Source organism: Oncorhynchus masou, chromosome 5 (assembly GCF_036934945.1).
Source record: "Oncorhynchus masou masou isolate Uvic2021 chromosome 5, UVic_Omas_1.1, whole genome shotgun sequence".
Lineage (NCBI taxonomy): Eukaryota > Metazoa > Chordata > Actinopteri > Salmoniformes > Salmonidae > Oncorhynchus > Oncorhynchus masou.
In genome coordinates, this window is record NC_088216.1 from 34143669 (window position 1) to 34285796 (window position 142128).

General features: G+C 43.4%; 17 protein-coding genes and 2 pseudogenes across 24 annotated transcripts in view; all 19 read right to left on the reverse strand.

The window, feature by feature from the left end:
* Positions 1–943: 943 nt before the first annotated feature.
* Positions 944–49730, reverse strand: slc29a1b (solute carrier family 29 member 1b). Of its 8 annotated transcripts, none has more exons than XM_064965403.1 (16): positions 49546–49730; positions 40019–40107; positions 28262–28316; positions 26232–26322; positions 22967–23040; positions 22452–22533; positions 21864–22042; positions 20787–20926; positions 14145–14279; positions 13944–14041; positions 13423–13501; positions 11234–11313; positions 6647–6755; positions 6357–6442; positions 4422–4621; positions 944–2762 (listed from the first exon to the last, which is right to left on the reverse strand). In XM_064965403.1, the coding sequence occupies exons 5-16, from the start codon at positions 22990–22992 to the stop codon at positions 2651–2653; spliced, it is 1326 nt and encodes a 441-aa protein (XP_064821475.1). In that variant the 5' UTR covers positions 22993–23040; positions 26232–26322; positions 28262–28316; positions 40019–40107; positions 49546–49730; the 3' UTR covers positions 944–2650. The 8 variants fall into 8 exon arrangements, with proteins under 8 accessions (XP_064821475.1, XP_064821471.1, XP_064821474.1 ...); XM_064965399.1 differs by having other exon boundaries at positions 26226–26322; XM_064965402.1 differs by lacking the exon at positions 28262–28316.
* Positions 49731–55116: 5386 nt separating this feature from the next.
* Positions 55117–78453, reverse strand: sult6b1 (sulfotransferase family, cytosolic, 6b, member 1). Its single transcript, XM_064965404.1, has 7 exons — positions 78129–78453; positions 77572–77684; positions 76778–76867; positions 65421–65547; positions 62529–62623; positions 60128–60284; positions 55117–55717 (listed from the first exon to the last, which is right to left on the reverse strand). The coding sequence occupies exons 1-7, from the start codon at positions 78319–78321 to the stop codon at positions 55590–55592; spliced, it is 903 nt and encodes a 300-aa protein (XP_064821476.1). The 5' UTR covers positions 78322–78453; the 3' UTR covers positions 55117–55589.
* A 22047-nt stretch (positions 78454–100500) lies between these two features.
* On the reverse strand, positions 100501–102041 carry LOC135539500 (histone H2B-like; annotated as a pseudogene).
* Positions 102042–102578: 537 nt separating this feature from the next.
* On the reverse strand, positions 102579–113679 carry LOC135528939 (uncharacterized). The gene is made up of 4 exons (XM_064957932.1): positions 112902–113679; positions 110623–110704; positions 108118–108530; positions 102579–102981 (listed from the first exon to the last, which is right to left on the reverse strand). Exons 1-4 carry the CDS (start codon positions 113206–113208, stop codon positions 102656–102658), a joined length of 1128 nt encoding a protein of 375 aa, XP_064814004.1. The 5' UTR covers positions 113209–113679; the 3' UTR covers positions 102579–102655.
* On the reverse strand, positions 108653–109307 carry LOC135539497 (histone H2A-like). The gene is given in 2 exon segments (XM_064965411.1): positions 108653–109056; positions 109059–109307. Coding segments are annotated over 2 exon segments (384 nt in total). The 5' UTR covers positions 109306–109307; the 3' UTR covers positions 108653–108919.
* Positions 109952–110706, reverse strand: LOC135539492 (histone H1). The gene has a single exon (XM_064965406.1). It carries the CDS (start codon positions 110573–110575, stop codon positions 109952–109954), a length of 624 nt encoding a protein of 207 aa, XP_064821478.1. The 5' UTR covers positions 110576–110706.
* LOC135539503 (histone H2B-like) lies at positions 111336–112898 on the reverse strand. The gene has a single exon (XM_064965415.1). It carries the CDS (start codon positions 112220–112222, stop codon positions 111851–111853), a length of 372 nt encoding a protein of 123 aa, XP_064821487.1. The 5' UTR covers positions 112223–112898; the 3' UTR covers positions 111336–111850.
* Positions 113680–115052: 1373 nt separating the features above from the next.
* LOC135539495 (histone H3-like) lies at positions 115053–118885 on the reverse strand (annotated as a pseudogene).
* A 7-nt stretch (positions 118886–118892) lies between these two features.
* Positions 118893–119637, reverse strand: LOC135528952 (histone H2A-like). The gene is made up of 2 exons (XM_064957934.1): positions 119621–119637; positions 118893–119559 (listed from the first exon to the last, which is right to left on the reverse strand). The coding sequence occupies exons 1-2, from the start codon at positions 119635–119637 to the stop codon at positions 119166–119168; spliced, it is 411 nt and encodes a 136-aa protein (XP_064814006.1). The 3' UTR covers positions 118893–119165.
* Positions 119553–121024, reverse strand: LOC135539494 (histone H1). The gene has a single exon (XM_064965409.1). It carries the CDS (start codon positions 120812–120814, stop codon positions 120191–120193), a length of 624 nt encoding a protein of 207 aa, XP_064821481.1. The 5' UTR covers positions 120815–121024; the 3' UTR covers positions 119553–120190.
* A 536-nt stretch (positions 121025–121560) lies between these two features.
* Positions 121561–123033, reverse strand: LOC135539502 (histone H2B). The gene has a single exon (XM_064965414.1). The coding sequence runs from the start codon at positions 122482–122484 to the stop codon at positions 122110–122112; it is 375 nt and encodes a 124-aa protein (XP_064821486.1). The 5' UTR covers positions 122485–123033; the 3' UTR covers positions 121561–122109.
* A 40-nt stretch (positions 123034–123073) lies between these two features.
* Positions 123074–129038, reverse strand: LOC135539507 (histone H3-like). The gene is made up of 2 exons (XM_064965419.1): positions 128625–129038; positions 123074–123483 (listed from the first exon to the last, which is right to left on the reverse strand). The coding sequence occupies exons 1-2, from the start codon at positions 128953–128955 to the stop codon at positions 123158–123160; spliced, it is 657 nt and encodes a 218-aa protein (XP_064821491.1). The 5' UTR covers positions 128956–129038; the 3' UTR covers positions 123074–123157.
* Positions 128951–140573, reverse strand: LOC135539506 (histone H2AX-like). The gene is made up of 3 exons (XM_064965418.1): positions 139684–140573; positions 132186–132196; positions 128951–129822 (listed from the first exon to the last, which is right to left on the reverse strand). The coding sequence occupies exons 1-3, from the start codon at positions 140064–140066 to the stop codon at positions 129428–129430; spliced, it is 789 nt and encodes a 262-aa protein (XP_064821490.1). The 5' UTR covers positions 140067–140573; the 3' UTR covers positions 128951–129427.
* Positions 129837–131209, reverse strand: LOC135539491 (histone H1). Its single transcript, XM_064965405.1, has one exon. It carries the CDS (start codon positions 131075–131077, stop codon positions 130454–130456), a length of 624 nt encoding a protein of 207 aa, XP_064821477.1. The 5' UTR covers positions 131078–131209; the 3' UTR covers positions 129837–130453.
* Positions 131842–132782, reverse strand: LOC135539498 (histone H2B). Its single transcript, XM_064965412.1, has one exon. The coding sequence runs from the start codon at positions 132736–132738 to the stop codon at positions 132364–132366; it is 375 nt and encodes a 124-aa protein (XP_064821484.1). The 5' UTR covers positions 132739–132782; the 3' UTR covers positions 131842–132363.
* LOC135539504 (histone H4) lies at positions 133353–133775 on the reverse strand. The gene has a single exon (XM_064965416.1). It carries the CDS (start codon positions 133722–133724, stop codon positions 133413–133415), a length of 312 nt encoding a protein of 103 aa, XP_064821488.1. The 5' UTR covers positions 133725–133775; the 3' UTR covers positions 133353–133412.
* On the reverse strand, positions 137092–139398 carry LOC135539496 (histone H3). The gene has a single exon (XM_064965410.1). The coding sequence runs from the start codon at positions 139206–139208 to the stop codon at positions 138798–138800; it is 411 nt and encodes a 136-aa protein (XP_064821482.1). The 5' UTR covers positions 139209–139398; the 3' UTR covers positions 137092–138797.
* Positions 140574–140605: 32 nt separating the features above from the next.
* On the reverse strand, positions 140606–141462 carry LOC135539493 (histone H1). Its single transcript, XM_064965407.1, has one exon. It carries the CDS (start codon positions 141332–141334, stop codon positions 140711–140713), a length of 624 nt encoding a protein of 207 aa, XP_064821479.1. The 5' UTR covers positions 141335–141462; the 3' UTR covers positions 140606–140710.
* Positions 141463–142098: 636 nt separating this feature from the next.
* The window catches only part of LOC135539499 (histone H2B), a 1473-nt gene continuing 1443 nt past the window's right edge, over positions 142099–142128 (reverse strand). Inside the window, exon 1 of the mRNA XM_064965413.1 lies at positions 142099–142128. This exon is cut by the window's right edge and continues 1443 nt beyond it. The gene's annotated coding sequence lies outside the window, so the exon portion shown is untranslated.

Below are 142128 nucleotides of genomic sequence, written 5' to 3' on the forward strand. Positions count from 1 at the left end.
AGCCTGCACGTAGCCTACATAGACTGCTTGAACTGGCACCCAGTGGACTTGCAATCTAAAGTACAATGTAGGTATGATACTGTATTGTATACAAACACTGCTTCCAGCTGCTCCATTGCGGCAATTCTAAATATTTCTTCAGTCATTCAAATCCTCCTACTGCAGAATTATTTTCCTCCTATGACGAAACGGGTCGAATTAAGATCCAACATCTGTAAATTGCCAGAAATGTGATGCCCAATTCTATATCAACTCGTACGCAATGGTGCACTGTATCTGGTCATTATAAGACGCGTGGAGCTTGCATTTCACATACACAAATAACTCTTACAGATCTTACAGATCTTCTGAACTGTCAGGTATAGGGAGCAGGGTTTGAGGTCTTGAGCAATGTTGCCAAGTGTTCAGCCTACAACTCAACTTACAAAACTACGTAAGTAATGGAAAACACTGACCCTGACTGAACCCCTGAATGTCATCCTTATCGTGCATCTCCACATAAATACTGCTCATGAAATATGCGCTCAACAGACAGTTTAATTGGTGATTGGGAAATCCTGAGGTATTTCTCAGGGTTAAGATGGCAAGAGGATCATGACTGTGAGCAATAGCAGAAATTTATCATGTACTCTGAAGTAGGTAATCTGCATAGGGGAATATTGATGTTTCTATTCGCAGACAGAAAGAGTACAGTGAAAAAGTAGCATTGGAGCAAACATTGAACTATGTTGTGAACTAAGGAAATATGTTGTGAATTAGAAATGTTCATCCAAGGCTTATCCCTCTGATGAACGTACCAATTCTATGCCTCTGAGACCACATCCCACATGAAGCCACTTAATATGTTCCTAGAGCATTCGATAACATTTATAGTAATATTTCTGTGCCATCTGCATTAACATTTTATTAAAGACTCTTCACATATTAAAAACCTGGAAAAATACACATGGTACATTTTTTTAATGAATGAATGATTGCAAAATATAATCTTTGAGTTTCATTTAAGTTACCTTTATCTGCCAATAGTGTTGAAGTGAAAATTACATATCCATCTGTCCAAATATTTACAAAAACAATACTACTTTCCAGGGGATGTACTTACTTTTTCACATGACTGTATGTACATTAGGACATAACATTTAAGTGATACCCCGCTAGGTATAGATTCAAGATATTGTTCCTCATCTCCTGCTACTGTAAAGTAGGCTTTTAAAGGCTGCTAATCATACTGTCATAATTTAAAGTAAAACCATACTGTTTTTGTGACACTCCATTAAGACATTAACAATACACTACCGTAAGCTACGTTTTTAAAAATCATGGCGATATGGCAGTTTGCAACGACAGTCATTGTAACAAAGCTCTTTGTGTAATTTCTTAACAAAAATGGAGGCTGTCAAAATGACCATGGCCTGGAGCTGATTTGGCTTTGTCCATGTTTTTGTCAGCTCATTAGGGCATATGACTAAAGGTAGACTCAGTGAGATGACATTGCATGCCCAAAGTAAACACTATATAAGGTACAACAACTAAGAGTGTTGATGGACAAGGCTAAAATGATTTGTTTTGACCCCCCAGCTGTTTTGGTCCCATTGTGGCAGCGTGATGTGCCCCCATGCACGTGCGCAGATACCAGAGAAGGCTGTGAGAGGAGCTATAGTAGGACGGGATGAAACGGTATCCAACCACATGTTTGACTCCCATCTATTCCATTCCAGCCATTACAATGAGCCCGTCCTCCTATAGGTCCTCCCACTGGCAGATTCATGCTCATCTCAATATCTGCCGTGCTGCTCGTTGCAATGTTATCTCGCTGAGTCGATCTCACTGCACATCACTTTCTTGTAGGGATTGTGTTATTCATGATTATACTGTATATTGCACTCATACTGATTAAATATATTTGCCAATAAATGGCAGTTAATTAATATAGCCACAAATTGTGTTTGCTTTGTATTGAGCTAATTCTTTAAAATTTCACATTTATTTAACTAGGCAAGTCAGTTAAGAACAAATTCTTATTTTCAATGAGGGCCAAGGAACAGTGAGTTAACTGCCTTGTTCCGGGGCAGAATGACGTATTTTTACCTTGCCAGCTCGGGGATTCAATCTTGCAACGTTTCAGTTACTAGTCCAATGCTCTAACCACTAGGCTCGCTGCCACCCCATGTCTTCTTAAGGATTCATGGTTTCATAAGGATTCAAATTGGAATACTACAGAATCAAAAAGGGAAGCACTGAATTGCATGTGATCTCCCATGGATAGTAGGAACCTGTAGATGCCTAATTTCACAAATGCTCTACTTAATTCAGTTTTGGTTAGTTTGGTAGCTTTCAAACAAAAGAATCCTCACACTACCGGCTGTTACAGGTAATGTTCCTGTGTTCACGGAGACAGCATTCACGGTAAACGCTGTATATGTCGGTACAATCGGAAAATGACCTTTAAATAGCGCATAGCCAACAAAGTGCTATCGGATTGAATCCTGGCCTTGAGCTGCTTACCACCTTCCATTATTTGGAAGACCAGATTTGAGGTGAATCAGTATCGTTTGTTTAAAAAAATAAACAAATACATTTCAGACAATTTGTTACAATGCAAGTTGGTCAATTTGGGGTTTTGGGGTCATGTTCTCTACAGGGCGCCATTTTAGACCAGGCCTCTGAAGAGGAATGAGAGGGACGCTCCCAGAGCCAAACCCAGGGACAAGAAGAAGGCCATAATGGCTCCAGCTGTCTCCGCTTCATGAGCAGCAACTTTTCTGTGGAGAGAGAGAATGACAGCCGATCAGGTGTGGTAAGATTTTAGGTGCAACCTCATTTCTGTCAACCTGGGAGACATTTTTCTCTCGCAATGACCCTTGCAATGTGACTAAACTAACCATAACATTTTAAATAGACAGGATTTCCAAAAACTAAATAAAAGCCATTTTTCTCAGTTCCACGCTATGAGCAGTTAATGCCTTTTTGCTTGGTAGGACAGAATTGCTTTGCGTTTACCATGCGTGTCGTGCCTCGTCCTTCTAACAGACATTGTGACTTCAATAATTATCACCCTATTTCTAAACTTTATTTGCCTAGCTAAAATGTTTGAATCCTTGACTAATGCTCTGCCAAGATCTCTCTTTACTTCAAAATCTATTCTAAATGTGCATCAGTCGGGCTTCAGACCAGGGCATAGCACCTTCTCGGCAGCATCACTGGTTGTAAATGATGGAGTAAATTGTTTGGATAGGAAGAAACAGTGTGCTGCTCTATTCATTGACTTGTCTAAAGCGTTCGACACTGTCGACCGATCTTTACACATTCAAAAAGGTTTTCTGAAATTGTCCTGATTCAGGTGACTGGAAATTGGTTTATGGTGCCCACATTGATCGTGTCCCTGCTTATAAATATCTGGGCATCTGGATTGACAAAAATGAATCTTTTAAAAAGCATATGGATGAGTTGGGAATAAAAATGGGCTTCTTCTTTAGAAATAGATAATGCTTCTTTCTGAACAGCAGAAAGCAGATCATTCAGTCAACTTTCCTGCAATCGCTAGACTACATTGACACCATTTATACAACTGCAGGTGCCACTACACTGAAACCATTAAGTTCAGTTTACCACACCACACTTCACTTTATTACAGGCGACAGGTTCAGTACACATCATTGCATCCTAGAAAAAAAAAGTAAGCTGGCCATCTCATAGATCGATACACTGCTCTCTTTTTGTTTATATAGCCTTCTTGCACAAACGTCCACCGTACCATACTTCACTGTTCAATTATACGAGTCACCAGACCTGATCACGGGGATGGCTAACTCCAGAGGTCCCGTTGATCTCTACAGAACTGGGGAAATTAGCATTCAGTTATTTTGCACCCTGTGTATGGAATGATCTGCAGACCTCTGCACCCTGGTGCTCCGTTACCTCTCGGGCAGTTCAATTTAGTAAGTTGTTTTATTGTCACATACACCAGATAGGTGGAGTGAAATGCGTTGTTTTACAGGGTCAGCCATAGTAATATAGCGCCCCTGGAGCTAATAAGGGTTGAGTGCCTTGCTCAAAGGAATATCGACATATTTTTGACCTTGTCGGCTCGGGTATTCAAACCAGCGACCTTTCGGTTACTGCTCTAACTGCTAGGCTACCTGCTCCTTGTTGAGGAATGTGATTGCTTTTCTTAAATTGATTGTAAATATTATGTTATTATTACGTTGTGTTTGTATATTTTGTATAATTTGTGTACCTAGGTCTCAATGGGATTTCTCTGTTAATAAAGAAATGTTGTCATTTTACTAATCCCATCTATGTCAAAGTTTAGTTAGCAAATGGTTAGTTTGCTCACAGCGTGAGTCATTGTGAGAGTAAAATGTTGCCCGGTACCTTGAAAGTTGATCTATTTGGGTTTGTGCCCAGGCAAGAGGTCTTACTTGGGCCCAAAGCACATGCAAAGGCTGGCCAGGTATCCATTGGAAAAGGCAAAGACTATCATGAAGACGATGAACCAGGCGTCGTGTTCAAAGAAGACAGGCAGGTTGTAGCGGGGCTGAACATTGCACAACATCAAGAGCGGCACGAAGATCACACGGGCCACCAGAAGAATGGGCACCAGTTTGCTGTCCTTCCCAGGCTGAAAGTAGAGGGATGCCAGACACACCACATTCACATTCAATGAAAAGCACTCAAGTGCATGTTCAATAAAACATTGCTGCTGTGTATGTTTTAAGCCGGTCACCACAAGATAAGGTAGTTATTTATATCTATTTACTTATTTATCTGAAATTCATGTTTGTTCAGTGTTGACCTGTATTTTTTTCTCAGATGGTAAATATTTTTCGAAATATGTCTGCACCTGTTATTAAATTGTGTTTCTTATCCTCAGATCCTCAAAAGGTTATACATCTGCACCGTTGACTGGTTGCATCACCGCTTGGTACGGCAACCGCAAGGCATTCTACTGCAAGGCGCTACAGAGAGTGCTGAGTACGGCCCAGTACATCTCTGGGGCCGAGCTCACTGCCATCAAGGACCTCTATACCAGGAGGTGTCAAAGGAAGGCCCAAAAATGTGTCAAAGACTCCAGCCACCCAAACAATAGACTGTTTTCTCCGCAACTGCAAGTGGCACCAGTGCACCAAGTCCGAAACCAACAAGACATTGAACAGCTTCTACCCCAAAGCCATAAGACTGCTAAATAAGACTGCTAAAAAACTAATCAAATGGCTACCCGGAGCACCTGCATTGACCCTTTTTTCACTAACGTTTATACTGACTCTATGCACAGACACTGGACTCTACCCACACCCTCACACATACTGATACCCCAACACACACATACACTACATATGCCCCCTCCCCCCCCACACACACTCACTTTCACACCCACAACATACTCTGTTTCCTCTGTCTATTATATATCCTGTTGCCTAGTCACTTTACACCTTCCTATATGTACATCGCTACCTCAATTAACTTGGTACTTGTACTCCCTGTATATAGCCATGTTATTTTTACTCCTTATTGTTATTCACTGTCTATTTATTCCTGGTGTACATATTTATACAAAAATAAGTGTATCTTTAACTCTGTACTATTGTAAAAGGACCCATAAGTAAGCATTTCACGGTTAGTCTACACCTGTTGTTTATGAAGCATGTGATATATAACACTTTATTTCTATCCATCCACTGTGGCATTTGCAACATTCATTTGACATGCAATATCGACCGTCCCATAGAGAATGAATGTGTTGGGATGGAACACACAGCTTTTCTCAGAGAGTCGAAATCATGAATCAGCATTATTTTTATGGATATATTAAAATAAATGTCAGAGAGAGAACTTTCTGGAGGAAAATGCAATGCTGATATAAAGAGATGAGCGTGGCTCAGGCTTAAGAGGGTGTGAATGATGCTGAATGGGTGCAAACAAAGGTGAGCTCTATAACAGGTATGAAAATCTCTACAAAATCTTTCAAGGGCATTTTCTCCTATTTGTCTCCTGGTTTTACAGGTTTATCAACTTTCAAAGCAGCATAACTTTCCCTTGTTTCCTCCATCTATAGTGTATATGACATATGATTTTGAACGTCTGATTCTGTAAAAAAAAGAAGCTAAATCGGAATATTTGACTTAATCTCACATAAAGTTGTTGTGTCACATATAGGCTATCCTCCAAACCAAGGCTTCTAGGATATTATCACCTAATTGTATGTGGAGAGCTAAATGTAATCCAGACCTGTAAACTGGAATCCTTAGTTCACAATATGAAAAACTTGAATACGGATCAGTTAGTTTCAGGCCGTTCCGTTAAAACCGACCAATTTCTTTCACTCTATTTACAAGTGTTTTGTTTTGGTGACTTACCCACATACACACAGCAGTAAGGCTTCTCCCAACCCAGTCGCTGAGGTTGAAGAGCAGGAAACAACACACGGGGATGAAGTACAGCTCTGAGACGAGAGAGCAATGTACAATAAGAGACCACGTCTGTTCATTTGTGTTTCATTGGTTGTGAATGACTGAATATGATCATGTTGTAAATGCTGGCAAAATGACAAGTCATATACTCTAATATGGACTCATAAACCGTGCTCTTATCATAGATAGATACACGCATACATGTACCACACCCACCCACCCACACCCACACACACCCCAGGTGCCTCCATCAGCGATGGTGGACTTCACATCCACAGTGACTGCCGGGAAGGTGCCGATGGTGATGGTGAAGGCAAAACACACAGAGAGAGCCAGGACCCAGATCTAGAGTAAATGGTTCAGAGCTTAAGAAGAAAGCACATTAGACCAGCTGAGGCCACCACAGACACCTTTTCCCCTGCAGATATACAGTTGAAGACATAAGTTAACATGCACCATAGCCAAATGCATTTAAACTCAGTTTTTCACCATTCCTGACATTTAATCCTAGTAAAAATTCCCTTTCTTAGGTCAGAAAGGATCACCACTTTATTTTAAGAATGTGAAATGTCAGAGTTATAGTAGCGGGAATAATTTATTTAAGCTTTTATTTCTTTCATCACATTCCCAGTGGGTCAGAAGTTTACGTACACTCAATTACTATTTGGTAGCATTGCCTTTAAAATGATTTAACTTGGGTCAAGCATTTCGTGTAGCCTTCCACAAGCTTCCCACAATAAGTTGGGTGAATTTTGGCCCATTCCACCTGACAGAGCTGGTGTAACTGAGTCAGGTTTGTAGGCCTCCTTGCTCGCACACACTTTTTCAGTTCTGCCCACAAATTTTCTATAGGATTGAGGTCGGGGCTTTGTGATGGCCACTCCAATACCTTGACTTTGTTGTCCTTTAGCCATTTTGCCACAACTTTGGAAGTATGCTTGGGGTCATTGTTAATTTGGAAGACGCATTTGCGACCAAGCTTTAACTTCCTGACTGATGTCTTGAGATGTTGCTTCAATATATGGACGTAATTTTCCTCCCTCATAATGCCATCTATTTTGTGAATTGCACCAGACCCTCCTGCAGCAAAGCACCCCCGCAACCTGATGCTGCCACCCCCGTGCTTCACAGTTTGTATGGTATTCTTCAGCTTGCTAGCTTCCCCATTTTTCCTCCAAACATAATGATGGTCATAATGATGGTCATTATGGCCAAACAATTTTTGTTTCATCAGGCCAAAGGATATTTCTCCGAAAACTACAATCTTGGTCCCCATGTACAGTTGCAAACCGTAGTCTGGCTTTTTAATGGCGGTTTGGAGCAGTGTCTTCCTCCTTGCTGAGCGGCCTTTCATGTTATGTCGATATAGGACTTGTTTTACTGTGGATATAGCTACTTTTGTACCTGTTTCCTCCAGCATCTTCACAAGGTCCTTTGCTGTTGTTCTGGGATTGATTTGCACTTTTCGCACCAAATTACATTCATCTCCAGGAGACAGAACGCGTCTCCTTTCTGAGCGGTATGACAGCTGCGTGGTACCATGGTGTTTATACTTGTGTACTATTGTTTGTACAGATGAACATGGTACCATCAGGTGTTTGGATGAACCAGACTTGTGGAGGTCTGCAATGTTTTTTTCTGAGGTCTGAGGATTTTCCCATGATGTCAAGCAAAGAGGCCCTGAGTTTGAAGGTAGGCCTTGAAATACATCCACAGTTACACCTCCAATTGACTCAAATGATGTCAATTAGCCTATCATAAGCTTCTAAAGCCATGACATCATTTAATACAGTGAATTATAAATAATCTGTCTGTAAACAATTGTTGGAAAAATGACTTGTGTCATGCACAAAGTAGATGTCCTAACCGACTTGCCAAAACTATAGTCTGTTTTACAAGACATTTGTGGAGTGGTTGAAAAACGAGTTTTAATGACTCCAATCTAAGTGTATGTAAACTTTCGACTTCAACTGTACCCTTGTTAAGCACTATTGTGCTTGCATCCCTCAGTTAATTCAACCCTGGAGAAAGATAGAGAGCTGTATGTGGATCAGCTGTAGAACAAGGTTCCCTAACTCGCCGATGGTATATTTTGCCCCCCAAGTTTTCTGAGGAAAAAATATATTACATAAATTATACTAATTTTGTGTGGAATTTTCATTTTTGGAGATAAAAGACTCGGTAATCAGCTCCAAGTCATTTTTGTTCAAGAAATCTGCTCCCAATTATTCCCACACATCATAGAGAGACACGACTTGATCGTGAACAAATATATACAGTGCCTTTGGAAAGTATTCAGACCCGTTAACATGTTGTTACATTACAGCCTTATTCTGAAATGGATTAAATTAAATTAAAAATCCTCAGCAATCTACACACAATGCACCATAATGATGAAGCGAAAACAGGTTTTTAGAAATGTTTGTCAATGTATTAAATATAAAAAAACAGAAATACCTTATTTACCTAAGTATTCAGATCTATTGCTATAAGACTCAAAATTGAGATCAGGTGCATACTGTTTCCAGTGATCATCTTTGAGTTGTTTCTACAACTTGATTGGGGTCCACCTGTGGTAAAATCGATTAATTGGACATGATTTGGAAAGGCACACACCTGCCTATATATGGTCCCACAGTTGACAGTGCATGTCAGAGCAAAAACCAAGCCATGAGGTTGAAGGAATAGTCCGTAGAGCTCCGAGACAAGAATTGTGTCAAGGCACAGATCTGGGGAAGGGTGCCAAAAAAGTCTGCAGCATTGAAGGTCCCAAGAACACAGTAGCCTCAATCTTTCTTAAATGGAAGAAGTTTGGAACCACCAAGACTCTTCCTAGAGCTGGCTGCCCGGCCAAACTGAGCAATAGGGGGAGAAGGGCCTTGGTCAACAACCAAGAACCCGATGGTCAGTCTGAAAGAGCTCCATAGTTCCTCTGTGGAGATGGGAGAACATGTCAGGAGGACAACCATCTCTGCAGCACTCCACCAATCAGGCCTTTATGGTAGAGTGTCCAGAGGAAGCCACTCCTCAGTAAAAGGCACATGACAGCTTGCTTGGAGTTTCACAAAAAGCACCTAAAGAACTCTCAGACCATGGAGAAAAAAGATTCTCTCGTCTGATGAATCCAATATTGAACTCTTTGGCCTGAATGCCAAGCGTCCTGTCTGGAAGAAACCTGGCATCATCCCTATAGTGATGCATGGTGGTGGTAGCATCATGATGTGGGGATGCTTTTCAGCAGCAGGGACTGGGAGACTAATCAGGATCGGTTTCATCAGACCAGAGAATCTTGTTTCTCATGGTCAGAGAGTCCTTTTGGTGCCTTTTGGCAAACTCCAAGTGGACTGTCATGTGCCTTTTACTGAGGAGTGGCTTAATGAAACCCTGCTCCAGACCTCAGACTGGGGCGAAGGGTCCCCCCCAGCGACCCTAAGCACACAGCCAAGACAATGCAGGAGTGGCTTGGGACAAGTCTCTGAATGTCCTTGAGTGGCCCAGCCAGAGCCCAGACTTGGACCTGATCGACTATCTATGGAGAGACCTGAAAATAGCTGTGCATCGACACTCCCAATCCAACCCGACAGAGCTTGAGAGAATCTGCAGAGAAGAATGGTAGAAACTCCCCAAATACAGGTGTGTCAAGCTTGTAGCGTTATTCCCAAGTAGACTCAAGGCTGTAATCACTGCCAAAGGTGCTTCAACAAAGTACCTAGTAAAGGGTCTGAATACTTATGTAAATGTGATATTATATTTTTTTGCGAAAAGTTCTAAAAACCTGTTTTTGTTTTGTCATTATGGGGTATTGTGTTGATTGAAAAAATATATATAATCAATTTTAGAATAAGGCTGTAACATAACAAAATGTGGAAAAAGTCAAGGGGTGTCACGGTTTTCTGTAGGTGAAAGAGAGTCGGACCAAAATGTGGCGTGGCTAATTGTGATTCATATTTAATGAAACAGAAGAAAACACGAATCAAATACAAAACAAACAAACGTATCACGAAAACCGAAACAGCCTAATACTGGTGCAAACTAGCACATGACAGACATAAGGACAAAAGGACAATCACCCACGAAACCCAACACCAAACAGGCTACCTAAATATGGTCCCCAATCAGAGACAATGACTAACACCTGCCTCAGGCTAAACACAGAAACAGACAAACCAGACACACAACATAGAATGCCCACTCAGATCACACCCTGACCAATTAAAACATATAAACATACAAAGCAAACTGTGGTCAGGGTGTGACAAGGGGTCTGAATACTTTCTGAATGCACTGTAGACCACATGGATAATTCAATAAATTAGATTATTTATATGAATAAAGACTTTTAATAAAGACACTTTTCGTCCATTAAATTAACATCAAATTGATCAGAAATTCAATGTAGACATTGTTAATGTTGTAAATGACTAGCTGGAAACTGCAGATTAGCTGGAAGTAGCTGGAAACTGCAGATTTTGTTAATGTAATATCTACATAGGCGTACAGAAGCCCATTATCAGCAACCATCACTCCTGTGTTCCAATGAAACATTGCTGATTACAGAAGCAATAAAACTGGCCTTCTAGGCAGAGTTTCTCTGTCCATGTGTCTGTGTTCTGTTGCCGATGTTTTCTTTTTATTGGCTGGTCTGAGATATGGCTTTTCTTAGTAACTATGCCTAGAAGGCCAGCATCCCGGAGTCGCCTCTTTACTGTTGACGTTGAGACTGTTTTGCGGGTACTATTTAATGAGGAACATTGGCTTTACATTTCAATCATTCAATAAAGTTGAACTTCAACAATATAGATTGAATCCAGCCCTTAATTTACCTTCTTGAAGATGGTCAACATGGACACGTTTTGCTCCTCTTCTCCTTTTTTGAAAACTGGTTTAGTCTCTGCTGCATTTTCTGAGGGATTAAGGAACAAGGCAATCCATTAAAGGGGCAATCTGCAGTTCAAACAATAGCAAAGCAGAGATCCCCTCCACTGTTTCAGTAAACAGCTGAGGCTGGAGAAATGTAAACACTTTCAAATTCATAGACAGAGCTATGGATGCAAGGACTGACCATCCATGATATTAACATTACAGTTTTTACCATGTTTTGAGGCTATAGAGTGTTTGTTTACAATAAAACAAACAGGAGTACAGCATGATTGGGGCCGTACTTGCAAACATGAAACTTTTTCTAAGTACATTGTTTTGCTTTGTCTCAAAATGTGCATCAGCCAGTTGCATGTGATACAATGCTACATGTATTGATAGCTGTTCCCATAAGATAGCCTGGCACATTTAGCCCTAACCTGACCAGCTGTCCTGTCCGGTGATTATTTCCTCTAACAAATTCCACATCAGCCTATCAAAGATCTTAGACTTTATGTCCACCAAACAATCTAATTTCTGAAAATAGGTCTTGGCCACCAGAGGGATATTTTAAACCTCCAAATTCAAGGTTACTTTTGTTCCACTTGGTCTTTCACAATTGTAGTGTTGAAATATTGCATGGTGCATCCTTGACTAGGCTACTAGCTTCTAACTTCAGAACAATTCAAGAGGTACGTTTTAGCATAGTTTATTCAAAGTATTCAGACCCCTTGACTTTTTCCACATTTTGTTACATTACAGCCTTTTTCTAAAATTGATTGAACTGTTTTTTTCTCTCATCAATCCATACACAATACTCCACATTGTAAAGCAAAAACTCTTTTTAGAAAATGTTGCTAATTTATAAAACACAAGAAACTGAAATTTGACATTTACATACTGTAAGTATTCAGACCCTTTACTCAGTACTTTGTTGAAGCACCTTTGGCAGCGATTACAGCCATGCGTCTTCTTGGGTATGACGCCACAAGCTTGGCACTCCTGTTTTGGGGAGTTTCTCCCATTCGTCTCTGCAGATGCTCTCAAGCTCTGTCAGGTTGGATGGGGAGCATTGATGCACAGCTATTTTCAGGTATGTCCAGAGATGTTAAATTCCAGGCTCTGGCTGAGCCATTTAAGGACATTCAAAGACTTGTCCTGAAGCCACCTCTGTGTTGTCTTGGCTGTGTGCTTAGGGGCGTTGTCCTGTTGGAAGGTGAACCTTCGCCCCAGTCTGAGGTCCTGAGCGATCTGGATCAGGTTTTCATCAAGGAGCTCTCTGTACTTTGTTCAGTTCATCTTTCCCCTGGTCCTGACTAGTCTCCCAGTCCCTGCCATTGAAAAACATCCTCAAAGCATGATGCTGCCACCACCATGTTTCACCGTAGGGATGGTGCTAGGTTTCCTCCAGATGTGACTTTTGGCATTCTGGCCAAAGAGTTCAATCCTGGCTTCATCAGACCAGAGAATCTTGTTTCTCATGGTCTGAGAGTCCTTCAGGTGCCTTTTGGCAAACTTCAAGCGGGCTGTCATGTGCCTTTTACTGAGGACTGGCTTCCGTCTGGGCACTCTACCATAAAGGCCTGATTGGTGGAGTGCTGCAGAGATGGCTGTCTATCTGGAAGGTTCTCCCATCTCCACAGAGGAACTCTGGAGCTCTGTCAGACTGACCATTGCATTCTTGGCCACCTCCCTGACCAAGGCCCTTCTCTCCTGTTTGCTCAGTTTGGCCGGGCGGCCAGCTCTAGGACAAGTCTTAGTGGCTCCAGATTTCTTCCACTTAAGAATGATGGAGGTCACTGTGTTCTTGGGCATCATCAAAGAGTGCAAGAAATGTTTTTGCACCCTTCTTCAGATCTGTGGCTCGACACAATCCTGTCTCGGAGCTCTACGGACAATTCCTTTGAGCTCATGGCTTGGTTTTTGCTCTGACATGCACTGTCAACAATGAGACCTTATATAGACAGGTGTGTGCCTTTCCAAATCATGCCCAATCAATTTAATGTACCACAGGTGCACTTCAATCAAGTTGTAGAAACATCTCAATGATGATCAAAGGAAACAGGATGCACCCAAGCTCAATTTCGAGTCTTTGTCTTATTTCTACATTTAATATTTTCACAAATCTAAGAAACAGAAATGGCTGTCGTTTTACCTTTCTTGAGTAGATCCAGCTTGTTCTCCTCATCACTAATTCTGTTTCCACTTTGGGTCTTGTAATATTGGTAGAACTCCTAAAGTAAGGTTCAGAACGACCAATTATCTCACAGTGGGGATGGTAGTTAAACGGAGGAGATCAACTGGAATGGATCAAATGGAGGTATTACGCATTTTGGTTCCTTTAACAACACTGGAAAATCAATAAGTAGTGAATTAAATGTTGTGAAAGGGTAACCATTTTCACCTTCAAATATATACAAAAAAAAACCCCATTTATTTCAAAGTATAACAAACCATACAACTCTATGCACAAGGACTACTTTTAACAATTTATACAGAGCATTCTACAAAAATTAATTTACAGTAAACACTGTGCAGTTGCAAAGTTTGGTAACTATTACGGTATATTGCCCCGAAAGCATTACTTGCATTACTTATTATCATTGAGTAAACTCTCCTAAGCACCTTTTCAGCCAAATTGATGTAATAACATAAAATCCAGAGTTGAGTTTTTACCAGTTTAGGGAGGACCACATAGGATATTATGGCCAATAAGATCACTGCACAGGCTGTGATGAAGTATCCAAAAGCAGCGTCATTTATCTCCGAGCCACCTGGGGAAGGAGAGAGAGAGAGAGAGAGTGAGAGAGCGAGAGAGAGAGTTGACTTTGGAATGCCACTGTTGCCCCCAACCCCTGTATCATCTCTCAGACTTACTTGAGATAGCACAGATCATGGAGAAGGCAGCGAAAGTTCCCGCCAGGCCTTGCCCACTCATGATGGGTGTGGTGTATTTGGTAGGCAGCTGGCCTGCCATGCCGAACAGACTGCCCTGCAGGATAGCTCCAAAGGCTGAAGAGGTTGTAAAAAACAACAGTCATAATTCTGAGCAGAGTCCAGTCATAGAGCAAGGAATTATCGCTTGATGAATTAATGACTACTCATTAAGTGATCCCAATCTGCCCCATTTACTGCTCGTACACGACTCTACATATTTATTTGGACAGTGAAGCAAAATCTTTTAATTTGGTTCTGTTCTCTAGTATTTTGGATTTGAGATCAAATGTTTCATGAGGCAACAGTACAGAATGTCTGTCACCTTTAATTTGAGGGTATTATCATACACATCTGTTTTGCCATTTAGAAATGGAAGTATTTGTCATAAGTACTTGAACAAATTCACTTATAGTGTATTAAAGTAGTCAACATTTTTGTATTTGGTTTCCAAATTCCTAGCACACAATGACTACATCAAACTTGTGACTCTACAAACTTGTTGGATGCATTTGCAGTTTTTCTTGGTTGTGTTTCAGATTATGTGCATTCCTAGCCGCATCCTCAGAGCATGCTAGACCAGCTGGCTGGTGTGTCTACTGACATATTCAAACAATCCCTAACCCAGTCTGTGGTCTCCATTGTTCCTGTTCGCAAGAAAGCTAAGGTAACTGAATGAAATGACTATCGCCCCGTAGCACTCACTTCTGTCATCATGAAGTGCTTTGATAGACTAGTCAAGGATCATATCACCTCCACCCTACCTGATACCCTAGACCCACTCCAATTTGCTTACCGCCCCAATAGATCCACAGACGATGCAATCGCCATCGCATTGCCCTATCCCATCTGGATAAGATTAATACCTATGTATTGGGGCGGCAGGTAGCCTAGTGGTTAGAACATTGGGCCAGTAACTGAAAGGTTGCTAGATCGAATCCCCGAGCTGACAAGGTAAAGATCTGTTGTTCTGCCCATGAGCAAGGCAGTTAACCCACTGTTCCCTGGTAGGCAGTCATTATAAATAAGAATTTGTTCTTAACTGACTTGCCTCAGGAGGCTGAAGAAATTTGGCTTGTCACCTAAAACCCTCACATTCGAGACCATCCTTTCAGACTGTATCACCGCCTGGTACGGCAACTGCACCGCCCTCAGCCACAAGGCTCTCTAGAGGGTAGTGCAGTCTGCAGAACACATCACCGGGGGCAAACTACCTGCCCTCCAGGACACCTACAGCACCCGATGTCACAGGTAGGCCAAAAAGATCATCAAGGACAACAACCACCCGAGCCACAGCCTGTTTACCCCACTATCATCCAGAAGGTGAGGTCAGTAGACTGAAAAACAGATTCCAGCTATGATTCTCCCTATGACTGTTAAACAGCCATCACTGACATAGAGAGGCTGCTGCCAACATACAGACTCAAATCACTGGCCACATTAATAAATTGATTTATTAAAGGTATCACTTTAAATTATGGCACTTTAATAATGTTTACATATCCTACATTACTCATCACATATGTATATACTGCATTTTATACCATCTATTGCATCATGCCAATGCCACACGGCCATCGCGCATCCATATATGTATATGTACATATTCTTATTACATCCCCTTACATTGTGAGTATAAGGTAGTCATCGTGAATTTGTTATATTACTTGTTAGATATTACTGCACTGTCAGAACTAGAAGCACAAGAATGTTGCTACAGTCGCATTAACATCTGCTAACCATGTATGAGTGACCAATAACATTAGATTTAATTTGTGACTGCACTTGAAGTAACTTTCAAAGATCTTGAAATGTTCCGTTTTGACTGATCTTCATGTTTTAAATTAATGATGGACTGTAGCTTCTCTTTGCTTATTTTAACTGTTCTTGCCATAATATGGTCTTTTACCAAATAGGGCTATCTTCTGTATACCCGCTTACTTTGTCACAACACAAATGATTTGCTCTAATGCATTAAGGAGGTAAAAAATTCCAAAAATGAATTTTTAAGAAAGCACACCTGTTAATTGAAATGCATTTCATGAAGCTGGTTGAGAGAATGCCAAGAGTGTGCAAAGCTATCATCAAGGCACTTTTTAGTTTACTACATAATTCCGTATGTGTTATTTCATAGTTTTGATGTCTTCATTATTGTTCTACAATGTAGAAAATAGAATGTGAAATGTCAGAATAATACTAGAGAGAATTATTTATTTCAGATTTAATTTCTTTCATCACATTCCCAGTGGGTCAGAAGTTTACATACACTCAATTAGTATTTGGTAGCATTACTTTTAAATTGTTTAACTTGGGTCAAGCGTTTCTGGTAGCCTTCCACAAGCTTCCCAGAATAAATTGGGTGAATTTTGGCCCATTCCTCCTAACAGAGCTGGTGTAACTGAGTCAGGTTTGTAGGCCTCCTTGGCCTCCTTGGAAATGTTAGGATTTTTGGTGGCCTTTCTAAGCCAGGATTCAGACATGGCTAGGACATCTGGATTGGTGGAGTGTGCTTAAGCAGTGAATAAAACAATCGTAGGCAGGAGGCTTCTGATGTTAACATGCATGAAACCAATGCTTTTACGGTTACAGAAGTCAACAAATGAGAGGGCTTGGGGAATAGGTCTGATGCTGGGGGCTGCAGGGCCTGGGTTAACCTCTACATCACCAGAGGAACAAAGGAGGAGTAGAATAAGAGTACGGCTAAAGGCTAAAAGAACTGGTCTTCTAATGCGTTCGGCGCAGAGAGTAAAGGGGATAGATTTCTGGGCACGGAAGGATAGATTCAAGGCATAAAGTACAGACAAGTGTATGGTAAGATGTGAGTACAGTGGAGGTAAGCCTAGTCATTGAGTGACGATGAGAGAGGTTTTGTCTCTAGAAACACCATTTAAGCCAGGTGCGATCACTGCATGTGTGGGGGGTGGAAGAACATGGCTAGCTAAGGCACACTGATCAGGGCTGGAGGCTCTACAGTGAAATAAGACTAAATTACTAACCAAAACATCAATAGACAAGCCATATTTACATTAGGGAGAGGCATGTGTAACCGAGTAATCATAGGGTCCAGTGAGTAGCTAGGCGAGCTGGAGGCACGGAGATTCAGACAGCTAGCAGGCCGGGGTTAGCAGCAGGCTAGCAGATGGGCCTCAGGGGGACGTCGCAACGGGGAAGCCTGTTGAAACCCCCTCGAACGGTTATGTCGGCAGACCAGTCTTGATGGATGGGTGAAGTAATTGAAGTCCAGGAATTGCTTGATAGATCTATTCGGCTAGCCGGGAGATGGGCCTAGATTCGAGGCTAGCTCCAGGCTAACTGGTGCTTGCTTCGGGACAGAGGCATTAGCCAGGAGCAGCCACTCAGATAGCAGCTAGCTAACTGTGACGATCAGGAGTAAAGGTTCAGAGCTTGTGGTAGGAATCCGGAGATATGGTGGAGAAATACAGTCCGATATGCTCTGGGTTGATATTGCACTGTGCAGGCTGGCAGGAGTTGACCGGGCGGAAGCTGGCAGATGTCTAAGTTAACAATGTTGGTTACGGTTCTAAAGTATAAAAAATAGCAGATTCATACCGCATTGGGCGAGGTGGCTTGCAGGAGAGTATGTTCAGTCCGTAGATGGAAAAATGAGATTAAAAATATATACGAAGAAAGAAACGATATATACAAGGGATGGGACAAGACAATCAAAACATACCACTGCTACACCATATTGGATTCCCTAATATATTCTTGATATTTTTCTTAGGGCTAGACCCCTTTTTTCTCCACTTCCTATCTGAATGACATGCCCAAAGTAAACTGCAGCTCTATCTGAATGACATGCCCAAAGTAAACTGCAGCTCAGGCCCTGAAGTCAGGATATGCATATAACTGGTAGCATTGGAATGAAAACACTTTGAAGTTTGTAGAAATTTTAAAATAATGTAGGAGAATATAACACAATAGATATGGTAGGAGAAAATCCAAAGGAGAACCAAACAAAATTATTTTTTAAGAGAGACCGTCCTCTTCGAATTGCAAGAGGAAGGTCATATTGAAAATTAGCTCCCTGGATGCAATTCCTATGGCTTCCGCAGGGTGTCAGCAATCTACGTTCAAGGTTTCAGGCTTGTAACTTCAAAAACTAAAAGGAAATATCAGTTTTAGTAGAGGGACAGCGTCTTGGAAATTTGTGTTTGTGCGTGCCATGAAGACATTACGCACCTGCTAGAATCGTTTTCCTATTGAACATACTTCTTTCCAAAATAAATTTTATAGTTTGATTACATTTTAAGGTATCTGAGGAGTAAATAGAAACATATTTTGACTTGTTGAAACAAAGGTTAGGGGTATATTTTCGGATTCCTTTCTTTACTAGTTGAACGAGTGGATTACTCAAATTGATGGCGCCAACTAAACAGACTTTTTGGGATATAAAGAAGGATTTTATCTAACAAAAACGACACTACATGTTATAGCTGGAACCCTTTGGATGATAAATCAGAGGAAGATTTTCAAATAGCAAGTCAATATTTAATCGTTATTTGTGATTGTATCACACCTGTGCCGATGGAAAAATATTTTGATGTGGGGCGCCATCCTCAAACAATCACATGGCATGTTTTCGCTGTAATTGCTACTGTAAATCAGACAGTGCAGTTAGATTAACAATAATTTAAGCTTTCAGCTGATATAAGACACTTATATGTACATCAATTTTTAAAATCCATAATATTTATAATCATTTATTTGAATTGCTAGCTAGCGGGACTCCTATCCCTAAGAAGATTCTTAAGATATATGTGTTGACTGAATATAAGCAGCAAGTGATGTCTGCTAAATATTGGGGCAGTCATATACTATAGCCTCTGCACCTACTGTACATCCAGATGAGTTACTCACTCATTCATGGCTTTGGATCAAAATAAATTAGTACCAACATTCTTTCTGATAGTCTTCAATAAAACATTTTTTGACTGTCTGCCTCATGACCTCAAACTGTTCCATTTTGTTTCTCTCCGTCGCCAACACGCACTTTAAACATTTGGATAATAAAGCATTTAAATGCATATTGAAGACAGAAGCGGGCTCTTAATGAGTTCCGAGAGGCGATCTGTTATCCAATGATTATGATTATTATTATTAACCCTGCATTATACTTGTATAAAAGCCCCTTAGATATTCACACCGAGCAGATTTGCCATAAAAAGCACACATTTGTAAATCCCAAACTCTAAAAGTAATTAGAAAGGTAGATACAAAAGGTAGTAATCAAGTGACATGGCCAAACTTTAATCGACAGAAAATAGCTTGCTAAATGTCTACAAAGGAGCATGACAAGGTGCGCAGCTGAAGCTACTGGCCTGTCTGTCTCTGACTTCGACCAGCTGTGATCGAGATGCTCCCCCCACTCAGACCATCGATGCTTCCTTCGCTCATACATCCAAACAACTCTCTGGTCCATGATCTCTTCAGACCTCTATTTTCATGTTTAGCCTGATTTATTTTTCTTGAATTTCCTGTACACGCAATTCAGCTTTTAGCTGCCATATACTGTATACTGAAATAAAGCTAAACTCAGTTATAGTTATCCTGCTAGTTGTGAATCAGTGGAGGCTGCTGAGGGGAGGATGACTTATAATAATGGCTGGAACAGAGTAAATTGAATGGCATCAAACAAATGTGTTCTACTAGTGTCTGTGTTTTTATGGTCTCCACTCCGCTAATCTGGGCATATGGTCACCAGAGATGGCTTGAGCTGACAAATAAGTTAAAGACTCCATTACATAGACAATAATGTGTTTTACTAGAGATAGCTAAGGAGTAGAACAATCCCTCATTGTCTCAAAATCATCCTTGCATCTGGGAAACTAAATCAGGGTGGGGTTAAGACAACAACCCAGGTGCAGATAACGACAGGATGAACCCAGAGTGGCTTATGATGCCCCAATCTACATGGGATGTGTGGATCCAATCATGATTAAGCATTTTTAGTGTCAGCTAAAAATAGTATTCTGCATTTGTGTAAAGGTTAGGTTACTCGGTCCAACACTCAAGGGTGTGGGGTCAACCAGGCTCACTATTGCAATAATTAATCGATATTGAATAAAGATGCTTGTTTGAAGAAGTGACAAAGTCTCTCTCACTTGATTAGAATATTCCAAGACAAATCCCACCTATTCCACTCCAGCCATTAACACGAGCCCATTTTCCCCAATTAAGGTGCCACCAACCTTGTGCGTTGTGAATTCCCCTCTAAAACGAATACCTTACTTGTCATTCTTGCACTAACACTTGTCTTATCTTACAAGCACTGATTTTACTGATAGATGCTTTAGTGAGGAATGTTATTCTTTGCAATGACTGTGATATGTGATTGTTCTATCTACCTTAGTTGAATGCACTGACTGTAAGTCACCCTTGATAAGAGCGTCTGCTAATGAACAAAATGTAAAATCTTAAATAAAGACATGCTACATTGAGGGTGCTGAGGACTAGTTTTACTTTCAGGACAACTCAGAAGATTGAAGGGGGAAAGAATTGACACGTTAAAAAGAGGGAGGAAGGAGGCAAAAAAGGGACACTAGAAAGTCCGGAAAAACTCACAGTTTATGATGACAATCTTGATCATGGTCAACGTGAAAAAGGGGAGGGGTGCCATCTCTATTTTAACCAAAATGGCTGTCAGAAGAAACACCACCAAAATCACTGCCAGGCTGCCCATGATCCGAAACTTCTGAGGAATCCTGTGAGTTAGAGAGTTGAAGTGAAATATCTGAGGTCAATCTTATGCTTATTACGAGTGTTTCAACTGCCTAGTACACTTTTCACAGTGTACTAGGCAGGGCCAAGCTGAAATGCAATGGCCTGGCTACGCATCCACTGTAGTTGCTGGAACCGTGCTAGAAAGGACCATGTGAAAATAATATATCTGCTCTACTACAGTGCAGCTTGGGTCGGCACGATAGTGTTAAAAGGGTACAATTGTCTAAGTTGAACCCCGAAGGAAATCTAAACATGCCTGCTCAATACATGCACACATTATCATATTAGATGTCCAGCAAAAGATTAAAGTCCTACTCCAGTCAAAGATTGTCTATTATATTTGCAAGATACCTCTAGTGACTGCTCTAACAATGGAAATACATGTCCTCAAAGATGAAAGGCAGGTGGGAGGAGGAGAGATCAGGTGGGACCATTCTAGCCAATGAGTGGGCCAAAACTTCACATTTGTTGATTTTTAGCAATGTTCACGTAGACTTGATTGTGTGTTTTGGATAATTGTCCTGCTGCACGAACAAAACTACGCTTCAGCTTCACCTGACAGACGGATGGCCTGACATTCTCCTGAAGAATTCTCTGATACAGAGCAGAATTCATGGTTCCTTCTATTAAGGCACGTCGTCCAGGTACTAAGGCAGCAAAGCATACCCACATCATCACACTCCCACCACCATGCTTGACTGTTGGTATGAGGTTCTTACTGTGGAATGCAGTGTTGGGTTTTCGCCAGACATAACGGGACCCATCTCGCCCTTGTGTGTGTACATGACTGCATTTATACTTGGAATATTGTTTTTCAACAGGAAAAGTAAAAGATAGCTGTAGTGCATCTTCAAGATGTAACTTCTGAAGTAGTGCTTTAATACATTAGGAAAGATGTGGTTGGGGTGGTGGACAAACCTTTGATGCAGGACTGAGTTGAGACAGGTGAAGGCCAGTAAAGGCACCATGGCACAAAGTGTCATTACGTTATTGAACTTGGCCTCCAAAAGGCTACGGTTGTTCCCTTCTGCTCCGGTCCCATTGCCTGACAGGTTGGTGCCCATTTGGGAGGGGTCTCTGAGACGGCTGCTAAAATACTGTAGAGACAGAGGACAGCCACTTAATTTTTGTTAATTGCTGATGTGTGGTGATAGTTCTGGCACAACATGTCTGCCATGCATCACCCTTGTGGGTGCTATACATCTTTAGTGGAAGAAATACAATAATATATAAAATATACAATTATGTGAAGCACATTGAGCATGCTATAAAATGCTATTTAATTTAAAACCATCATTAATTATTATAATGAGTAGATTAGGGGTTATCAGTACTTCTGTTAATAATCATTGGCTATCAAGAAGATCTGAAAAGTAAGACTTGAGACATATTTAGAAATTGATACAGACATTTAACTAAAAGCTCTGGCATTGTATCATTGAAATATATTCTTTAATTATTCACAATCTTAAAGGTAGATGATTAAAAAAATATTGTGTGCTCTACCATGGTGGCTGTCATAAAGAAGTTCCATGGCAGGAGCGTTCCTAAGCCCAGCATGAAAAAGATCAGCCACACGCCATTGTTTCTGTTGGATGACAGAGTAGACGAAACTAGGGTTACAGACGTTATTTGCAATTTGACAAAAAATACCATATTATGTAGGCCCACAGAAATTATAAAGGTAGAATGGTAATTCTGTTATGATACAAAATGTTGGGGATTCAATTCATCAAATTCTAGTCATTTCTGCAGGACTATGTGCAACCACTGGGGGAACCCTGGACGTCTGACTGACCTCAAGGTGGGCCCGCTAACCATAGTCCCTGAAGAGTTAACTCCCTTAGGGGAACTCGTAACACACTTCCAATCCAAAGGCTAACATAGCAGTTACATTACCATTTGGTGCAAAGAAGTAACCAAGTGTGTCACAGAAACTTGATACTGTATCTGAGGGCGCATTGTCAAAATGTGAAGATGTCACCATACACACTGAACACATAAAGGAGGCTGCTACTCACTTGTCTTTTGGCTCGTGGACGGTCATTATTTATCTTCAGTGATTACTATCACCCTTTACACTTCAGCACCAAACCTGAAAGAAATGGGTTGGATTGAAAAACATGAAATGTTTTTTCCCTTATTTTTTCCTTATTATTGCATGTTATTTTATCAACTACATTAGAGAAAAAATGCAAAGAGGGTTTTAGGAACTTAAACTGGGTTATGGGGCTATGAGATCTGAGGCTATGAGATCTGAAAACTAGGGTTAGACTACATTTCCACGGTGCTGAAACTTCAATTGAATGACTGAAATGAAGATCTGCTGACTCTTTGCATTAATTCAGTAGCATACTGACTAATAGCCTAGGCTACAGCTGTTTTTGCTCCTGTACAATGTACGATTAATATTCGCAATATTACCAAACATCGAGGCATTAGACAGAGAGAGCATCATGCAATGTTATAATGAGAGATCAACAACTTACAGCAACAGACTCAGTATCATCAACTACCCATTTTCAGACAGTTGTCAAGATCTGATTTTTTAAAGTTGAGAGGTAGGCTAATGGACATTCTAAGAACTCAGATGTTGACTCCTCCCAAAATCAGGGAAGCCCTCACTCCTCCCAGCACAACCATGTGTGCGTTTAAGAAGCTTATAGTGACTAACTGGCGCTATCTTAATGTCTACTCTGCCCCACAGCCTCCCGACACGCTTTTCCATATTCCCCACACTACGGGGAAGAGAGCTGTGAGGTATCAAAAGAATAACAACTTAAAATTAATAAGCTACATTATTTTTCTCTATCGGCTTAATAACTGTACGGGCCTCATTACATTTTCTATTGGGATCTGTAGGCTATGGCATCTCACAAGGTAGCCTACTGTGTTCAGTCTTAGTACAATACTGGTCAGAATGGATGGTCTGATTAGGTTAATCATTCTAACAATATGCAATTCAACCTTATCAATAACTTCCTTCCTTTACCTTTTTCATTGCCATGTGTCTCTGGGGTGAAATCAATAAGAACCACAACTCCCTGTCTCTCTCTATCACTCTCTCTCTGTTCCTCCCTCTCTCTTTCTGTCCCCCTTCTCTCTCTCTGTCCCTCCCTCTCTCTTTCTGTCCCCCTTCTCTCTCTCTGTCCCTCCCTCCCTCTCTCTCTCTGTCCCTCCCTCACCCAGGCATGCACATTCACAGACCTTATTTCTATCAAAACTGTCTCCTTTTCTCAAATTTAGCCTAGGTCTTGTGTTCCTCTGGTTAGCAAATGCAACTCAGCAAGTGCTCTACTCCCTGCACTTAAGGGGCTTGAGCATCAGCAGTAGAGCACTCACATATGCCACGCTACACATGTATCAAGACAATTATGTGTTGCACAAAAGTACTGTGCATGTAGTAGGCTAGGCTATAATGATCAGTCAGACAGGGTGCAGATGTAAAAATCTAAACAAATAGTTTAGGGGTATAAATGCAATAACCCTACCCTCCAAGCCTCTAAACATTACACGGTAAGCAAAGGAGTATAGAGCCCACTACCATTTGGTCAACCAATAGCCTACGTATAGCCTTGTCTACACTGTGCAAAATCAGGAAAGCTCTCTCTTAAAAACACATGAACTGTGCACTAAAATCCAAATGCATTGTTGGTCTACAGCACACAGTACACTGTACCATGACGTGCAAGACATCAATGTTGCATAATTCTACATACATTTTCCTGGCGCAGTTGTATTTACACAGACCGTAGCTCCAAATCAAACATATACAACTATCTCAAGTCAGTAGGAGTAGTCATGTCTGACGCAACAGCATGGAATGATGTTACTGGCAGGATTGAGTTGAGAGAAAACTGTGTGATGTTAAGCAGGACCTAGGAGTTAGGCCTACAGTATCTCCTGACCCCTCCTGTCTAAGCCTCCAGTACTTATGCTGCAGTAGTTCATGTGTCGGGGGGCTAGAGTCAGTCTGTTATATCTGGACTATTTCTCCTGTCTTATCCGGTGTCCTGTGTGAATTAAAGTATCCTCTCTCTAATTCGCTCTCTCTTTCTATCTCTCTTTCTGAGGACCTGAGCACTAGGACCATGCTTCAGGACTACCTGGTCTGATGACTCCTTGCTGTCCCCAGTCCACCTGGCCGTGCTGCTGCTCCAGTTTCAACTGTTCTGCCTGCGGCTATGGAACCCTGACCTGTTCACTGGATGTGCTACCTGTCCCAGACCTGCTGTTTTCAACTCTCTAGAGACAACAGGAGCTGTAGAGATACTCTGAATAATCGGCTATGAAAAGCCAGCTGACATTTACTCCTGAGGTGCTGACCTGTTGCACCCTCAACAACCACTGTGATTACCATTATTTGAACATGCTGGTCATTTTATGAACATTTGAACATCTTGGACATGGCACAGCCAGAAGTGGACTGGCCACCCCTCATAGCCTGGTTTCTCTTGAGGTTTCTTCCTAGGTTTTGGCCTTTCTAGGGAGTTTTTCCTAGCCACCGTGCTTCTACACCTGCATTGCTTGCTGTTTTGGGGTTTTAGGCTGGGTTTCTGTACAGCACTTTGATATATCAGCTGATGTAAGAAGGGCTATATAAATACATTTGATTTGAGAAAGGATATTAGCTCTGGATAAGATCCCATGTGATATCAGAAATAAATCGGTATGAGGGGTTGCTTGCAAAGATGTGGCAGTCCTTGTGAAAAATCAAAATGTGTTAGCTCAATGATGGACTAATGCCACACCCAAGCAAAATAACATTCACCCTATTGAATACATGGTACATGCGGTACAATTTTTTGTGAAAGTAAGTAGAGATTTTTTGAAAGAAAACCTCAAGTCATGAGGGAGGCTCCCCTATTCCTTTTTAATCCAAACTGAGATGAATAGTAGCCTAATCATGACTAGGATAACTCTTAGAGAATCTTAAGTGATGAGCAATTGTGGTTGATCTTGCCTATCCAAAGACTAATACAAAAAAGTAGGCCTAATATTTAATAAAGAGCCTCATTTTGTACATAAATTAAGTAGCCTAATCTTTAACAACAAAGGTGTTATTGCGTTCTTAGCATTGGCCAGTTTTGGTCTCTCACCTCCTCGCTATAGACTGTTTCATCGTTATCGGTGTATCATCAAAAAACTTAATGATGGTGTTGGAGTCGTGCTTGGTTACGCAGTCATGGGGAAACAGGGAGTACAGGAGGGGACTAAGCACACATCCCTGATGGGCCCAGGTGTTTTCAGTTTCGGCGTGGCAGTTTTGTTGTTACATACCCTTACCACCTGGGTGCGGCCCGTCAGGAAGTCCAGGATCCAGTTGCAGATGGGGGTGTTTAGTCCCAGGGTCAGCACTATGGTGTTGAACGCTGAGCTGTAGTCAATAAACAACAAGTCAGAATAAGATCGTCTGCTAAATTACCAAAATGTAAATGTACATTTGTGTGTATAGGCCTGTTTTTCGTCATCGAGGTAATTGTATCAGTTTAAACTTAGGCTACCAGATATGTCATCAGATATGTCGTACAATTTTTAGACCCAGTTGAATTAAGATATTGTGCAAAAACACACTGTCACTCTTCTTTACAAAATATGATTGAGGGTTCAAATGAGAACCACTAAGCCTGAGCTCCAGCTGAAGAAGGTGGGGTTATTTTGAAGAATAATTTAGGCTACTGTCATGTTAGGCTAATTATTATTGCTGATGGGCAAGTAAAATGGTCAGAGTGAGCTGTTCTCACATTTGTGTCTGGAAGTGGCTATCAAGTTAGCTAACCCAAGTTTATCATTTTAAATTGTATCCTCAAAACACCAGTCTCAATGTCAACAGTGAAGAGGCAACTCTGAGATGCTGGCCTTCTAGGCAGAGTTGCAAAGAAAAAGCAATATCTCAGACTGGCCAATAAAAAAAATATTAAAATGGGCAAAAGAACACAGACACTGGACAGAGGAACTTTGCCTAGAAGGCCAGCTTCCCTGAGTCGCCTCTTCACTGAAGCTGCCAGTTGAGGACTTTTGAGGCGTCTGTTTATCAAACAAGACACTCTAATGTACTTGTCCTCTTGCACAGTTGTGCAGCGGGGCCTCCCACTCCTCTTTCTATTCTGGTTAGAGACAGTTTGCAATGTTCCGTGAAGGGAGTCTTACACAGCGTTGTAATGAGATCTTCAGTTTCTTGGCAAGTTCTCGCATGGAATAGCCTAAATTTCTCAGAACAAGAATAGGCTGACGAGTTTCAGAAGAAAGTCTTTGTTTCTGGCCACTTTGAGCCTGTAATCGAACCCACAAATGCTGATGCTCTAGATACTCAACTTGTCTAAAGAAGGCCCATTTTACTGCTTCTTAAATCAGGACAATAGTCTTCTGCTGTGTTGACATAATTGCAAAAGGGTTTTCTACTGATCAATTAGCCTTTTAAAATGATCACCTTGGATTAGCTAACACAATGTGCCATTGGAACACAGGAGTAATGGTTGCTGATAATGGGCCTCTGTACGCCTATGTAGATTTTCCTTTTAAAATTTCCAAAATTGTCGTTTCCAGCTACAATAGTCACTTACAACATTAACAATGTCTACACTGTACTTCTGATCAATTTGATGTTATTTTAATGGACAAAATTAGCTTTTCTTACAAAAACAAGGACATTTCTAAATGACCCCAAACATTTGAGCAGTAGTATATTTATAGAATATATATATATATATATATATATATATATATATATATATATATATATACACACACACACACACACACACACACACACACACACACACACACACACACACACACACACACACACACACACACACACACACACACACACACTAATATGCATACACATACATACAATATCTTTTAAAAATATATTTTCCTATGTTATTTCCTGTAAACCCTACCACTCCACTCTTATTGGGGTAAACTAATGAACAACAACACTTAGGCTTCCATAGCTTATTCATTCTATATACATTCTACGGGCCCAATCTATCCTCTATTTCTGATGTTCTGATGTCTATTTGCAATATATTTCTAACTGTGCTCTTTCACAAAAGTTCTGAACCTATATAGTCCCACCCTTCAGCTCCATTCAACCCCTCCCATCTATCTCTTTACACCATCCATATTGCTATTATCATTATTATTATTTATTCTCGCATGTTCACCGAGCAACAGATAATTTGAAAATAAAATCACAAATGTACACTGCACAAAAATATAAATGCAACATGCAATAATTTCAAAGATTTTACCTAGTTACAGTTGAGATAAGGAAATGAGTAAATTGAAATTAATTAATTAAGACCTACTCTGTGGATTTCACATGACTGGGAATACAGATATTCAACTGTTGGTCACAGATACCTTTAAAAAAAAGGAAGAAAAGGTTGATCAGAAAACCAGTCAGTATCTGGTGTGACTAGGGCTGTTAACGCCACACCAGCGGTCACAAGTCATGACCGCAGTCAAATTCCACATGACCATTTAGTCATGGTAACTAGGCTTCTCCAAGCTCTGATGCTGCTGGTAGTCATTAGTAGCCTACCAAACTTGCTAACTGCATGGCAACCAGCACTCTATTATTCCTATAATCACTCTGATATCAATGCAAATGTAATTGAAATCTAATCAAACACTCCTGAGAGTCCATGAGCTCATTGCGCAACATCTCTATAGGCTATGAAATTGTGTGACAAAACAGGGGTTTGATGGCCTCTATTAAAAAAGAGGAGGCCCCATCAGCTTTCTATATTTATTTCTCAATTTTCCTAATATTAAGCACATTGCTTTGCTTTACAACAGGAGTATAGCCCATCTGGCCGGCATGAAAATGAACCACGGGGAAAGTGTCTTCCATTCACAATTTATGTGCATAGATGACATGTATTTTTTCCCTTGGCCTCTGTTCCAAGACAGGTGCATGATAATGATCCATTCTAAATCCAAACCAATTTCACACATATATTGTTTAGCATATGTAAAGACAAGACTAAATGAAGAATAGACTAATGGGTGACAATATTATCACTTGTGAATGATGCCCAGCATGTGTAGTAAGGCAAGAAACAGCACATACCTTTTTTTGTCGACTTTTTCTAATCATAGTCACCCACCTCATGTAGTCTAGCCCATGTATCACAACTAAAGTGGCATGATAACTTCTTAAAATTAAGCACATTAATCCTCTTTACAACCAGTGTAGAGCCTAACTGGCATACTGTACATAGGCGGCTCGTGAGTTTCGGGAAGATACTTTTCACCATAAAAAGACACTTTTATAATATAGCATTACATTACAATTAATATATGCCTTTGGATGAGGTAATGTTTTGGTCGTAAGTGGTACCAAGAACAAGATAAGGAACTTTGTTTAGGAGACCAAACTGAACAATAATTTATAGCTAATGCTATCTAGCTATGGGATACTCCTCTTTCAAGTAAAAGGTTCTTTGTGTAATGTTCCTAAGATCTGTTATTCGTCATGTGAGTTGAGATGGGTGTCTCTTGGCTATAAATTATATTAAGAACTGTTGTGTAAGCACTCTCAGATCAATTAATTTATAGACACTGAATTGATCTGAGAGTCACAGGGCTATGTTGAAGCTCATAATTAAAGATGGACTTTATAATATGACTCTGACTTGTGTGTGGTTTGCTCTCTCAGTATTTGGTAATACAGGAAATTTTCACAACACTGTTGTAACGGGTTTCTTCCATCTCCTCCTCTGACAAAGAGGTGGAACAAGGATCGGACCAAAATGCAGCGTGGTTCGTTCGATACATCTTTAATGATGAAAAACACGAACAATACAAAACAACAAACGTCGAAAACCGAAACAGCCCTGACTGGTGCAACAAACACAGAGACAGGAACAATCACCCACAAACACACAGTGAAACCCAGGCTACCTAAATATGGTTCCCAATCAGAGACAACGATAATCACCTGACTCTGATTGAGAACCACCTCAGGCAGCCATAGACCAATCTGTACACCCCACACAACCCCAAGACGAAACACACTACAAATAAACCCATGTCACACCCTGGCCTGACCCAATAAATGAAGATAACATAATAAATAAAGACCAGGGCATGACAACTGTATTCACTTGGGATCTATCACATCCCACAACTTCCCAGAGCATGTTTAGAATATTTATTTCTCACACAGAAGGACAAGTTGACGATGAAGGCCTGATTCACACAGTCTTCTCTGAACAGTTGATGTTGAGATGTGTCTGTTACTTGAACTCTGTGAATGATTCATTTGGGCTGCAATGCCAAGAGTGTTCAAAGCTGTCATCACGCAAAAGGTGGCCATTTAAAGAATGTCCAAGAAAAAATATATTTTGATTTGTTTAACACTATTTTGGTTACTACATTTCATAGTTTTGATGTCTTCACTATTAATTTACAATGTAGAAAATAGTAAAAAATAAAGAAAAACCCTTGAATGAGTAGGTGTTCTGAAACTTTTGACCGGTACACAAACTCTTCGAAACTGTTTCGGCTCGGAAGCATGACGACGCCTTTAGAAGTAAAAGTGCCTGGAAGATCGTTTTGGAGTTAAAATAATTGTCACACTGGGAACCTTTCAAGATCAAAAAGGTTCCTTTAGGAACCCCTCTGAAAAATGGTCCTTGTTCGTCGACCCCCCTTTTGTGATGGGAGGTGTTTAATTTGGAACTTTTAAAATAATATATTGTAGAGGTGGCAGCCTATCGGAAGATCGGAGGCTTTGCTTTCACAGGGTTCTTTTTGGCCACCAGTTAGAGTAAATATAACTTCTGTTGATCATGTTAAGGTTGTACACTGCAAATGTACATTTTCCTTGAATATTTGTGCATATTACACATTCTAATATCAAAGTCATAATTAACATTGCTGATTGCATGGTGTAATAAAGTGGTACTATTCCAACTTTGCATAGGATCTTGAGGAACTCATACACCTCAGTAAGTCTCATTGAATCTACAAAACTGTCAGTTTTCAACCTTAACATGTGATGACAATACAACAGAAAAGATGAACAGGAATGACATTTACTCCCATTGGTGACCTAAAAATATCTATATGAAAGCCAAGGTTCTACTAAGCCATGCCTCCAGTCCAGGGTTCCTCCAGTTCCTCTATTATAGGTGTTTCGGTGTTACTCTGGACCCTGATCTCTCTTGTGATGAACATATCAAGACTGTTTCAAGGACAGCTTTTTTCCATATACGTAACATTGCAAAAATCAGAAACTTTCTGTCCAAAAATGATGCAGAAAAATGTAGCCATGCTTTTGTCACTTCTAGGTTAGACTACTGCAATGCTCCCGGATAAGGCACTAAATCAATTTCAGTTGGTGCTAAACACGGCTGCTAGAATCTTGACCAGAACCAAAAAAATGATCATCTTACTCCAGTGCCCGCCTCTCTACACTGGCCTCCTGTTAAGGCAAGGGCTGATTTCAAGGTTTTACTGCTAACCTACAAAACATTACCTATCTTTCCGATTTGGTCCTGCCGTACATACCTACACGTACGCTACGGTCACAAGATACAGGCCTCCTAACTATCCCTAGAATTTCTAAAAAAACAGCTGGAGGCAGGGATTTCTCCCAAAGAGCTCCATTTTCATGTCAGTCTGTTATATCTTTAGTATTTCTCCTGTCTTATCCGGTGTTCTGTGTGAATTTAAGTATGTTATCTCTAATTCTCGCTCTCTCTCCTCCTTTCTCTCTTTCTGTCTCTCTCTCTGAGGACCTGATCCCTAGGACCATGCCTCAGGACTACCTGGCCTGATGACTCCTCGCTGTCCCCAGTCCACCTGGTCGTGCTGCTGCTCCAGTTTCAACTGTTCTGCCTGCGGCTATGGATCCCTGACCTGTTCACTGGACGTGCTACCTGTACCAGACGTGCTGTTTAAAACTCTCTGGAGACAGCAGGAACGGTAGAGATACTCTGAATGATCGGCTATGAAAAGCCAACTGACATATACTCGTGAGGGGCTGACCTATTGTACCCTCGACAACCACTGTGGTTATTATTATTTAACCCTGCTGGTCATCTATGAACATTTGAAAATCTTGGCCATGTTCTGTTATAATCTTCACCCGGCATAACCAGAAGAGGACTGGCCACCTCTCATAGCCTGGTTCCTCTCTAGGTTTCTTCTGATGTTCTGGCCTTTCTAGGGAGTTTTTCCTAGCCAACATGCTTCTACACCTGCATTGCTTGATGTTTGGGGTTTTATGCTGGGTTTCTGTACAGCACTTTGAGATATCAGCTGATGTAAGAAGTGCTTTATAAATAAATGTGATTTGATTTCTCCTCACTGAACAGGCACATTCCTTTTTGTAGAAATGTGTTACTGACTTCTGCATATCTGGTCACATTTCTTTTGTCAAGTTGGATTTTATCATTTGATTTATGAGGAGGAAAGTAGGAAACAGAGTTCAAATGTACTAAAGTACTCATATCAGACAATATCCATCCTACTCTTTTTTTAACTTCAGTGGCTAGTTGGCCAGCATGAAAGCAGACCAGACAAAACCACTGTCATATATTTAAATGCTGAGCTTTTAATCACATGCTGAGAGTGCACCAAAAAGGGGAAATGAAATGTGGCCAATTGACAAGAAACAAAAGTAGTTTCAAACATAATATAATGTGTGTGAGTAACAGACAATGCCAACTGTGAGCTTTTGAATTCGCTACTGTTAGAGGGAATTAGTTATGTTCAGCCAAAGTACAATTGGTATTGCTTTTCCCTTCACCTGCATTGCAGAGTGGAGGGAAACATTTAAGTTATATTAATAAACTAGCTAACATGGAAACCATTTCAAATCTACTCGTACTCTTATGATAGTTAAGACATGATAGTGTTTACTATTATAAAAATAGGAACATCAATCACCCTGCAGAGTAAAGTACATTTTACAGTATTTGTTGCACAGTTCAGTGCTATTTTATGTAAGCAAAATTGATCCCATTACATTTGTATACGTAAATCTGGAACTCTCAACTGAGTATGATATGTTACATTTTGTATGACAGTAGGTCATATCAAACATACACAAATGACTAGCAACCCAAAAGTTCCATGTTTGAATCTCATTTTGGCAAATTAGCAACTTTGGACTACTTACCACTTTTTAGCTACCTTGCAACCACTTATTAGCATGTTAGCTAACCCTTCTCTATAACCTTAACACTTTAACCTTTCTCCTACCCTTAACCCCTAATCTAACATGGCACATGACACTAAAACAGTTGAACATAATATATCATACTAAAGAAGTCAAAAGTAATATATCATACTAAAGCAGTCAAACACAATGTATCATACTAAAGATGTCAGAAGGTGAATTCACCAATTTGTAAGTCGCTCTGGATAAGAGCGTCTGCTAAATGACTTAAATGTAAATGTAAAGTGGTCAAATGTAATATATCATACTAAAGTGTTCAAACGTAATATATCATACTAAAGAAGTCAAAAGTAATATATCATACTAAAGAAGTCAAAAGTAATATATCATACTAAAGCAGTCAAACGTAATATATCATACTAAAGAAGTCAAAAGTAATATATCATACCAAAGCAGTCAAACATAATATATCATACTAAAGTGGTCAAATGTAATATATCATACTAAAGTGTTCAAACGTAATATATCATACTAAAGAAGTCAAAAGTAATATATCACACTAAAGAAGTCAAAAGTAATATATCATACTAAAGCAGTCAAACGTAATATATCATACTAAAGAAGTCAAAAGTAATATATCATACCAAAGCAGTCAAACATAATATATCATACTAAAGTGGTCAAATGTAATATATCATACTAAAGTGTTCAAACGTAATATATCATACTAAAGAAGTCAAACGTAATATATCATACTAAAGAAGTCAAAAGTAATATATCATACTAAAGCAGTCAAACATAATATATCATACTAAAGTGGTCAAATGTAATATATCATACTAAAGTGTTCAAACGTAATATATCAAATTAAAGGAGTCAAATGCAATATATCATACTAAAGCAGTCGAATGTAATATATCATAGAAAACAGTCAAATCAAACTGGTGTATGTAATAAATAAATACTATGTTTTGCTCTCAGATCAAGTTGCATATTCTACAATATGCTGTATCATGTTTTATCACTGCCTGAAACACTTTTTTATTCTTAAGAGCCCTTTCCCTTTAAATCAATTATTTATTAATTTAATCGCTGTAACGGTGTTTATTATAAAACGTCTCATACCGCCTTCCAGAACTATATTATTAATAATAATAATGTGGCAGTCATGTTTTAACTGCTAAAACAAGGATGAAAAAAATAGAACTGGATAGTGGATAAGGAACAACAACCAGTAAGGCCAAATAGCACCTGCACATTTGTCCTGTATGTGTCCTATGTAATGTGTGGAGGGCTTGCACACTGTTTCCAAGTTCCTTGTAAATACAGTGCCTTGCGAAAGTATTCGGCCCCCTTGAACTTTGCGACCTTTTACCACATTTCAGGCTTCAAACATAAAGATATAAAACTGTATTTTTTTGTGAACAATCAACAACAAGTGGGACACAATCATGAAGTGGAACAACATTTATTGGATATTTCAAACTTTTTTAACAAATCAAAAACTGAAAAATTGGGCGTGCAAAATTATTCAGCCCCCTTAAGTTAATACTTTGTAGCGCCACCTTTTGCTGCGATTACAGCTGTAAGTCGCTTGGGGTATGTCTCTATCAGTTTTGCACAGAGAGACTGAAATTATTTCCCATTCCTCCTTGCAAAACAGCTCGCGCTCAGTGAGGTTGGATGGAGAGCATTTGTGAACAGCAGTTTTCAGTTCTTTCCACAGATTCTCGATTGGATTCAGGTCTGGACTTTGACTTGGCCATTCTAACACCTGGATATGTTTATTTTTGAACCATTCCATTGTAGATTTTGCTTTATGTTTTGGATCATTGTCTTGTTGGAAGATAAATCTCCGTCCCAGTCTCAGGTCTTTTGCATACTCCATCAGGTTTTCTTCCAGAATGGTCCTGTATTTGGCTCCATCCATCTTCCCATCAATTTTAACCATCTTCCCTGTCCCTGCTGAAGAAAAGCAGGCCCAAACCATGATGCTGCCACCACCATGTTTGACAGTGGGGATGGTGTGATCAGGGTGATGAGCTGTTTTCTTTTACGCCAAACATAACGTTTTGCATTGTTGCCAAAAAGTTCAATTTTGGTTTCATCTGACCAGAGCACCTTCTTACACATGTTTGGTGTGTCTCCCAGGTGGCTTGTGGAAAACTTTAAACAACACTTTTTTATGGATATCTTTAAGAAATGGCTTTCTTCTCTCCACTCTTCCATAAAGGCCAGATTTGTGCAATATACGACTGATTGTTGTCCTATGGACAGAGTCTCCAACCTCAGCTGTAGATCTCTGCAGTTCATCCAGAGTGATCATGGGCCTCTTGGCTGCATCTCTGATCAGTCTTCTCCTTGTATGAGCTGAAAGTTTAGAGGGACGGCCAGGTCTTGGTAGATTTGCAGTGGTCTGATACTCCTTCCATTTCAATATTATCGCTTGCACAGTGCTCCTTGGGATGTTTAAAGCTTGGGAAATATTTTATATCCAAATCCGGCTTTAAACTACTTCACAACAGTATCTCGGACCTGCCTGGTGTGTTCCTTGTTCTTCATGATGCTCTCTGCGCTTTTAACGGACCTCTGAGACTATCACAGTGCAGGTGCATTTATACAGAGACTTGATTACACACAGGTGGATTGTATTTATCATCATTAGTCATTTAAGTCAACATTGGATCATTCAGAGATCCTCACTGAACTTCTGGAGAGAGTTTGCTGCAATGAAAGTAAAGGGGCTGAATAATTTTGTACGCCCAATTTTTCAGTTTTTGATTTGTTAAAAAAGTTTGAAATATCCAATAAATGTCGTTCCACTTCATGATTGTGTCCCACTTGTTGTTGATTCTTCACAAAAAATACAGTTTTAAATCTTTATGTTTGAAGCCTGAAATGTGGCAAAAGGTTGCAAAGTTCAAGGGGGCCGAATAGTTTCGCAAGGCACTGTATATCATACCACAATATAATCTATACTGAACAAAAATATAATTGTAACATGCAAAGTGTTGTTGGTCCCATGTTTCATGAGCTTATGTAAAAAAATCACAGAAAAGCTTATTTCTCTATAATTTGGAAACCTTGTGCTGGGGACAATAACAGGCTACTCTAAAATGTGCAGTTTTGTCACACAACACAATGCCACAGATGTCTTGTTTTTAGGGAGTGTGCAATTGACATGTTTACAGCAGGGATGTCCATCAGAGCTATTGTCAGAGAATTGTATGTTAAGTTGTATGTTAAGTTCCATAAGCCGCCTCCAATGTTGTTTTCTAGAATTTGACAGTACGTCGAACCGGCCTCACAAACACAGACCACATGTATGGCGTTGTATGGGCGAACGATTTGAGATGTCAATGTTGTGAAAAGAGTGCCCTGGGGTGGCGGTGGGGTTATAAGCATAAGCTTTGGACAACAAATACAATTTTATCTATGGCAATTTGAATACACAGAGACACCGTGACGAGGTCCTAAATCCCATTGGCGTGCCATTCCTTCATCACCTCATGTTTCAGCATGATAATGCACGACCCCGTGTCACAAGTATCTGTACACAATTCCTGGAAGCTGAAAATGTCCCAGTTCTCCCATGTTCTGCATACTCACCAGACATATCACCAATTCAACATGTTTGGGATGACCTGGAGCGACATGTACAACGGTGTGTTCCAGTTGCCGCCAATATCCAGCAACTACTAGCTCCCGAGTGGCGCAGCGATCTAAGACATTGCATCGCAGTGCTAGAGACATCACTACAGACCCTGGTTCGGTCCTGGGCTGTATCACAACCGGTCGTGATCTGGAGTCTCATAGGGCGTCATACAATTGGCCCAGCGCTGCCCGGATTATGGGAACGTTTGGCAAGAGTAGGCCGTCATTGGAAATAAGAATTTGTTCTTTAACTGACTTTCATAGTTAAATAAGTTAACATCTTTAAAAAATGTTTTTACTACGCACAGCCATTGAAGAGGAGTGGGACAACATTCCACAGGTCACAATCAACAGCCTGATCAATTCTATGTGAAGGAGATGTGTCACGCTGCACGAGGCAAATGATGATCACACCAGATACTGACTGGTTTAATGATCCACACCCCTACCTCTTTTGTTAAGGTATCTGTGACCAACATATAATATCTGTATTCCCAGTGAAATCCATCAATGAGGGCATAATGAATTTATTTAAATTGACTGATTTCCTTATATGAACTGCACCTCAGCAAAATCTTTGAAATTGTTTATATTTTTGTTTAGTATAGAAAAGGCATCCAGAAAAACCAACATTGGGTATGGGAATTTATACAATCAAAAAACATCATAACAGACCTGGTTTAGTTCATGACAGCTTTAGTTTATGCTTAGTTTATGCCTGTGAGAAAGCAGCCTGTAGGCTTTTGTTAGATTCCTGCACTGAATCATATAATCCAATAGTCATGGCTGTCACTCTGAAAAAATATTTGTGTAGTTAATCAGACATGGTAAATTTGCCCTCCATAATGGAAGAACAGCCCTGGTTTAAGATTATAGTCCCATACTGTGGTAAATACAGCACATAGCCATCTTCAGATGCAGAATCAATATGACTTACTGTATGTGACGTGAGCTGTTTTATTAAGATGGATTATTCCTTGCATCCATGAGCAGGTTTGTTAAACATAGATTGTATCTACTTACAAAGCTTAGCTACTCCGTACTTGTGCTGTACTCATCTCACCTGTTGTTGGTCATACACTGAAGTCATGGAGTTATTGTATTGTTTCTCTCTTCCAATTCAACCACTACACATGTACTCTTATCCCCTTCTCTGAAATACCTCTTTGAACAACCTTAGTCTAACCAATGATACCATAGAGAAACTGCAGAGCAAGCAACAAGGACTTCTCCAAGAGCTGAAGAGCTCTTAGAGAAGTCCTTGTTGCTTGCGCTGCAGTTTCTCTATTACGCAATTGATTATTCCTGTGCTAGTTGGTTTTTACACGATCATGTCACATTTCTTCTTCCCCCTTAAAGAGACAAGTGTATTTTTCAATGACTAGTTATAGGAGAGAATGTAATGCATATTATTGCTGGCAAAAGGTGTTGTTTGCATACACTAGAAACTTTCCATTAGCATGCCTAGTTTACAACTACGATGAGTTGTCTTTTACATAATCAGGCTGTGAAATATTTTCTGGTACTCTTGCTGTTGAAGTGCACAAGAAGCGAGAGTCAGATTTTAATTATCACTGTTAAAATGAAATGTGTGACTTAATTTTAAGGAATATTTGATGGTATTTCAACATGTAACAAAATATTATGTAAGGCTCTATGCATGCCAGCACAATGCATCACCGGGGGCAAACTACCGGCTCCACCCGATGTCACAGGAAGGCCATAAAGATCATCATGGACAACAACCACCCGAGCCACTGCCTGTTCACCTCGCTATCATCCAGAAGGCGAGGTCAGTTCAGGTGCGTCAAAGCAGGGACCGAGAGACTGAAAAACAGCTTCTATCTCAAGGCCATCAGACTGTTAAACAGCCACCACTGACATTGAGTGGCTGCTGCCAACATAGTGACTCAACTCCAGCCACTTTAATAATGGAAATTCATGGAAATTGATGGAAAAAATGTATCACTATCCACTTTAAACAATGCCACATAATATAATGTTTACATACCCTACATTACTCATGTCATATGCATATGTATATACTGTACTCTATATCATCTACTGCATCTTTATGTAATACATGTATCACTAGCCACTTTAAACTATGCCACTTTGTTTACATACCCTACATTACTCATCTCATATGTATATACTGTACTCGATGCCATCTACTCCATCTTGCCTATGCCATTCTGTACCATCACTCATTCATATATCTTTATGTACATATTCTTTATCCCTTGTGTGTGTAGGGTAGTAGTTGTGGAATTGTTAGGTTAGATTACTCGTTGGTTATTACTGCATTGTCGGAACTAGAAGCACAAGCATTTCACTACACTCGCATTAACATCTGCTAACCATGTGTATGTGACAAATACAATTGGATTTGATTTGATTTAGTATACATGAGCATTCCGAGTGGAAATCATTAACTGGATTGTTAAAGATATTGACCATGAGTTTTTGCCCTGGATGAAATAGCTGAAGGACTTCAACGTGCAAACAGGAAAACTTTTATTGTACTTCCCTTGAATGACATGTAAAAACGCTCATTAAAAGCTCTTACTTCCCAAACATCAGCTATATCAATAGTGTCATAAAACAATATGTCATTATAGAGTGATCAGACAAGTCTTAAGTGTTATTGACTGTACGATTGTTTATCCCATGTGTAACTCTGTTGTTTTTGTCGCACTGCTTTGCTTAATCTTGTCGCAGTTGTAGTTGTAAAAGAGAACTTGTTCTCAACTGGCCTAACTGGTTAAATAAAATGTTGTTTTTTGAAAATTGTTTTAGTAAGTATTGTTGTCAAAATGTAATTCACAGAGGAAGGATAAAGCTTTATCTTGTTGTATACACCACCTGCTTTAGCTCTCTGTCAAAGTCTACTAATGTGCAATCATTAATAAAAATAAATCCATGTAGATGTCAGCTGCAGTTAAATGATATTCAACAATGTATGCTGTGTACATTTACTTGTCCACTGTCACTCACAATAACAGGCGACAATAATTACACATAACCAAACAATAAGACACTACAGTAGAGGAAAAGTTGCTGAAACATGCAGAATGGAGCTAATTGTCCATATTATTGATCATTGCTGGACTGACAAATGTGTTCACATGGTGTGAGAAAAGCTAAACGGTCTAGTTGTGCTTTACTTTGTACTGTTATTCTAAGATAGGTGTTGGTGAGTGTGTGGTCTTTCTAAACATGGCAGACTGAGGAAAGTAAAAAGTAAATAAACTAAAGGAAAGGTGTAAACACTTACTTGCAATCGTCTGTCAGAACTATGTTCACCGGCGAGCGATGTCTCAACAGCTGAAGTTCAAAGACCAATAGGGCCTTATCTGAAGTGATCTGCGTTCAATGGGAGTGGAAAAAAAGACAGCAACCTCAATAATGACTAATGACTAATGACTGAAATATTTGCATTACATTATATTTAATCTGCCTAGTATGGAATAAATAGAATAGCCCCAAAATTGCAAGCATCAAGTTAAATCAAATGCACCTTGAACACAAACATTGGAAGTTGTTTTAAATATTTAACCAGGTCGGCTAGGGACTCTTCTACTGCATGTCATGCAATCACTAAAACATTCCACTCAACAACTGTCACTCTTTCTAACTTTATTTGACCAAAACCTTATTGATGTCAACAAAACATTATTTAAATTAAAGTCAAAGTTGTGCATAAATATAACAAGTTAGGTTTTAGGTCTCTCATTTAAAGTCACAATCTGGATTTTTTTTTGTTTCTGCCCAATATGCTGGGAAAATGAATCACATGGCCACTTTCCTGCCATTCATTTTTGTCCCACGAGCACAAGAAACCAAGAGAGTTAGCTCATTAGATTAGACGTAACAGGAAAAACTGATGCATTGTGGTATACTAGGAAATCAGCTGGTGTATGAGCCCGTTGCCAAATGTGTAGATAGGGTTTGTCATAAAAAAAAAATCCAACTTCTTAATGACAGGCATCTGTTTTACCCGAGAACTCACAAGTTCATGGAGCCCGACATTGTGAGGAAAATAATATTACGCTAAGGCTGTTTTTCTTCGTCGGTGGCACTATTGTGCCGATTCATGGCAGTTCAAATGCTTTTGTATTCAAAGGCTTTATTTCAACAATCTGTGCTTAGGAAGTCACATAATAAATTGCATAGACTCACTCAGTGTGGAATAATAGTATTTAACATGATTTTTGAATGACTACCTCATCTCTCCGTACCCCACACAGACAATTAATTATCTGTAAGGTCCCTCAGTCGAGCAGTGCATTTCAAACACATTCAACCACTAAGATTGGGGAGGTTTTCCAATGCCTCACAAAGAAGGGCACCTATTGGTAGACGGTCACAAAAAAAGCAGGCATTGAATATCCCTTTGAGCATATTGAAGTGAAGTTATTAATTACACTTCAGATGGTGTATCAATAAACCCAGTCACTACAAAGATACAGGCGTTCTTCCTAACTCAGTTGCCGGAAAGGAAGAAAACCACTCAGGGATTTCACCATGAGGCCAATAGTGACTTGAAAACAGTTACATAGTTTAATGGTTGTGAAGTTGTCAGAAAAAAAACGCATCGAAAAATGCAAATTAAGATTTTCTACGAGTGGTCTGAGGCAGTCGGTAAATAACAAGTTTTCAAGTGCAACTTCAGTAATGATAGTTTTGGGTGACAGCTTGGATATTTAACAATGCTTAACATTCAAATCGTTCTGAGCCTTGACAGTGAGCGCATGCTAGGTTCGATTAAGGTTTCACTTGCTTACTATGATCCATTTAACACTAGTCTCGTGCATTAATGTTTGATCATTGCCCTACTGTTCTTTTTCTGATAGTCTTCTATTTACTTGTAGATAACAACCCTCAATTATTGTTATTATTTCATTCATTCATTTGAAGTGGTGGCTGCATGCATGCTATGCTGGATCAGTTTGTAATTCAAGCCTATTTCGTAAAATTGATACAGTATATTAATTAACTCCATCAAATCCCCTCATGCAGGCCTATACCCTAACCCCCTTATACAGTGGGGCAAAAAAGTATTTAGTCAGCCACCAATTGTGCAAGTTCTCCCACTTAAAAATATGAAAGAGGCCTGCAATTTTCATCATAGGTACACTTCAACTATGACAGACAAAATGAGGAGAAAAAAATCCAGAAAATCACATTGTAGGATTTTTAATGAATTTATTTGCAAATTATGGTGGAAAATAAGTCTTTGGTCACCTACAAACAAGCAAGATTTCTGGCTCTCACAGACCTGTAACTTCTTCTTTAAGAGGCTCCTCTGTCCTCCACTCGTTACCTGTATTAATGGCACCTGTTTGAACTTGTTATCAGTATAAAAGACACCTGTCCACAACCTCAAACAGTCACACTCCAAACTCCACTATGGCCAAGACCAAAGAGCTGTCAAAGGACACCAGAAACAAAATTGTAGACCTGCACCAGGCTGGAAAGACTGAATCTGCAATAGGCAAACAGCTTGGTTTGAAGAAATCAACTGTGTGAGAAATTATTAGGAAAAGGAAGACATACAAGACCACTGATAATCTCCCTCTGTCTGGGGCTCTACTCAAGATCTCACCCCGTTTGGTCAAAATGATCACAAGAACGGTGAGCAAATATCCCAGAACCACACCGGGGGACCTAGTGAATAACCCGCAGAGAGCTGGGACCAAAGTAACAAAGCCTACGATCAGTAACACACTACGCCGCCAGGGACTCAAATCCTGCAGTGCCAGACGTGTCCCCCTGCTTATGCCAGTACATGTCCAGGCCACCTGAAGTTTACTAGAGAGCATTTGGATGATCCAGAAGAAGATTGGGAGAATGTCATATGGTCAGATGAAACCAAAATATAACTTTTTGGTAAAAACTCAACTTGTCGTGTTTGGAGGACAAAGAATGCTGAGTTGCATCCAAAGAACACCATACCTACTGTGAAGCATGGGGGTGGAGACATCATGCTTCAGGGCTGTTTTTCTGCAAAGGGACCAGGACGACTGATCCGTGTAAAGGAAAGAATGAATGGGGCCATGTATCGTGAGATTTTGAGTGAAAACCTCCTTCTATCAGCAAGGGCATTGCAAATGAAACGTGGCTGGGTCTTTCAGCATGACAATGATCCCAAACACACCGCCCGGGCAATGAAGGAGTGGCTTCGTAAGAAGCATTTCAAGGTCCTGGAGTGGCCTAGCCAGTCTCCAGATCTCAACCCCATAGAAAATCTGTGTGCTTTTTTAAATTCCTCCTCAGAAAAGTTTAAATCTTATCTATATGCTACCTCTAATCCTGTCTCTCCATCTGTCTCTCCCTCTCATTTTATATGCGTTAATGGCATGAATGACAAAGTCAATGTTGCCAAGTGATCAATTATGAACAGCGAAAACAACAATAAGAATAGTAGATATAGGGCTAATTTAAAATAATATTTGTTACATATATAAAACATAAGCCTACATATCTAATACAGAAATGTAATAATTATTATATATAATAACATTTGTTGTTTTTGCTCTATTTTGTTACTATTAGGCTACTTGTTGCTAATCATGGCGCTGGGAGCGGAGAGCCTTCAGCTATAGACTCTATTCAAACGTGATTTACATCTGTTAACATGATTGTTAGTCCCGCTTCTTCTGAGAAATAAGGTGGTTTATTGGACCTTAGAATGTCTTTGTTTTGTTTACGATTGACTGGGTCAGCGGAGAGACAATGACCTTAACCAATCAACTATCCCATATATATCCCATACACAACAACTAGGATGGGTTTCTAAAATGACTTGGATTGTGCCATTTTTAACTTCTTGAACTTACCCATCCCGTATCTGGGATCGTGAATACAGCCTCAGGCTCATTACCATAACGCAACGTTAACGATTTCTAAAAATCGCAAATGAAATTAAATAAATATGCCTGCTCTCAAGCTTAGCCTTTTCTTAACAACACTGTCATCTCAGATTTTCAAAATATGCTTTTGAACCATAGCAAATCTAAGTCTAGATATACAGATGTACACAGAATTTTAGAAGAATGTGATCGGAAAAGTGAGACAGAGATGTTTGTAGGACGATTCATTTAACGATTCCCAAGTGGAGGAATATTTTTTGAACGGAGAGTTTTGGACTGGTAAATTCTTCTCATGCTAATGCCCTTGTTTGAAATTAATCATCTAAAATATTATTTGTGATTTTTTTTTAATTTTAGAAGCAATATCTAAAAATGTAATGTAATGAAATGTGAGATGCGTGAGTCTGCCGCCCCACGCCAACCCACATGAAATAGCCTATTTGAGGCTGTTGAGGGGAGGGCAGGCCCATAACAATGGCCAAAGTGAAATGGAGACAGTAGATACAGCTGGTCTGTTGTAATATAATGAAGACAGTAGATCTAGCTGGTCTGTCATAATATAATAGAGACAGTAGATCTAGCTGAAATGTCATAATATAAAAGAGACAGTATATCTAGCAGGTCTATAATAATATATTCAACCTTATGTTCCCTGTTCTCTTTCTATATATATATCTGTTTATTATACCTGTTGATACTCACTCACTTTACAGCAGAAAGAAACTGCTATGGCACCTGGCATCAGCTGCACACTATTGTGTAGAGCTTTGGCAAAGTGGGTGGGGTTATATCCTTCCTGTTTGGCCCTGTCCGGGGGTCTCATCGGATGAGGCCACAGTGTCTCCTGACCCCTCCTGTCTCAGCCTCCAGTATTTATGCTGCAGTAGTTTATGTGTTGGGGGCTAGGGTCAGTTTTTGATATCTGTAGTACTTCTTCTGTATTATCCGGTGTCCTGTGTGAATTTAAGTATGCTCTCTCTAATTCTCTCTTTCTCTCTCTCGGAGGACCTGTGCCCCAGGACCATGCGTCAGGACTACCTGGCATGTTGACTCCTTGCTGTCCCCAGTCCACCTGGCCTTTCCAGTTTCAACTGTTCTGCCTGCGACTATGGAACTCTAAACTGTTCATATTTACTCTTGAGGTGCTGTCCTGTTGCATCCTCTACAACCACTGTGATTATTATTATTTGACCCTGCTGGTCATCTATGAACGTTTGAAAATCTCGGACATGTTCTGTTATAATCTCCACCCGGCACAGCCAGAAGAGGACTGGCCACCCCTCATAGCCTGGTTCCTCTCTAGGTTTCTTCCTAAGTTTTGGCCTTTCTAGGGAGTTTTTCCTAGCCACCGTGCTTCTACACCTGCATTGCTTGCTGTTTGGAGTTTTAGGGTGGGTTTCTGTACAGCACTTTAAGATATTAGCTGATGTACGAAGGGCTATATAAATAAATTTGATTTGATAGAGGACTGATGGTCTTCCAAATATTGAAATTGTGTAAATAGTTACCCATGTTATTTTGTAAATAGCTCACCAGCTCATAGCCATTGCTGACTGCCGGGTGGAGATTATAACAGAACATGTCCGAGAAGTTCACTCCCACTATCATTGGTAGCTATGGTGATGTGTGTGTTTCTATGGGATTGGCATTAATAAAAATTATTCTGACAATTCAATTATCGTATAGTTTTTTCTGTTTGTCTGTGACGACGGTCAGTGATTAATGCAGTAGCTTAATCTAGACTGTTAATGTTAGCTAGTTACAAGTGAAAAGTATTTCAGCTAAAAGTAAACTATAGAGATTTGCAACAAAATGTGCTACCATGTCTAAGAGACAAAAAATTAAGCTAATATGAAAAATGTAAGAAAAGAGGCACAATCTCTAAGCCAAAGAAAATCACTGCTGAAATATATCAGCGTGCAGCAATATCCATCAGCCAGTGTGGAGAATGACAACCCCCAGAGGACCAGCCGTTCATTTGCCGAGATGGACGAGTCCCTGTTAGCTGGTACTAGGAGCGGTGTGCTTGAGATACCCGGATGTATTGTGATGTACTGAACAAGACTGATTACTCGCATCAATGCCTCTGTCTCGTCATTTAACATTCAAACATGGTGTCAGAGTCGGATAACTAACCATGCTTTCCGCAAATTAGAGTCACCTGTTCTGGTTTACCAAACATATGCTTATTTGAGTAAAATTTCACCGGAATTGGCATTAGCTAGAGTGAGTTTGCTAGTTTGCTAGCTTCAGTGTTGTTAGCACCGGTTAGACATGGCAGCGAAAATTCCCCCTCCCGCCATTATGAAGCTCAACGGGGATTGGAGCACAAACTGGGATACGTTTAGAGGTGAATGGGAGGACTATGCGCTTGCAACGGGACTTCTGGAAAAGGACGATGAGGTAGTGGCTGCCACCTTGAGGACTATAATGGGAACTGAATGCCGACACGTATACAAACACAACCTAAACTAACAGCATCTCAGCAAGGTAACGCTATAGCTATTCTTGATGCTCTTGAACATTACTTTAAGCCAGCAAAGAACGTCATCTACGAGCGTTATGTTTTCAGTTGTTGCAAACAGGAGGACGGGGAGTCCATTTACAGCTTTGTCACTAGGTTAAGGGAAAAGGCAGCTACATGTGACTAGGGTGCTTTAAGAGATTAACTGATCAGAGATAAGATTGTGCTTGGCATAACTGATGACGGCACCCGCAGACGTTTGCAGAGAGAACGTGACCTGACGCTGGTCTTGGCAGTGGAGACATGCTGTGCAGCAGAGCTTACTGATATACGGATAAGGTCCATGGAGCTAGAAAGGCAACATATGGACAATGTCAATGCTACAGTCAGGCAGCCAGTAAAGAAATTCCCCTTTGCCGCAGCTAATGCTAATAATACAGCCAACTCTGCATTAGACAACCCCAATACATGCCGATATTGTGGTATTTCTTATGGACGAGGAAAAGAACACTGCCCAGCCTATGGAAAAATATGCAAATCCTGTGGTACAGCTAATCACTTCGCAAGGGTCTGCATGAAAAGCAAGAGAAAGGAGGGTAAAGTGCACTCCATGGAAACAAACATAGATGAAGGGAACGGCAGCACAGAGGATATACATGCTAGCGAGTGCAAATAGGCAGTGAGAGCAAAAGGACAAAAGTGGTTTGTCACTCTGCTACTTAATAATAAACCACAGCAATGCCTGCTAGATTCAGGGGGCACATGCAACGTTATGAGCCTTAAAGACAAAAGGAGGCTCGCACCCAGAGACAAACTCACACAGAGTAGCACCAAGCTGAAACTGTATTCAGGCAAGTTCATGACCTCTTTAGGCCTGTTTGTGACAGAGTGTGTTTTACGTGGCCAGAAACACACCCTGGTGTTTGAAATAGTTGAGGCTAGTCAACAGCCATTACTGTCAGGTTCTACATGCGAGCCCCTTGGGCTCATTAACTTCACCATCCCAGCTGATCTTAACATTATAGACAAAGTCCAGGCTGGGCTCCTGAGCAAGGAGACACTCCTAAGCAAGTACCATGATGTCTTCAACGCACAGGTCGAGTCAGTTCCCGGGGAAGTCCACTTTGAGTTGGACGCAGCAATCCAGCCTGTCCAGTGTGCACCCCGCAATGTAACAGTGGCCATGAAAGCAGCTACGAAGGCTCAGCTTGACAAATACGAAGCAGATATGAGGCCACATCATATCCGTCACCGAGTCTACAAACTGGATAAGTAATATGGTTATCGTCAAGAAACCAGGCAAGCTACGGATATGCAATGATCCTAAACACCTCAACCGGGCTCTGCGACGTTCACATTACATTATGCCCACGTTGGAGGATGTTCTTAACAAGCTCCCAAAGGCCAGAGTCTTCACTCTCGTGGATGCCAGAGATGCCTTCCTGCATTGCAAGCTCGATGAGCCCAGCAGCTACATGACCACCTTTTGGGCACCCTGGGGCAGGAAGAGGTGGTTGAAGCTTCCGTTTGATGTCTCCGTGGCTCCAGAGGTGTATCAGCGGAAAAAGCATGAGCTGTTGATGGGACCCAGTGGCGTGGAACCCATAGCAGATGACATTCTCGTAGTGGGCTGTGGGGACAGTGATGAGGAGGCAGAATGTGACCATGATGCCAAGCTGCTGGCCCTGATGGTCAGATGCAGACAGGTCAAGCTAAGGCTAAGCATAAAAAAGCTTCAGTTTAAAGTGCCAGAGGCGGATCCTGAAAAAGTGAAGGCTGTCTTGGAAATGCCCCACCCATCTGACGTAAGAGCGTCTGCTAAATGACTTAAATGTAAATGTAAATGTGAAGGGAGTGCAGCGCTTCATCGGATTCGTCACCTACCTGGCCAAATTCATACCACGGCTCTCTGAAGTGTGTGAGCCACTAAGGAGGCTCAAGGACAAGGACACTATCTGGCATTGGCTCCCAAAACATGACGCAGCGGTGAGGGAAATAAAACAACTGCTCATCCAGACACCTGTACTGCCATACTACAATGTGTTAAAACCTGTCACGATTCAGAGTGACTCAAGCCAGTGTGGACTTGGCTGTTGCCTCATGCAGGAGGGCCAGCCTGTGGCATTCACCTCTAGAGCACTCACCCCAACAGAACAGAACTATGCCTAGATAGAGAAGGAGTGCCTCAGCATTGTGTTTGCATGCCAACGCTTCCACCACTACCTGTACGGGCTGGACAATATTACCGCAGAGACAGATCAAAAGCCCCTTATTGCTATATTCAGCAAGCCTCTTCTGAATGCCCCAAAACGACTGCAGAGCATGCTACTGACCCTACAAAACTACAACCTCAAGGTGGTGTATAAGCCAGGGCCAGAGATGTATGTGAGTGACACGCTCAACAGGGCTACTGAATCAGGCACTCACACACGCTCCATGCATGAACAACGCGCAGTGTGCAGCTTACAAACAGAGCAAGTGGATGTTGAACACATCAACCAGACTGACTACCTCAATGTTACGGACCAACGCCTTATACAAATCAGACAGCACACAGACAAGGACGAGTAACTCCAGGCATTGAGGTCTGTGATTCTGATGGGCTGGCCCGACTGCAGGGAAGAAACTGCTTTAGCCGTCAGAGAATATTGGCCAGTGTTCAAAACTGAGTAATATTCAAGTGTCAGGGAGTCGTTATTCCCCGGTCTCTGCGCCCTGAGATGTTGGCACTCGTGCACTCAAGTCACATAGGAGGGGAGGCATGTTACAGACAAGCACGTGACGCACTGTTTTGGCCAGGAATGCAGAGTGAATTCAAAGACTATGTCAGTAAATGCACAATCTGCAATGAATATGCCATTGAGCAACAGAGAGAGACAATGATGTCCCACGAGCTACCGATGCGCCCCTGGCAGATAGTAAGTCTAGATCTCTTCCAGCACAGTGGCAAAGACTTTCTGCTGGTAGTCGATCATTACTCAGACTTTTGGGAGATTGACCTCCTCCCCGACCTCTCAGCAGAGACAACGATCAAACGCTGCAAGGCTCAGTTTGCCAGCTATGGCCCGCCAGATAGGGTCATTTCATACAATGGACCCCAATTCTCCGGAGTTGAGTTCCGAAAATGTGCTGCAGGATGGGAATTCGAGCAAGTCACTTCATCACCATGACACCCAAAAGCTAATGGGAAGGCGGAGTCTGCAGTAAAAATCGCAAATAACCTCTGCAAAATAGCTCTGCAAGAGGGCAAAGATGCCTGGAAAGCAATCCTGCAGTGGCGCAATACCCCGACAGAAGGCATGGATAGCAGCCCGGCCCAGCGCCTCATGGCACGGCGCTTTAAAGCAGCTCTGCCAGTAGCCAGCACTCTCCTGTAGCCATGTGTGGTGACAGACGTGCTGGTGAAGCTACGTCACAGAAGACAGGTCTCCAAGTTCATCTACGACAAATCAGCAAAAGACTTACCTGAGCTCAGGGTGGGTGAAACGGTGCGAATGAAGCCACTACCAGGGAACCGGACGGGCCTCTGTAGACTCAGATCCTGTGTACAGAAAGTGGCACCACGCTCCTACTTTGTTGAAGTGAATGGATCACTGTACCGTCGTAACAGGGTTGACCTTCGGATTGCTGAGCCAGCACCTACTCAGAACCCTGATGGTCAAAGGGGTCGCATGACAAAAGACGGAACACCAGAAAGTCACATGGGGCCTGAGGCACTGGGCGAAGAGCCATGGGATCACAGGTTGGCCGCTCCCTCACCCATCAATACTCCCCTTAGACAGTCAGGTGACATGCCTGTGCGGGAACCCACAGTCCTCGCAGACAAACCCCCTGTCTTTTCTGTCCCAGCCACCAAAAATACTTAATCTGTAGGTTTCCCATCAGGGATTGTTGACAGACAGAGATAAGAGTGAAGAGAATATCAAAATTTGTTGTTGTTACCTGAGAAAGAAAAAAAAACTAAACTGTTCATGTTGGAAATTATTACTAGGTTTGTTTTGTTAGTGAATTGACACCACCTTTCCTATTTTATTAAAGGGAATATGTTATGGGTGGAAGATGGCACAGTGATGCCATCTGTTGGTAAATGTTTATTACTGCAACTCATGTGTCTTACCGGTGTGCTTGAGATACCCGGATGTAATTGTGATGTACTGAACAAGACTGGTTACTCGCATCAATGCCTCTGTCTCGTCATTTAACGTTCAAACAATTAGGGGCAACAAACATTTTTGGTGGACCAATACAATAGGAGGTTGTCGAACGGGGAGAGAGAGGAGAGACCATGGCTCATCTATTCCAAGCAAAATGATTCAGCCTTCTGTTTTTGCTGCAAACTTTTCTCACATGAGTGCAAATCTGCACTGGTCACGGATGGAACCAGTGACTGGAAGAAATCTGTGCCATCTCCTCAGCTCACATGATAAGTCGCATGACCACCTAGATAGTTTCTAGAGGTGGAAGGAGCTGGAGATCAGGCTGGTGTCCAAGGAAACTATCGATGCCCAAGTCCATCGGGCTATTGGCCGAGAGGCTCTCCACAGGCAGCAGGTGCTGCGGAGGCTCATAGCCCTGATTCGCGTAATGGCCACCCAGAACATTCCCCGACGTGGGACCACCGACAGGCTGAATGAGCAAAAAAATGAGAACTTTCTGAAGCTTGGGGAAATGCTGGGTATCTTTGCTTGAATCATGAAGGAGCATTTAAGGAAATTGCAGTACAAAGTGCAACATTTTCTCTTGCTCGCAAGGTGTTTTCCCCCAATCAAATCACAAATAATTATTTAAAAAACAATTTTAAGAGACATTGGTCATTTTATCAATGAAATCAGATGGTATTGAACATATTATATAGCCTACTAACCAGGTGTGTTAGACATTGTGTTTAATTTGTAGTGTAGGCCAATGAATTGGGCTGCTATTACGTTCTGTTCCTCCAACATTTAGCTGAGAAAAAATTGGCCAAGGCCAAACCTATTGCCAACCCCTGCTGTACAGGGGACGGGGACAGCAGTTGTTTTTGTCTCACCTAAGGCATGAGAACGTCCAGGGCCAGCCCTAACTGGGTTTACAAAAGCACATGCTTTCACTCCAGTACCAGCTTTTTGAGAAGCTGCTCTTGTGCTCTCTGACAGTTGATAGGCTTTTCCGCTCCAATATAGGCTGTGTATGCTAAAGAAAATACACACAGGGCAATTTAATTTCACTAAATTATGCAAATTAACATCCCTAATCTTAGTATCTACAATAAAAAATGTTAGCTAATTTGGTCAGTAGCCAGTAGGGCTAGCTAGCTAGGCTTGATAAGGGGAAAAAGCTAACTGGTAGCCTAGCTAACAAATAGCTAACTAACTAGTAACTTGGCTAGGTTGCTAGTTCCAGTTAGTTTTCTCCTCGTGAATTAAGCAGGTAGAGTTTTCACGACCTTGTGGTATAGTTATGTGAAATTACAATATTTTCTTGCAATAGACACAATTTTGATTCATGATTTATGCATTGAAAGTTTGAAATGGCTCACAAACCAACACTCTACCACCACGTCGGGTCTGGACTGTGAGGGACTGCCACTTACGACCCAATCTGCATCCATCGCATCGTCCATAATAACAAACAGGGCAGGCAGGGGTTTTGAGGGTGTGCAACTTTCATTTTCTGTTAAAAACATTTAACAAAGATTGGCCACATTTGCATCTTTCTTGTGATTGAAGCTCTGGGTTTGCTGCGCAAATCAAATACTCCTCTTCAAAAGGGTTCTCCTTAGCACCAAAACAAGTTCCCCTACAGGGACAAATCAATTAAAGATTGGATTATTATTCTGTTTTGTAAATATTGCAAGCGATTTGTTTGTGGAAAATGCTCAAAAAGAAAGTTTAGCAGATTTGTGTTGACTGATTAGGATTAGAGTGGTTGCCAAAGGTGGCATCACATGTTCAAAAGTGGTGTGTCTAAATTTTGATGCGTTTTTTCTGGGGCCTGGAGTTTTTCCTGATCTCATGACCTGGTCAGGTAAAACTTGCGGTCCTATTCATAGGCTATGACAAAATATTATTATTATTATTATTATAATAGATAGCTTCCTTTTTCATCAGTGCTATGACTATAAGGCTGGGGGGGTTTCTTTTCAGGTCATGTGAATTGGAAACACTCCCGGCCTAAGGTGGCTCAAACACTTTTTGAACTACCACAAACTTTGTTCTTTTTCATTTCAACGTCAATGGACAACATACTCTGTAGCGTAGCGAACTACAATAGCAGGGCTGAGCGTTACGCAAAGAATGGTTACAATGTCTTTAAATATGAATTTCACTCTATAAACAAACAATGTTAAGCATGTGACTTTGACATTTTTTTAAAGACAGACAAGTTTCAATGTAGAAAAGTATTTTACAGTGTACACAGTAGACTTTATAACAATGTTTTTTTTAATGTTTCATAAAACCTATTCTTTCATAATCTGACCTAGTGTTCTTCTGTAATTATTCATTATTTTAAGTCTTACTCCAGTGTTCTTTTCACCTCATATAACATCTGATTTACTTAACAAAAGGCACATCTCAATAGGTCCAGGTATCCTCATGATCTGGCATAAGTGGGAGGTGAGCATTTCCTCTATTGTTCTCTATTGCGCTTCTATTGTTGAATTTGTAGTTTTTTTTTGTTACCAGAAACATTTGTGAATAATCACCAGCAGTGGAAATAAAATAAATTACAACATTACTGGACCAACAAACTGGTTGACTAACCTTTTCAGGAACTTCCGTATCTCTTGGCCTTGGGTAGCAGCAGCAGATCGTTTAATCTTTCTGTGCCAAACACATATATTCAGTGAGTCTAACTTATTATTGTTAGCTGCCGGCTCATCAATCTAGCTAGCTAATGTTAACTGAAGATAACGTTAGTAGTTTTGTTGGTTTTAGAGGAAGACCAACCTATAGCTATCTAGAATTATCCAAACTGATTTTATCAACACACTCCTTGTTTTCCAGGAAAATTTGTGTTCACTCTCTCGTGAGGCAGGCAACCAGGCAGGCAGGAGAGGAGTGTTGTCAGTAGTTACCAAAGACCCAAAGTCAAAATAGTCTATATCGTTACAATTAGGCTCTGTAGCAGTCTGTAGCTAGTGACTGACAATTGACTGTGACTGACAAGTGAATCTACTTGTTGCAGTGAGTGTGTGGGTTACCACGTGTAATCTCAGGGACAGGGTTGTATTCACTAGACATAGAGGCACACGGGCGAAAATTGGGGGGGGGGGGTACTATGTCAACTTGTCCAATAAGAAAAACCTACTTTCTTCTGTTGCAAAACATTTATAGGTTTTTCTTTGACGTGAACTGATTAATATATCTATACCATATTTTTTTGAATGGAAATATTAGTGGGACAAAACTCAGTCAAAAAAGAGAATATATATTGAAACCACGACACTACACACTGAATGCACCATAATTGTAACGTGTGTGCTGGGATTCGGGAGTGAAAAATGTAATAAATAAATAAACGAAACATAATTACGAAACAAGAAACACAAACAACGCATAGACATGAAACTGAAACAGAAACAATAATGACTGGGGAAGGAACTAAAGGGAGTGACATAAATAGGGCAGATAATCAAGGAGGTGATGGAGTCCATGTGAGTGTCATTGGGCGCTCATGCTCGTGACGCTTTGTGCAATAATAAGCAACCTGGTGACCTGGAGAGGGAGCACACGTCACAATAATAACCAACCCCATAATGAGTTTTGAGCAACACACACAAATGTTATAACATTTGAGCTATGATCAGTTTTTGGGCTACTTCCCATATTTTGTATTTATTTCATGGAAAACCATGGTAGTTGAGCCTACTTTTGTAGAGTAAAGTTTATTTGACTTCAGAATCAGTTTCAGCATCAGTCTACAGCATTGCTAATCACAGTGCCATCCGTTTTGTCATCAAAGCCCCATATACCACCCACCACTACGACCTGTATGCTGTCATCAGCTGGCCCTCGCTACATATTCGTCGCCAGACCCACTGTGTTATCTACAAGTCTTTGCTAGGTAAAGCTCTGTCTTATCTCAGCTCACTGGTCACCATAACAACACCCACCCGTAGCACGTGCTCCAGCAGGTATATCTCACTGGTCATCCCCAAAGCCAACACCTCTTTGGGCACCTTTCCTTCCAGTTCTCTGCTGCCAATGACTGGAACGAATTGCAAAAATTGCTGAAGCTGGAGACTTATATAGTTCCCTCACAAACTTTAAGCATCAGCTATCTGAGCAGCTTACCGATCGCTGCAGCTGTACTCATCCCATCTGTAAATAGCTCATCCAACTACCTACCTCATTCCCATATTGTTTTTATTTACGTTTTTTGCTCTTTTGCACACCAGTATTTCTACTTGCACATCATCATTGGCACATCTATCAAGCCAGTGTTAATTTGCTAACTTGTAATTACTTCGCTACTAAGGCCTATTTATTGCCTTACACATCCTTACGCCATTTGCACACACTGTTTTCTATTGTGTTATTGACTGTATGTTTGTTTATTCCTTTGTAACTCTGTGTTGTTGTTTGTGTCGCACTGCTTTGCTTTATGTTGGCCAGGTCGCAATTGTAAACAAAAACCTGCTCTCAACTGGCCTACCTGGTTAAATAAAGGTGAAAAAAAATAATAATTGTTAATTAAGAGTGTTGGGATGCAGCCCATACATGTTCTTAGTGCAGTTGCATTAACACGATTCTCTGGATAAGAAAAAAGCAACTGTCTATAAAGCTAGTCCCTTCTTTGATCCATTGCATAGCTACAGTTCCATTGGGTTATTACAGTCTGAAGTCAAACAAGCTAAATCAACATTTATGGAGACAGACATAGTTTCTTTAACATCCAACCAAATTAAGTTATGGTTTATTCCAAAACGAACTAACTTATTATGAAATTCATATCAATTTACTATTCATATTCTGGTCAAAATAGATACCGCTGGAAAATTTGGTTGGTTATTCTGTTTATGTCATTTTTCGACAACACAGACATCAAAACAAATAAGAGGGAGAAAAATATATTTATTCAAAAATAACAAATCATAGTTGTTATGCTGGAAAGTGGATGGTTGATGTTCATTCTTCCCTGTTCTTGTTGTTTCTTCATTGAACAAAGAGACAGGATGTAGTTTATACCAAAACCTAGCCTGTGGTTAATAACCAATTAGAATTTGTTGCAGTAAAATTGGCCGAATACAAAAGGATCCCGTTTCAGGCTTTAATGTGTAGATAGTTTGGACCAATGAGAACTTGCCACGTGTAGCTATGAGTCCAAACTGGAACCCCTACACAGATTCTAAACAGATGCTGAACTGAAAAACAACTAGTTGCATTGATCTCTAGTTCTCTGCGTTATAAATGTATCTTTGAGTATTCCTACAGAAGGTTTAGGCCTACTGTAGACATGAGCAACATTTTTCTATTTCAATCTTTTGAATATGCTCATTCTGCGTTGGATCTGGAAATTTCAACTCCCTACTTGCAGTAAATATCATATTTTAACTTAGCCCCCAGTTTAGTGTGAGCCAGGTGCTTCTCAAACTTCTCGTCCATCTGTTTACTTTGGGCTTTACTTAGATGGTTCTTCCAATCTCCAACTTCACCTAGGCAGAAAAGCAAGGGGGACAAATCAAAGGCGAAGATCAACTTTTTGGACCTGTGAAAACATCAACAAATGACATCATCAATATCCTTGTATATTCATTTTGAAATGTTTTAAACATCATTTACTACAACCCTTTTCAGTTGTTGTTTGTTTTGGGTGGTTTCAGTCTCCTCTTCACCAATTGAAATGTTTCCTTGATATTACTAAGGGTGTCCCAAAGGGGTTGATTTTGGCCCTGTACTTGGACTTTTCTATAAATACAAACAACATTGGTTGGTCTGTAAGTAATTGTTCCACTTGTATGCAGATTATTCGGTTGTGCATTCTGTTGACAAGGCTGTCTTGGAGCTGCAATCTGCCTTTTTGCTTTGCAGAAAGCCCTTGTTAAACTGAAATTGGTACCTGCAGGTACAACTGAGTATATGTTATTTTCCAAAAAGCTCTGGTAATTTATGCATTTGTACCTCAGATGGTGCCCACATTTATTGTGTTCCCGCTAAAAATATCTGGGTATCTGGATTGACGAGAAGCTATCTATCAGAAAGCATATTGATGAATTAGTAAAAAAGTGAAGAATTAAAATGGGCTTCCTTTATAGGAGTAGGGCAAGCCTTTCATTAAATAGCAGAAAACAAATCGTTCAATCAACATTCACATGGTTCCGTGTGGCTCTGTTGGTATAGCATGCCTGGGTTGTGGGTTTGATTCCTACGGAGGACCGGTATGAAGATGTACTCACTACTTTCAATTGCTCTGGATAAGATCAAATAAAATGTAAAATGTAAAAATTCTTTCCAGTTCTTTCTAGAACCTTGTAGCATTACTAGTAAGAGAGAATAAAGAAGATGGCGTGCGTCAAACGTCTGATTTATGACCCTATGTCCGGATGATGCATACATGCCCAAATATGGGCATCTGGCCAGGACATCCTTGCGGGAAGGTGTCACGTGGTTATGGCCATATAAGTGCATCCAGTTCCTGTTGTCACATGTGTGTTATTTTATTTCTATATTATTTCTATATTGCATCTATTCCTTTGAAGTTTTCATGATACCACCTGGAATGCGGCCCTTCAGGAAGCCCAGGATCCAGTTGCAGAGGGAGGTGTTTCGTCCCAGGGTCCTTAGCTTAGTGATGAACTTTGAGGGCACCATGGTGTTGAATGCTGAGCTGTAGTCAATGAACAGCATTCTCACATAGGGTTTCCTTTTGTCTAGGTGAGAAAGGTCTGTGTGGAATGCAATCGAGATTGCATGATCTGTTAGAGCGGTATGCAAATTGGAGTGGGTCTAGGTTTTCTAGGATAATGGTGTTGACGTAAGCCATGACCAGCCTTTCAAAGCACTTCTTGGCTACAGATTTGAGTGCTACGGGTCGGTGCTCATTTAGGCATGTTACTTTAGTGTTCTTGGACACAGGCACTATCGTGGTCTCCTTAAAACATGTTGGTATTACAGACTCGGACAGGGAGAGGTTGAAAATGTCAGTGAAGACACTTGCCAGTTGGTCAACACATGCTCGCAGTACACATCCTGGTAATCAGTCTGGCCCTGCGGCCTTGTGAATGTTGACCTGTTTAAATGTCTTACTCACATTGGCTGCGGAGAGCGTGATCACACAGTCTTCCAGAATAGCTGGTGCTCTCATGCATGGTTCAGTGTTATTTGCCTCGAAGATAGCATAGAAGTAGTTTAGCTCGTCTGGTAGGCTCGTGTCACTGGGCAGCTCTCGGCAGTGCTTCCCTTTGTAGTTTATAATGGTTTACAAGTCCTGCTGGATTTAAGTTTCCCTGCATTAAAGTCCCCGGCTTCTAGGAACGCCGCCTCTGGGTGAGAGTTTTCTTGTTTGCTTATGGCAGAATTAAACTCATTCAATGCTATCTTAGTCCCAGGCTCCGTCTGTGGTCGTATGTAAAACAGCTACAAAAAAATACAGATGAAAACTCTCTAGGTAGATAGTGTTGTCTACAGCTTATCTTGAGATACTCTACCTCAGGCGAGCAATAGCATGAGACTTCCTAAGACATCTTGCACCAGCTGTTATTTACAAAAATACATAATCTTCCGCCCCTTGTCTTACCAGACGCCGCTGTTTTATCCTGCCTGGACAGCGTATAACCAGCCAGCTGTATTTTAATAGTGTCATCGTTTAGCCACGACTCCGTGAAGCATAAGATATACAGTTTTAAATGTCTGTTGGTAGTTAATCTTCCGCTTGGTCATCGAGTTTATTCTCCAAAGATTGCACGTTTGCTAGCAGAATAGAAGGAAGTGGGGGTTTATTTGATCGCCTACGAATTCTACAATTATGTGTGTTAACCTCTCTGAACCACCCATACCGGATCCGGGATAATTGTCATCAGCAACGCTGAATAGCATAGCACCACAGTCAAATAATATTACTAGAAAATATTCATATTCATGAAATCACAAGTGCAATATTGCAAAACACAGTTTAGCCTTTTGTTAATCCACCTGTCATCTCAGATTTTGAAATGATGCTTTACAGCGAAAGCAATACAAGCCGTTTGTGTTAGTTTATCGATCGCTCGACAAAACAATAAGTACACTTAGCATCAGGTAACTTGGTCACGAAAATCAGAAAAGCAATCAAATTAATCATTTACCTTTGACGATCTTCGGATGTTTTCACTCACAAGACTCCCAGTTAGACAACAAATGTTCCTTTTGTTCCATAAAGATTTTTTTTTATATCCAAATACCTCCGTTAGTTTGGTGCATTATGCCCAGGAATTCACCGGAAAGTGCGGTCACAACAACGCAGACAAAAATTCCAAATTATATCCATAATGTCCACAGAAACATGTCAGACATTTTTTATAATCAATCCTCAGGGTGTTTTTCAAATATCTGTTCGATTATATATCAACCGGGACAGTTGGCTTTTCACTAGGACCGGGAGTAACAAGGGCCGATTTTCACTAGGACCGGGAGTAACAATGGCACAATTCACTCTGAGAGCCTCCACCTATCCACTTACGCAATGTGGTCGTTCACGCTCATTCTTCAAAATAAAAGCCTGAAACCATGTCTAAAGACTGTTGGCACCTTGAGGAAGCGATAGGAAACGGAATCTGGTTGATATCCCTTTGAATGGAGCAATGGGAGGCTATGGAACATGGAGTTTTCAAAATAGTAGCCACTTCCTGGTTTGATTTTTCTCAGGGTTTCGCCTGCAATATCAGTAAACTTATTTTTTTGCCGAAGTTTACTAATACCTGTCAAATTCAATGGGTGTTGCACTTTCGTAAATTCATATTTCATCTGCTCTCTGGCACACTCTGAAATCAGAGTAGATAGCCAAAGTTAATTTATGAATTTATGAACGCATCCGTTAATGAACAGAGCATTTGATCACCCTCACAGCTATCCTCCAATCAAGGATTATGTAAATGTTGGAAGCGTTTTTTGTTTGTCCAGTCTTTCAAAACTTCCTAGCTCACGTCTAACTTCTTAAAGTAAATGCATACTGCATTTCCAACTACTAATTTTGATTTTGATTTGATTTTAAGCCTCAAAGTACAACATCTTGCCTAGCTAACAGATTAATGTCTGTTATTGTCTTTGTTATAAATTCTAATTCTACTTTCGCGGCACCACATGTTGTCATGGAAAACATTAATGGTATTTTCAACAACCAATGAGCAACTCTGCCGTAAATCCAGCACATATTGAACATTGAGATTGCCTAAAGGCCAATCTCTTTGTCAATAACAAGGAGTGGCAAAGAGTGGAATTTTAGCTAAAGAGACTGGTACTCAGTCTAGAATGCAGTCAGGAGGCAAGATCAGGTGGGACCATTCTAGGCAATAAAGCTGCAATATGTCACTTTTCGGGCGACCCAACACAATGCACATAATGGGAGTTATCGATCTGTCATTCTCATTGAAAATAAGTCTAAGAAGCGGTAGATCTTTTCTATTTGTGCTATTTCTATACTTCCAGTTCTTACATTTTGTTTTTGCGTCTTTTATTTTCAGTTTTTTTTACACAAGCTTCAAAAAGATGAAAATACAATATGTTAGGTTATGGAAAAGATATTTCAACGCGGTTCAGATGGTAAAATGATTCTCTACACAATGACGGCTTGTTTTGTCACATAAACTGAAATTAGGCAAACTATTAGAATTTTAGCAACCAGGAAATGGCGTAGCGATTTGACATTCTCATTGACCTCCATACAAAAACACTAACTGCTGGAAAGACAGATTTTGGCCCAAGTTATCCCTGACTTCACCTCTTCACTGGTGTGATTCAGTAAATTATTTCAGTAAATTACGGACCGAGACCATTCCACAATCCCCTACCCAATTTCATCGTGGGGGACAATAATGAGAGGAATAAGGTAAAGTAAATAGTACAATTTATTTGAATTATTATGAACTTACCTTTTCGGAAAAACACTTTGCCATATTTTCCATGGGTGTTCTTGGAACTTTCCTTCATAGCATTGAAGGTGCTCTGCCCTGCAATTGTCTGGACTTGCTCTTCAGTCAATGGGAAATCAAAGAACTTGGATATCTGCTGCACCCCCTGACCTAGATTCTGAAGAATAAACAGAGTGGAGTTTAAACTTGTACATCCAACTTTGTGCATTCTACAACTCTCAAAAAAGCCAGGAGGACATCAATATGATGTAAGACAATGATAAAAGTGAATATTAATGACATATAAATGTACATTACTCAGACATAATTAGGATTTTTTTTAAATCCCAGTAATTTACCACATCGGAAATGTTGGTAATTAAAATCCTTAGTGTCGATTGATGCACCCGTGAGTCAATTTAATTAACATAATACAAAAATCTGTCTATACTTGAATATTTTTATTAACGTCTTAATATATATACATATCTCTTTTTTTTACATCTGTGTCTAGTAGTTAGACCATGTGGTTCAAGAGAGCCTAATTAATGATTTTTTTTTTATTTCCAATTATTTCTGGAACTCTTCCAACTATTGACTTCTCAGAACTGCCGACCGGTTCGGCCCAAAAACATTTACAGCAAAGATATATTGGCATAATAAAATAAAATATAAAGGATATTCCATGCTGAAACCCTCATGATAAACAATGGTATTCAGTAAATTGATTGGTTCAATTTAGGATTATGTTATACAGCTTTGTGAATCAATTATTTTATATTAAAAACATTTCATTGTATCGTTTATATCTTTAACATGTTATGAAAACTCAAAAAAATCTGTTAGTTTACTGGTACATTTCAAAAGTTAGGCCTAATATTTTCATGTCTACAACCGCTCCCCCTCTCCGGCGCTCGACATGGCCGGTTTACTCATCACTGGCTCTGATTACCATCATTATGCACACCTGGCACCATCGTTACGCTCACCTGCGCCTCATCATGAGACACACCTGGACTCCATCACTTCACTTATTACCTTCCCTATATCTGTCACTCCCTTAGTTCCATTTCCCAGGCAGTATTAGTTATGTGTTTCATGTCCTGATGCTACTCTTGTTTTGTATTGAGCCAGCACACCAGTCCGTTCAGCTGTCTGCCCAGGTCAGCGATGCCAGTTTGTTTCTCCCGGACAAATATGACAGAACCCCATCTAAATGCAGTGGCTACCTACTCCAGTGCTTCCTCTATTTTGCACACCAGATGGGAATTCCCACCACTGAGAGGTCCAAGGTTGCTACGGTTATTTCTCTGCTGACTGGGCGGGTGTGGGCTACGGCAGTCTGGGAGAGAGGAGAGGAGTCACTGGCTTCGTATGAAGGGTTTATGGCTCTGTTCAGAGGTATCTTTGACCATCCACTGGAGGACAGAGAGGGGAGTGAGCGCCTATTTCAACTACAGAAGGATGATCAGACTGCCGAGTAAGCGCTCACCTTCCGGACAGTAGCAGCATTCAGCAGATGGAATGAGCCTGCACTCCATATGCTATTCAGAAGAGGACTGCGTGAGGAGGTCCAGAAGAACTGACATGTAGAGATGACAGCCTCTCCTTGGACGCACTCATCATGATGGCCATCCATCTGGCTAACCTACTTCGGGAGCGTTGGTACCCTCATCGCTTCTCTCCCTCCCTCAGTGACGATTCTGTAGCAGAGCCTGAACCGATGGAGGTGAAGGTCACATGCCTCCCCACGGCTGAGCGACGCAGACGGAAACTGCTGGGGCTCTGTCCTTATTGTGGTCAAGGAGGCCCTCAATTTCAGCAGTGTCTGTTATGTTCCAACTCGGGATCCACAAGAGCAGAGGGACAGTCACATGATTTTCCACCTCCTGGGGAAGGTGTGAGTATCCAATCTTCATCATTTTCTGCCAAACCCTTTTCAGTGTTGATCACACTAGCTGGCTGTCCCTCATGTACTGTTTCTACAGTGCTAGTGGATTCCGGTGCCGTGGGGAACTTTGTTGAGGCGGCAGCGTAGCCTAATGGTTAGAGTGTTGGACTAGTAACCGGAAGGTTGCAAGTTCAAACCCCCGAGCTGACAAGGTACAAATCTGTCGTTCTGCCCCTGAACAGGCAGTTAACCCACTGTTCCTAGGCCGTCATTGAAAATAAGAATTTGTTCTTAACTGACTTGCCTATTTAAATAAAGGTAAAATTGACCAGACCGTTGCCTCCTCTCTGAACATCACCTCATACCTGCTCTCCTCTCCATTTCCTGTCCAAACCCTTAATACATTGGCCACTAGGATCCAGAACCATCACACACAACTCACTGTAGAGTCCATTAATCTGAAAAACATTCCCTTCATTAGTGCATCAATATTCACTATTTTTGCAACACTATACATAATATGGGTTTTACCTCCTTCATTTGCTCATAAGTGACCATCAATATGTTAGGATTGTCCATTAGTTTCTCCCAGGCGAGGGCATGGTTGAAGTAAGAGCCCCATGCCACTGTAAAAAATAAATAAAAATAGCATAATGTGAATCCATTCAGCAGTCATGTGACTGTACATAATGTTTTTGTAGTGCGCTGTATTGTACCATAACTATAGTGTGATTATCCATTTGTTAGTGCGATACTGTGGAAAGAATTTCATTTTCATTAATTTCCTTTATCTGACAGGGATCTGACATCAGTGAAGACTTCTGTAAATGTGCCAGATGTAGCCAGCAAAAAAAAACATTTACACAGAGCAGCTCAAAGGTTTAAAAACTGAAATGTCTGTAAACATTGTGCTGATTGTCCTTCAGCCACACTCTGGGTTCAAATACATGTGTATTTAGATATTAGTATTTTTGTGGTAAAGCTAATTACTTCTATTTCAAAGTATTTCAAAAAATAATTTCCTATAACTACTTTTTGAAACCTGTCTGCCAACAGCTAGTTTTCAGTTTTCTCCTCAGACCCAGTCCGAGCTAAATTTGTGAGAAATATTTTCCAAACATTCTATGGGATGTATGAAAATGTGAAAATGCTCACTTGTCAGAAAACGTAAAAACAAAAATGCATCACTCTTCCTGGGGGTGTATATGAACAAGATTTAATTTTGCTGAAATGCTGTCAGTTCCCCTTTAATTGTTACACAAGTGATTTGATATTGTTATAAAAACGGCTTCATTGAGCTTAAGCCAGAGTTGGAATGTGAAGCTAACTGAAGCTAGCTAGCTTTAGAAAATCCCAAATAGATATGGCTAGTTTTGTAGTATACGTCTCAGCACTCAATGTTATTAATGTGCTTGTTGAAAGCAAGACCACTTTAGAACTCTTACATACTCTTATTAGGTGTGCTTGCAAAGCAAAGCACAATTCTAGATTTCTTACATTTTCATACTGTTATTTGATTTAGTCAGCTTTAGAGCTAAACAATTTAAGCAATTAACAAAAAAACTAACCATGTGTCTAGACTGCCCCAACTCGGATTGCTTGAGAAAGGCTTTTTATAGCAGTCATACTTTAACTACAATGAACAAAAATGTAAAGTGTTGGTCCTATGTTTCATGTGTTAACATCCCGGTTTGTGAGCATTTCTCCTTTACCAAAATAATCCATCCACCTGACATGTGGCATATCAAGAAGCTGATTAAACAGCATGATCATTAAACAGGTGCATCTTGTGCTGGGGACAATAAAAGGCCACACTAAAATGTGCAGTTTTGTCAAACACAATGCCACAGATGTCTCAAGTTTTGAGGCTGTGTGCAATTGGCATGCTGACTGCAGGAATGTCTACCAGAGCTGTTTCTAGAGAATGTAATATTCATTTGAGGCGGCTTACGAAAAGCTGTCATTTTAAAGAATTTTGCAGTACGTCCAACACGCCACAAACACAGACCAAGTGTATGGCGTCGTGTGGATGAGCAGTTTGCTGATGTCAACGTTGTGAACAGAGTGTCCCATGGTGGTGGTGGGGTTATGGTATGAGCAGGCATAAGCTATGGACAACAAATTGCATTTTATCAATGGCAATTTGAATGCACAGAGATACTGTGAGATCCTGAGAACCATTGTTGTGCCATTCATCCGCCACCATCACATTATGTTTCAGCATGATAATGCACAGCCCCATGTCCCAAGCATCTATACAAAATTCCTGGCAGCTGAAAATGTCCCGTTTTTTCCATGGCCTTCATACTCACCAAACATGTCACTCATTGAGCAATATTCTCATGTTCAAGCTATCTTATCTTCACATTCTTAATAAAGTTTATAAACAGTGACAATTACGATAAATTAGCATAACACTTAATTAATGGATTCAATGCCAAAAATAAGACCACAGTAGACATTTTAAAAGCTACCACTAACCATTTCAGCTACAAACATTAAAACAATATTACAATTTCCTAAACTTTTTCATAAATACTTTATAACAATCTGTCACGTTTGTCATATGAAGGAGACCAAAGTGAAGCGTGGTATGCGTACATTCTTCTTTTATTATTCAAACAAACAAAATGAACGAAACGTGAAGCTAATACGAATAGTGCAGACAGGCAACTAAACATAGAATAAGAACCCACAAACACAAAAGGGAAAACGCCACCTAAATATAATCCCTAATCAGAGACAACGATAAACAGCTGCCTCTGATTGGGAACCATATCAGGCCCCATAGACATATAAATACCTAGGCCTACAAAACCCCTAGACAATACAAAAACTAGCATACCCACCTCGTCACACCTTGACCTAACCAAAATATAAAGAAAACAGATATATTAAAGTTCAGTGCGTGACACAATCTAGCACCACACCATATTTTCTTCAGGAAATGTACTTTTCTAGTTATTATTATTTGATTTATTTGGCTGGCAATCTTTCCATCTACCAATTTATTAAACCATAACCAGTCACTGCCATTACTAAAGCGGTCACTACCCCTATTACAACTTATTTCACAACCATAAATAATTTAAGACCAGCTAGAAAGCATAGACATTTTATTTAATAAATTAAATTTTCTAGTTGTGCTATTCATTACATCCAGCCTATCCAACATGACACTGCATTTCTTTCAAACAATACGAATGTGTTGAGTTGTTCTTTAAATCGGCAGGTAATCTAGTGGTATGATCATTGGACCTTGTCAGCTCGAAACCCCAAGCTGACAAGGTAAAAAATTGTCGTTCTGCCCCTAAACAAGAATGTTAACCCTCTGTTCCGAGGCTGTCATTGAAAATAATAATTTGTTCTTATCTGACTTGCCTAGTTAAATAAAGGTCAAATAAAATAAATAAAACATCTCACCTTCACCCTCCATGAAGTCTGTGAAAAATGAATCCCAGGATTTGGCATTAGGCAAAGCAGGGTTTGTGTTCATGAAGTGGTAGTATGATACGACTGTATCTTTTGGGTTTCGGAACACAACCAGCATCTGAAAGTCAAAGTTACCACAGATAATTGTTGTACTATTGGTGCAATTGAGTTGTAAAGTTTGATATAAAACCACAACATATTTCAGATGAACATGGACAGAATATTTTCAGGCATTTCACAGGAAAAATATTTTGCAGTGAACGTGTTGGTTAGTTAGTTGCCTACAATAACAGATGACTAACATTATTAGCTTACTTATCTACCGTAAGTGCAGTCACTTGGAATCTGCATCCTAAGATGGAATCCGCAGTAGGGGAAAACAGCCACTGTCCGCCCCACCAAGGTGAGGAGCGTTGTGTAACATGCAGTACATATTTTCTGTTCTATCACGTGTGCAATGATGTTCGGGAAAAAATATAAACTGCTCAAAAAAACAAAGGGAACACTAAAATAACACATCCCAGATCTGAATGAATGAAATATTCTTATTAAATACTTTTTTCTTTACATAGTTGAATGTGCTACCAACAAAATCACACAAAAATGATCAATGGAAATCAAATGTATCAACCCATAGAGGTCTGGATTTGGAGTCACACTCAAAATTAAAGTGGAAAACCACAGTACAGGCTGATCCAACTTTGATGTAATGTCATTAAAACAAGTCAAAATGAGGCTCAGTAGTGTGTGTGGCCTCCACGTGCCTGTATGACCTCCCTACAACGCCTGGGCATGCTCCTGATGAGGTCGCGGATGGTCTCCTGAGGGATCTCCTCCCAGACTTGGAATAAAACATCCGCCAACTCCTGGACAGTCTGTGGTGCAACGTGGTGTTGGTGGATGGAGCGAGACATGATGTCCCAGATGTGCTCAATTGGATTCAGGTCTGGGGAACGGGCGGGCCAGTCCATAGCATCAATGCCTTCCTCTTGCAGGAACTGCTGACACACTCCAGCCACATGAGGTCTAGCATTGTCTTGCATTAGGAGGAACCCAGAGCCAACCGCACCAGCATATGGTCTCACAAGGGGTCTGAGGATCTCATCTCGGTACCTAATGGCAGCCAGGCTACCTCTGGCGAGCACATGGAGGGCTGTGCGGCCCCCCACTTGTGTGGGTTATAGACTCCGTCTCATGCTGCCACTAGAGTGAAAGCACCGCCAGCATTCAAAAGTGACCAACACATCAGCCAGGAAGCATAGGAATTGAGAAGTGGCCTGTGGTCACCACCTGCAGAACCACTCCTTTATTGGGGGTGTCTTGCTAATTGCCTATAATTTCCACCTGTTATCTATTCCATTTCCACAACAGCATGTGAAATTTATTGTCAATCAGTGTTGCTTCCTAAGTGGACAGTTTGATTTCACAGAAGTGTGATTGACTTGGAGTTACATTGTGTTGTTTAAGTGTTCCCTTTATTTTTTGAGCAGTGTATATACATTTTTTTTGGCAGGAACTTGTTTGTTGTTGTAATATCGCAAATGGAAGTTGGCAGTTTCACCATTAAGGATTCCAGCTTTAACCTACAAATATGTGTTTAGTTATGAAGTCCAACACTCATACAAAAGTCAATTCAGATTCAGACACAACAGACGCAACCCTTGTCAACTCCAGGGGATGTGTAATAACCCTGCCTGATTGGCTGGATTTATTCCACATTACGTTGAAGTATTTATTTTACACATCTCAGGATCATTTGCCTATTTTTAGGAAAGCTCACTCTACCTTCCAAACTTTTATTTATTCTAGAATTGAGATAAATTTCTCTATAATTCCAACGCAAGACTTCATTTTCAATTGAAAGTGTCAACAGGATGTATAATTGACATCTGTATTGGAATAAGAGGAATACAATAGTTAAAATGAAAATGTGTCATTCATTCTACGCAGGGGTGCAACTTTGGTTTTAGAAGTAGGGGGAAAATATATTTTTTAATCCAGACGCATAAACACTCAACAGCCTACCCGACCGCTCGTAGGTGTCCGCATGGGCCTAAAGCACACCATTGCCTCATTTTGTATCACATGCCCATGATAAAACTGGGGGGTTGGGAAAAAATGCATTTTCAGAATGTGGGGGGACATATCCAGTGCAGCCATTTTTATCTCGATTTCAAATCATTTCTGGGTAACAATTTTCCAGTTTTCCATAAAAAAAAATACAAATAAAAAAATATATTTCTCAAGCAAGAATTTTGCCCAAGACTGTCTGGTTGGGTTCTGAATAATGTGGGGGAGGGCACCTAAGCAAGCCATTACCATAGGTTGTGTTTAGCTGTTCAGATGTTGCATGCCACATCATCATCTGTGCCATCGGGTACCAGATTGCGATAACATATGATGTGGTAAAATACCTATCCAGGCATCTGTAATATATGGCATGCTTCCGCAACGTCTGAGCAGAGGAACACGACTGTTGTGTGGATCAATCCACTAGACAGGAGGGGCCTAATGAGAAGGATATGTAACCTGAAAACTAGCTGTTATTGGTAGAGGGGTTTGTAATTCTTTGTAATTGGTCTATCAAAGGTCCAAAATAGATGTTTCTTTCAAATCACAATATCATATCATTTCTGCTTAACATTGACCTTTTACTGCAGTGGGCTAAATCAGGGTCACAGAGTGTTTCTTGGTAGTCTTAAACACATCTACTTTGAAACAAAAGTATACACCTCACACACATGGTTATGACCTTAAAAAAACATCTGTAACGACTTGAAATATATTCCATTTTGAGTTTGCATCCCAATATTACACTTTATATGCAGTATCAGTCAAAAGTTTGGACACCGACTCATTCAAGGGTTTTTCTTTATTTTTACTATTTTCTACATTGTAGAATAATAGTGAAGACAAGCAGCACATATAATATATAGTCATGTAGTAAATAAAAAAGTGTTAAACAAATCAAACTATATTTTATATTTGAGATTCTTCAAAGTAGCCATCCTTTGCCCTGATGACAGCTTCGCACACTCGGCATTCTCTCAACCAGTTTCATGAGCTAGTCACCTGGAATCTATTTCAATTAACAAGTGTGCTTTGTTAAGTTCATTTGTGGAATTTCTTTCCTTCTTAATGTGTTTGAGCCAATCAGTTGTTGTGACAAGGAAGGTGTGGTAGCCCTATTTGGTAAAATACTAATTCCTTATTATGGCAAGAACAGCTCAAACAAGCAAAGAGAAACAACAGTCCATCATCACCTCAAGACATTACGGTCATTCAATCTTGGAAATTTAAGGAATTTTTAAAGTTTCTTCAAGTGCATTTGCAAAAACCATATAAGCGCTATGATGAAACTGGCTCTCATAAGGACCGCCACAGGAATGGAGACCCAGAATAACCTCTGCTGTAGAGGATAAGTTCTTTCGTGTTACAAGCCTCAGAAATTAAAGCCCAAATAAATGCTTCAGAGTTCAAGTAACAGACACATCACATCAACTGTTCAGAGGAGACTGTGTGAATCATGCCTCCATGGTCAAATTGCTGGAAAGAAACCACGACTAGAAGGACACCAATAAGAAGAGACTTGAAATACGAGCAATGGACATTAGACTGGTGGAAATCTGTCCTTTGGTCTGATGAGTCCAAAATTGTGATGAATGTTTCCAACGGTCATGTCTTTGTGAGATGCAGAGTAGGTGAACGGATTATCTCTGCATGTGTAGTTCCCACCGTGAAGTATGGAGGAGGAGGTGTGATGGTGTGGGGGTGCTTTGCTGGTGACATTGTCAATGATTTATTTAGAATTCAAGGCACACTTAACCAGCATGACTACCACAGCATTCTGCAGCAATACGCCATCCCATCTGGTTTGTGCTTAGTGGGACTATCATTTGGTTTTCAACAGGACAATGACCCAACACACCGCCAGGCTGTGTAAGGGCTATTTTACCAAGAATGAGAGTGATGGAGTGCTGCATCAGATGACCTGGCCTCCACAATCACCAGACCTAAACCCAATTGAGATGGTTTGGGATGAGTTGGACTGTTGGAAAAGGATTCCAGGTGAAGCTTCTACCCCCAAGCTATAAGACTGATGAACAATTCATCAAATGGCTACCAGGACTATTAACATTGACCCCCCTTTGTTTTTACACTGCTGCTACTCACTGTTTATTATCTATGCATAGTCACCTTACTCCAACCTACATGTACATACTACCTTGACTAACCTGTACCCCCGCACACTGACTCAGTACCGGTAAACCCTGTATACCGGTACCACCTGTACTCGGTACCGGTACCCCCTGTGAGTCTACCAGACGAGGTAAATGCCTTTTATACTCGCTTCGAGGCAAGCAACACCAAAGCATGCACGGGAGCACCAGCTGTTCTGGAAGACTGTGTGATAATGCTCTCCGTAGCCAAACAAACCTTTAAACAGGTCAACATTCACAAAGCCGCTGGGCCAGACGGATTACCGGGGCGTGTACTCAAAGCATGCTTGGACTCTGGGACTAAACACTTCTCTCTGCAACTGGATCCTGGGCTTCCTAACGGGTCGCCCCCAGATGGTAAGAGTAGGCAACAACACGTCTGTATTCCCTTTACACACACAACAGCGTTGCAAAACACGACTCCAACACCATCAAGCTTCCTGACGATACAACAGTGGTCACCAACAACGATGAGACGGCCTATAGGGAGGGGTCCGATAACTGGCAGTGTGGTGCCAGGACAACAACCTCTCCCTCAATGTGAGCATGACAAAGGAGCTTTTCGTGGACTACAGGAAAAGGCGGGCCGAAAAGGCCCTCATTAACATTGACGGGACTGTAGTGGAGCAGCTTGAGAGTTTCATGTTCCTTGTTGTCCACGTCACCAACAAACTATCATGGTCCAATCACACCAAGACAGTCGATCACTCCAGTGTTAATCTGCTACATTGTAATTATTCGCCTACCTCTTCATGCCTTTTTCACACAATGTATATTGACTCATTTTTTTTATTAAAAAAATTCTACTGTGTTATTGACTTGTTTATTGTTTACTCCATGTGTAACTCTGTGTTGCTGTCTGTTCACACTGCTATGCTTTATATTGGCCAGGTCGCTGTTGTAAATGAGAATTTGTTCTCAACTAGCCTATCTGGTTAAATAAAGGTGAAATAAATAAATAAAAAACTTTGAAGATTATAAAATATAAAGCATATTTTGATTTGTTTAACACTTCTTTGGTTATTACATGATTCCATGTGTTATTTCATAGTTGATGTTTTCACTATTATTCTACAATGTAGAAAATAGTAAAAATAAAGAAAAACCCTTGAATCAATTTGGCAATACATCCATCCTGCTTCACAAACGCAGACCACGTGTAACCACCCCAGGCCAGGACCTCCACATGTGCCATCTTCACCTGCGGGATCATCTGAGACCAGCCACCCGGACAGCTGATGAAACTGAGGAGCATTTCTGTCTGTAATAAAGCCCCTTGTGGGGAAAAACTCATTCTAATTGGCTTGGCCTGGCTCTCAAGTGGGTGGGCATATGCCATCCCAGGCCCAACCATGGCTGCTCCCCTGCAGTGAAATACATGTGAAATCCATAGATTAGCGCCTAATGAATTTATTTCAATTGACTGATTTCCTTATATGAACTGCAGCTCACTAAAATCATTGAAATTGTTGCATGTTGCATTTTATAATTTTGTTCAGTATAATTACAAAATGATAAAAAAATATGAATAATATTCCATTAGACCACTATGTCATTCTCTGCAGGAAAAGGCTACGTACCTTACTGTGATTGTTTTCAATTAAAATGGTCGAAAAGTGACAAAATAGCTTCTTAGTAAAGAACAATCTGGGAGTGGTCTGAGCGAGAGGCGTTATTGGACAAGTCTAATGGGAGGAATATGTAGTGGAAGAAAGAGAGAAGGTGATACTCGCAACTGGCGACTTGCTGGCGTGGGAGCACAACGTGATGAATCAATCACAGTTTATGACCTTGTTTGGATGGCAGACCATTTGTAGGGCTATCACAGTGATCAAACACATCTTATCTGTGGCTTTCTCCGGGAAGGGGCATTCCCCCAGAACCCTGGGAGCATGGACACTGTTGGAGGTGTGAAGACAGATGAAAATGTAATGAATGTTTCTGCGTGAATTACATTTTCATGTTTGGATTGTTTCAAGAGTTTATAAAGAGCTATACATTTTGACATGTTGTACTGTATGTTTATTGTACTGTAAGGTCTATGCATTTATTGTTACAGGGAAACAGTGTTATTTTGTTTGTCGGACGGTAGATAGTTCAAAGAGGAGCGACACAGGGGTGCGCTCGTGTCATTTAAATTGGAATGATTAGATTAGAAACGGGGTGTGTTTCCTGTCTTTTGTTTTTACTAGCAAAGTGCAAATAAACTCAGCCAAAAAAGAAATGTCCTCTCACTTTCAACTGCGTTCATTTTCAGCAAACTTAACATGTGTAAACATTTGTATGAACATAACAAGATTCATCAACTGAGACAAAAACTGAACAAGTTCCACAGACACGTGACTAACAGAAATGGAATAATGTGTCCTTGAACAAAGGGGGGTCAAAATCAAAGGTGGCAGTGAGTATCTGTTGTAGCCACCAGCTGCATTAAGTACCTTTTGATCTTGTGGTGTTTTTCAGTCAGTAGAAAGTCCTCTTTAGTGTCAAAAGTTTTTATAACTGTGACCTTAATTGCCTACCGTCTGTAAGCTGTTTGTGTCTTAACGACCATTCCACAGGTGCATGTTCATTAATTGTTTATGGTCAATTGAAAAATCATGGGAAACAGTGTTTCAACCCTTTACGATGAAGATCTGTGAAGTTATTTGGATGTTTACGAATTCTCTTTGGAAGACAGGGTCCTGAAAAAGGGCCATTTCTTTTTTTGCTGAGTTTAAACGCTAATTCAGGTTGGGGGCGAGTTTCTGCTTGAATTTGGTTAAAAGGGAAGCATTGCATTGTTTTATACTTTTAGAACTTGCTACCAAGCTCCTGTGTGTACCACACACAAAGTGTATCCTCTTAGAGATTATTCTGAACTGAAGACACATTACATGATACTGTGACAAGAGCCAAAAAGAATCTGCCCACTCCATCAAGAAATGGGGACAACAACACAGGGCATCCATGGAACCTCCTGGAACCATGGACCACACCTGCAGAAACTGGACAACAGGGGGAAGCAGAGGAGATACCTATCATAGACTTCTCCCAGCTGACGCTTGACACGCCACATACCCCACCTCCAGTGGTAGAAACAACCACCTGGTATCATCGAGTAGAATCGGCCAACAGTAACACGGAAGCAGCAATGTGGGAGTTAGCATTGCATGACCTAGATTTGGAATAGGAAGCTTCCGTTTAGACACAGGTCTAAGAGTACATAATAGTGGTCTACCGTTTAGACACAGGTCTAAGAGTACATAATAGTGGTCTACCGTTTAGACACAGCTCCAGAAACTTGCGAACTTCCCCTGTAAAAAGGTATATAAAGAGAGCAGAGATCATGAGACAGCCATGATCCTCACTGACATATGAGACAGACTTCATATGGAGAATCATCATAGGTAAATTTACTATTGCACTATACGCTTTTTGGTAGACTAGAACAATGTTTGAGAACTGGATAATTTTGCTACTTATTGGATCACTATCTGAAGCTACCTGGTTGTACTTTGTGAACCCGAAACTGAGTCTCCGAAACACAGGGGTCTAGACACCTCTTGATCACAGACAAAGCGGCAATCACACAGTGAGACATCAGGACCTGAAGTGATTAGCAAAACAAGGAAACAGCCAAATACCAGTTAAAATATATTGAGTCTATACACAGAGTTAGAAGTGTTATAAGATATTGGAATTCGGAATCTAGCGTTATTGCTGGGAGAATACCAATTACAGGAAAGTGACCAAGGGGCTGAGCATTTAAGGTAATTGAACTCTTTTTTCTATTTTAGTCAATATTGTTAGAAGTGTTAACGCATTTAAAGTTTTGCAAAATTATCTGGCATAGCATAAAGCATTAAGGATTGATTGAGCATTATTGTTGTATTAAGAAACTGTATAACCATTGAATTGTAATAATGTGTATAAGACAAAAAACAGAGTGACTTCATAAAAGCTTGAAACTTTGACAACTAGGCCAGATTAACGATCTGGAGAGCAAACGCCTTTGACACTCACTGAACAGAAAGTGACCCTGGTTATAGGTTAAAGTGATTGCACTTGTGTGGACAATAAAATATTTTTAGGAGAGTCAAAACATATACCAATACTAGTTTCCAAGTGACTACCAGCTGACGAGCATAATAACTAATAGAATAAGTTATTAGGTATTGATATATACATAGGTAAAGAAACTTGAAAGTAAGGAAATATAGAAGGAATCCATAACAATTATAATATTTAAATAGGAGTATATCTATCCAAGACCTCATACTAGACTGGAAAATAAGGGAGTGACAACGTGAACAAAGGAACAAACTAAACTCACGCGAAGGGCCATTACGAATCAATAGAAGGGTTGGTAGGGCCGCACGGCTAGGCCCTTGTTATACCGAAGTAAAAATCCTAAAGTACTCTGCCCAGCCAGAGGACGGGGTAGAGGCTTTTGCTGCTGGTATTGGGCAAAAGTCAGCACCATGACAATACATTACAGAATAACACAGATATGCTAAGATGCATCATGTATTTCATGTGCCATGTAATTGTTTGAGTGTCAATTATTTTGGGACTAATAAATTATATTAGTGGAATTGAGTAAATGCATTCCTCGTTTTACAGAGTCATTATTCAATTGACTATACGTTTATCATTTAGTAGGTCTATTGGTAGTTGTCTATATGCTTGCCTCAATAAAATAATGCTAGAACATTGGTCGGCAGAATTAGCTATTTGTATCGAGTCTCTTAATAATTGCATTAAGGTGCAAGTTAGACACATTCATGTTCACAATCATACTGAGTGGTGATACAAGGTTCGCTAACTTGACTAGATTCCTCCAGAGACAGACAAGGCCTGTTGCATTTCTTCACACAATATTAGAGTCAGATTGATGAATGCAGTTTATTGTTACAATGCCTTCCGAAAGTATTCAAGTATTTCACATTTTGTTACGTTACAGCCTTATTCTAAAATGTATGAAATAAACATTTTTCTCAGCAATCTACACACAATACCCCATAATGACAAAGTGATTACAGGTTTTTTAAATTTGAGCAAATTTACATATATTCAGACACTCTGCTATGAGACTCGAAATTGAGCTCAGGTGCATCCTGTTTCCATTGCTCATCCTTGAGATGTTTCTACAACTTGATTGGAGTCCACTTGTGGTAAATTCAATTGATTCGACATGATTTGTTAAGGCACACAACTCTCTTTAAAAGGTCCCACAGTTGACAGTGCATGGCAGAGCAAAAACCAAGCCATGAGGTCAAAAGAATTGTCCGTAGAGCTCCGAGACAGTATTGTGTCGAGGCACAGATATGGGGAAGGGTACGAAAACATTTCTGCAGCATTAAAGGTCCCCAAGAACACAGTTGCCTCCATCATTCTTAAATGGAAGCGGTTTGGAATCAGCAAGACTCTTCCTAGAGCTGGCCGACTGGCCAAACTGAGCAATCGGGGGAGAAGGAACTTGGTCAGGGAGGTGACCAAGAATCCGATGGTCACTCTGACAGAGCTCTAGAGTTCCTCTGTGGAGATGGGAGAACTTACCAGAAGGACAACCATCTCTGCAGCACTCCACCAATCAGCCATTTATGTTAGAGTGGCCAGACAGTAGCATTTATGGTAGAGTGACCAGATGGAAGCCACTCCTCAGTAAAAGGCACATGATAGCCCACTTTGACTTTGCCAAAAGGCACCTAAAGGCTCTCAGACCATGAGAAACAAGATTCTCTGGTGTGAAGAAACCAAGATTGAACTCTTTAGCCTGAATGCCAAGCATCACATCTGGAGGAAACCAGGCACCATCCATACGGTGAAGCATGGTGGTGGCAGCATCATGCTGTGGGGATATTTTTCAGCGGCAGGGACTTGGACACTAGCCAGGATTGAGGGAAAGATGAACAGAGCAAAGTACAGAGAGATCCTTGATGAAAACCTGCTCCAGAACAAACAGGACCTCAGACTGTGGCGAAGGTTTACCTTCCAACAGGATAAAGACCCTAAGCACACAGCCAAGACACCTCAGGAGTTGCTTCGAAGACAAGTCTCTGAATGGCCTTGAGTGGCCCAGCCAGACCACGTACTTGAACCTGATCGAACATCTCTGGAGAGACCTGAAAATAGATGTGCAGCGACGCTCCCCATCCAACCTGACAGAACTTGAGAGGATCTGCAGAGAAGAATGTGAGAAACTCCCCAAATACAGGTGTGCCAAGCTTGTAGCGTTATACCCAAGAAGGCTGTAATCGCTGCCAAAGGTGCTTCAAAAAAGTACTGAGTAAATCAACAAAAATGTCCCAAAAAGTTTTTCTTTAGCATTATAGGGTGTTGTGTGTAGAGTGATGAGGTGAAAAAATAACAATACAATACATTTTAGAATAAGGTTGTAACGTAAACAAAATGTGGAAATAGTTAAGGGGTCTGAATACTTTCAGAATGCACCGTATATTATATATATATATATATATATAGCTGTGGAATAATTTACTTATATTTACTTAATAATTTACTTATACTGATGCCATTTATAAAAAATATTTGATGCTCAAGAAGTAAGACATGTCACCAAAAGTTAAAAAATTCTTATTTGAACTAGCATGCTAGAGCATGCCTACTTGAGCCGAGGACCCACAGGACTAAGAACTTGATACAGGCCGTTTTATGCGTTTTATATTAGATTTCATAGTTTTTTATCTGAACGTCGCCAGCCAGTACTTTCTGAAAAACATCAATAAAAATACAAATGGCAAGCTGTCGAAAGAGAGGCATTGCACAGCTGCTGGGAGTTGTAGTTCATGTGTGTAGTTGAAATTAAACAGTTGAAACTTTTCGGGCTCTGTGCTTCTTCTTGGCCATCAAACACATTGAAAATGTAAATTCACCCATAAATATAAGTATACATTTTATATCTTAAATTACTGCGTTTTCATTGACGATACAAATTTGAGGCTCATTTATAGTCTACAAAAAGATACCGAGGTGAAATTGTCACTTTCATATCGTATTCATTTCCTGTTATTCTAAAAAGAAAAAGAAAAATTCCCAGACTGCATTAGATTGAGCACTCCACAATGGAAGGGAGGCTAGATTCAAGTTATTGTGACATGTTCCTTTAGTAAAGTTATAAACACTGACCTTTGTTTTCTTTGCAATAAAAGTGCCAGGGATGTTATCAGGGTGCAAATGTGTGCCCAGTAACCGCGGAGAGGGCATTTCTCCCACCACCTTGAAAATAAACAGAGGGAAAGGACAAAGGTTTTAGTAGCTTATCATATGGCATACCAAAATGCAGCAGAAAACCACAAGGTACATCATTTGTAAAAAATTACATGAAAATAAATGGTCATTTAGCAGCCGATCTTATCCAGAGCGACTTACAGGAGCAATTAGGGTGAAGTGCCTTGCTCACGGACACATTGATAGATTCTTCACCTTGTAGGCTTGGTGATTCGAACCAGCCATCCTTTGGTTACTGAACCAATGCTCTTAACCAGTGGCAGAATGATAACAATCAAAGGCAGGAGCATGAGAAATACAAAAATAAAATGTTTGCTTTGACTTGCCTAGTTAGATAAAAATTCCTTTTGAACAGGTCAATTACAAATTATTTGAAATGCACTGAAGACACTAGCGCATCCTATTGTAGGTTATTCTGAAAATGTTCTGCGGTGTGTAGCGGGTAAAAACTAAAGGTTGATATACCTCAATCGGTAGTGACAAAAGTCAATTCAAGAATGAACAATTCCAGTGAGCGAGTAATAAAACATTTAAAAATACCTTTTGGGTATGTCTATTAGGTGGAGTCTTTACATCACATTTAACTTAAAGATCTGTCAGTGTCATTGAAAGCAAGTCTGATAAAGAGAGCGATTTTGATTGACTAGGTATGGACTTAGTTCTGTTATTGGAAACTGTTACAGTATACATACCTTCTGCATGCCCGGAGAGAAAAACTCCATCAGTGGAGGTATTTGAGACAGTTCTTGTTGCCCAGAGGCTGCAGCCATGATTTTGCGTAGCACAGCAACCATCCAGTTGAACCCTGGAAAAGCACACTCAATTAGATCTTTGCTGGCAAAAGCAGTATAGGACAGACTATAAAATGTACACAAAAGTGTGTGTACAATGTGAGCCTGTGTCCAATGTAGTCTATGTTTTTAAGGCTAACTGAATCGTTTGAGTATCTTCATGGGTGGCAGTTGGGACACATTGATTCTGCAAAGAACGCTCATGATGTGGTTTCAGGAGACATATTCCAATGCACATGCTCCTGTGGGCTCTTGATCCATTTGTTAATGTTCAACAACCAACTGCTGGCTTCTTAGATCTAGAAGCATTTAGTATTAAGTCCTATACACATATTGTCATGCCCAGTAATATATAACAGCAGTACTGTGTCCGGCACTTCATTTGACGGCAATATATATTTCCACTATCTAATCCAGTTCACACTAACTACCACAACAGCAGGGATGGTTTCACTTACCACATTTTGGGTAGGCCACCAGTAAAATGTCATCGGGTCTGCCCTCCAGCTCCTTCAGGCCTTTAAGATTTTCTGGGGGACTCATGATTGTAGAGTAGAGGATCCCCTCATGCAAGTACAGCTTATTCTCATCCTTCATATTCTTTGCCTCGTCCATTTTGGACATGCCTTGCGCAGACATTGGTTTGCTCATTTTGTATCCTGGTGACTTAACGACAGCCTATTTATGTATTCAGTCCACAATGGAGCTGCAAAAAAAGGTGTTAGTATTTGTTTTCCCAGGCCATACAGTACAACAGGACTTTCCAGTTCACTGGTGTGATATTGTTGAAGGGAGGGACTACGCACAGTGACCTATGCACAGTGACTGATTTGGAGAGAGTCACTTGTTCATAAAATGGGTGAGAGTTCAACTCCAGTCTAGGTTAGATTTGTCTCAGTAAATTTGAATACTCTTGAAAGAAAAAGTAACACAGGACAACACACGTGGAATGTTAATGACTTACACACTAACACTGAGTTACACTCATACTTGCTCTTACTCAAACAATGCATCTATGCTCAGCCAACTCACACATGCAAATTGCATTGTCACTGTGACTACACTCTCTCTTGTTGAGGGTTATCTAAGTTTAAGCATATGGAGGTGTGCCCGTTGAAAGAGATTTTCAAAGATTACATTCCATTTTCCAGTCACAAATGTATGAAGCTTGTATCCTTCACATGACTACATCAGCTTGACAAAGCTTGTTCAATGCCAGATTCAAAAGATACTTAAAACATAAAAGTGTTTTCCATTAAAAATGTCTTCCTATTAAAAGGTCCTATGCCTAACTTTGCTCTCCTCTTGAGAAAGCTAGGCGAATTGCAGTAACATAAACAACTCTACCCCCTCCCCCTCATCCTATTTGACGTAATGGCTATGGGATCTTGTGGAAGCCAGTGGAGAGCGCACCTAGATTATTTTACTTTCCGTTTGGTCGACTAGCCTCAAACAGCTGAAAATTAGATATTTGAGATGCACATTTTTAGATGATTCTCTACCCTCTCAACTGCTTGTTTTCTTACATAGAGACTTCTGTATGTTGGGGACATTGGGTTGGGCACTTGCTAGGTCTGCCACTGCTAGTTTTTATTTATTTATTATGGATCCCCATTAGCTGCTGCCAAAGCAGCAGCTACTCTTCCTGGGGTCCAGCAAAATTAAGGTAGTTATACAATTTTAAAAACATTACAAAACATTCACAACAGATTTCATAACACATTAAGTGAGTGCCCTCAGGCCACTACTCTACTACCACATATCTACAACACAAAATCCAAGTGTACGTGTGTGTACATCGCATATGTTATCGTGTGTGTGAATGCATGTGTCTGTTCCTGTGCTTGTGTCTCTTCACTGTCCTAGCTGTTCCATTAGGTTCTTTTTAAAATGTAATTTTACTGCTTGCATGAGTGACTTGATGTGGAATAGAGGTCCATGTTCATGGCTCTATGTAGTACTATACGCCTCTCAAAGTCTGTTCTGGACTTGGGGACTGTGAAGAGACCTATAGGCTGTGTGCCAGTAGTTCAAACATACAGCTCAGTGCATTCAACATGTCAATACCTCTCAAAAATACAAGTAGTGATGAAATCAATATCTTCTCCAATTTGAGCCAAGAGAGATTTACATGCATATTATTAATGTTAGCTCTCTGTGTACATCCAAGGGCCAGCCGTGCTGCCCTGTTCTGAGCCAATTGCAATTTGTGGCACCTGACCACACGACTGAACAGTAGTCCAGGTGCGACAAAACTAGGGCCTGTTGGACCTGCCTTGTTGATACTGCTGTTGAAAAGGCAGAGCAACACTTTATTTTGGACAGACTTCTGATCTTAGCTACTGTTGTATTATGTTTTACCAGTTTTACAATCCAGGGTTACTCCAAGTAGTTTAGTCACATCAACTTGCTCAATTTCCACATTATTCATTACAAGATTTAGCTGAGGTTTAGGATTTAGTGAATGATTTGTCCCAAATACATTGTTTTTAGTTTAGGAAATATTTAGGACTAACTTATTCCTTGCCACCCATTCTGAAATTAACTGTAGCTATTTGTTGAGTGTTGCAGTCATTTCAGTTGCTGTTGTTGTTCACGTGTATAGTGCGGAGTCATCCGCATACATAAACACACTTACTCAAAGCCAGTGGCATGTCGTTATTAAAGATTGAAAAAAGTAAAGGGCCTAGACAGTTGCCCTGAGTAATTCCTGATTCTACCTAGCCGATGTGAGCAAGACCTTTAAACAGGTCAACATTTACAGTCATGGGGCCAGACGGATTACCAGGACGTATACTCAAAGCATGCGCGGACCAACTGGCAAGAGTCTTCACTGATATTTTCAACCTCTCCCTGACTGAGTCTGTAATACAAATGTTTCAAGCAGACCAACATAGTCCCTGTGCCCAAGGAAGCGAAGGAAACCTGCCTAAATGATTATGCTCTGTAGCACTCATGTCGGTAGCCATGAAAGGAAAAGGAAAGCTGTTCATTGACTACAGCTCAGCGTTCAACACCATAGTGCCCACAAAGCTCATCACTAAGCTAAGGACCCTGAGACTAAACACCTCCCTCTGCAACTGGATCCGGGACTTCCTGATGTGCCGCCTACAGGTGGTAAGGGTAGGCAACAACACGTCTGCCACACTGATCCTCAACACTGGGCCTCCCCCCAGGGGTGTGTATTTAGTCCCCTTCTGTACTCCCTGTTCACCCACAACTGCGTGGCCAAACACGACTTCAACACCATCATTAAGTTTGCAGACGACAGTGGTAGGCCTGATCACCGACAATGATGAGACAGCCTATAGGGAGGAGGTCAGAGACCTGGCAGTGTGGTGTCAGGACAACAACCTCTCCTTCAATGGGAGCAAGACAAAGGAGCTGATCGTGGACTACAGGAAAAGGCGGGCCGAACATGCCCCCATTAAAATCGACGGGGCTGTAGTGGAGCGGCTCGAGGGTTTCAAGTTCCTTGGTGTCCACATCACCAATGAACTATCATGGTCCAGACACACCAAGACAGTCATTAAGAGGGCACGACAACACCTTTTCCCCCTCAGGAGACTGAAAAGATTTGGCATTGGTCCCCAGATCCTCAAAAGGTTCTACAACTGCACCATAAATAACATTCTGACTGGTTTCATCACCTCCTGATATGGCATCTGCTTAGCATCTGACCGTAAGGCACAACAGAGGGTAGTGCTTACGACCCAGTACGTCCTGCAAGGTTCCTGCCGTCCAGGACTTCAATACCAGGCGGTGTCAGTGGAATGGCCAAAACATTTCCAAGGACTCCAGCCACCCTGGTCATAGACTGTTCTCTCTGCTACCACGAGGCAAGCGGTATCGGAGCGCCAAGTCTCGGTCAAAAAGGCTTCTTAATAACAGCTTCTACCCAAGCCATAAGACTCTTGAACAGATAATCAAATGGCTACCTGGACTATTTGCATTGTCCCTCCCCCATTTTTTACGCTGCTGCAACTCTCTGTATATTATCCATGCATAGTCATTTTACCTCTACCTACATGTACATATTACCTAAAAGACCTCGACTAAGCAGTGCCCCCACACATTGACTCTGTAACGGAAGCCACTGTATATAGCCTCACTATCTGTTATTTTATTGCAACTTAATTATTTGTGATATTTCTATATATTTTTCGTTAACTGCATTGTTGGTTAAGGGCTTGTACAGTAAGTAAGCATTTCACTGTATGGTCTACTTGTAACGGCTTTCATCTCGTGAAGGAGAGTCGGACCAAAATGCAGCGTGGTATCTTTGATACATGTTTAATGACGAAGAAAGAACAAACAATACAAAACAACAAAACGGACCGTGAAAACCTATACAGCCTATCTGGTGAACACAAACACAGAGACAGGAACAAACACCCACGAAATACTCAAAGAATATGGCTGCCTAAATATGGTTCCCAATCAGAGACAACGATAAACACCTGCCTCTGATTGAGAACCACTCCAGACAGCCATAGACTTTGCTAGATAACCCCACTAAGCAACACACCCAACACCCCACAAAACCCCAAGACAAAACACACCACAATAAAACCCATGTCACACCCTGGCCTGACCAAATAAATGAAGACAAACACAATATATTACGACCAGGGCTTGACACTACTACACCTTTTGTATTCAGTGCATGTTACAAATAAAATTAGATTTGATTGCTGTGCTTATAATGGGAAAAAATTGCCAAATAGTTAATCAACATTTTAAGCTAAATCATCAGCCTCATTGCTTTTAAAAGGTTTTTGATGCAAGTGGTTGTATTCATTTGGGATCAATTGCATCCCACAACTGTCCCAGAGTATGTTTGGAATATTTTATTTTTTTGCCCAGAAGGACAAGTTGACTAATGGAATAGGTCAACTTTTGTACTATGGGGGGGTAGTAGATTGACATAGGCTAGTGCTTTTGCTGTTCGTTTGGCCTACTCATCTTGCTGGCAGACGAAAAGTAACCTAAATGTGGGACAGTTCTAACATCTTAAATATGTGCACAGTTACGTCCCCGATGTCGGTCTTCATTCACTTGTAGCCTACTTCTTAGCTGAAATGCCTGTGAGAAGGACCCTATCACTTGAAGGGCATTTGCTACATCTGAGAGAGCCATGCTGAGTGAGAGGTGCTTCGGGGCATGGCAGCCAGGAGAAGGGAATTATAATTAGCCCATTATATTATTTACTGACACCGACCATATTCAACGGGTGTTGAGCGTTCGTAAATTCATCAGTTATTCTGCACTCTTGCACAATCAGATGAGAGTGCTCTAAAATCGGAGTAGATAGCCAGAGTGAATCTACGAATGCAACCTATTGACTTGATTATTCACGTCATTCTAGCTTTAGCTAAGTGTTATAGTCATTGTGCATTCTTAATATACACTGTTAATGAAGTCGCAAGATGTCTAGCTATTCATTTGTTATGCTAACAAGCTAGCAAGAAGTTGCATAGCAACAGCATCAACTTCCGGTGGACATGCAAAGTACTAGTATACGCAACTGAAAGTATACCGTTCATTTACAGTATTCTAAAATGAACTAATAGTATATAGTATGTAGTATATAGTCTCATTAAGTATGTTAGTATGGGTATTCAAAAACAACAATAGCCCAACGTTTGTATCACAACTAAAGTTGCATAAATAACTCAATTAAGCATATAGGAGGAACAGTTTATTTGTTAATAACCCCTCTACACAGAATAGCCGCATGTACGCACTTCCTTTGAAATCGTTTGGAGAAAATATCCTTTCAGTTTTATTGAGCTATGTTCAATTGTATTCTTCATAATATAAGAAAATATATATATGCCATGGAATCAATGCCACGGAATTCTAAGCAAATCCTGTCTGCTAAATAAATAAGTGTAGTCCACAGCCATATGGCATAGCTGTATCAGGGCCTAACATAAGAACAACTCAGAGTATGCTATTCTGTTCTTCTGAAATAGACTACATTTTCTTCATATCATCTTTCTTTATTTAGACCTGTCTAAAATAGATAATGGATTTGTTGTGATGGGGTAGGCTACATTAAATTGATTTATTAGTCTTTTGGAAATGTAGAGGTTTCATTGGTCTGCATCAGTGGCTTGTAGGCTATTAGTGGAAGCCAGGAGATTCTAAAACGTATTTATGCTAATTATGTATTTATCCTAATTTATCCTAATTAAAAAAGGTAATTTAACGTGAGACTGGCAGTTATTTGCTTGACATTCACCAGCTGACAAAAGTGTATGATCTATACACAGTTCCTAGAAGCTGAAAATGTCCCAGTTCTTCCATTGCCTACATACTCACCTGTCACACCCTGACCGTAGAGATCCTTTTAATTCTCTATTTGGTTAGGTGAGGGTGTGACTAGGGTGGGCAATCTATGTTTTCTATTTCTTTGCTGGCCTGGTATGGTTCCCAATCAGAGGCAGCTGTCTATAGTTGTCTCTGATTGGGGATCATATTTAGGCAGCCTTTTCCCACCTGTTGTTTGTGGGATCTTGTTTTTGTGTAGCTGCCTGTGAGCAACCCAGCCCAGAAAATCACGTTTCATTTTCTTCTGTTTGTTTTTGGTGAGTTGCATATTTATTAAACATGTGGAACTCTAAGTATGCTGCGCCTTGGTCCATTCATTCAGACGATCGTGACATCACCAGACATGTCACTCATTGAGCATGCCTGGGATGCTTTAACCTCAAACATCTATGGGGGCGCTATTTCATTTTTGGATGAAAAACGTTCCCGTTTTAAACAAGATATTTTGTCACAAAAAGATGCTCGACTATGCATATAATTGATACCATTCGAAAGAAAACACTCTGACGTGTCCAGAAATACCAAGATATTCTCTGTGCGTGCCCTAGAACGTGAGCTTCAGGCAAAACCAAGATGAGATGGCATCCAGGAAATGACAAGGATTTTTGAGGCTCTGTTTTCCATTGTCTCCTTATATGGCTGTGAATGCGAGAGGAATGAGCCTGCCCTTTCTGTCGTTTCCCCAAGGTGTCTGCAGCATTGTGACGTATTTGTAGGCAGATCATTGGAAGATTGACCATAAGAGGCCACATTTACCAGGTGTCTGCCCGGTGTCCTGCGCCGAAATTGGTGCGCAAAAGTCACCTGCCAGTATTTTTCCATGCGATACAGAGAGGAAAGCAAGCTTCCACGAACTGCATATCAATGAAGAGATATGTGAAAAAACACCTTGAGGATTGATTCCAAACAACATTTGCCATGTTTCGGTCGATATTATGTAGTTAATCCGGAAAAAGTTTTACGTTGTCGGTGACTGAATTTTCGGTTCATTTCGGTAGCCAGACGCAATGTAGAAAACGGAACGATTTCTCCTACACACAGACACTTTCAGGAAAAACTGCGCATTTGGTATGTAACTGAGAGTCTCCTCATTGAAAACATCAGAAGCTCTTCAAAGGTAAATGATTTTATTTATTTGGTTATCTGGTTTTTGTGAAAATGTTGCGTGCTAAATGCTACTCAAAATGCTATGCTAGCTTTGCATACTCTTACACAAATTAGTCAATTTCTATGGTTCAAAAGCATATTTTGAAAATCTGAGATGACAGTGTTGTTAAGAAAAGGCTAAGCTTGAGAGCAGACACATTATTTTCATTTTATTTGCGATTTTCAGAAATCGTTAACGTTGCGTTATGCTGATGAGCCTGAGGCTTTAGTCACAAACCCGGATCCGGGATGGGGAGTTTCAAGAAGTTAAAGTATCTGTGACCAACAGATGGATATCTGTGTTTTTATTTTATTTTATTTCACCTTTATTTAACCCGGTAGGCTAGATGAGAACAAGTTCTCATTTGCAACTGCGACCTGGCCAAGATAAAGCATAGCAGTGTGAACAGACAACACAGAGTTACACATGGAGTAAACAATTAACAAGTCAATAACACAGTAGGAAAAAAAGGGGAGTCTATATACATTGTGTGCAAAAGGCATGAGGATGTAGGTGAATAATTACAATTTTGCAGATTAACACTGGAGTGATAAATGATCAGATGGTCATGTAAAGGTAGAGATATTGGTGTGCAAAACAGCAGAAAAGTAAATAAATAAAAACAGTATGGAGATGAGGTAGGTGAAAATGGGTGGGCTATTTACCAATAGACTATGTACAGCTGCAGTGATCGGTTAGCTGCTCAGATAGCAGATGTTTGAAGTTGGTGAGGGAGATAAAAGTCTCCAACTTCAGGGATTTTTGCAATTCGTTCCAGTCACAGGCAGCAGAGTACTGGAACGAAAGTCGGCCAAATGAGGTGTTGGCTTTAGGGATGATCAGTGAGATACACCTGCTGGAGCGCGTGCTACGGATGGGTGTTGCCATCGTGACCAGTGAACTGAGATAAGGCGGAGCTTTACCTAGCATGGACTTGTAGATGACCTGGAGCCAGTGGGTCTGGCGACGAATATGTAGCGGGGGCCAGCCGACTAGAGCATACAAGTCGCAGTGGTGTGTGGTATAAGGTGCTTTAGTGACAAAACGGATGGCACTGTGATAAACTGCCTCCAGTTTGCTGAGTAGAGTGTTGGAAGCAATTTTGTAGATGACATCGCCGAAGTCAAGGATCGGTAGGATAGTCAGTTTTACTAGGGTAAGTTTGGCAGCGTGAGTGAAGGAGGCTTTGTTGCGGAATAGAAAGCCGACTCTTGATTTGATTTTCGATTGGAGATGTTTGATATGAGTCTGGAAGGAGAGTTTACAGTCTAGCCAGACACCTAGGTACTTATAGATGTCCACATATTCAAGGTCGGAACCATCCAGGGTGGTGATGCTAGTCGGGCATGCAGGTGCAGGCAGCGATCGGTTGAAAAGCATGCATTTGGTTTTACTAGCGTTTAAGAGCAGTTGGAGGCCACAGAAGGCGTGCTGTATGGCATTGAAGCTTGTTTGGAGGTTAGATAGCACAGTGTCCAAGGACGGGCCGGAAGTATATAGAATGGTGTCGTCTGCGTAGAGGTGGATCAGGGAATCGCCCGCAGCAAGAGCAACATCATTGATATATACAGAGAAAAGAGTCGGCCCGAGAATTGAACCATGTGGAACCCCCATAGACACTGCCAGAGGACCGGACAGCATGCCCTCCGATTTGACACACTGAACTCTGTCTGCAAAGTAATTGGTGAACCAGGCAAGGCAGTCATCCGAAAAACCGAGGCTACTGAGTCTGCCGAAAAGAATATGGTGATTGACAGAGTCGAAAGCCTTGGCAAGGTCGATGAAGACGTCTGCACAGTACTGTCTTTTATCGATGGCGGTTATGATATCGTTTAGTACCTTGAGTGTGGCTGAGGTGCCCCCGTGACCGGCTCGGAAACCAGATTGCACAGCGGAGAAGGTACGGTGGGATTCGAGATGGTCTGTGACCTGTTTGTTGACTTGGCTTTCAAAGACCTTAGATAGGCAGGGCAGGATGGATATAGGTCTGTAACAGTTTGGGTCCAGGGTGTCTCCCCCTTTGAAGAGCCTGCTCACAGAAGTGTTTTAGGGAGCGTTTGACAGTGATGAGGGGTGGTCGTTTGACTGCGGCTCCGTAGCGGATACAGGCAATGAGGCAGTGATCGCTGAGATCCTGGTTGAAGACAGCGGAGTTGTATCTGGAGGGCCAGTTGGTCAGGATGACGTCTATGAGGATGCCCTTGTTTACAGAGTTAGGGTTGTACCTGGTGGGCTCCTTGATGATTTGTGTGAGATTGAGGGCATCTAGCTTAGATTGTAGGACTGCCGGGGTGTTAAGCATATCCCAGTTTAGGTCACCTAACAGAACAAACTCTGAAGCTATATGGGGGGCGATCAATTCACAAATGGTGTCCAGGGCACAGCTGGGAGCTGAGGGGGGTCGGTAGCAGGCGGCAACAGTGAGAGACTTATTTCTGGAGAGAGTAATTTTCAAAATTAGGTTATTCCCAGTCATGTGAAATCCATAGATTTGGGTCTTTTGAATTTATTTAATTTGACTGATTTTCTTATATGATTTGTAACTGTAAGGGGTGCGTCACTGGTGGCAGCGAAGTCAGACGTTTCTGGAGGAGAGCAGAACTGGGTAATAACCGGAGCAGTTGAATATATATATATATATATATATATATATATATATATATATATATATATATATATATATATATATAACCACCGGCATCCAGAATAATAAAGAATGGGTACAAAACCCGTCGCCCACCAGACAACAATGTGCACAAGCACTTACAACAAACAATACCACACAAAGACATGGGGGGAACAGAGGGTTAAATACACAACACATAATGAGGGAATGAAAACCAGGTGTGTGGGAAAACAAGACAAAACAAATGGAAAATGAAACATGGATTGGCGATGGCTAGAAGACCGGTGACGTCTACCTCCGAACACCGCCCGAACAAGGAGAGGAACCGACTTCGGGAGAAGTCGTGACAGTAACATATTTGAAATTGTTACATGTAGGGTTTTTATTATTGTTCAGTATTTTAATGATATGTGTACGCTACTGTCTGTAATATTTGACTCAATATACACACAGTGGTCAGTTATTAGGTATACCACCCCGTTCAAGAAAATATTTAGCTCCTGCAGACAGTGAGTTCCTTGACCGTGGCTTGCTATATAAAGCAGGTATAGAGGCATTTAGTTACTGTTCGATTGAACATTAGAATGGGCAAAACGAGTGACTTAAGCGATGTTGAGTGTGGTATGGTCGGCGGTGCCAGGCGCGCCAGTTCCATTATCTCAGAAACAGCCGGCCTCCTGGGCTTTTCACGCATGACAGTGCCTAGGGTTTACCGAGAATGGTGCGACATCCGGTCAGCGGTAGTCCTGTGGATGAAAACAGCTTATTGATGAGAGAGGTCAAAGGAGAATGGCAAGAATCGTGCAAGCTAACTGGCGGGCCGAAACAGACAAATAACGGCACAGAGTGAGACATCTCGGGAATGCATAACTTGTCAGTCCTTGACATACAGTGCCTTGCGAAAGTATTCGACCCCCTTTGAACTTTGCGAACTTTTGCCACATTTCAGGCTTCAAACATAAAGATATAAAACTGTATTTTTTTGTGAAGAATCAACAACAAGTGGGACACAATCATGAAGTGGAACGACATTTATTGGATATTTCAAACTTTTTTAACAAATCAAAAACTGAAAAATTGGGCGTGCAAAATTATTCAGCCCCTTTACTTTCAGTGCAGCAAACTCTCTCCAGAAGTTCAGTGAGGATCTCTGAATGATCCAATGTTGACCTAGATGACTAATGATGATAAATACAATCCACCTGTGTGTAATCAAGTCTCCGTATAAATGCACCTGCACTGTGATAGTCTCAGAGGTCCGTTAAAAGCGCAGAGAGCATCATGAAGGACAAGGAACACACCAGGCAGGTCGGATTTAAAGCCGGATTTGGATACAAAAAGATTTCCCAAGCTTTAAACATCCCAAGGAGCACTGTGCAAGCGATAATATTGAAATGGAAGGAGTATCAGACCACTGCAAATCTACCAAGACCTGGCCGTCCCTCTAAACTTTCAGCTCATACAAGGAGAAGACTGATCAGAGATGCAGCCAACAGGCCCATGATCACTCTGAATGAACTGCAGAGATCTACAGCTGAGGTGGGAGACTCTGTCCATAGGACAACAATCAGTCGTATATTGCACAAATCTGGCCTTTATGGAAGAGTGGCAAGAAGAAAGCCATTTCTTAAAGATATCCATAAAAAGTGTCGTTTAAAGTTTGCCACAAGCCACCTGGGAGACACACCAAACATGTGGAAGAAGGTGCTCTGGTCAGATGAAACCAAAATTGAACTTTTTGGCAACAATGCAAAACGTTATGTTTGGCGTAAAAGCAACACAGCTCATCACCCTGAACACACCATACCCACTGTCAAACATGGTGGTGGCAGCATCATGGTTTGGGCCTGCTTTTCTTCAACAGGGACAGGGAAGATGGTTAAAATTGATACAGGACCATTCTGGAAGAAAACCTGATGGAGTCTGCAAAAGACCTGAGACTGGGACGGAAATTTGTCTTCCAACAAGACAATGATCCAAAACATAAAGCAAAATCTACAATGGAATGGTTCAAAAATAAAGATATCCAGGTGTTAGAATGGCCAAGTCAAAGTCCAGACCAGAATCCAATTGAGAATCTGTGGAAAGAACTGAAAACTGCTGTTCACAAATGCTCTCCATCCAACCTCACTGAGCTCGAGCTGTTTTGCAAGGAGGAATGGGAAATAATTTCAGTCTCTCGATGTGCAAAACTGATAGAGACATACCCCAAGCGACTTACAGCTGTAATCACAGCAAAAGGTGGCGCTACAAAGTATTAACTTAAGGGGGCTGAATAATTTTGCACGCCCAATTTTTCAGTTTTTGATTTGTTAAAAAAGTTTGAAATATCCAATAAATGTCGTTCCACTTCATGATTGTGTCCCACTTGTTGTTGATTCTTCACAAAAAAATACAGTTTTATATCTTTATGTTTGAAGCCTGAAATGTGGCAAAAGGTCTCAAAGTTCAAAGGGGCCGAATACTTTCGCAAGGCACTGTATGTATGGACTATTGCAGCAGACAACCACACCGGGTTCCACTTGTATCAGCTGAAAACAAGAAGCTGCTCCAGAGGGCACGCGGTCATCACCACTGGAGTGGAGTGTAAAAGTGGAGTGTAAAAACATTGCCTGGTCCGACAAATCCCGATTCTTGTTGTGTCATCCTGATGGCTGTCAGGATTTAGCATACGCATCATGAATCCATGGCCTCATTCTGCCTGGTGTCAATGGTACAGGTTGGTGGCAGTGGTGTAATTATGTAGGGAATGTTTTCCTGGCACTAGTTAGGTCCCTTAATACCATTTGAACAGTGTTTGAATTTTGCACCTTGTAGAATCCATGCCTCAAAGAATTCAGGCTGTTCTGAATCCAGGTACTAGATGGGTGTACCTAATAAACTGGTCACTGAATGTTTTTCATTATGGGTAATGTGCACAATGATTTAGTGAATTATTATAGGGTAAGTTTTAGAAAAAGACACCTCAATATGTGGAGCCATATGTGAAAAGACTCAGTAGTCAAATTGGATAAAGTCAGCTTTTTTCAGCTTCAAAGCACGCAAACTTCCTGTCAGAGTTTCAGTGCCTGTGCCAGAAGTGGTAAAACATGGTTGAGAGCAATGAAAGTTTTGCAGACCCAGTTTTGGCCTTGATCAAAGCTTTTGATCAAATCAAAGACAATTCTTCAAAACTAACATCAGCAATGCATGTTTTGACTGATATGGCACTTCAACTATGACAGACAAAATGAGAAAAAATCAATCACATTGTAGGATTTTTTATGAATTTATTTGCAAATTATGGTGGAAAATAAGTCTTTGGTCACCTACAAACAAGCAAGATTTCTGGCTCTGTAGACCTGTAACTTCTTCTTTAAGAGGATCCTCTGCCCTTCACTCGTTACCTGTATTAATGGCACCTGTTTGAACTTGTTATCAGTATAAAAGACACCTGTCCACAACCTCAAACAGTCACACTCCAAACTCCACTATGGTCAAGACCAAAGAGCTGTCAAAGGACACCAGAAACAAAATTGTAGACCTGCACCAGCCTGGGAAGACTGAATCTGCAATAGGTAAGCAGCTTGGTTTGAAGAAATCAACTGTGGGAGCAATTATTAGGAAATGGAAGACACACAAGACCACTGATAATCTCCCTCGATCTGGGGCTCCACGCAAGATCTCACCCCGTGGGGTCAAAATGATCACAAGAACGGTGAGCAAATATCCCAGAACCACACCGGGGGACCTAGTGAATGACCTGCAGAGAGCTGGGACCAAAGTAACAAAGCCTACCATCAGTAACACACTACGCCGCCAGGGACTCAAATCCTGCAGTGCCAGACGTGTCCCCCTGCTTAAGCCAGTACATGTCCAGGCCCGTCTGAAGTTTGCTAGAGAACATTTGGATGATCAAGAAGAAGATTGGGAGAATGTCATATGGTCAGATGAAACCAAAATATAACTTTTTGGTAAAAACTCAACTCGTCATGTTTGGAAGAGAAAGAATGCTGAGTTGCATCCAAAGAACACCATACCTACTGTGAAGCATGGGGGTGGAACCATCATGCTTCGGGGCTGTTTTTCTGCAAAGGGACCAGCACGACTGATCCGTGTAAAGGAAAGAATGAATGGGGCCTGGGTCTTTCAGTGGCTGGGTCTTTCAGCATGACAATGATCCCAAACATACGGCCCAGTCAACGAAGGAGTGGCTTCGTAAGAAGCATTTCAAGGTCCTGGAGTGGCCTAGCCAGTCTCCAGATCTCAACCCCATAGAAAATCTTTGGAGGGAGTTGAAAGTCCGTGTTGCCCAGCATCAGCCCCAAAACATCACTGCTCTAGAGGAGATCTGCATGTTGAAATGGCCCAAAATACCAGCAACAGTGTGTGAAAACCTTGTGAAGACTTACAGAAAACATTTGAGCTCTGTCATTGCAAACAAAAGGTATATAACAAAGTATTGAGATAAACTTTGGTTGGTGGATGGAGTGAGACATGATGTCCCAGATGTGCTCAATTGGATTCAGGTGCCTTCCTCTTGCAGGAACTGCTGACACACTCCAACCACATGAGGTCTAGCATTGTCATGCATTAGGAGGAACCCTGGGCCAACCGCACCAGCATATGGTCTCACAAGGGGTCTGAGGATCTCATCTCGGTACCTAATGGCAGTCAGGCTACCTCTGGCGAGCACATGGAGGGCTGTGCGGCCCCCCAAAGAAATGCCACCCCACACCATGACTGACCCATCGCCAAACCGGTTATGCTGGAGGATGTTGCAGGCTGCAGAACGTTCTCCACGGCGTCTCCAGACTGTCACGTCTGTCACATGTGCTCAGTGTGAACCTGCTTTCATCTGTGAAGAGCACAGGGCACCAGTGTTCTCAACTGGCCTACCTGATTAAATAAAGGTAAAATAAATAAAATCGCAAGCCACCCCGGGCGGCCTAAGCGGCACACAGCAATTTACCGCGTGCCAGTGAACACGAGCTGTAATCTTACATCTGATATCTAACCTTAAACATAAACATTAGCGACTAGTTAGGGGTTTTCTGGGACAAGCGACCACAACAAATCCGCCTAGTATGTTGTGTCTGAAAATCCGCCACGTATGTTTTATGGCTACTTTTATGATATGATCTGTAAAACATTTGAGCAACAATATACATTTTGACCACATTTTGACCACACATTCATCCAGTCACAATTTACGACTTTGAGGAGGAAACGGGAACGGTGTTTGAATCCGAAAGTGTGGCAAGTGAAGTGTGTGATAATGAATGTAACATAGTGAAATCAAAGAACGGAACAAAACAAGCGAAAGTTGTAGTAGAAGACACGGACTAGTCCGAATAATGCATTTCTTTTTGGGCTGTGTTTTTTGTCAAGGATATTAATTTGGGAAGTCCATTTGTAATATCGAGGACTTGAAGAAAGCAGTGGGAAACTAGAAGAGGCATTATTTTGGTTAAATATATCGATGAAGGACAGAAGAAGCGTGCACTGGATCTGGCAAAATTGTCCATTTAACATTTATTGATCTTTGGAACAGGCAAAGGAGTTAAAGCTAGAGTTTCGTTGGATATAGATGATGAGTACCTTAGTCAGAAAATCTCAGGAGTAGTCCGTGTACGTTGCCTGACCTGTATGGTAAATGGAAGGAAGGTATTATATTATTGTTGAGGAGACTCTACCTGAATATGTGAAGCGTGGATGTGTGAGGCATGCGGTGAGAGCATTGTCCAAAACATTACAGTAATGAAATGGTAAATTATATGGTCACTTGTCAAATGTTTGAAGATGGGAGAAGTATGATATTGAAGTATGTATGAATGGAAAATGTTACAACTATAGTGGTGCTCATACTCTGGACTTCCTTGAGTGCCCTCTTAGGGTGAAGGAGGTTGAGATGTCAAGGATCGGGGTTGCGCAGTTGATCTCCTATGTTGAGGTGGCGAAGAGAGTCGAAGGGGCAAGAGGCAAACATCTTGAAGATATGGAAGTGGATGCATTGCAGCCAGTTGCTAGTGTTCTAAGTCAATTGGGTGATCTGGATACACTCATGATGGATTTTGTTGCATTTATAGGCACATTGATTAATTTTACAGCACAAGTGTCTAAGAAGTCCAAAAAGCTGGATATCATCATATCTGCTGGAGAAAAGTTTTTGGGAAAGGCTTCATGGCAAAAGCACTACAAGGACTTTTGTTGCTAGGAAATGTCCCGCCCTCACAGGATACTTCTGAGCTTGTTTAGGGACCTGATTCGAATACGTTTTACAGAAAAGCAGGTTGATTTTGTTTAGTTAATTTATTTTTTGGTAGTTTGTATGCATCTTTTATTTAGTTTTAGCCAAATGTTTTCCTTTTTGGGGATCCTTATATCCACCTGCACAGTTGGTGGTGGAATGCACATTTACATTTTGAGAATGGCATTATGCCATAGAAGAAGAAGATTAGCAACTCCCAGAATGCATGTACTTTCCACCACATGCAGGTAGAGCAGAGCAGAGCCGTCATGGCAGAGGTGCAATCAGCCAACCAAACACCCTAGCAACAGTGAAAATGCAATTACCCGATACAGCCATGTTCGACAAGAGTATTTAGTGCACTGCAACATTCCAGGCACAAATTGACGACCACTACATCTACTACTAGTACTGGCAGCAACATTTTGACAGCGACCAGAAAGTTATTCAGATGGGGTGGAAATCAATGTAAGTTGCCATCTAGCTAGCTTGTCACGCCTGCTCCAGCTCTCCCCTGGTGCTTGTGGGTGCGAATAGTCTGGGTAGCCATTTGACAAGATGTTCATGAGTTTTATGGCTTGGGAGAAGAAGCTGCTTTAGAAGCCTTGGTCCTAGACTTGGTGCGCCGGTACTGCTTGCCGTGTGGTAGCAGAGAGAACAGTTTATGATTAGGGTGACTGAAGTCTCTGAGAATTTGTAGGGCCTTTCTCTGACACTGCCTGGTATAAAGGTCCTGGATGGCAGGAAGCTTCAGTGATGTACTGGGCCGTTCGCACTGCCCTCTGTAGTGCCTTGCGGTCAGAGGCTGAGCAGTTGCCATACCAGGCAGTGATGCAACCAGTCAGGATGCTCTCGATGGTGCAGCTGTAGAACCTTTTGAGGATCTGAGGACCCATGCCAAATCTTTTCAGTCTACTGAGGGGGAATAGGTTTTGTCATGCCCGCTTCACGACTGTCACGGTCTGCTTTGACCATGTTAGTTCGTTGGTGATGTGGACACCAAGGAACTTGAGCGCTCAACCTGCTCCACTGCAGCCCCGTCGATGAGAATGGCGGCGTGCTCGGTCCTCTATTTACTGTAGTCATACTGAGCGTAAATATATATATATTGATTGCAATTGTTCCCAAATAAGTGAGCGTTCATGTGCAAAGGATTAGCATTTCAATGGTTATAATTATCAAGTTATATTAGGAAAATTATAACATTGTAATCAGAATATTTTCCTCGGTGCCCCAACTTCCTAGTTAATTAGTTACACTATTAATCAGTTTAATGGTGTAATACTAATTACAGAGAATCTTTGATAAAAACTAAAAGTCTTCATTTAATGATAGTAAAGACACGACACCGGTATCATTTGTTTGCGTATTAGGATACCTAAAGTTTGATTATAAACGTTGTTTGACTTGTTTGGAAAGGTTTATTAGTAATGTTTGGGATTCATTTGGTATGCATTTTGAGGGAGGAAACTGAATTGATTATTGACTGATGCGTGCAAGCTAAACTGATTTTTATTATTGAACAAAATGACCATTTGTGATGTAACTGGGACTGGGACTGACTTTGTCGCACCTGCCTGGTTGAAATATGTTTGTCATGTGTTGGTATGTGGGGCGCTGTCCTCAGATAATCGCATGATTTGCTTTCGCCGTAATGCCTTTTTGAAATGTGACATGGCAGCTGGAATAACAACAAGTTAAGCTTTATTTTGATGTATTACACTTGTATTTTCACGAATGTTAAATATTTATTGTAAATTAATTTGAATTTGGCTCTCTGCAATTTCACGGAATGTTGAGTTGTTCCGCTATTACAGACTCGGACAGGAGAGGTTGAAAATGTCAGTGAAGACACTTGCCAGTTGGTCAGCTCATGCTCACAGTACATGCTAAATTGTTAATTGTAACTCCACATTCATTCTGAAATAAATCACCCAGTCACCCTCTAATGTGTTTATGCTTTGTGTATTCCAAAACAAATATTCCAACAGAGATGAAGTGATATAAAGTTGATTATAAACAGGGTGGTACTAGCCCTTAATGCTGGTTGGCTGACAGCAGTGGCATATCAGACCGTATACCACGGGAATGACCAAACATTTCTTTTTACTGCTCTTTACTTTCAACAGAACAGTCTGCAGTCTAGGCAAAATGTAACGCCCTGGCCCAGAGCTAAGTACAGTCCAATGTTATCAACTGACTGGGTTCGAACCAATCCTTTGTGTGTGTGTGTGTTGTAGTCAGCCTCCACTTCCACCCAGCATTTCAGAACTATGTCAAAGTCAGCCATGATCTGAGGAAAGTGAAGGACGCTGAGGAGTTACATGACATACAGTACAAGGCTGGGGTTGTAAATAACAAATCCTCAAAAGAAATAAAATGTCTATCTATTTCAATGATTTAAATAAACTGAGAAGTAGAAGCTATTTATTCCCAAAGTTTTTCAATGTCTTTGAAATGGAAATTTGCCTTCAATTCAAATTGACCCCAGCCCTGTTTCAAATGCTTACTGTAGGAAAGCTGGTATTTTCTTTGCCAAGCATTCAGAGTGGGTTAGTAAGACAGACTCAAGCTGAGTAGAGAACAGATAAATAATAATTTCAAACAGAACCAATGAAGCAGGCAAAAACACGGGAAATGATATGGTGTTAATTTACATTATAATGCTAATTCAGTAATACATTCATCTAATCTAACATATGACAAGTCTAGTCAGCAAAACACTATAGAAACTGTCAGCGATAAAGCTTAGTAGTGTGCTACCAGAGGACATAAGTGTTAGGAGTGTTTTAGGGAAGAGTTGAACTAACCGACTGAAGACAGTGAGTGAGCAGCGCCACATCAGTGGAGCCAAAGCAATATAGAAACAAGAGGATACAGTACAGTAGCTTGGTTTGCTTAATGGGTTAGATAATACAAGGCATGCAACATTGACATGTTGAAATTACCAATACTGTAATCAAATATTACATTCTAATGTTTTTATCCATTAAAAAGGATATTTTCAAAGGAAATATTGTAGCAACTAAGCGAAAGGTCCTTTGCCAATAGATTTTCATAGACCTTGTCCTCATAGGATTGTATACCCACAGGTCATAAATGGTCAGTCCACACATAGTCGTCAGCCATAAAGTAAAGGCCCTCCACACAGCCTTTTAGAGCTAATCACCTCTCTACTCTCAACAAGATAGCTTAAGATAGAGGCATCAAACTGATAGATTGAGTTGTAGTCTCAGGATGCGTTCCCATTGTAGGTTCAGAGCACCGTAAGTCCACCTGTTGTTGCGTTGTGCTCGCATAGCCTATAGACCAGGGGTATTCAAATCTTACCCTACGAGGTTTGGAGGCTGCATGTTTTCTGTTCTACCGGATAATGAATTCCACCCACCTGGTGTCCCAAGTCAAAATAAGTCCCTGATTAGAGGGGAACAATGAACAAATGCAGTTGAACTTGGTTTGAGGTCCAGAGTGTAGTTTGTGAGCTCTGGACTATGGGCCTTCTGTGTACATGTACGTGTTGGTTTCTCTTTAATCGTGTCATCTACAGCTTGACTGTCAGTGTATTTGATACAGGTTATATAGATGACAGAAAATAATTTTGGGTTACAGCATCAGCTCACCCAAACTCTCACTGATGATGAGAGTACTCTGTGCTTTTGCAGCCTTAACAGTAATTTTGTTAACAGAGTGAGTCTCTCTGCACTGTCTCGTCTACTGAAACGCAATTGAATTAAGATGAAGCAGCTGTACAGAGTCCATTACGAAAGAAACTCTGACTGTGTAAAAAAACAGAGATGTGAAGCTATACTATCCTATCATTGGTACTAGATCTGGAAGTGTACAGTGCTACATTATATTGAATGATCCCTGTCTACTGTGCTACATAGTTTTGCCTGGTCTCTTTCAGAGAGTCACGGAGCTAGAAGCAGATGCAGTGCATCATGAGCTAATATATGTTGACAAGGTAGGTTTGAAAAAAAAGGTGCAGTGGGAAAAACATAATCTGACACCATGTCATCATCAATGTCCCACGATAACATGGTGGCAACATAATGTGTGTGGCTATTAGTTAAAATGGCATCCTTTCACCGTCATGGAATCCTAAACCCTTACAATGGGTAATGAAGAAATATTTTCTGTATGGCGTTGGAAGGTGTACGATTGCCAGACCCACCAACAGGCAATAGAGGAGGCTTGTGTAGATATTGATTAGGTGTAATGCCAGGGCTGGATATGACACTTCAGGTGATATTTTCCACGCTGCCTCGCTCAAGACATCGCATGTGATGTGATGAAGTCTACTTGTCGGACTGACAAAGGTGGCGAGATGTATGAAAAGATATGTAACTTATTCTTTTGATAGCACAAATGTTTTGGTTTTGTCCTATTGCAGTTGTTGTTTTAGGATAGTTAGAACACTGGGGAAATTATTGGTATTGAGTGTGTTATGTTTGGAATATACATCCATAATTTACACATTTTGATACCTGTGTTTATTTCAGTTTGCAACATGTATTGCAAAAATTCCTTTCAAACTGCTATGCCCTGCAAACAGGAAAAACCTGTGTTTGTAATGTATATGATCAGTGCGTAGGTGGTGCTTTGTGTGCTGATTCAAATGATGGTTTGTGTTTACTGTATGGATGCAAAAACACTTTTTTGTGAAGAGGTTGAAGAGTTTAGCAAGAATGGATTGTTTTAGCAAGAGATGTATAATGTTTTGGTTGTTAGTGTGTGGAGATGAAAAAAGAAATAGCCTATAGTTTCAAAGATTGTGCCTGAGCAAGCCAGAAAAGAAATGGCAATATACTGTTTAGCAAGAGTGATGAGGATGCTTAATATGCAAGCACTTGTGGTTCCGTTTAAGTGAATATTGCCCTAGATATTAATGCGCTGCAGTTAACTTACATCATAAATCTTGGTCAAGCATTCAGGTGTAAGTGAAACTGCAAAGTCAATTTATTTGGTGGGAAGAAGTATATTAATTCCAATGTATAGCTCTAATCAACTACAAACACGGGTAATCAGCTCATAGTGAAGTTGACAGACTGTAAACGTTAATCTTTATATCAGTGTCGGAAGGGCAAGTTATGTTAAAATGTGTATCAATGTAATTGGAAGTATAGATTTGTTTATGTAATATACTTTTGCAACTACAATATGATTGATATTGACTGCATTAATGTGTCATTTATCCTTCATGTAGTATCTTGACACTATCACGTGACTGATTTTTGGGTAACACTCCACTTGCTACACCAAAGCCTACTGTGAACCTCTTGTACCCACATATCAATTGTTAGACAGTTTGAAGACTGTTAAAGTGCCTTGTTGGCATGGTCAGTATTATGATCTATCATAAATTAGGCAACTGTGTTTTAAAGGCCATTATAGGCACAAGTTATAGTTCAGGCTACTTGAATACAAGCCATTGTCAAGCTTATATGAAGTAGTGAGTAAATAAAAATGATAAATACATGAAAGGTCACATTGGGCTCCTGCTATTTCAAAAGCCTATAACTTACCATACTGGGATAAAGTTACCCAGTGAAGTGTGCTGGTTGTTGAGAAGCCATTTATGAAGTGCACTTGTGAAGGTACGTCCAGGTCTTTCAGGCAAATGACTTGCAGGTGTTCACACCACTGTGTGTAGTTGTGTGAATAGATTAGAAATGGTAATCTGGTTGGGTGAAAAAGGATGCTATCAGGTCTTCACTGACTGGACTGTAAAAGTAAAGGCTAAATCTTAACTGAGCTTTCAAGCATGTGCTCTAGAGCTGTATTTACACAGACAGGGTAAAATGTCCCTCCACCCCACTAATTGGTATTGTTTTGAATTAGCTCAGGTGTGTATTAATGCCATATTGAGATGGTGGTGTCCTACATTAATGATGGGTTTGTTCCTAAAACTTGACAATGCTCTAAAATGTCACAGATTCATTAGAAGAAAATATGTAACTAATGTGCAGCTCCAAAATACTACTCTCATGAGTCATTGGGAAATAGACTTTCAACCAAAAGAGGCAACTGTTTCAGGGTGGCAGGTGTTCACCATGTGGAGGTAATGAATGTGAAATGGTAGGTTAATCATGCTTAGGAAATGTGTATATGTGATGGTGTGTAAAGAGAAAAGTATTCCATCAAATGTGAAAGGAAAGTAAATGTGTGTCAGCCTACTATTTCCTCGGGTAGGATGGGAAATATTCTATGAGTTTTATGGGGATGGTGAGAAGTAACGTAAGTTGGTATACATACGGTGGTTATTTGTCACGGGGAATTATCTCAAGTGATTGAAGGCGGATCAGGCTAAGGGTAGTAAACTCTTCCATCCTCGGGAGCTCCCTACTCTTGCTGTAAGCATTATAGAAAAGATAAAATAAATGGGGTATTGTTTTCTCAATAATATTAGGTGGCATTGATCTGTAGCTTAGTAGTAGTGTAGAGTCAATAATATACTTTACGAAGCATCAAGGTATTCTCAAACAGACAAAGGGAGATGTAGCCATTTTATGTAGTATAATCAGACAGTACTACTTACAACAGCATATAGGGTTAGATGTTTAACCAGGCATTGGCAAAAGCGCTAGGACATGGGTGAAAAGTTAAACATTCAGTATGTAAATAGCAAAAAAAGCTAGGTTTTAAATGCCCCAACAAACAAAAAGTAAATAGTAAGAAAAAATGTCAGGGGTATGAAATGGTTAACCCAAGAGGTTGGGAGGCAACAGAATGTGTAGCTCTACTTGATAATTAATTACAGCCACCTGTTGTGTCACACCTAAATGATTCCATGATTAGAGAGGGATAATGAGCAAATGCAGGTGAAACGGGTTAGTGCTCCAGAGGTGAGTTACAGGGGTATTGGGAAGGAGTTAGTGAAATGGTGAACAAATCCATGGGAGACATACGTGTTGAAAAAGGGAAATACATAATTCCAATGCCAAGAAGAATATGTAGTCGAATAGAGGTGTCTTCGGTGGATGGTGTAGTTCAGAAGTGGTTCCATCTGTAGAAGAAGTCATGACCGGGTGATAATAAGTCATATGCATAGAGGAGTTAGAAAAGCGGCACGTACTTTGGCGTGTCATCCAGATGAGGTGAGGGCCAAAGTAGTTGGGCTTGTGCCCTTCTCGCAGTCCTTCCTCGCTTGACTCCGCAGCGTGACTCGTGCCGGTCTTTGTGTCTGTCTGTGGGTCTTGGTGTCTGGCTGTGCGGCCGGCGCTATGGAGGCTGGCGCCCCATGTGCTTGTTGGCCCTGATATAGGCCGAGAGAGAGAGAGAGAGAGAGACAGAGAGGCTCTTCTTCTCCTCCTCCCTCTTGTACAGGTGGAACGGCTCGTTTCAATCGGTGACGTCACTTGCTCTGACACCGTTCTTCATGTGTCCAGTCAGTGGAATCCCACTCACTGTGTTCTACTGGCATGCACACATTCCTACCCTGTTCATGTCAGCATCATTAATCCCCCCCCCCCCCCGCAATTGGACACAACCCTCTTTGACATGTCCTCCACACACACACACACGTGGATTTGCTTCTTTCACTGACAGGGTGGGTGGCTCTTAAAAGAGCCTTTGGGTTACTACAGCACTCCAAATGCGCTGTTTACTTGGAGCTGGTGTACTTGGTCACGGCCTTGGTGCCCTCGGACACTGCGTGCTTGGCCAGCTCCCCGGGAGCAGCAGCCGCACTGCGGTCTGGATCTCCCTGGAGGTGATGGTGGAACGCTTGTTGTAGTGGGCCAGGCGAGACGACTCTCCGGCGATACGCTCGAAGATGTCGTTCACGAACGAGTTCATGATTCCCATGGCCTTGGAGGAGATGCCGGTATCGGGGTGGACCTGCTTCAGGACTTTGTACACGTAAATGGCGTAGCTCTCCTTCCTAGACTTTCGGCGCTTCTTGCCGCCTTTCCCTGCGGTCTTGGTGACGGCTTTCTTGGAGCCCTTCTTGGGCGCGGACTTTGCTGGCTCGGGCATGATGCTGATGTCTCGTTGCTTCTCACAAACGAATGAGGGGGTGGAGAGCCCTTTCCCTCTTATGAAGACGACGCGCTAATTCGCCGGCCGTGGACACACCCCTGCTTTCTCATAGGCGCCCCTGCCATTTGCCCAGTGGAGCTGAGCGCGCATAAGAGCCTTCCACTCAGAGGCTTGCTTCCCTAACAAAGACCTGTCCCCCTTATCCCATAGCCTATGCTCTGTCACTGGTGGGGAATGGTGTGTTTCAAAAAAAGTCCTACAATGGCCAGACGTGAGACTTGGTGGGGATTTCCCAGCCCTGGTGCCTTTATTTCGGGTGTCTCGTAATCCGACTGTACGCAAAAGCCTGCACTGAACATTAGTGTCCTGTCCGCTCAGAGTGGCTCGTGGTTTAATACGACTGTACGCAAAGCCTGCACTGAACATAGCGTCCTATCATTTAACACTCCCTCCCCGTCCACGCAGAGTGGCTCGTGGTTTAATACGACTGTACGCCAAGCCTGCACTGAACATAGCGTCCTATCATTCAACACTCCCTCCCCGTCCACTCAAGAGTGGCTCATGGTTCCCTCGACAATGGATTTGGCCCTTTTGAAGCGGATGTGGGTGGCTCTTAAAAGAGCCTTTGGGTTCAAGTCGGGATGTTGACGTTCCGAGAAGGGTGCGTTTAACCGCCGAAACCGTACAGGGTGCGTCCCTGGCGTTTCAGAGCGTAGACCACGTCCATGGCCGTAACGGTCTTTCTCTTGGCGTGCTCGGTGTAGGTGACGGCGTCACGGATCACGTTCTCGAGGAACACCTTCAGGACACCGCGGGTCTCCTCGTAGATCAGGCCGGAGATACGCTTCACGCCGCCACGGCGAGCCAGACGGCGAATGGCGGGCTTGGTGATTCCCTGGATGTTATCGCGGAGAACCTTACGGTGACGCTTGGCGCCTCCTTTTCCGAGTCCCTTGCCGCCTTTACCTCTTCCAGACATCGTGTGTTCGCTAGCTGAGTTCAAGTGAATTAATGACGTAATTTTCTGTGCTTGGTGCTCTTATTATCTGCGTTTGGTGGACCTGATTGAAGCCAGTGGCACAGAAAGCGCGCGCTTTTGCCTGGCCTCTGCTGCAAAGGGGAGGGCGTTCGTTCTAGGGAACTATGGAGGAAGAAGAAATGAAAGCTACTTACGTGCGTGGGAAACACACTCAAATACTGGGCTATGTTGAACACGAGGCCCGACTGTGACAACTGGGGGATCCACTACTAACCTGTGTCCCACTCTTCACATTGATTGGTGTTGTTCTTGTTGTTGTTGCACCTGATTCAACTCTTTCAATCAGCTGTGCCTCTCCAGGGCTACAACAAAAATGGCTACTCTACTCCTGCCTGGAGTTGGGAAACACTGAACTAGTAGGATTCAACCCGCTGCGGTTGCCAGTCACACCTAATAGAGATAGGCGTTAAAACCTCAGATAGTGTCACAAGTACAAAGGAGAAACGAAGTGGAACGTACGGGAAACAAATACGCAAGGAATGCCACAAATCCTAAGGGGTCCGTAATGTCACCTCAGTAGTCATGTAGCTCTTGAAGGCCATTTAATAACATCATTCTTCTTTTTCTTCCCTAGACAGGATCCAGGTGGCCATGGGAAGGGTGGCGATACCTCTGCAAGCTGAAACGCAGTAAAACATTCCTCAGACACCCACCCACCCACCCAACACACACACACACACACACACAATAAAGGGATCGTTTCCCTATGCGTACAGAGGTGATAGGGATCTGCAAATATTGTATGGTACTTTTTTCTAAAACCAATAACACAGCCTTATATTATGCAAATAGTGGTATGAGGTGGATCCTTTATAGGCCAGATAGCCTCAGATGTTGCATCGAATGATCTCAACAGGTCATTTCAAAGGGGCCAAATGAGGCCCAAGGGCACATACTGGCGATTGATCAATCGGTGCAGTTGATTCACATCTCAGGTGAACTATGGAGGAAGAAGAAATGAAAGCTACTTACGTGCGTGGGAAACACACTCAAATACTGAGCTATGTTGAACACAAGGCCCAACTGTGACACTGGGGGATCCACTACTAACCTGTGTCCCACTCTTCACATTCATCTTACAACTTATTGTTGCCATAATTGTCTCTTACCTGTACTTAGTGGCTGCCGGCCCTCGGTCATAGCAAGTTAGAAGAAATAGGTTAAGGTTACGAAAAGGCTTAGGCTTACCCCAAATGTCACGTCCGTTCGTAGCTGTACTCCGTGTAGGCACAACAAGTCATCACACAGAGAGCACACTTGAAGCGCAACTGCACTGCCTGGAAGGGTGCAACCGACTGAATTGGAATCCCTCAAACAGCACGCTAACTACATTCCGCTTTATGATGTCACAGTCGGCCCCTCGGAACACTGGTCCTCAACAATGTCAAACACCTTGGATACCCAAGCCAAACATTCTCTAATCACTCGCATTCACAAATCAACCAGGGAGAAGAAGGCTGCCAGGAATTGAATGCTGAAAAGCTAACCTTCTTCACAGAGCAACATCATAGGACTTGGAGTTTGTGTTCAACAGCAGGTTAGACTCTGTCACTTGTTCCCTTCAACTGTTTGTGTTCCTCTACAGGCTACAGGGCAGATACTTCACATGCAGAGTACAACAACAAATAACAGAGGGCCTGTTACCACACCCTATAGCCTAGGATTTGAACTTGGACCACAATGACATTGGAGGTAATGAGCCTGCAGCATAAATGACAGCTCCCTAACGGGGACATAAAGTGGAAATGGAAGTGCGACACTTAGAGGAAAAGTCCTAATCAAATAGGCACATTTTTTATTCATTTTTAATTTCACCTTTATTTAACCAGGTAGGCAAGTTGAGAACAAGTTCTCATTTACAATTGCGACCTGGCAAAGATAAAGCAAAGCAGTTCGACACATACGACGACACAGACTTACACATGGAGTAAAACAAACATACAGTCAATAATACAGTATAAACAAGTCTATATACGATGTGAGCAAATGAGGTGAGATAGGGGAGGTAAAGGCAAAAAAAAGGCCATGGTGGCAAAGTAAATACAATATAGCAAGTAAAACACTGGAATGGTACATTTGCAATGGAAGAAATGTGCAAAGTACAAATACAAATAATGGGGTGCAAGGGAGCAAAATAAATTAATTATTTAAATACAGTAGGGAAAGAGGTAGTTGTTTGGCCTAAATTATAGGTGGCCTATGTACAGGTGCAGTAATCTGTGAGCTGCTCTGACAGTTGCTGCTTAAAGCTAGTGAGGGAGATAAGTGTTTCCAGTTTCAGAGATTTTTGTAGTTCCTTCCAGTCATTGGCAGCAGACAACTGGAAGGAGAGACGGCCAAAGAAAGATTTGCTTTTGGGGGTGACTAGAGAGATATACATAACCCTGTTTAGCAGATGTCGGGAAATGCTTGTGTTACCAGCTCCAACAGCACAGTCAAGTCTAACAAGTAAGATATAACCATGTTCCAACATTCCACACAATACACCCAAATGGAATTGGAATACATCAATATATTGACGATCAATGTCAGACCGTCCGTAGACTAACATACCTTACAATACAATACTTTATATATCCACATGACATGAGCTATGCAAACGACCTCCACGTTAGGAATGTGCCCAGTGATATCTAACAAAAACACACACCTCCGTGGAACCCACATGGCAAGACAGGAAGGAAGACGTGCAGAAGTGCTCATGAAGAGGACACGAAGAACACCGGAATCATCTCCAATCAAGTGAACAATGTCAAAGGAATAGGTCAAGACATATTATAGATAGGGAGGCATTTCACCGCCACCCGCTGGACCACAAGTCATTTTGCCAACACTGGCTCATCATTCAAGCCACATAGGGAGGGATCTTAACACCACCTGCTGGATCAGAAGTGCCACTCACAATGGCCACACAGAGCATTTCTCCCTCAACCTGATGCAATTGTCACAACAAGTATGTGGTCAAAATCAAACAATATTTACAACAGATCATCAAATAGGCAAACACATGCTCATGGAGAGTATCTCAAATTATACAGTTACTTTGTCACAAAACCTAATCTGTCATTCATCTACAAATACATGCTCTTCTAAAGCCACAATGTAATGTTCACATGGTAGATTTCATTTCTTACAATCTATGTCACTATTACTTCATTTCACTGCTCTTAAATCATATTCATTTAACCCTTTTGTTCACCTGCTGATTTTCTGCTGGTTTGTCTCTTGCAGATTTGGACATCATGTGAATGTATGTTTCTCAAGTATCAAAAGAGGGTAAGTTACATTCACCTACTTTATGAACAACGGAATGCTACTTTTCTCTCTAGCCTAATGCACTCTTTATCTGTAAGCTCCCCTACTGGTGTAGCCTATACAACTGTATCTCGACGATCACATTTTACACCAATGCACCCCGAGAATCGGTTGGTGAGGGGTGTACTGAACTGTGCCTATAGCATGTCAAGAATCCCTCCAACGGGAAATAGGCTTTGGCAAATGGCCAGGGGCGCTGTCCTTTTCAGCACCACGGAGCTCCGCTATTACCTGTCTCATGAGTGAAGATGCAACAGCAGACAATTCCTGCTCTTTGGTCCTGCAATGACACACTTTAGCCGTGTCATTGCTGCATTTAGGGCCTTTACTTTGTCTTATCATTTGGTCAAGGGGTTTCGATTCATCAGCAAATATTCTGGTAAAAATCAACTAAATCCCACATCAGAAGTCGACTTCAAATCACGCCAAAGACACACGACTCTACTCAACGGGAGTCAGTACTATCAAATATTCTGCACTGTGAAGATGTCATGTGCTGAGCCATTTAGTTCCTTATGAAGCCTATTTACGAAGCCAATGCAGCAATCACCACGTACCTGCCTGCATTGGTGATTGCTATTCTGTAATTGGTCAACTACTAATAGGGCTATCATCACGGCTGCTCGTGTCCTGTTTCGTAACAGCTCTTTTGCAAGCCCTTGATGATTACATCTATCGATTCCTGCTGTCCTGATACCTTTTCTATGAAGGGATCTCGGATCTAGTCGAAAGGACTAACAATGGGTATGTCATTGGAATATTCAATCGCACACTGAATTCATCCCACTAAATTGATTCCTTTCATTTCTCCATTTATTCCACCATATCGAAACAACTTACCTATGCACTCACACAAACTAATTTGGTGGCCTACCACATTTCCTGTCCCTTCAACCAAAACCTTGGTACCACTTTTTTTCGACCACCTTTCACTTGCGCTGGACAGAGATATATCAATTTACTTTCAATAGCTTAGTCAGTCGCATGAATTATGGGGTGCACGCAGCTAACGTTGTAATGATCGGATCAAAACAGGGATTTTTTGGCACATCGAGGAATGTCACATGGCCCAGAAATTATTGAATGGACATTTTCACAAAGGAAAAGACATACTCTAGCATGTTACATTCCAAGAGCAATTGGATTCGAAAAAACACAACGTGCCCCACTTGGGGACCCGAGGACCGAGTTTGGGAAACGGCCTCATCATCAAATACCAATAGGGAGCCACTATGACGTGCCAGTACCCGCGTTTAACCACTAGATGGCCTCCGTGCTCCACGGGAAAATTTTCCCCTCTCAGCAGCGGCACTGCAACATGGGACTTTCAAAGTCAGTTGTTCTTAGCTACATAGTGACAATTTTGCCCACTTTTTGCCCTATATCATTACTATCACTCATTACTGCTACTCTATTTTCCCCTCTTCTACTCTAGGCATACATCTAATTACATATAAGAAAGAGAGCGTTATTGAAACGAATCAACTCTGATTTACAATCACGGCCGGTGGTGATACAGCCTGGAATCGAACCACGGTCTGTAGGGACTCGAGAGCAGGGAACGCGACGTGTTCGTCTACAACATACACGGTGGGAAAGGGGCGTGTACTAATGGAACAATTGTGCCTTTTTGACTGAAATATGGAGGTGGCTCTTAAAAGAGCCTTTGGGGGATTTTGGAGATCAGGTCATCGTTTATGCGCGCTCTCCGCGAATACGACGGGCCAGCTGGATGTCCTTGGGCATGATGGTCACCCTCTTGGCGTGGATGGCGCACAGGTTGGTGTCCTCGAACAGGCCGACCAGGTAAGCCTCGCTTGCCTCCTGCAGGGCCATCACTGCGGAACTCTGGAAGCGCAGGTCGGTCTTAAAGTCCTGGGCAATTTCTCGCACCAGGCGCTGGAAAGGCAGTTTGCGGATCAGCAGCTCAGTGGACTTCTGGTAACGACGGATCTCTCTAAGAGCCACGGTGCCGGGCCTGTAACGGTGAGGCTTCTTCACGCCGCCGGTGGCCGGGGCGCTCTTGCGCGCAGCCTTGGTGGCGAGCTGCTTCCTGGGTGCTTTGCCACCGGTGGATTTGCGAGCGGTTTGCTTGGTTCTGGCCATGGCGCTAGCTAGCTTCCTTCTTTCACAGTCGGAGTATAGCCTCCAAATGCCTATGTGAAGTTTATAAAGCCGGCAGCGGCGTCTGCTGATTGGTCACCATCTCCGCACCGTCCCGATTGGCCCGTTGCGGAGGCCTCCTCCGCCGCCCATTGGACGGGAGGCTCGGCCTCTCCGTGCCGCCCCAAAATGCAACCCCTCCCTCGCCGAGGCGCGCTTGGGTCTTTTGTTAGGGCAGCGAGCAACGTTACACTTTACGCGCAATATTTTGCCCTCTCATTCTAGCCTAGTAGTTGTTATTCTTCATTTAGGTCTCATGATACGGTGCCGTGTATATGTGTGTGTATCTAACAAACACGCCCAATAGTTGGCCAGGCACAGAAAGGACACTTTGCGCTTTTGCTGAGCTAGGTGGTTGGCTCTTAAAAGAGCCTTTGGGGGTTGAGTAGTCAAGTTGCAGCCGCACCAGCGATTTTACTTGGCTTTGACGGCTTTCTCAGTCTTCTTGGGGAGCAGCACTGCCTGGATGTTGGGCAGAACACCACCCTGAGCGATGGTCACGCCGCCAAGCAGTTTGTTCAGCTCCTCGTCGTTACGGACTGCCAGCTGCAGTGACGGGGGATGATACGAGTCTTCTTGTTGTCACGGGCAGCGTTTCCGGCCAACTCCAGGATCTCAGCGGTCAGGTACTCGAGCACTGCGGCCAGGTAGACTGGTGCGCCAGCGCCCACACGCTCGGCGTAGTTGCCTTTGCGCAGCAGCCTGTGCACACGGCCCACGGGGAACTGGAGCCCGGCACGGGATGAACGTGTCTTTGCCTTCGCCCTGGCCTTGCCTCCGGTTTTGCCTCGTCCGCTCATATTGGTAGCTTCAGTATGTCACAGAATGTCTGAATGAGCCGCTGGCCACCTCGAGAGCCTTACTTATACCTCGCCACAAGAGGCATCGATTGGCCACCGGACCGGTGTGGCCTTATCCAATTGGAGTGAGAGAGGGACAGACAGTCAGCCCTAAGCCCGCCCCCACCCGGCAGGCAGGCAGGCAGGCAGGCAGGCAGGCAGGCAGGCAGAGTGACAAGGGCTAGGCTACTCTGTTTCCCTCCGACTTTTGTTACTTTTTCGCGTTGGCGGGAGCGCCAAAGTGAGAACTCAAATCAATGAAACATGTATCAATCAATTCGAGAGTGGCTCATAATACAAATGGCTGCTGTCCAACCCACTATAGTATGTATTCTTATTATTATCATCAGGATCAATGTGACATGCGAATTCTAACACTACACAACAATGTTGACTGGTTAGGGTGCTGCACTCGAGTGACAAATGTTAAGCCATTTAGCCACTCGAAAATGTGATGCCTAAAACTCATTCATTTCATTTCTTAGATAGGTAGGTAGGACGTACATGGAATGACATGCGCTTTTATGGAAAGAGGTGGGTGGCTCTTAAAAGAGCCTTTTGTGGTAACAACATGTGTCGAGTAGAAAGAACACTGTTTGTAATAGCTTTACTTCTTCTTGGGGGCTGCCTTCTTGGCCTTGGCTGCCTTGGGCTTGGCGGCTTTGGGCTTCGCTGCCTTGGTAGCCTTCTTGGGGCTCTTGGCCGCTTTCTTCGCCGCTGCGGCGGGCTTCTTCACCTTCTTTGGGCTCTTGGCGGCCTTTTTGGGTGTAGCGGGCTTCTTGGCCTTCTTGGGGGACTTCTTTGCGGCCACGGCCTTCTTGGCTGCTACCTTCTTGGGCTTCTTGGCGGCGGCGGGCTTCTTGGCGGCCACCTTCTTAGCTTTGGGGGCTGCGGCTTTCTTGGCGGGCTTCTTTGCCTCGACGGCCTTCTTGTTGAGCTTGAAGGAGCCGGAGGCACCGGTGCCCTTGGTCTGGACCAGGGTGCCCTTGGTGACGAGGCTCTTGACGGCGATCTTGACACGGGAGTTGTTCTTCTCCACGTCGTAGCCGCCTGCCGCCAGAGACTTCTTGAGCGCGGCCAGGGACACGCCGCTCCTCTCCTTGGAGGCGGACACCGCCTTGACGATGAGCTCGCCTACGCTGGGTCCCGCTTTCTTGGGCTTGGCTGCTGCCTTCTTCTTGGGTGCCTTGGCCGGCGCGGCGGCGGCGGGTGCTGGTGCGACTTCTGCCATGTCTGTCGTTCGGTCCGGTAAACACACACACACACTTACAACACTACGGTAGTCTGGGAGTGAGGAGGAGTACTTTGCTGTAGACGCTGCTCTGCGCTATTGAAGCTCCACACGGTGCAGGGGGCTGGCCTTAAACGCGACATGAGAACCATGTAGACTCAAGCCACCCAGCTCGGCTTCTCCGGGCTGGCCAAATGCTCTTTCACTTGTGTTTTCTGGTCGCCAATATCGGGCCAAAAGTCACCGACGGAGCCGTGTTTTTGGCCCAAAAGCGAACGGCCCAGCGAGCAGACTTGTGTCCGTTCAGAATAAAGTCATGTGGGCTGCAGAAGCCCCGTGCATTTTGCTGCGACTCGCTCAAAACCTCACCGTTCGACTGTCGGGTGGAGCGGTGCGCACTGCTTTTCCTGTGCTATTTGTCACCTAAATGGGCTAAAAGTGCATCCGATTGCGAGCACCATTGATTGTGGAGTGAGCCGAGATGTCTGGCAAGGGAATCAAATGGTTCGGCGTCCCCTGATGTGGTCCTTGGTGTTTTAAAGGAGAGCTCTTTTGGGGACCTTAAAACACATGCACTTGTGAGGCCTGGCTGAGACTAGTTTCACGTTGTATTCGTCATGTGTCCAGGAGGCACAGGAAATAATACACTGTCCAACGACATGCTTGTGTGTGATGTTTTATTATTCCTTGAGTTGGATTTGTAGCCTGCTCTTTGTGCACAGTGTGTTTTTTCTTCTGCTCGGTAGTCTCTCTCTCTCTCTCTTTCAAAAGCGTGTCATCCAGATGAGGTGAGGGCCAAAGTAGTTGGGCTTGTGCCCTTCTCGCAGTCCTTCCTCGCTTGACTCCGCAGCGTGACTCGTGCCGGTCTTTGTGTCTGTCTGTGGGTCTTGGTGTCTGGCTGTGCGGCCGGCGCTATGGAGGCTGGCGCCCCATGTGCTTGTTGGCCCTGATATAGGCCGAGAGAGACAGAGAGGCTCTTCTTCTCCTCCTCCCTCTTGTACAGGTGGAACGGCTCGTTTCAATCGGTGACGTCACTTGCTCTGACACCGTTCTTCATGTGTCCAGTCAGTGGAATCCCACTCACTGTGTTCTACTGGCATGCACACATTCCTACCCTGTTCATGTCAGCATCATTAATCCCCCCCCCGCAATTGGACACAACCCTCTTTGACATGTCCTCCACACACACACACACATGGATTTGCTTCTTTCACTGACAGGGTGGGTGGCTCTTAAAAGAGCCTTTGGGTTACTACAGCACTCCAAATGCGCTGTTTACTTGGAGCTGGTGTACTTGGTCACGGCCTTGGTGCCCTCGGACACTGCGTGCTTGGCCAGCTCCCCGGGGGGCAGCAGCCGCACTGCGGTCTGGATCTCCCTGGAGGTGATGGTGGAACGCTTGTTGTAGTGGGCCAGGCGAGACGACTCTCCGGCGATACGCTCGAAGATGTCGTCACACGAGTTCATGATTCCCATGGCCTTGGAGGAGATGCCGGTATCGGGGTGGACCTGCTTCAGGACTTTGTACACGTAAATGGCGTAGCTCTCCTTCCTAGACTTTCGGCGCTTCTTGCCGCCTTTCCCTGCGGTCTTGGTGACGGCTTTCTTGGAGCCCTTCTTGGGCGCGGACTTTGCTGGCTCGGGCATGATGCTGATGTCTCGTTGCTTCTCACAAACGAATGAGGGGGTGGAGAGCCCTTTCCCTCTTATGAAGACGACGCTAAGCTAATTCGCCGGCCGTGGACACACCCCTGCTTTCTCATAGGCGCCCCTGCCATTTGCCCAGTGGAGCTGAGCGCGCATAAGAGCCTTCCACTCAGAGGCTTGCTTCCCTAACAAAGACCTGTCCCCCTTATCCCATAGCCTATGCTCTGTCACTGGTGGGGAATGGTGTGTTTCAAAAAAAGTCCTACAATGGCCAGACGTGAGACTTGGTGGGGATTTCCCAGCCCTGGTGCCTTTATTTCGGGTGTCTCGTAATCCGACTGTACGCAAAAGCCTGCACTGAACATTAGTGTCCTGTCCGCTCAGAGTGGCTCGTGGTTTAATACGACTGTACGCAAAGCCTGCACTGAACATAGCGTCCTATCATTTAACACTCCCTCCCCGTCCACGCAGAGTGGCTCGTGGTTTAATACGACTGTACGCCAAGCCTGCACTGAACATAGCGTCCTATCATTCAACACTCCCTCCCCGTCCACTCAAGAGTGGCTCATGGTTCCCTACGACAATGGATTTGGCCCTTTTGAAGCGGATGTGGGTGGCTCTTAAAAGAGCCTTTGGGTTCAAGTCGGGATGTTGACGTTCCGAGAAGGGTGCGTTTAACCGCCGAAACCGTACAGGGTGCGTCCCTGGCGTTTCAGAGCGTAGACCACGTCCATGGCCGTAACGGTCTTTCTCTTGGCGTGCTCGGTGTAGGTGACGGCGTCACGGATCACGTTCTCGAGGAACACCTTCAGGACACCGCGGGTCTCCTCGTAGATCAGGCCGGAGATACGCTTCACGCCGCCACGGCGAGCCAGACGGCGAATGGCGGGCTTGGTGATTCCCTGGATGTTATCGCGGAGAACCTTACGGTGACGCTTGGCGCCTCCTTTTCCGAGTCCCTTGCCGCCTTTACCTCTTCCAGACATCGTGTGTTCGCTAGCTGAGTTCAAGTGAATTAATGACGTAATTTTCTGTGCTTGGTGCTCTTATTATCTGCGTTTGGTGGACCTGATTGAAGCCAGTGGCACAGAAAGCGCGCGCTTTTGCCTGGCCTCTGCTGCAAAGGGGAGGGCGTTCGTTCTAGGGAACTATGGAGGAAGAAGAAATGAAAGCTACTTACGTGCGTGGGAAACACACTCAAATACTGGGCTATGTTGAACACGAGGCCCGACTGTGACAACTGGGGGATCCACTACTAACCTGTGTCCCACTCTTCACATTGATTGGTGTTGTTCTTGTTGTTGTTGCACCTGATTCAACTCTTTCAATCAGCTGTGCCTCTCCAGGGCTACAACAAAAATGGCTACTCTACTCCTGCCTGGAGTTGGGAAACACTGAACTAGTAGGATTCAACCCGCTGCGGTTGCCAGTCACACCTAATAGAGATAGGCGTTAAAACCTCAGATAGTGTCACAAGTACAAAGGAGAAACGAAGTGGAACGTACGGGAAACAAATACGCAAGGAATGCCACAAATCCTAAGGGGTCCGTAATGTCACCTCAGTAGTCATGTAGCTCTTGAAGGCCATTTAATAACATCATTCTTCTTTTTCTTCCCTAGACAGGATCCAGGTGGCCATGGGAAGGGTGGCGATACCTCTGCAAGCTGAAACGCAGTAAAACATTCCTCAGACACCCACCCACCCACCCAACACACACACACACACACACACAAAAAGGGATCGTTTCCCTATGCGTACAGAGGTGATAGGGATCTGCAAATATTGTATGGTACTTTTTTCTAAAACCAATAACACAGCCTTATATTATGCAAATAGTGGTATGAGGTGGATCCTTTATAGGCCAGATAGCCTCAGATGTTGCATCGAATGATCTCAACAGGTCATTTCAAAGGGGCCAAATGAGGCCCAAGGGCACATACTGGCGATTGATCAATCGGTGCAGTTGATTCACATCTCAGGTGAACTATGGAGGAAGAAGAAATGAAAGCTACTTACGTGCGTGGGAAACACACTCAAATACTGAGCTATGTTGAACACAAGGCCCAACTGTGACAACTGGGGGATCCACTACTAACCTGTGTCCCACTCTTCACATTCATCTTACAACTTATTGTTGCCATAATTGTCTCTTACCTGTACTTAGTGGCTGCCGGCCCTCGGTCATAGCAAGTTAGAAGAAATAGGTTAAGGTTACGAAAAGGCTTAGGCTTACCCCAAATGTCACGTCCGTTCGTAGCTGTACTCCGTGTAGGCACAACAAGTCATCACACAGAGAGCACACTTGAAGCGCAACTGCTGCACTGCCTGGAAGGGTGCAACCGACTGAATTGGAATCCCTCAAACAGCACGCTAACTACATTCCGCTTTATGATGTCACAGTCGGCCCCTCGGAACACTGGTCCTCAACAATGTCAAACACCTTGGATACCCAAGCCAAACATTCTCTAATCACTCGCATTCACAAATCAACCAGGGAGAAGAAGGCTGCCAGGAATTGAATGCTGAAAAGCTAACCTTCTTCACAGAGCAACATCATAGGACTTGGAGTTTGTGTTCAACAGCAGGTTAGACTCTGTCACTTGTTCCCTTCAACTGTTTGTGTTCCTCTACAGGCTACAGGGCAGATACTTCACATGCAGAGTACAACAACAAATAACAGAGGGCCTGTTACCACACCCTATAGCCTAGGATTTGAACTTGGACCACAATGACATTGGAGGTAATGAGCCTGCAGCATAAATGACAGCTCCCTAACGGGGACATAAAGTGGAAATGGAAGTGCGACACTTAGAGGAAAAAAAGTCCTAATCAAATAGGCACATTTTTTATTCATTTTTAATTTCACCTTTATTTAACCAGGTAGGCAAGTTGAGAACAAGTTCTCATTTACAATTGCGACCTGGCAAAGATAAAGCAAAGCAGTTCGACACATACGACGACACAGACTTACACATGGAGTAAAACAAACATACAGTCAATAATACAGTATAAACAAGTCTATATACGATGTGAGCAAATGAGGTGAGATAGGGGAGGTAAAGGCAAAAAAAAGGCCATGGTGGCAAAGTAAATACAATATAGCAAGTAAAACACTGGAATGGTACATTTGCAATGGAAGAAATGTGCAAAGTACAAATACAAATAATGGGGTGCAAGGGAGCAAAATAAATTAATTATTTAAATACAGTAGGGAAAGAGGTAGTTGTTTGGCCTAAATTATAGGTGGCCTATGTACAGGTGCAGTAATCTGTGAGCTGCTCTGACAGTTGCTGCTTAAAGCTAGTGAGGGAGATAAGTGTGTTCAGTTTCAGAGATTTTTGTAGTTCCTTCCAGTCATTGGCAGCAGACAACTGGAAGGAGAGACGGCCAAAGAAAGATTTGCTTTTGGGGGTGACTAGAGAGATATACATAACCCTGTTTAGCAGATGTCGGGAAATGCTTGTGTTACCAGCTCCAACAGCACAGTCAAGTCTAACAAGTAAGATATAACCATGTTCCAACATTCCACACAATACACCCAAATGGAATTGGAATACATCAATATATTGACGATCAATGTCAGACCGTCCGTAGACTAACATACCTTACAATACAATACTTTATATATCCACATGACATGAGCTATGCAAACGACCTCCACGTTAGGAATGTGCCCAGTGATATCTAACAAAAACACACACCTCCGTGGAACCCACATGGCAAGACAGGAAGGAAGACGTGCAGAAGTGCTCATGAAGAGGACACGAAGAACACCGGAATCATCTCCAATCAAGTGAACAATGTCAAAGGAATAGGTCAAGACATATAGATAGGGAGGCATTTCACCGCCACCCGCTGGACCACAAGTCATTTTGCCAACACTGGCTCATCATTCAAGCCACATAGGGAGGGATCTTAACACCACCTGCTGGATCAGAAGTGCCACTCACAATGGCCACACAGAGCATTTCTCCCTCAACCTGATGCAATTGTCACAACAAGTATGTGGTCAAAATCAAACAATATTTACAACAGATCATCAAATAGGCAAACACATGCTCATGGAGAGTATCTCAAATTATACAGTTACTTTGTCACAAAACCTAATCTGTCATTCATCTACAAATACATGCTCTTCTAAAGCCACAATGTAATGTTCACATGGTAGATTTCATTTCTTACAATCTATGTCACTATTACTTCATTTCACTGCTCTTAAATCATATTCATTTAACCCTTTTGTTCACCTGCTGATTTTCTGCTGGTTTGTCTCTTGCAGATTTGGACATCATGTGAATGTATGTTTCTCAAGTATCAAAAGAGGGTAAGTTACATTCACCTACTTTATGAACAACGGAATGCTACTTTTCTCTCTAGCCTAATGCACTCTTTATCTGTAAGCTCCCCTACTGGTGTAGCCTATACAACTGTATCTCGACGATCACATTTTACACCAATGCACCCCGAGAATCGGTTGGTGAGGGGTGTACTGAACTGTGCCTATAGCATGTCAAGAATCCCTCCAACGGGAAATAGGCTTTGGCAAATGGCCAGGGGCGCTGTCCTTTTCAGCACCACGGAGCTCCGCTATTACCTGTCTCATGAGTGAAGATGCAACAGCAGACAATTCCTGCTCTTTGGTCCTGCAATGACACACTTTAGCCGTGTCATTGCTGCATTTAGGGCCTTTACTTTGTCTTATCATTTGGTCAAGGGGTTTCGATTCATCAGCAAATATTCTGGTAAAAATCAACTAAATCCCACATCAGAAGTCGACTTCAAATCACGCCAAAGACACACGACTCTACTCAACGGGAGTCAGTACTATCAAATATTCTGCACTGTGAAGATGTCATGTGCTGAGCCATTTAGTTCCTTATGAAGCCTATTTACGAAGCCAATGCAGCAATCACCACGTACCTGCCTGCATTGGTGATTGCTATTCTGTAATTGGTCAACTACTAATAGGGCTATCATCACGGCTGCTCGTGTCCTGTTTCGTAACAGCTCTTTTGCAAGCCCTTGATGATTACATCTATCGATTCCTGCTGTCCTGATACCTTTTCTATGAAGGGATCTCGGATCTAGTCGAAAGGACTAACAATGGGTATGTCATTGGAATATTCAATCGCACACTGAATTCATCCCACTAGATTGATTCCTTTCATTTCTCCATTTATTCCACCATATCGAAACAACTTACCTATGCACTCACACAAACTAATTTGGTGGCCTACCACATTTCCTGTCCCTTCAACCAAAACCTTGGTAACACTTTTTTTCGACCACCTTTCACTTGCGCTGGACAGAGATATATCAATTTACTTTCAATAGCTTAGTCAGTCGCATGAATTATGGGGTGCACGCAGCTAACGTTGTAATGATCGGATCAAAACAGGGATTTTTTGGCACATCGAGGAATGTCACATGGCCCAGAAATTATTGAATGGACATTTTCACAAAGGAAAAGACATACTCTAGCATGTTACATTCCAAGAGCAATTGGATTCGAAAAAACACAACGTGCCCCACTTGGGGACCCGAGGACCGAGTTTGGGAAACGCTGGCCTCAAGATCAAATACCAATAGGGAGCCACTATGACGTGCCAGTACCCGCGTTTAACCACTAGATGGCCTCCGTGCTCCACGGGAAAATTTTCCCCTCTCAGCAGCGGCACTGCAACATGGGACTTTCAAAGTCAGTTGTTCTTAGCTACATAGTGACAATTTTGCCCACTTTTTGCCCTATATCATTACTATCACTCATTACTGCTACTCTATTTTCCCCTCTTCTACTCTAGGCATACATCTAATTACATATAAGAAAGAGAGCGTTATTGAAACGAATCAACTCTGATTTACAATCACGGCCGGTGGTGATACAGCCTGGAATCGAACCACGGTCTGTAGGGACTCGAGAGCAGGGAACGCGACGTGTTCGTCTACAACATACACGGTGGGAAAGGGGCGTGTACTAATGGAACAATTGTGCCTTTTTGACTGAAATATGGAGGTGGCTCTTAAAAGAGCCTTTGGGGGATTTTGGAGATCAGGTCATCGTTTATGCGCGCTCTCCGCGAATACGACGGGCCAGCTGGATGTCCTTGGGCATGATGGTCACCCTCTTGGCGTGGATGGCGCACAGGTTGGTGTCCTCGAACAGGCCGACCAGGTAAGCCTCGCTTGCCTCCTGCAGGGCCATCACTGCGGAACTCTGGAAGCGCAGGTCGGTCTTAAAGTCCTGGGCAATTTCTCGCACCAGGCGCTGGAAAGGCAGTTTGCGGATCAGCAGCTCAGTGGACTTCTGGTAACGACGGATCTCTCTAAGAGCCACGGTGCCGGGCCTGTAACGGTGAGGCTTCTTCACGCCGCCGGTGGCCGGGCGCTCTTGCGCGCAGCCTTGGTGGCGAGCTGCTTCCTGGGTGCTTTGCCACCGGTGGATTTGCGAGCGGTTTGCTTGGTTCTGGCCATGGCGCTAGCTAGCTTCCTTCTTTCACAGTCGGAGTATAGCCTCCAAATGCCTATGTGAAGTTTATAAAGCCGGCAGCGGCGTCTGCTGATTGGTCACCATCTCCGCACCGTCCCGATTGGCCCGTTGCGGAGGCCTCCTCCGCCGCCCATTGGACGGGAGGCTCGGCCTCTCCGTGCCGCCCCAAAATGCAACCCCTCCCTCGCCGAGGCGCGCTTGGGTCTTTTGTTAGGGCAGCGAGCAACGTTACACTTTACGCGCAATATTTTGCCCTCTCATTCTAGCCTAGTAGTTGTTATTCTTCATTTAGGTCTCATGATACGGTGCCGTGTATATGTGTGTGTATCTAACAAACACGCCCAATAGTTGGCCAGGCACAGAAAGGACACTTTGCGCTTTTGCTGAGCTAGGTGGTTGGCTCTTAAAAGAGCCTTTGGGGGTTGAGTAGTCAAGTTGCAGCCGCACCAGCGATTTTACTTGGCTTTGACGGCTTTCTCAGTCTTCTTGGGGAGCAGCACTGCCTGGATGTTGGGCAGAACACCACCCTGAGCGATGGTCACGCCGCCAAGCAGTTTGTTCAGCTCCTCGTCGTTACGGACTGCCAGCTGCAGGTGACGGGGGATGATACGAGTCTTCTTGTTGTCACGGGCAGCGTTTCCGGCCAACTCCAGGATCTCAGCGGTCAGGTACTCGAGCACTGCGGCCAGGTAGACTGGTGCGCCAGCGCCCACACGCTCGGCGTAGTTGCCTTTGCGCAGCAGCCTGTGCACACGGCCCACGGGGAACTGGAGCCCGGCACGGGATGAACGTGTCTTTGCCTTCGCCCTGGCCTTGCCTCCGGTTTTGCCTCGCCGCTCATATTGGTAGCTTCAGTATGTCACAGAATGTCTGAATGAGCCGCTGGCCACCTCGAGAGCCTTACTTATACCTCGCCACAAGAGGCATCGATTGGCCACCGGACCGGTGTGGCCTTATCCAATTGGAGTGAGAGAGGGACAGACAGTCAGCCCTAAGCCCGCCCCCACCCGGCAGGCAGGCAGGCAGGCAGGCAGGCAGCAGAGTGACAAGGGCTAGGCTACTCTGTTTCCCTCCGACTTTTGTTACTTTTTCGCGTTGGCGGGAGCGCCAAAGTGAGAACTCAAATCAATGAAACATGTATCAATCAATTCGAGAGTGGCTCATAATACAAATGGCTGCTGTCCAACCCACTATAGTATGTATTCTTATTATTATCATCAGGATCAATGTGACATGCGAATTCTAACACTACACAACAATGTTGACTGGTTAGGGTGCTGCACTCTTGAGTGACAAATGTTAAGCCATTTAGCCACTCGAAAATGTGATGCCTAAAACTCATTCATTTCATTTCTTAGCTAGGTAGGTAGGACGTACATGGAATGACATGCGCTTTTATGGAAAGAGGTGGGTGGCTCTTAAAAGAGCCTTTTGTGGTAACAACATGTGTCGAGTAGAAAGAACACTGTTTGTAATAGCTTTACTTCTTCTTGGGGGCTGCCTTCTTGGCCTTGGCTGCCTTGGGCTTGGCGGCTTTGGGCTTCGCTGCCTTGGTAGCCTTCTTGGGGCTCTTGGCCGCTTTCTTCGCCGCTGCGGCGGGCTTCTTCACCTTCTTTGGGCTCTTGGCGGCCTTTTTGGGTGTAGCGGGCTTCTTGGCCTTCTTGGGGGACTTCTTTGCGGCCACGGCCTTCTTGGCTGCTACCTTCTTGGGCTTCTTGGCGGCGGCGGGCTTCTTGGCGGCCACCTTCTTAGCTTTGGGGGCTGCGGCTTTCTTGGCGGGCTTCTTTGCCTCGACGGCCTTCTTGTTGAGCTTGAAGGAGCCGGAGGCACCGGTGCCCTTGGTCTGGACCAGGGTGCCCTTGGTGACGAGGCTCTTGACGGCGATCTTGACACGGGAGTTGTTCTTCTCCACGTCGTAGCCGCCTGCCGCCAGAGACTTCTTGAGCGCGGCCAGGGACACGCCGCTCCTCTCCTTGGAGGCGGACACCGCCTTGACGATGAGCTCGCCTACGCTGGGTCCCGCTTTCTTGGGCTTGGCTGCTGCCTTCTTCTTGGGTGCCTTGGCCGGCGCGGCGGCGGCGGGTGCTGGTGCGACTTCTGCCATGTCTGTCGTTCGGTCCGGTAAACACACACACACACTTACAACACTACGGTAGTCTGGGAGTGAGGAGGAGTACTTTGCTGTAGACGCTGCTCTGCGCTATTGAAGCTCCACACGGTGCAGGGGGCTGGCCTTAAACGCGACATGAGAACCATGTAGACTCAAGCCACCCAGCTCGGCTTCTCCGGGCTGGCCAAATGCTCTTTCACTTGTGTTTTCTGGTCCAATATCGGGCCAAAAGTCACCACCGGACGGAGCCGTGTTTTTGGCCCAAAAGCGAACGGCCCAGCGAGCAGACTTGTGTCCGTTCAGAATAAAGTCATGTGGGCTGCAGAAGCCCCGTGCATTTTGCTGCGACTCGCTCAAAACCTCACCGTTCGACTGTCGGGTGGAGCGGTGCGCACTGCTTTTCCTGTGCTATTTGTCACCTAAATGGGCTAAAAGTGCATCCGATTGCGAGCACCATTGATTGTGGAGTGAGCCGAGATGTCTGGCAAGGGAATCAAATGGTTCGGCGTCCCCTGATGTGGTCCTTGGTGTTTTAAAGGAGAGCTCTTTTGGGGACCTTAAAACACATGCACTTGTGAGGCCTGGCTGAGACTAGTTTCACGTTGTATTCGTCATGTGTCCAGGAGGCACAGGAAATAATACACTGTCCAACGACATGCTTGTGTGTGATGTTTTATTATTCCTTGAGTTGGATTTGTAGCCTGCTCTTTGTGCACAGTGTGTTTTTTTTTTCTGCTCGGTAGTCTCTCTCTCTCTCTCTTTTCAAAAGCGTGTCATCCAGATGAGGTGAGGGCCAAAGTAGTTGGGCTTGTGCCCTTCTCGCAGTCCTTCCTCGCTTGACTCCGCAGCGTGACTCGTGCCGGTCTTTGTGTCTGTCTGTGGGTCTTGGTGTCTGGCTGTGCGGCCGGCGCTATGGAGGCTGGCGCCCCATGTGCTTGTTGGCCCTGATATAGGCCGAGAGAGAGAGACAGAGAGAGAGGCTCTTCTTCTCCTCCTCCCTCTTGTACAGGTGGAACGGCTCGTTTCAATCGGTGACGTCACTTGCTCTGACACCGTTCTTCATGTGTCCAGTCAGTGGAATCCCACTCACTGTGTTCTACTGGCATGCACACATTCCTACCCTGTTCATGTCAGCGTCATTAATTCCCCCCCCCCCCCCGCAATTGGACACAACCCTCTTTGACATGTCCTCCACACACACACACACACGTGGATTTGCTTCTTTCACTGACAGGGTGGGTGGCTCTTAAAAGAGCCTTTGGGTTACTACAGCACTCCAAATGCGCTGTTTACTTGGAGCTGGTGTACTTGGTCACGGCCTTGGTGCCCTCGGACACTGCGTGCTTGGCCAGCTCCCCGGGGAGCAGCAGCCGCACTGCGGTCTGGATCTCCCTGGAGGTGATGGTGGAACGCTTGTTGTAGTGGGCCAGGCGAGACGACTCTCCGGCGATACGCTCGAAGATGTCGTTCACGAACGAGTTCATGATTCCCATGGCCTTGGAGGAGATGCCGGTATCGGGGTGGACCTGCTTCAGGACTTTGTACACGTAAATGGCGTAGCTCTCCTTCCTAGACTTTCGGCGCTTCTTGCCGCCTTTCCCTGCGGTCTTGGTGACGGCTTTCTTGGAGCCCTTCTTGGGCGCGGACTTTGCTGGCTCGGGCATGATGCTGATGTCTCGTTGCTTCTCACAAACGAATGAGGGGGTGGAGAGCCCTTTCCCTCTTATGAAGACGACGCTAAGCTAATTCGCCGGCCGTGGACACACCCCTGCTTTCTCATAGGCGCCCCTGCCATTTGCCCAGTGGAGCTGAGCGCGCATAAGAGCCTTCCACTCAGAGGCTTGCTTCCCTAACAAAGACCTGTCCCCCTTATCCCATAGCCTATGCTCTGTCACTGGTGGGGAATGGTGTGTTTCAAAAAAAGTCCTACAATGGCCAGACGTGAGACTTGGTGGGGATTTCCCAGCCCTGGTGCCTTTATTTCGGGTGTCTCGTAATCCGACTGTACGCAAAAGCCTGCACTGAACATTAGTGTCCTGTCCGCTCAGAGTGGCTCGTGGTTTAATACGACTGTACGCAAAGCCTGCACTGAACATAGCGTCCTATCATTTAACACTCCCTCCCCGTCCACGCAGAGTGGCTCGTGGTTTAATACGACTGTACGCCAAGCCTGCACTGAACATAGCGTCCTATCATTCAACACTCCCTCCCCGTCCACTCAAGAGTGGCTCATGGTTCCTACGACAATGGATTTGGCCCTTTTGAAGCGGATGTGGGTGGCTCTTAAAAGAGCCTTTGGGTTCAAGTCGGGATGTTGACGTTCCGAGAAGGGTGCGTTTAACCGCCGAAACCGTACAGGGTGCGTCCCTGGCGTTTCAGAGCGTAGACCACGTCCATGGCCGTAACGGTCTTTCTCTTGGCGTGCTCGGTGTAGGTGACGGCGTCACGGATCACGTTCTCGAGGAACACCTTCAGGACACCGCGGGTCTCCTCGTAGATCAGGCCGGAGATACGCTTCACGCCGCCACGGCGAGCCAGACGGCGAATGGCGGGCTTGGTGATTCCCTGGATGTTATCGCGGAGAACCTTACGGTGACGCTTGGCGCCTCCTTTTCCGAGTCCCTTGCCGCCTTTACCTCTTCCAGACATCGTGTGTTCGCTAGCTGAGTTCAAGTGAATTAATGACGTAATTTTCTGTGCTTGGTGCTCTTATTATCTGCGTTTGGTGGACCTGATTAGCCAGTGGCACAGAAAGCGCGCGCTTTTGCCTGGCCTCTGCTGCAAAGGGGAGGGCGTTCGTTCTAGGGAACTATGGAGGAAGAAGAAATGAAAGCTACTTACGTGCGTGGGAAACACACTCAAATACTGGGCTATGTTGAACACGAGGCCCGACTGTGACAACTGGGGGATCCACTACTAACCTGTGTCCCACTCTTCACATTGATTGGTGTTGTTCTTGTTGTTGTTGCACCTGATTCAACTCTTTCAATCAGCTGTGCCTCTCCAGGGCTACAACAAAAATGGCTACTCTACTCCTGCCTGGAGTTGGGAAACACTGAACTAGTAGGATTCAACCCGCTGCGGTTGCCAGTCACACCTAATAGAGATAGGCGTTAAAACCTCAGATAGTGTCACAAGTACAAAGGAGAAACGAAGTGGAACGTACGGGAAACAAATACGCAAGGAATGCCACAAATCCTAAGGGGTCCGTAATGTCACCTCAGTAGTCATGTAGCTCTTGAAGGCCATTTAATAACATCATTCTTCTTTTTCTTCCCTAGACAGGATCCAGGTGGCCATGGGAAGGGTGGCGATACCTCTGCAAGCTGAAACGCAGTAAAACATTCCTCAGACACCCACCCACCCACCCAACACACACACACACACACACACACAAAGGGATCGTTTCCCTATGCGTACAGAGGTGATAGGGATCTGCAAATATTGTATGGTACTTTTTTCTAAAACCAATAACACAGCCTTATATTATGCAAATAGTGGTATGAGGTGGATCCTTTATAGGCCAGATAGCCTCAGATGTTGCATCGAATGATCTCAACAGGTCATTTCAAAGGGGCCAAATGAGGCCCAAGGGCACATACTGGCGATTGATCAATCGGTGCAGTTGATTCACATCTCAGGTGAACTATGGAGGAAGAAGAAATGAAAGCTACTTACGTGCGTGGGAAACACACTCAAATACTGAGCTATGTTGAACACAAGGCCCAACTGTGACAACTGGGGGATCCACTACTAACCTGTGTCCCACTCTTCACATTCATCTTACAACTTATTGTTGCCATAATTGTCTCTTACCTGTACTTAGTGGCTGCCGGCCCTCGGTCATAGCAAGTTAGAAGAAATAGGTTAAGGTTACGAAAAGGCTTAGGCTTACCCCAAATGTCACGTCCGTTCGTAGCTGTACTCCGTGTAGGCACAACAAGTCATCACACAGAGAGCACACTTGAAGCGCAACTGCACTGCCTGGAAGGGTGCAACCGACTGAATTGGAATCCCTCAAACAGCACGCTAACTACATTCCGCTTTATGATGTCACAGTCGGCCCCTCGGAACACTGGTCCTCAACAATGTCAAACACCTTGGATACCCAAGCCAAACATTCTCTAATCACTCGCATTCACAAATCAACCAGGGAGAAGAAGGCTGCCAGGAATTGAATGCTGAAAAGCTAACCTTCTTCACAGAGCAACATCATAGGACTTGGAGTTTGTGTTCACAGCAGGTTAGACTCTGTCACTTGTTCCCTTCAACTGTTTGTGTTCCTCTACAGGCTACAGGGCAGATACTTCACATGCAGAGTACAACAACAAATAACAGAGGGCCTGTTACCACACCCTATAGCCTAGGATTTGAACTTGGACCACAATGACATTGGAGGTAATGAGCCTGCAGCATAAATGACAGCTCCCTAACGGGGACATAAAGTGGAAATGGAAGTGCGACACTTAGAGGAAAAGTCCTAATCAAATAGGCACATTTTTTATTCATTTTTAATTTCACCTTTATTTAACCAGGTAGGCAAGTTGAGAACAAGTTCTCATTTACAATTGCGACCTGGCAAAGATAAAGCAAAGCAGTTCGACACATACGACGACACAGACTTACACATGGAGTAAAACAAACATACAGTCAATAATACAGTATAAACAAGTCTATATACGATGTGAGCAAATGAGGTGAGATAGGGGAGGTAAAGGCAAAAAAAAGGCCATGGTGGCAAAGTAAATACAATATAGCAAGTAAAACACTGGAATGGTACATTTGCAATGGAAGAAATGTGCAAAGTACAAATACAAATAATGGGGTGCAAGGGAGCAAAATAAATTAATTATTTAAATACAGTAGGGAAAGAGGTAGTTGTTTGGCCTAAATTATAGGTGGCCTATGTACAGGTGCAGTAATCTGTGAGCTGCTCTGACAGTTGCTGCTTAAAGCTAGTGAGGGAGATAAGTGTTTCCAGTTTCAGAGATTTTTGTAGTTCCTTCCAGTCATTGGCAGCAGACAACTGGAAGGAGAGACGGCCAAAGAAAGATTTGCTTTTGGGGGTGACTAGAGAGATATACATAACCCTGTTTAGCAGATGTCGGGAAATGCTTGTGTTACCAGCTCCAACAGCACAGTCAAGTCTAACAAGTAAGATATAACCATGTTCCAACATTCCACACAATACACCCAAATGGAATTGGAATACATCAATATATTGACGATCAATGTCAGACCGTCCGTAGACTAACATACCTTACAATACAATACTTTATATATCCACATGACATGAGCTATGCAAACGACCTCCACGTTAGGAATGTGCCCAGTGATATCTAACAAAAACACACACCTCCGTGGAACCCACATGGCAAGACAGGAAGGAAGACGTGCAGAAGTGCTCATGAAGAGGACACGAAGAACACCGGAATCATCTCCAATCAAGTGAACAATGTCAAAGGAATAGGTCAAGACATATTATAGATAGGGAGGCATTTCACCGCCACCCGCTGGACCACAAGTCATTTTGCCAACACTGGCTCATCATTCAAGCCACATAGGGAGGGATCTTAACACCACCTGCTGGATCAGAAGTGCCACTCACAATGGCCACACAGAGCATTTCTCCCTCAACCTGATGCAATTGTCACAACAAGTATGTGGTCAAAATCAAACAATATTTACAACAGATCATCAAATAGGCAAACACATGCTCATGGAGAGTATCTCAAATTATACAGTTACTTTGTCACAAAACCTAATCTGTCATTCATCTACAAATACATGCTCTTCTAAAGCCACAATGTAATGTTCACATGGTAGATTTCATTTCTTACAATCTATGTCACTATTACTTCATTTCACTGCTCTTAAATCATATTCATTTAACCCTTTTGTTCACCTGCTGATTTTCTGCTGGTTTGTCTCTTGCAGATTTGGACATCATGTGAATGTATGTTTCTCAAGTATCAAAAGAGGGTAAGTTACATTCACCTACTTTATGAACAACGGAATGCTACTTTTCTCTCTAGCCTAATGCACTCTTTATCTGTAAGCTCCCCTACTGGTGTAGCCTATACAACTGTATCTCGACGATCACATTTTACACCAATGCACCCCGAGAATCGGTTGGTGAGGGGTGTACTGAACTGTGCCTATAGCATGTCAAGAATCCCTCCAACGGGAAATAGGCTTTGGCAAATGGCCAGGGGCGCTGTCCTTTTCAGCACCACGGAGCTCCGCTATTACCTGTCTCATGAGTGAAGATGCAACAGCAGACAATTCCTGCTCTTTGGTCCTGCAATGACACACTTTAGCCGTGTCATTGCTGCATTTAGGGCCTTTACTTTGTCTTATCATTTGGTCAAGGGGTTTCGATTCATCAGCAAATATTCTGGTAAAAATCAACTAAATCCCACATCAGAAGTCGACTTCAAATCACGCCAAAGACACACGACTCTACTCAACGGGAGTCAGTACTATCAAATATTCTGCACTGTGAAGATGTCATGTGCTGAGCCATTTAGTTCCTTATGAAGCCTATTTACGAAGCCAATGCAGCAATCACCACGTACCTGCCTGCATTGGTGATTGCTATTCTGTAATTGGTCAACTACTAATAGGGCTATCATCACGGCTGCTCGTGTCCTGTTTCGTAACAGCTCTTTTGCAAGCCCTTGATGATTACATCTATCGATTCCTGCTGTCCTGATACCTTTTCTATGAAGGGATCTCGGATCTAGTCGAAAGGACTAACAATGGGTATGTCATTGGAATATTCAATCGCACACTGAATTCATCCCACTAAATTGATTCCTTTCATTTCTCCATTTATTCCACCATATCGAAACAACTTACCTATGCACTCACACAAACTAATTTGGTGGCCTACCACATTTCCTGTCCCTTCAACCAAAACCTTGGTACCACTTTTTTTCGACCACCTTTCACTTGCGCTGGACAGAGATATATCAATTTACTTTCAATAGCTTAGTCAGTCGCATGAATTATGGGGTGCACGCAGCTAACGTTGTAATGATCGGATCAAAACAGGGATTTTTTGGCACATCGAGGAATGTCACATGGCCCAGAAATTATTGAATGGACATTTTCACAAAGGAAAAGACATACTCTAGCATGTTACATTCCAAGAGCAATTGGATTCGAAAAAACACAACGTGCCCCACTTGGGGACCCGAGGACCGAGTTTGGGAAACGCTGGCCTGGCCTCAAGATCAAATACCAATAGGGAGCCACTATGACGTGCCAGTACCCGCGTTTAACCACTAGATGGCCTCCGTGCTCCACGGGAAAATTTTCCCCTCTCAGCAGCGGCACTGCAACATGGGACTTTCAAAGTCAGTTGTTCTTAGCTACATAGTGACAATTTTGCCCACTTTTTGCCCTATATCATTACTATCACTCATTACTGCTACTCTATTTTCCCCTCTTCTACTCTAGGCATACATCTAATTACATATAAGAAAGAGAGCGTTATTGAAACGAATCAACTCTGATTTACAATCACGGCCGGTGGTGATACAGCCTGGAATCGAACCACGGTCTGTAGGGACTCGAGAGCAGGGAACGCGACGTGTTCGTCTACAACATACACGGTGGGAAAGGGGCGTGTACTAATGGAACAATTGTGCCTTTTTGACTGAAATATGGAGGTGGCTCTTAAAAGAGCCTTTGGGGGATTTTGGAGATCAGGTCATCGTTTATGCGCGCTCTCCGCGAATACGACGGGCCAGCTGGATGTCCTTGGGCATGATGGTCACCCTCTTGGCGTGGATGGCGCACAGGTTGGTGTCCTCGAACAGGCCGACCAGGTAAGCCTCGCTTGCCTCCTGCAGGGCCATCACTGCGGAACTCTGGAAGCGCAGGTCGGTCTTAAAGTCCTGGGCAATTTCTCGCACCAGGCGCTGGAAAGGCAGTTTGCGGATCAGCAGCTCAGTGGACTTCTGGTAACGACGGATCTCTCTAAGAGCCACGGTGCCGGGCCTGTAACGGTGAGGCTTCTTCACGCCGCCGGTGGCCGGGGCGCTCTTGCGCGCAGCCTTGGTGGCGAGCTGCTTCCTGGGTGCTTTGCCACCGGTGGATTTGCGAGCGGTTTGCTTGGTTCTGGCCATGGCGCTAGCTAGCTTCCTTCTTTCACAGTCGGAGTATAGCCTCCAAATGCCTATGTGAAGTTTATAAAGCCGGCAGCGGCGTCTGCTGATTGGTCACCATCTCCGCACCGTCCCGATTGGCCCGTTGCGGAGGCCTCCTCCGCCGCCCATTGGACGGGAGGCTCGGCCTCTCCGTGCCGCCCCAAAATGCAACCCCCTCCCTCGCCGAGGCGCGCTTGGGTCTTTTGTTAGGGCAGCGAGCAACGTTACACTTTACGCGCAATATTTTGCCCTCTCATTCTAGCCTAGTAGTTGTTATTCTTCATTTAGGTCTCATGATACGGTGCCGTGTATATGTGTGTGTATCTAACAAACACGCCCAATAGTTGGCCAGGCACAGAAAGGACACTTTGCGCTTTTGCTGAGCTAGGTGGTTGGCTCTTAAAAGAGCCTTTGGGGGTTGAGTAGTCAAGTTGCAGCCGCACCAGCGATTTTACTTGGCTTTGACGGCTTTCTCAGTCTTCTTGGGGAGCAGCACTGCCTGGATGTTGGGCAGAACACCACCCTGAGCGATGGTCACGCCGCCAAGCAGTTTGTTCAGCTCCTCGTCGTTACGGACTGCCAGCTGCAGGTGACGGGGGATGATACGAGTCTTCTTGTTGTCACGGGCAGCGTTTCCGGCCAACTCCAGGATCTCAGCGGTCAGGTACTCGAGCACTGCGGCCAGGTAGACTGGTGCGCCAGCGCCCACACGCTCGGCGTAGTTGCCTTTGCGCAGCAGCCTGTGCACACGGCCCACGGGGAACTGGAGCCCGGCACGGGATGAACGTGTCTTTGCCTTCGCCCTGGCCTTGCCTCCGGTTTTGCCTCTTCCGCTCATATTGGTAGCTTCAGTATGTCACAGAATGTCTGAATGAGCCGCTGGCCACCTCGAGAGCCTTACTTATACCTCGCCACAAGAGGCATCGATTGGCCACCGGACCGGTGTGGCCTTATCCAATTGGAGTGAGAGAGGGACAGACAGTCAGCCCTAAGCCCGCCCCCACCCGGCAGGCAGGCAGGCAGGCAGGCAGGCAGCAGAGTGACAAGGGCTAGGCTACTCTGTTTCCCTCCGACTTTTGTTACTTTTTCGCGTTGGCGGGAGCGCCAAAGTGAGAACTCAAATCAATGAAACATGTATCAATCAATTCGAGAGTGGCTCATAATACAAATGGCTGCTGTCCAACCCACTATAGTATGTATTCTTATTATTATCATCAGGATCAATGTGACATGCGAATTCTAACACTACACAACAATGTTGACTGGTTAGGGTGCTGCACTCTTGAGTGACAAATGTTAAGCCATTTAGCCACTCGAAAATGTGATGCCTAAAACTCATTCATTTCATTTCTTAGCTAGGTAGGTAGGACGTACATGGAATGACATGCGCTTTTATGGAAAGAGGTGGGTGGCTCTTAAAAGAGCCTTTTGTGGTAACAACATGTGTCGAGTAGAAAGAACACTGTTTGTAATAGCTTTACTTCTTCTTGGGGGCTGCCTTCTTGGCCTTGGCTGCCTTGGGCTTGGCGGCTTTGGGCTTCGCTGCCTTGGTAGCCTTCTTGGGGCTCTTGGCCGCTTTCTTCGCCGCTGCGGCGGGCTTCTTCACCTTCTTTGGGCTCTTGGCGGCCTTTTTGGGTGTAGCGGGCTTCTTGGCCTTCTTGGGGGACTTCTTTGCGGCCACGGCCTTCTTGGCTGCTACCTTCTTGGGCTTCTTGGCGGCGGCGGGCTTCTTGGCGGCCACCTTCTTAGCTTTGGGGGCTGCGGCTTTCTTGGCGGGCTTCTTTGCCTCGACGGCCTTCTTGTTGAGCTTGAAGGAGCCGGAGGCACCGGTGCCCTTGGTCTGGACCAGGGTGCCCTTGGTGACGAGGCTCTTGACGGCGATCTTGACACGGGAGTTGTTCTTCTCCACGTCGTAGCCGCCTGCCGCCAGAGACTTCTTGAGCGCGGCCAGGGACACGCCGCTCCTCTCCTTGGAGGCGGACACCGCCTTGACGATGAGCTCGCCTACGCTGGGTCCCGCTTTCTTGGGCTTGGCTGCTGCCTTCTTCTTGGGTGCCTTGGCCGGCGCGGCGGCGGCGGGTGCTGGTGCGACTTCTGCCATGTCTGTCGTTCGGTCCGGTAAACACACACACACACTTACAACACTACGGTAGTCTGGGAGTGAGGAGGAGTACTTTGCTGTAGACGCTGCTCTGCGCTATTGAAGCTCCACACGGTGCAGGGGGCTGGCCTTAAACGCGACATGAGAACCATGTAGACTCAAGCCACCCAGCTCGGCTTCTCCGGGCTGGCCAAATGCTCTTTCACTTGTGTTTTCTGGTCGCCAATATCGGGCCAAAAGTCACCGACGGAGCCGTGTTTTTGGCCCAAAAGCGAACGGCCCAGCGAGCAGACTTGTGTCCGTTCAGAATAAAGTCATGTGGGCTGCAGAAGCCCCGTGCATTTTGCTGCGACTCGCTCAAAACCTCACCGTTCGACTGTCGGGTGGAGCGGTGCGCACTGCTTTTCCTGTGCTATTTGTCACCTAAATGGGCTAAAAGTGCATCCGATTGCGAGCACCATTGATTGTGGAGTGAGCCGAGATGTCTGGCAAGGGAATCAAATGGTTCGGCGTCCCCTGATGTGGTCCTTGGTGTTTTAAAGGAGAGCTCTTTTGGGGACCTTAAAACACATGCACTTGTGAGGCCTGGCTGAGACTAGTTTCACGTTGTATTCGTCATGTGTCCAGGAGGCACAGGAAATAATACACTGTCCAACGACATGCTTGTGTGTGATGTTTTATTATTCCTTGAGTTGGATTTGTAGCCTGCTCTTTGTGCACAGTGTGTTTTTTCTTCTGCTCGGTAGTCTCTCTCTCTCTCTCTCTCTTTCAAAAGCGTGTCATCCAGATGAGGTGAGGGCCAAAGTAGTTGGGCTTGTGCCCTTCTCGCAGTCCTTCCTCGCTTGACTCCGCAGCGTGACTCGTGCCGGTCTTTGTGTCTGTCTGTGGGTCTTGGTGTCTGGCTGTGCGGCCGGCGCTATGGAGGCTGGCGCCCCATGTGCTTGTTGGCCCTGATATAGGCCGAGAGAGACAGAGAGGCTCTTCTTCTCCTCCTCCCTCTTGTACAGGTGGAACGGCTCGTTTCAATCGGTGACGTCACTTGCTCTGACACCGTTCTTCATGTGTCCAGTCAGTGGAATCCCACTCACTGTGTTCTACTGGCATGCACACATTCCTACCCTGTTCATGTCAGCGTCATTAATCCCCCCCCCCCCCCGCAATTGGACACAACCCTCTTTGACATGTCCTCCACACACACACACACACGTGGATTTGCTTCTTTCACTGACAGGGTGGGTGGCTCTTAAAAGAGCCTTTGGGTTACTACAGCACTCCAAATGCGCTGTTTACTTGGAGCTGGTGTACTTGGTCACGGCCTTGGTGCCCTCGGACACTGCGTGCTTGGCCAGCTCCCCGGGGAGCAGCAGCCGCACTGCGGTCTGGATCTCCCTGGAGGTGATGGTGGAACGCTTGTTGTAGTGGGCCAGGCGAGACGACTCTCCGGCGATACGCTCGAAGATGTCGTTCACGAACGAGTTCATGATTCCCATGGCCTTGGAGGAGATGCCGGTATCGGGGTGGACCTGCTTCAGGACTTTGTACACGTAAATGGCGTAGCTCTCCTTCCTAGACTTTCGGCGCTTCTTGCCGCCTTTCCCTGCGGTCTTGGTGACGGCTTTCTTGGAGCCCTTCTTGGGCGCGGACTTTGCTGGCTCGGGCATGATGCTGATGTCTCGTTGCTTCTCACAAACGAATGAGGGGGTGGAGAGCCCTTTCCCTCTTATGAAGACGACGCTAAGCTAATTCGCCGGCCGTGGACACACCCCTGCTTTCTCATAGGCGCCCCTGCCATTTGCCCAGTGGAGCTGAGCGCGCATAAGAGCCTTCCACTCAGAGGCTTGCTTCCCTAACAAAGACCTGTCCCCCTTATCCCATAGCCTATGCTCTGTCACTGGTGGGGAATGGTGTGTTTCAAAAAAAGTCCTACAATGGCCAGACGTGAGACTTGGTGGGGATTTCCCAGCCCTGGTGCCTTTATTTCGGGTGTCTCGTAATCCGACTGTACGCAAAAGCCTGCACTGAACATTAGTGTCCTGTCCGCTCAGAGTGGCTCGTGGTTTAATACGACTGTACGCAAAGCCTGCACTGAACATAGCGTCCTATCATTTAACACTCCCTCCCCGTCCACGCAGAGTGGCTCGTGGTTTAATACGACTGTACGCCAAGCCTGCACTGAACATAGCGTCCTATCATTCAACACTCCCTCCCCGTCCACTCAAGAGTGGCTCATGGTTCCCTACGACAATGGATTTGGCCCTTTTGAAGCGGATGTGGGTGGCTCTTAAAAGAGCCTTTGGGTTCAAGTCGGGATGTTGACGTTCCGAGAAGGGTGCGTTTAACCGCCGAAACCGTACAGGGTGCGTCCCTGGCGTTTCAGAGCGTAGACCACGTCCATGGCCGTAACGGTCTTTCTCTTGGCGTGCTCGGTGTAGGTGACGGCGTCACGGATCACGTTCTCGAGGAACACCTTCAGGACACCGCGGGTCTCCTCGTAGATCAGGCCGGAGATACGCTTCACGCCGCCACGGCGAGCCAGACGGCGAATGGCGGGCTTGGTGATTCCCTGGATGTTATCGCGGAGAACCTTACGGTGACGCTTGGCGCCTCCTTTTCCGAGTCCCTTGCCGCCTTTACCTCTTCCAGACATCGTGTGTTCGCTAGCTGAGTTCAAGTGAATTAATGACGTAATTTTCTGTGCTTGGTGCTCTTATTATCTGCGTTTGGTGGACCTGATTGAAGCCAGTGGCACAGAAAGCGCGCGCTTTTGCCTGGCCTCTGCTGCAAAGGGGAGGGCGTTCGTTCTAGGGAACTATGGAGGAAGAAGAAATGAAAGCTACTTACGTGCGTGGGAAACACACTCAAATACTGGGCTATGTTGAACACGAGGCCCGACTGTGACAACTGGGGGATCCACTACTAACCTGTGTCCCACTCTTCACATTGATTGGTGTTGTTCTTGTTGTTGTTGCACCTGATTCAACTCTTTCAATCAGCTGTGCCTCTCCAGGGCTACAACAAAAATGGCTACTCTACTCCTGCCTGGAGTTGGGAAACACTGAACTAGTAGGATTCAACCCGCTGCGGTTGCCAGTCACACCTAATAGAGATAGGCGTTAAAACCTCAGATAGTGTCACAAGTACAAAGGAGAAACGAAGTGGAACGTACGGGAAACAAATACGCAAGGAATGCCACAAATCCTAAGGGGTCCGTAATGTCACCTCAGTAGTCATGTAGCTCTTGAAGGCCATTTAATAACATCATTCTTCTTTTTCTTCCCTAGACAGGATCCAGGTGGCCATGGGAAGGGTGGCGATACCTCTGCAAGCTGAAACGCAGTAAAACATTCCTCAGACACCCACCCACCCACCCAACACACACACACACACACACACACACAATAAAGGGATCGTTTCCCTATGCGTACAGAGGTGATAGGGATCTGCAAATATTGTATGGTACTTTTTTCTAAAACCAATAACACAGCCTTATATTATGCAAATAGTGGTATGAGGTGGATCCTTTATAGGCCAGATAGCCTCAGATGTTGCATCGAATGATCTCAACAGGTCATTTCAAAGGGGCCAAATGAGGCCCAAGGGCACATACTGGCGATTGATCAATCGGTGCAGTTGATTCACATCTCAGGTGAACTATGGAGGAAGAAGAAATGAAAGCTACTTACGTGCGTGGGAAACACACTCAAATACTGAGCTATGTTGAACACAAGGCCCAACTGTGACAACTGGGGGATCCACTACTAACCTGTGTCCCACTCTTCACATTCATCTTACAACTTATTGTTGCCATAATTGTCTCTTACCTGTACTTAGTGGCTGCCGGCCCTCGGTCATAGCAAGTTAGAAGAAATAGGTTAAGGTTACGAAAAGGCTTAGGCTTACCCCAAATGTCACGTCCGTTCGTAGCTGTACTCCGTGTAGGCACAACAAGTCATCACACAGAGAGCACACTTGAAGCGCAACTGCACTGCCTGGAAGGGTGCAACCGACTGAATTGGAATCCCTCAAACAGCACGCTAACTACATTCCGCTTTATGATGTCACAGTCGGCCCCTCGGAACACTGGTCCTCAACAATGTCAAACACCTTGGATACCCAAGCCAAACATTCTCTAATCACTCGCATTCACAAATCAACCAGGGAGAAGAAGGCTGCCAGGAATTGAATGCTGAAAAGCTAACCTTCTTCACAGAGCAACATCATAGGACTTGGAGTTTGTGTTCAACAGCAGGTTAGACTCTGTCACTTGTTCCCTTCAACTGTTTGTGTTCCTCTACAGGCTACAGGGCAGATACTTCACATGCAGAGTACAACAACAAATAACAGAGGGCCTGTTACCACACCCTATAGCCTAGGATTTGAACTTGGACCACAATGACATTGGAGGTAATGAGCCTGCAGCATAAATGACAGCTCCCTAACGGGGACATAAAGTGGAAATGGAAGTGCGACACTTAGAGGAAAAGTCCTAATCAATAGGCACATTTTTTATTCATTTTTAATTTCACCTTTATTTAACCAGGTAGGCAAGTTGAGAACAAGTTCTCATTTACAATTGCGACCTGGCAAAGATAAAGCAAAGCAGTTCGACACATACGACGACACAGACTTACACATGGAGTAAAACAAACATACAGTCAATAATACAGTATAAACAAGTCTATATACGATGTGAGCAAATGAGGTGAGATAGGGGAGGTAAAGGCAAAAAAAAGGCCATGGTGGCAAAGTAAATACAATATAGCAAGTAAAACACTGGAATGGTACATTTGCAATGGAAGAAATGTGCAAAGTACAAATACAAATAATGGGGTGCAAGGGAGCAAAATAAATTAATTATTTAAATACAGTAGGGAAAGAGGTAGTTGTTTGGCCTAAATTATAGGTGGCCTATGTACAGGTGCAGTAATCTGTGAGCTGCTCTGACAGTTGCTGCTTAAAGCTAGTGAGGGAGATAAGTGTTTCCAGTTTCAGAGATTTTTGTAGTTCCTTCCAGTCATTGGCAGCAGACAACTGGAAGGAGAGACGGCCAAAGAAAGATTTGCTTTTGGGGGTGACTAGAGAGATATACATAACCCTGTTTAGCAGATGTCGGGAAATGCTTGTGTTACCAGCTCCAACAGCACAGTCAAGTCTAACAAGTAAGATATAACCATGTTCCAACATTCCACACAATACACCCAAATGGAATTGGAATACATCAATATATTGACGATCAATGTCAGACCGTCCGTAGACTAACATACCTTACAATACAATACTTTATATATCCACATGACATGAGCTATGCAAACGACCTCCACGTTAGGAATGTGCCCAGTGATATCTAACAAAAACACACACCTCCGTGGAACCCACATGGCAAGACAGGAAGGAAGACGTGCAGAAGTGCTCATGAAGAGGACACGAAGAACACCGGAATCATCTCCAATCAAGTGAACAATGTCAAAGGAATAGGTCAAGACATATTATAGATAGGGAGGCATTTCACCGCCACCCGCTGGACCACAAGTCATTTTGCCAACACTGGCTCATCATTCAAGCCACATAGGGAGGGATCTTAACACCACCTGCTGGATCAGAAGTGCCACTCACAATGGCCACACAGAGCATTTCTCCCTCAACCTGATGCAATTGTCACAACAAGTATGTGGTCAAAATCAAACAATATTTACAACAGATCATCAAATAGGCAAACACATGCTCATGGAGAGTATCTCAAATTATACAGTTACTTTGTCACAAAACCTAATCTGTCATTCATCTACAAATACATGCTCTTCTAAAGCCACAATGTAATGTTCACATGGTAGATTTCATTTCTTACAATCTATGTCACTATTACTTCATTTCACTGCTCTTAAATCATATTCATTTAACCCTTTTGTTCACCTGCTGATTTTCTGCTGGTTTGTCTCTTGCAGATTTGGACATCATGTGAATGTATGTTTCTCAAGTATCAAAAGAGGGTAAGACATTCACCTATGAACAACAACGGAATGCTACTTTTCTCTCTAGCCTAATGCACTCTTTATCTGTAAGCTCCCCTACTGGTGTAGCCTATACAACTGTATCTCGACGATCACATTTTACACCAATGCACCCCGAGAATCGGTTGGTGAGGGGTGTACTGAACTGTGCCTATAGCATGTCAAGAATCCCTCCAACGGGAAATAGGCTTTGGCAAATGGCCAGGGGCGCTGTCCTTTTCAGCACCACGGAGCTCCGCTATTACCTGTCTCATGAGTGAAGATGCAACAGCAGACAATTCCTGCTCTTTGGTCCTGCAATGACACACTTTAGCCGTGTCATTGCTGCATTTAGGGCCTTTACTTTGTCTTATCATTTGGTCAAGGGGTTTCGATTCATCAGCAAATATTCTGGTCAAAATCAACTAAATCCCACATCAGAAGTCGACTTCAAATCACGCCAAAGACACACGACTCTACTCAACGGGAGTCAGTACTATCAAATATTCTGCACTGTGAAGATGTCATGTGCTGAGCCATTTAGTTCCTTATGAAGCCTATTTACGAAGCCAATGCAGCAATCACCACGTACCTGCCTGCATTGGTGATTGCTATTCTGTAATTGGTCAACTACTAATAGGGCTATCATCACGGCTGCTCGTGTCCTGTTTCGTAACAGCTCTTTTGCAAGCCCTTGATGATTACATCTATCGATTCCTGCTGTCCTGATACCTTTTCTATGAAGGGATCTCGGATCTAGTCGAAAGGACTAACAATGGGTATGTCATTGGAATATTCAATCGCACACTGAATTCATCCCACTAAATTGATTCCTTTCATTTCTCCATTTATTCCACCATATCGAAACAACTTACCTATGCACTCACACAAACTAATTTGGTGGCCTACCACATTTCCTGTCCCTTCAACCAAAACCTTGGTACCACTTTTTTTCGACCACCTTTCACTTGCGCTGGACAGAGATATATCAATTTACTTTCAATAGCTTAGTCAGTCGCATGAATTATGGGGTGCACGCAGCTAACGTTGTAATGATCGGATCAAAACAGGGATTTTTTGGCACATCGAGGAATGTCACATGGCCCAGAAATTATTGAATGGACATTTTCACAAAGGAAAAGACATACTCTAGCATGTTACATTCCAAGAGCAATTGGATTCGAAAAAACACAACGTGCCCCACTTGGGGACCCGAGGACCGAGTTTGGGAAACGCTGGCCTCAAGATCAAATACCAATAGGGAGCCACTATGACGTGCCAGTACCCGCGTTTAACCACTAGATGGCCTCCGTGCTCCACGGGAAAATTTTCCCCTCTCAGCAGCGGCACTGCAACATGGGACTTTCAAAGTCAGTTGTTCTTAGCTACATAGTGACAATTTTGCCCACTTTTTGCCCTATATCATTACTATCACTCATTACTGCTACTCTATTTTCCCCTCTTCTACTCTAGGCATACATCTAATTACATATAAGAAAGAGAGCGTTATTGAAACGAATCAACTCTGATTTACAATCACGGCCGGTGGTGATACAGCCTGGAATCGAACCACGGTCTGTAGGGACTCGAGAGCAGGGAACGCGACGTGTTCGTCTACAACATACACGGTGGGAAAGGGGCGTGTACTAATGGAACAATTGTGCCTTTTTGACTGAAATATGGAGGTGGCTCTTAAAAGAGCCTTTGGGGGATTTTGGAGATCAGGTCATCGTTTATGCGCGCTCTCCGCGAATACGACGGGCCAGCTGGATGTCCTTGGGCATGATGGTCACCCTCTTGGCGTGGATGGCGCACAGGTTGGTGTCCTCGAACAGGCCGACCAGGTAAGCCTCGCTTGCCTCCTGCAGGGCCATCACTGCGGAACTCTGGAAGCGCAGGTCGGTCTTAAAGTCCTGGGCAATTTCTCGCACCAGGCGCTGGAAAGGCAGTTTGCGGATCAGCAGCTCAGTGGACTTCTGGTAACGACGGATCTCTCTAAGAGCCACGGTGCCGGGCCTGTAACGGTGAGGCTTCTTCACGCCGCCGGTGGCCGGGGCGCTCTTGCGCGCAGCCTTGGTGGCGAGCTGCTTCCTGGGTGCTTTGCCACCGGTGGATTTGCGAGCGGTTTGCTTGGTTCTGGCCATGGCGCTAGCTAGCTTCCTTCTTTCACAGTCGGAGTATAGCCTCCAAATGCCTATGTGAAGTTTATAAAGCCGGCAGCGGCGTCTGCTGATTGGTCACCATCTCCGCACCGTCCCGATTGGCCCGTTGCGGAGGCCTCCTCCGCCGCCCATTGGACGGGAGGCTCGGCCTCTCCGTGCCGCCCCAAAATGCAACCCCTCCCTCGCCGAGGCGCGCTTGGGTCTTTTGTTAGGGCAGCGAGCAACGTTACACTTTACGCGCAATATTTTGCCCTCTCATTCTAGCCTAGTAGTTGTTATTCTTCATTTAGGTCTCATGATACGGTGCCGTGTATATGTGTGTGTATCTAACAAACACGCCCAATAGTTGGCCAGGCACAGAAAGGACACTTTGCGCTTTTGCTGAGCTAGGTGGTTGGCTCTTAAAAGAGCCTTTGGGGGTTGAGTAGTCAAGTTGCAGCCGCACCAGCGATTTTACTTGGCTTTGACGGCTTTCTCAGTCTTCTTGGGGAGCAGCACTGCCTGGATGTTGGGCAGAACACCACCCTGAGCGATGGTCACGCCGCCAAGCAGTTTGTTCAGCTCCTCGTCGTTACGGACTGCCAGCTGCAGGTGACGGGGGATGATACGAGTCTTCTTGTTGTCACGGGCAGCGTTTCCGGCCAACTCCAGGATCTCAGCGGTCAGGTACTCGAGCACTGCGGCCAGGTAGACTGGTGCGCCAGCGCCCACACGCTCGGCGTAGTTGCCTTTGCGCAGCAGCCTGTGCACACGGCCCACGGGGAACTGGAGCCCGGCACGGGATGAACGTGTCTTTGCCTTCGCCCTGGCCTTGCCTCCGGTTTTGCCTCTTCCGCTCATATTGGTAGCTTCAGTATGTCACAGAATGTCTGAATGAGCCGCTGGCCACCTCGAGAGCCTTACTTATACCTCGCCACAAGAGGCATCGATTGGCCACCGGACCGGTGTGGCCTTATCCAATTGGAGTGAGAGAGGGACAGACAGTCAGCCCTAAGCCCGCCCCCACCCGGCAGGCAGGCAGGCAGGCAGGCAGGCAGCAGAGTGACAAGGGCTAGGCTACTCTGTTTCCCTCCGACTTTTGTTACTTTTTCGCGTTGGCGGGAGCGCCAAAGTGAGAACTCAAATCAATGAAACATGTATCAATCAATTCGAGAGTGGCTCATAATACAAATGGCTGCTGTCCAACCCACTATAGTATGTATTCTTATTATTATCATCAGGATCAATGTGACATGCGAATTCTAACACTACACAACAATGTTGACTGGTTAGGGTGCTGCACTCTTGAGTGACAAATGTTAAGCCATTTAGCCACTCGAAAATGTGATGCCTAAAACTCATTCATTTCATTTCATTTCTTAGCTAGGTAGGTAGGACGTACATGGAATGACATGCGCTTTTATGGAAAGAGGTGGGTGGCTCTTAAAAGAGCCTTTTGTGGTAACAACATGTGTCGAGTAGAAAGAACACTGTTTGTAATAGCTTTACTTCTTCTTGGGGGCTGCCTTCTTGGCCTTGGCTGCCTTGGGCTTGGCGGCTTTGGGCTTCGCTGCCTTGGTAGCCTTCTTGGGGCTCTTGGCCGCTTTCTTCGCCGCTGCGGCGGGCTTCTTCACCTTCTTTGGGCTCTTGGCGGCCTTTTTGGGTGTAGCGGGCTTCTTGGCCTTCTTGGGGGACTTCTTTGCGGCCACGGCCTTCTTGGCTGCTACCTTCTTGGGCTTCTTGGCGGCGGCGGGCTTCTTGGCGGCCACCTTCTTAGCTTTGGGGGCTGCGGCTTTCTTGGCGGGCTTCTTTGCCTCGACGGCCTTCTTGTTGAGCTTGAAGGAGCCGGAGGCACCGGTGCCCTTGGTCTGGACCAGGGTGCCCTTGGTGACGAGGCTCTTGACGGCGATCTTGACACGGGAGTTGTTCTTCTCCACGTCGTAGCCGCCTGCCGCCAGAGACTTCTTGAGCGCGGCCAGGGACACGCCGCTCCTCTCCTTGGAGGCGGACACCGCCTTGACGATGAGCTCGCCTACGCTGGGTCCCGCTTTCTTGGGCTTGGCTGCTGCCTTCTTCTTGGGTGCCTTGGCCGGCGCGGCGGCGGCGGGTGCTGGTGCGACTTCTGCCATGTCTGTCGTTCGGTCCGGTAAACACACACACACACTTACAACACTACGGTAGTCTGGGAGTGAGGAGGAGTACTTTGCTGTAGACGCTGCTCTGCGCTATTGAAGCTCCACACGGTGCAGGGGGCTGGCCTTAAACGCGACATGAGAACCATGTAGACTCAAGCCACCCAGCTCGGCTTCTCCGGGCTGGCCAAATGCTCTTTCACTTGTGTTTTCTGGTCGCCAATATCGGGCCAAAAGTCACCGACGGAGCCGTGTTTTTGGCCCAAAAGCGAACGGCCCAGCGAGCAGACTTGTGTCCGTTCAGAATAAAGTCATGTGGGCTGCAGAAGCCCCGTGCATTTTGCTGCGACTCGCTCAAAACCTCACCGTTCGACTGTCGGGTGGAGCGGTGCGCACTGCTTTTCCTGTGCTATTTGTCACCTAAATGGGCTAAAAGTGCATCCGATTGCGAGCACCATTGATTGTGGAGTGAGCCGAGATGTCTGGCAAGGGAATCAAATGGTTCGGCGTCCCCTGATGTGGTCCTTGGTGTTTTAAAGGAGAGCTCTTTTGGGGACCTTAAAACACATGCACTTGTGAGGCCTGGCTGAGACTAGTTTCACGTTGTATTCGTCATGTGTCCAGGAGGCACAGGAAATAATACACTGTCCAACGACATGCTTGTGTGTGATGTTTTATTATTCCTTGAGTTGGATTTGTAGCCTGCTCTTTGTGCACAGTGTGTTTTTTCTTCTGCTCGGTAGTCTCTCTCTCTCTCTCTCTCTTTCAAAAGCGTGTCATCCAGATGAGGT

Bases quoted from the DNA above. Each gene is read 5' to 3' on its own strand.
- slc29a1b (XM_064965402.1), bottom strand. From the start codon at position 22,992: ATGACCGTCCACGAGCCAAAAGACAA. The intron at 22,043-22,451 runs GTAGAGCACACA...CTGTCTCTACAG, and splicing joins TCTTTATGACAGCCACCATG to TATTTTAGCAGCCGTCTCAG. The intron at 14,042-14,144 runs GTAAGTCTGAGA...CTCCTTCCCCAG, and splicing joins CATGATCTGTGCTATCTCAA to GTGGCTCGGAGATAAATGAC.
- sult6b1 (XM_064965404.1), bottom strand. From the start codon at position 78,321: ATGAGCAAACCAATGTCTGCGCAAGGCATGTCCAAAATGGACGAGGCA. The intron at 77,685-78,128 runs GTAAGTGAAACC...GTGCTTTTCCAG, and splicing joins GGTGGCCTACCCAAAATGTG to GGTTCAACTGGATGGTTGCT. The intron at 76,868-77,571 runs GTATGTATACTG...TTTATTTTCAAG, and splicing joins TCTCTCCGGGCATGCAGAAG to GTGGTGGGAGAAATGCCCTC.
- LOC135539492 (XM_064965406.1), bottom strand. From the start codon at position 110,575: ATGGCAGAAGTCGCACCAGCACCCGCCGCCGCCGCGCCGGCCAAGGCA.
- LOC135539503 (XM_064965415.1), bottom strand. From the start codon at position 112,222: ATGCCCGAGCCAGCAAAGTCCGCGCCCAAGAAGGGCTCCAAGAAAGCC.
- LOC135528939 (XM_064957932.1), bottom strand. From the start codon at position 113,208: ATGTCTGGAAGAGGTAAAGGCGGCAAGGGACTCGGAAAAGGAGGCGCC. The intron at 110,705-112,901 runs GTTAAACGCACC...GTCGCGTTTAAG, and splicing joins CACCCTGTACGGTTTCGGCG to GCCAGCCCCCTGCACCGTGT. The intron at 108,531-110,622 runs GTAGTGTTGTAA...ACCAATCAGCAG, and splicing joins CTCCTCACTCCCAGACTACC to ACGCCGCTGCCGGCTTTATA.
- LOC135539494 (XM_064965409.1), bottom strand. From the start codon at position 120,814: ATGGCAGAAGTCGCACCAGCACCCGCCGCCGCCGCGCCGGCCAAGGCA.
- LOC135539502 (XM_064965414.1), bottom strand. From the start codon at position 122,484: ATGCCCGAGCCAGCAAAGTCCGCGCCCAAGAAGGGCTCCAAGAAAGCC.
- LOC135539507 (XM_064965419.1), bottom strand. From the start codon at position 128,955: ATGGCCAGAACCAAGCAAACCGCTCGCAAATCCACCGGTGGCAAAGCA. The intron at 123,484-128,624 runs GCGCCATCCACG...ACTTGAACTCAG, and splicing joins GTTCGAGGACACCAACCTGT to CTAGCGAACACACGATGTCT.
- LOC135539491 (XM_064965405.1), bottom strand. From the start codon at position 131,077: ATGGCAGAAGTCGCACCAGCACCCGCCGCCGCCGCGCCGGCCAAGGCA.
- LOC135539498 (XM_064965412.1), bottom strand. From the start codon at position 132,738: ATGCCCGAGCCAGCAAAGTCCGCGCCCAAGAAGGGCTCCAAGAAAGCC.
- LOC135539504 (XM_064965416.1), bottom strand. From the start codon at position 133,724: ATGTCTGGAAGAGGTAAAGGCGGCAAGGGACTCGGAAAAGGAGGCGCC.
- LOC135539496 (XM_064965410.1), bottom strand. From the start codon at position 139,208: ATGGCCAGAACCAAGCAAACCGCTCGCAAATCCACCGGTGGCAAAGCA.
- LOC135539506 (XM_064965418.1), bottom strand. From the start codon at position 140,066: ATGAGCGGAAGAGGCAAAACCGGAGGCAAGGCCAGGGCGAAGGCAAAG.
- LOC135539493 (XM_064965407.1), bottom strand. From the start codon at position 141,334: ATGGCAGAAGTCGCACCAGCACCCGCCGCCGCCGCGCCGGCCAAGGCA.